A 127,340-nucleotide genomic window follows, 5' to 3' on the forward strand; every position below is an offset into this window, starting at 1 on the left:
TTATAAATAACGATTAATTTACCAACAATCCGCGCAAGTAGCGAGAGCCCGCACTACCGTTGCGCATTGTCCACGGACGTGTGGACGATGGCTAGAATCTGGCGGTGATAAACTCTTCCATAAGCCACACGGGTAACAGTGTCGGGCAAACAATTTTCAATCGACTAATGGTCTGAGTAAATTTATAATCATTAATCATAAGGATGCGCAAATTAAAACTGATTAACGGAACTTAAATTGGATCAATGATGATTGAATTAGTTTGGAGCCAATGATTAAATATTTGAGGGGATTGAAAGCGGATGGGTTTTTGAAGGAGTTTTATATGGACAATAGTTTAATAAATAAAAAAGGTTTTAATAAATTACGACCAGCTAAATTTATTATTTATATTTTTTTCAAAGTATCAATTTTAATTTTTAACTTATACAATTGTTTTCAATGAGTAAACGCCATGGTATTTTTGACTTGCAAGCCTAATAAAATTACGCCTGTTTAAGATAGTCCGATTTAAATTCTGTAAAGTGATTCGAGTTCTTTGACAACTTTACTAGATTATGTAGAAAACCGGTTTACACTTTTAAAATTCAGTTTCTTGTAATTAAATAAACTAAATTTGAAAAATAATTTTTTTTGCTTAAAATAAAAATAAAAAAACCGGTTCTTATATAACTTAGAAAAGTAACTATTAATCTTAATATATCATTACAGAATTGAAATCGGACCATCCTAAGTAGTCGAAATTTTTTCAGGCTTTTTGGTCTAAAACGTCATAAAAACAAACCGCTTTCAATCCCCTTAATCATGACTTATTTAATAAACAGTCCGCAATTAAAAATTGAATATTTAATCACGATTTGTATTTAATGAAATAACTTATTTGAAAACTAATTTTAGTAGGTCATTTTAATTTATGTGCCTATATTTGATACTTCTAATTGAAATTAACACGGACAGTATATAATTTTTGATAAAATACGACAGCAATCCTCTTATTACACGAGACAATACATTAAATATTATCTATATTCTCATTAAGTCATAAGAGTTGTGTACTAACAATACGGCGTCCGCATTATTATTCACATTAAAAATGAACATTCTGTTTTCATCTATTCTGTGCTTAAACATAAAATGTTATGGCTATCAAAAGTATTATGTTGAAAAGTATGACGATTCAATTCGTACAAAATTAACCCGCGAAATTAAATATTCAGCTGCGGAATTGCTCGGTTAGGTTAGATTAGGTGCATCTGTGCGCCTTTATTTGTTGTACAGGAAGCGAGTGTAAAATATTATGAAAGCCAAGTCAGTTCATTGCAATTATTGCTGATCTCTGGCTTGTACATGTGCACTTCTGTACTGTTCACCGTGCCAAACAACAAGAAACGCTAAAAAAAATTCATGAAAATCCAATGCCCATAAACAATCAATTTGCACAGTAGAAGACAACGAGAGTAGTCATACAGTCAAAGAAAATTGCTCCAGCGCGGCGCGAAGTACTCACCATTTTTTTTTATCAAACAAAAACACCTTCTTCAATCCTTATAAAAATCCACAATCAATAAAATATTATCTTAGTAGACACTTCAAGGACTTTTCACTAGAAGTCTTTTAACTACAAAAATGTGTTTAATGTAGCGACATTTCTCCTCGACAACAAATATAATAAACATGTCAACGATATTTTTTTTAATTTCCTCAAGGAACTTATATCTAGGGAATACAGGTCCCGGAGGGGCAAGGACATAGGACGACATACAGACATAGGTCTATTAATCAAAAGGGCCAGTAGGCATAATCCTAGACTATTTTTTTTACTTGTAAATCGTTTTTATTTAGTTTATGGTAACTGGAATTGAAATTTAAACTTAATCCGAATCATAATATGAAAGGAAGGGTCACTTTCTTGAAAGACTTGCTCTCTTAATTCATTATTACTTACATTCAACGTGTTAAAAAGGAACAAAGTTCTCTATTTGTGTTAGGTTTCATATAATTGTAAACAAGATATTTTAACATGAATATGTTTTATGGCTCGAGGTCAGTTGCGTTACACAAATATTGGGTCCATATTTGAGTAACGTTTTTCAGTAAGTTCAAAAACTGTCCCATTGTTGTCTATTTTCGTTATTCGTTTACTCGATTTATTTACTTATCTGCTTAATTTATTTGCGATTAAAGTTAAGATCAAGAGTGGGTGGTTGGTTGTCTTAATGCATATTTATGATTCTTTGTTTCTCCCCGAAAAAGTGGATATTTTTTTTTATAAATGTTTACTGTAATTTTGTTATCTAATAATTTGAGTAAGATTTTTTAAAATCGCATTATTTAATAGTTGTGTCTTAAAACATATATATATTCTACTAAAATTAATACATTTTTCACAAAATTTCGGTTATGTCAGCACAAGTTAAAATTAAAAATAAATAGAAGTATAACATTATCATTAAAATACTTTGTTTAACTGATAATTACCAATGTTTAGTGTTTTTCTTCAATGTTTATTTTATAATCAGGCTACCTTAAAAATAGTGCTCAATTTAAATATAAACATACGCTGTTAGCCACCACACCTACTTATGCACTACAGAAAACTAAAACAACAGTTAGTTTTTTCTTTAACACTTGATCGTTTAGTGTTTTTATAGTATTAATCGTCAATTAGTTCCTACCATTGCGTTTGTATGACAAACGCAATTTCAATTTTAAAACACAATAAGTAATTATGTAATCACCTGCATTTGTCTTACTCCATAAAAATGTTTATAATGCACAGTATGGAATATTTTTGTATACAGTTATAAACGTAGGTACAGTGCAGATATCTACTTAATTGTTCTTTAGATTGGTTTGTTTGTCGAAGATTGATAATGAACAATGGTTTTTTTAATGCAAATGCGTGAATTAATAGCCGTTTGCTATATGCGACTAAATTACATTCTTTAAGTATTATCATTTGCCTGTTGCCAATGAAATACTTAATCGATTTTAATAGACCATTAACTGAACTATAGCCAAACGAGGTTCACCATTTCCATTGTTGTTATCGGTAAGTCATGATTTTAATATGGCTTATATGGTCGATAAAATCGATTGTAATCAGTTGTTCATTACTTTGGCTTTCGTCGCTTTACGCTTAGTTTTTTCATATTCTTAAAGTAATACTCTTTAATATAAATCGATTACTACGGTAAACATAATAATATATTATATGTGACAGGGTTATGGACAGATTTATCATTAGATAAAAGTTTTATAGTCATCATTTTATATTTTACTCTTTTAATAGGAAAATATAATATACGATTTGCTTAATACAGTAATGAGTAACTGTAATAATAAATAACACACATTTTGATCTGCTTCGAAAGCTCTTTGTAATATATATAATATCTATATATAAACAAGTAAAAAACATTTTTGGAAATCGGCACTAACAATGCAAACCACCTTTACTTAATAACTCGACAACTTTATTATTAATATACAATAAATATTATATTGGTTACTATTTTTATAATAACATTATAAATTACATGTATTATATGTGTTGTTTTTATATAATACATGCTACTTTAAATAACCTGACTCTTAAAAAAATATTTATTTTTTATACTTATATACTACTTAACAACTACTCAAAAAATGTTAAATTATAAAAAAAAAAATTGAAATTTGGCTCTCTTGAAAAATGCGCATTTGGTTGATGCGTTTCTCTAATTCTAAGGCTACCTCTCGGAAGGGTAAAGTCTCCGCATGTTAACAAGTTTGAATTGGATAACAATTGATGTTGAATATCATACTTCAAGAACTAATTAAGAGCACTTCAACCGTACTGGCAAGTATTAAAAGGCAGAAGTGTTAAGGTCGCTGTATTGTCGAGTTGTGACGACTTCCGCGTAGGTACTTAAATATGAAGGCAAAGATACAATGCATCCCGGAAAAAAATAACAATACATTTTGGGCCTTTATTCGCTTCAAAATATATTATTAGCATAATGTTTTTGTATACTTGACACACGTCTTCTTATTATTACGTCACCCACGACCATTTTTGAATACTCCGTTTACCATAACGACTGTACATATACAATTTGTATTGTGTTGTCGGTTAGTGTTATGTTGTCATATTAAGATACATATGCGCACTGGTCCAACGTGAAATAACAACTATTCAAGTAAAAAAAAAAAAAAGATTTTCTCTATTATATTATTTCAATGATCTTTTCATTTTGTTTTTTTTTTAATACAAACAAAACGAAAACTTTTCTGTTTGAAACAAAGTAGGTTTGAAGAGTTTTTGTACACTGCAATTTGTACCTACCAGAGTATTTTCAGATAATATGACCGTTCATAACAAAATAAATGAAAACACCTCTTCAAATTCGAAATAAACAAAAGTAATTTTTAAGTAGAGAACAACCTGCTTTCATTATGTACCTAATAAGTGTGATGAATACCAGAGACTTTTGTAAATTTCAAATTATTAACATTTTAACTATCACTGTGTTAGAAATTAGAATATACGTATAATATCATCAAAAGGTAACATTGTTCTTCGGACCTTGATGGCTTGATTTGATCTCACCAGAATAAAGCTGATAATTATGTTATCCTGATAATTATGATACACATTTTTGTTTATAATATTAGTTAATATTAATAACGAAAAGCTGTATATCTACTCTTCATGTATACATATTTTCATAATTTATTAATACATTAGTGCATTGAAGAAATAAAAAATAAAGTTACTGTGAAATTTTATATTGTTAATCCGATATTAGGTACAGTAGTTGCAAGTAGCGACATAAATTATAAATTTTCACATTTTGATAATGTATTGTTCATGTGAAGTTTTGCAATTTTATAATACCTATATATAGCGCCGTGACAAATTGTTTAAAAAATATTCGTTTTACAAAATATAGGTATTAAGATTAACCGAAAAAGGTCGAATATTATAAACAATAGACGGTTTAAAATGTATTTGCCTGAATAGACAAAACAAAGGTAAATAATACCCTTGACATCAGTACAAAATAATGTAAGTAGCGGTTCCGCAAAATTAAAACTGTAAACATATTGTAAAGAAACAATTTAATTTAAATTGTGGACTAAATTTTTGTTGTATTTGCACATTTAGTTTTAAAAATAAATTATTATTATAGTCGAGACTTAACTCTTCCCAAATAAGATGTATTTATATAATTAAATTGTTAGGCAATCAATATGGTATGAACTTTATTACCGAATACCAAATGCGTTTGAGACATTCATTGTCTTATTACCTATCTACTTTTTATCATTTTTTAATTACTTCGATAAGTGTATGGAAATACTAAAACCTATCTAATTTTTCTAATTTTAGATCAACCATAAAACGTATTTTTATCGGCCAGATCAGCCAGTTTATAATTATGAGATGCGGGCTTGTGTTTTAGTGCAATGAACTGTTTGAACTTCAACTGCCGTTTCTACGACAATGATTGATAAACTGATGTCAGACAGGCCAAATATATTTAATTCGTTGTTAATAAAGTGATGTATAACTGCGCAATAAGGTAATGCGAGTTTAAAACGCACGTCTGAGAGTTGAGACGCAAATGTAACGGCCCTCGGGGCTCTCTTAAATGGAAAATTGAAATAATTGTTGATATTTTTAAAAAATGTGCTGTGACCATGGCCTGACCTCAACATACGGATTCGCGCAATTGATTTATGTAGCTTTATGTCTAATAAATAGGTACCAACAAACTGTTCGCGTTAATGGTGTAAAAGTTAAAATGATCGTTTCTATTTCTTAACGACAACAGTATGCGACATAGTATAAGTTATGGCAAAGCGAAATTAATTTCATCATTGTTATTATGTCAAACGCATATAACACATATTTCGGAAATAGGTGCTTTTACACGGTGAAAATCTTCCGCACAGTTTTACCTAACATGAATAGACGTCAGATGAAGACAGTTGAATATATATGTACACACATAAAAGACAAACGGACGTCGAGTTAATTTAGTTCTCTGTGTGAGATCATATTATACATATATATTACTTTTATCGTCATCACAATATGTCTTAAATCACCATTAAGTTATGTTATTCTATATTATATATATATTTTTTTTTTGGAGAGGGACTTGAAGAATAAAATGTTTTCGCCATTACCGTACTATAACAATTTCTACTTAAGAAAAATAACGTTACGGTTTCCCTGTGTAAAATACACGCATTGTTTGTATGACCAACTGTGAAAATGTCACCCGTGAAGAAGCATCAGCCAAATAGTCGTACACTTCCTTCTTTAACGATAACGTTTATAATGTTATTATCGTTGATATTATTTGGATATAGAAAATATTATATTATACGACATTTATATCTATCTATATTAGAAAACCGTTAATCCCGACACGGGAGAAATCAAATCGCTACAAATGGTCTAGAATCTAGATGAACATTTTATACGACTCAGACCACTCCCTCTTACATAAAAACAAAAAAAATATCAAATTAAGTGCTATTCTACTAAAAAATGTATTTATCTAAACAATCTATTGACATAAATAAAAAAAATTAATGGTATATATTGAAAAAAACTATATGAAAATTAGTTTTTCATAAATGGACTACTATCCTTCTTCCCCTGTGTCCTTCATATCGTTAAGTTAAAAGTTACTTTGAAATTTAACAACGTTTTACCTAAATAAAAATGTTAAGTACACACACCTAATTCTTAGACGTTATAAATGAAACATTTTTTTTTCACAGTAAGCTAACGTTTTAACCGATCGCCAACTAAAACTTAATTGAGTAAAGTTTGCCATGTTTAGAACCGAATAATAGGTCGCGCGTATTGTGTATGGACTGAATTCATACGTTATTAGGAATACATTCGATTGTATTAAGTTATTACAAGTATTCTGTATTCTAAACTGAATACTTACACGAACGGCAGTAAAATGTGAGAGAAAGTTTCCAATAACAATACAATTTTAAATGTTCGGTTTGTAGAAATTGTAAAACAAATTAGAAAATTAGAACTCATTGTTAGTGGTTGATGCGTCTTAAGTTTTTAGGTAGTCGTGTAACATAAATATTAAAAAGTTATACTCCCGGAACCAAACCGGTATGTGCTGTTACAATAATTATAAAGTTGCACTAAGCCTAGGCAACTAAAAAAATATGGACAAGGAAAAAAAATCTTAAAGATTCTATAACATAATCTAAATTCTACATAATGTTACAAGTTACAACGATAATGTTTCAATCATATTTTCTTAAATATTTAAAGTGATTTAACATTTTTTGTAATGCGACTTTTAATTTGTAATTAAAATTAAGTGATTTCTGAACACCTAGTTTATAAATAGTGACTTGTTATTAGCAGCCGATCGGTTTGAAGTTCTTCAATTTCAAAAACTTTGTTTGTTAACTACTTGTTTGTCTGTAACTATTTTACTTAATCTGTAACTGTCGATAATAGGATTTATTTTATACTTGAGAAAAAAATTTTTGACCATTGTTTAACAAAGCACACAGCTGAAGAAACCCGATTTAAAAATCCATTGGCAATCATTGCTTCCTTTCTACCACTCAAAAAATCAACCATGTTTCTTGTGTCTGAAAAAAACACTGTATCATTATTATTGTACAATTAAGTAATAAGTAATTTCATACTTAAACCAAACCCATTATATTATTTTTTTTATGAAATTCTGGAATTATTTTTACATATTTGTGTTTTTAAATAATACAAAAAAAAATTTGATTTATAAAAAAAATCATGGATATTTTTGAGTAATATATGTATACCTTTTTTCAATTACACTGAAGTTAAATGTATTAAATACATGTACTATAAGAACAATTACAATGAAATAGAAGAACAAGAACTGTCATTACTTATCTTTTTTAAATCAACCTAATGGCTAATCGCATGTTAATTTTAAAATAGAGAACTACTTAATACTTTTAATATCTTTTCCTGTACAATTATTATCAAATGACCAAATTATAATGTCTACATAAATAATTGCAAAAGAATACATTACAATATCAATTGATACATACAGTTCTTACAGTATTTTTTATTAAATGCGTGATGTTCCGCGATTTAATGCATTCTCTTTGAAATGACATTGTCCATTGGTCTCTCGAGAAATATATTTAAGCAATGTAAAAATACTTGAAGTAACGCACTGAAATAGAAACACTAAATTAAAGAGAATGCATTTAATGTATTCTCTTTGAAATAAAATTGATCATAGGTCTTCCAAGAACCACCAATGACCGACAAGTGACTTTAAAAATTACCTGTATACTTTACATGCACTGTGACTTCTCCACTTATTACAGCTGTAGTCTGTTAAAAATTAATACATGTCGACCATTAAGTGTATCGCTTGTTAGTTGTTAATTTCTTTAAAAAATTATACTCAGCCCTATCATTTAAACATTTTAAATTCTTACACTTATATATTATTATAGATTCGGTTGGGCACTTCTCAGGGATTTTTCATTGTTTTCATAATTTAAAAATATGTTTTTTCCTCCACTACTTAAGCGAAGGTGTACGGAGTATACTGTCTTTCAATTTTGCACAATGTCTTCTACAGTGGACAGGAACCACATTAAAATAGGTATACTCACAAAAGTATAACCTTAAACCCTACCCTCATTAACAAATTGTATAATATCAACCGGCCTTTGACGGCAGGTAATTAATGTTTATAATTTGTAAGCAGATTTGATAAACCGTTTTAACTATGTCTTCGTATAGTTATTATCAAATATACTTAAATCATTATTTCCATAAACATCACAAAAATAAAAAAAATGCTATAAGTATCAATAAATTGTGTTTATTTTAAAAAATGAGAGAAAATCTAACACTAATAATTTTTTAAGAATTTGTCTTTTTTTCCGTGGGTAAAAGTGTCTTAATCAACTAAATATTACTTACAAACAAAAGAGTATAATATAATAATTTATTATTTTATTATAATAAAAAAAAAAGTAATATATTACTAAAAAAGTATACATATTAAAAAAATGTATAGTTAGATTTACTTTTTTATTGAGCATAAATTGAGCAATTGTACACGGGTAAAAATATTAACAAAAAATATATATTATTATTATTTAATTATTAAAAATAAATGTATTTATTGATTTAATCACAGATCTCGATTCTTAATTTAGTTTTACGTATTAATTTTAATTTAAATTAGCTAGTCTTTCTTATTTTGTATAAACTATGCAATGGCTAATGCAAAATTCTATGTAGCTTATGTTAAGGGACTCTACCAACATTTTATTAGCATGTTGTCAACATGACTAGATTTTAACTGGTATCTGAGCAGTACAAACAAATATTGGTTTTTATTGTAAACTCTAAATATAAATTTCAAATAAAAATGATTGCGTTATTCATCTGAGACGACAATGGAGAAGAAAAACGGTACATTTTAAGACATCCAAACTGACATTTTATGGATGTATTCAATCAGAGGTTAAAACTAACTCTTTCTTTAAGCAAATATTTAATAAAAATATATCTCGTTTTATTTTTAAGTTAAAGCTGTTTTTTAAAAATATTTTTAAGTTATACTGGCAAATAATGATGGTTATTGTCCACTGGAAGTGAAACAATTAGCAGTACTATGTTATTGTACAATATTAAATACATAAAAATAATGTTACAAAATTATTAATGTAAGTACAGTCAATATTTTTCGTTAGTGTTTTATAACATAATAATATAACACATAATATATTAACTATTATGTTCAAAATAGATTATTAGGATATACAATATCACACTGCTTACACAAAATAAATTGTTTCGCGAAATCCTAATCCTAAACAAGTTATTACAGGCACATATAGGAATTATTTAAGTAATTTAATTTATAGCAAATTTATGAAAAAATGTAAACAAAAACTGAATATTACTTATTGATGTGTGAGATGATGATTTATTTACTTTTTTTTTGTAGCTAATTGCGAATTTTTTGTGTAAATAAATTTAAAAGCTAAAATGCAATTTAAAAAAAAAAACTGAGAAATTATTGTGAGTGAAAATAAAATAAAAAGATAATTTTAATAGTTAAAAAATATTTATAATAATACAATGTATTATACTTTTAAAAATATATAAAGTAAGTAAAAGTAATTAAATTGAATTTAAGAATGATATGTCTTGTACCATATTATAATAAAATGTTCTTCTTTTTGATTTTTAAAAAAAACAGTATTTTTGTTAGGATAACTAATATCACTTTACCGGTGATTAATAGAGGAACAATGTGTCGAGCTTACCGAAGCTCATGAATAAAATGTTAGTACGGAGCTTTGGTTTCCTCGTACCAACAAAAACGGTGGCATACCTTGTGTGAGCGTCTCTAACCAAGACATGTACAATGGTGCTGGTACAACATTTTTTCTTGGCATTGGTAAAGTCCTAAATGTTTCGCATTAAGTTAACATGAATTATTTATAAACACATTAGTTTCTAAGACTTACATTACGATTAGATTGGCTTCCTGAGAGTTTTCTAAAAGTAGTTCTCTTAATCGGAGGTGACGATTTGTTTTTTCTTTCATAGCAGTTAATTCAGATTCGCTTATACCTATTAAAAAAAAATATTAAAAAATTTGAAAATAAATAGAGTTACGTTTTTTATTTCTTAGTATTAGACTAGCTTTTTTTTATACCCTCATTATTTTGTCCTTTAGGCTTATAACTTTTAATTAGACTAGTGTAAAATGCTAGCGTTTCTTCGTGAGGTTTTCTCAATAGATCCGTTATCACCAACAAATCAGAATAGTCAATGCGGAATTTGGCCAAGAGACTAGCAATACTGGAAAAAAACAAGTTTGTTTATTTGTTATTATATATAATTATCAAATATTAAAAACAAACCAAAGCTTAAAAATTTCACAAATACACTAACCTTCGTTGTTCAAATTCTAATTGGTCTTTTTTATTGGCAATTGTAAATACTCGTAACTTGCATGAGGACCAATTTCCTCGTGTGCTAATGATGTATGGCAACAATAGTGTAAGACCTATTATTGTTAACAATTATTATTTTTAATACACATTAAATTAAATCAATGAAAATATCCTTTTTTTATATTGTAAAAATTAGGGTGGTCCTCATTTTACGTTTAAAGGAATTTTAATGAATACAACAAACTTTAAATATGTTCGAAATAAATAAATAATAGACTACCAACATAGTAAAGTCTCAATTTTGATGTTGTACACTATATTTCACTAAACCCAAAATAAGCTATACAAGATCTTACCTCCATCATCGTATAACCACCAAACATCGATAGTTCCTTTTTTCTGTTTACGTTGAAACCTCGTAATATCGTAGATAGTTTCTTTTGGCAAATCATAACCATCAGTACCCCTAAATACATTATTGTTGCATTGAAATAAAACACATTTTTTTCTTATGCAAATTAATACATACTTAACAATATTAGCTTTTTGATTTTTAGATACTTTATGCTTTTCAGCAATATCTTCATTAGGATTTTTGTACACCGGATATGAAGTTTTAGCTAATAATTCACTGTCTTCTTCGCTATCATCACCAATATCATGCTTTTCTGCTGAAACAGTTATCTTCATTAAAATTAATTTTTAACTGTTGAAAAAGCTTAAGTTGACGATTTTACATACCCACAGTGGACATTGACTGTGATCTACTATGCAAAAATGGTTCTTCCGAAATAAATGAAGTTTTACGATTAACAATCATGTCCAATTGATTTTCATCTATGAGAATCGAGTTTGAGTAGTTAAGACCTGATTTTACACGTAATATACATACTCCCATATGAATATCTAAAGCTTTGCTGTTTGGTAAAAAAAAAAAAACATTAAATAAAATATTTAAAAAAAAAACATATACTAAATAATAAAATAATCCAAAATACATACTGAAGAACATTAAAATACATATTTAAATCATTGGTACTGCATTTGAACCAGTTTGTCTTGTAACCTAACATTACAATATTTGGCTTAAGTTTACCCAGGCCAACGGTTTGCATAAGACTTTTTGCACCATCTTCAAAATTAGTACCATCTATTTGTACATAAAACCCTTTGATTTTATGGTAATTTAACCAATTATTGGCACGTTTCGAATATATTTCTAATAGTTTTTGAGAAGTAGGAGTCTAATAAATATAAAATTCAGGCGAGTTAGCATAACTAATCAATTACATTGTTTAATTATTTGAAAAAATACACATACTTTGATCATATTACCACAAACGAGTAATGAAAGGTTTTTGGTAATTAGGTGAGCAAAATCAGTCAATGGCGGCCTGGATGATGGCATTCCCGTTAAAACGAGAAGTTGTGGTCTAAAATTTTTTACATGATCTTCCACCCTGATTAAACTATGAACAGCAATCAACGCTTGCTTGTATGTTTGAGCTTGAGTGCTGGTTCCCCAATTCACATCTGAGTATTAAATCACAATAAAGTAAAAGTCGCTTGTTAACTAAATAATATCTACCTGGTTTTTGGTAAGATACTATCAAATAAAGAGCTAATATAGCTACTAATGTCACCAGTGCTATCCACCAACAAATGACAAACATTAAAACTACACATAACATTGATCCCGCTAAACTAAGCCACATATTATACAGCTGAAATAAAATAAATATTCAACAAAATAAAAATTATGGACAATTATCTTAAAAGCCAAATTATATTTATAAAAAGAAAATTTAATTTACAAGTATCAAATTAAACATTTAGCAAATTATTTACCTTAAACGTAGGCCTCCATCCAATTGGTTTGACCAAAGACGCATGAAATGTACTAAAATTAATCAGTGCATAAACGCTCAGCATGACATTAGATATTGAAGGCAATATTGTGTTTAAGTCACCTAGAACATTTCATTAGAAATAAATTGTTTAGCTACAACAAATCATTATTTAGAATCAAGACTTACCTGGGAGAATAAAAAGCAAAACGATTATCGTTGCTAATACATCAGCTCTAATTGGTTCTCCCGACTTGGTACTAAATCCAAACCATGAAAGATTGTTGTACAGTTTGTCATTACATAACATTTGGAAAACTTTTGGAGCGGCTAAAAAGGAAGAAAACGATGCTGTCAATGTTGAAGCCAAAACTGAAGCATAAACTAATGGACTATACAACGCTATGATCCCAATAGTATGATTTACTGCCTAAAAACAATTAACATACATACAAAAATTATATAAATACATGTTATTAAAAACACGCATGCTATCTAATAGACATTATACATAAATATTTAGTTATATTATGTTTATTTACATAGAGTTTGTTTGGCGAGTCACAACTTGAAATTGTACTGAACTTATTTGAAACACTTTGGTCACCAAGTGTTGAGCCAACTATGAATGCCAGGCCAATATATACAGAAGACGAAATGAAAATAGAAGTTAATGAACCCCTTGGTATTGCTCTTAATGAATCCTGCAAAAATCAAAATAACATTATTAACTCCATGAAAGAACAAAAGATTGTAAAAGCCAAAAATGAAGTGCTAAGTTTAATGAAAACAATTATTAGTTGAACGATTAAATTACAATTAAAGCGAGGGCTAAAAGAGGACTTTTCACTGTTTTTCACACTGTAATATTTATTTGTAATAATAATAATAATAATATATTATAATACTATTGTATTATAATAGAATATAGAATTTAGCTTAAATGTTTACTTTCAGCTCTCCCGATTTATTTGTTCCCGCTAAAAAACCAGACGCAGCCGGGAAGAAAACAGCAAATCCACACCAAAAGCTTTTAAACCAGTCTTCAACAGATTCAAAATTTTTAAACAAGTTATGATTGATTGCAGTCCCTGTAATTAATGTAATATTATAATATTAATTCACGAGAAAATAATTATTTTTCACACTTACAACTAAATCCGATAAATCCCAGATCTTTTTCATATTTGGTCTGAGGTCCTACAATTGCCCCGATAAGCACATTCAAAATAGCTATGACAATAAGAACCAATACTGCGGCATGAATCTGTGGATAAACCATATTATCAAGTAAAAAAATCAAAATAATATTAAAATAATACAGTTAACATTATTTACAAACCTGGATACGGGAACGTATTCCGCCAAGAGTTGCACATAACAACGCAGCTGTAAATCCGATTCCCAATAACCTCATATCTTGTACACCACCGTCCATAATAGACCAGTTGGCAGAGGTCATCAATATTTGCACCATTTCACAGAACCCGACTAAATGCATAGCACACGCCGCAGCTAACGCTATAGAATATATAACACCAATACACGCTCCGAATTCTGGTCCAAGGGAACGAGATATCATAAAATAAGTGCCACCTTCTTTCAATACGCCGTTTGTACTAATTGCCGACATAGACAATGCAGTTATTGTAGTTATAGCGCCACCGAAAAAGATAATGACAATGCCTGAAACTATACACAAACATTAACTATAGTTATGAAAAATAAAAATATAATTAATAAGAAAAAATACCTAAGCCGGTAGTACAAACAACCCAGGCTAATCGGAGAAACAACATAAGACCCCATATCTGCACTAAATTTCGAATAAGAACACCTTGGATCCAACCTTGTTCGTGTTTTCTCAGTACTGGTCTACTCGGCTCGTTTTCTTGAGCCAGCATCTTCTACAATATTAACACATATTTCATTGAATCCAATATTATATATACATAGGCAATAGATAAATTTAAAAATTATACTTTTTCAGCCATATCATTATTATGCAATTCGTCAAGAGTGGGCCTACAAGCAACATGCACAGACATGATGTTTCTATAATTATCCAAACGTGGTAACGCTTCTCGCGTCAATTGTCGGAAACTTCTATATTTGTTGTCATCGGAAGATGCACTATCTAATCGCACTCTATGAGGTTCACTGTCAACTAAGTTGACTTGAAACCTTGTACGCTTTGAGTCTGTGACGACACTTTTAAGTTCAACTTCATCTTGGGTACTATCCATTTTTTATCTCTTGCCTGTAAATAAAAAAAATGTTTAATCAAACTAAAATAATTTTAAAGTATCTAGTCAACATTGTAAAACTATAACTGATGATTTGCTTCAGACTTAAACTATATGAGTAAAAAATGACGTAAGCGCAATCATGTAATAACATACTTTTGTGTAGTACCAGCTATATCAAGTTTAAAATATTGTATTCATCATTAGCAAATTAGAAATAGATTACTCAAGTATACTGATTTTACACTACAAGTATGAATTAACCTTATAAATTATAAGTGTACAAAACAAAGTATTTAAACTATTTACCTTCATAATAATTTTAAAAAATAAGCAATTCATTAAACAAGTATTTTTTAAATATTTAACATCTTATAATATTAAAAAAAAGTTATCCTGTGCTGCCCACGGCATTTTTATAATAATAAAAAAAAAGGTATATATATATTTAATTAATTATCTAAACGATTAAAAATTGTATTCATAATTTAACGACTATTAATAATATCTTACTTTGTATAAAAAAAAACTCATTTAATAGTTAATTAATAATTTTTGCTTTTGATAATAATTTAATAAATTATAAGTGTACTTACGTTTAATAAGAAAAAAAAATAACTGAAGAAGTTTTAAATCTAAAAAATAGGTCAATGTTTAAAATGAATATAAACAGAAATTTAAACTACATATCATGTTTGATTGAAATCGACATGTTTAGCTTATTATAAATACATATGTACACGATCAAAATGCACATTTAATATTTATAGCAATGCCCTTTAGTTAAACATTGACATACCAAAAGGCTTCGTTTTGTTTAAAGTCAAACCAAGTTCAAGAAACGATAGAGTCGCCGAAAAACCATTTAACGCACGTGCACATATAAATTTGAATTTGAAAATGTATTTTTGAGACCATTTTTAGCGCATTTTTTCCCTCTCGTTTTGTCGCAAGAAAGAACAAGCCGTTTACTGGAAAAATTGAACAAAATTAAGGTTTTTTTTCCCTGGGCAGGTATATACAAAATACAAATAACTAATAATTCTATTCAGCAGTCGTCGACACTATCATTTATCACTCACCGAAAAATTGTTTAGGTTATGATCACGAACAAGAGATGTGCTTGCATGGAAGAAGTTTCCCCGCCTTTTCGTTTTCAAAATAAAATCGTTGTTATCACATACCGACAAACTGATAATTCGGACACGTAACGTGATAACAAGTGACGGAAAAATAATAAATATAATATTTGCAATTTCCATTATTGGTGCTGTGAGCTGTTGTTAAATTTGGTTAGCTGACACTTAAGTGTAGTTGTGTTAAAATTTCTGATTTTCGTGCCGTTTTTCGGTCCAGCGAACCGATATGGGATTTTCCTTGTGGACTTTACTGGAGGCTGCGTTGTTGTGTTTGAACGCTGTTTGTATTCTGAACGAAGAACGTGTAATGGCCAAATGTAAGTGAAATGATCAATTGCCAAATGTCTTTTAAGCAATAATACCTATGATTTTAATCGTTATGTTTTAACAAATGTTTGACATTAATTGCTTAGATGGATGGTCGACAGTAAACCAGGATTTTCAGGATACCACGTCGGCGAAAATGCAAATACTTACTCTCATAAAATCGATACGAACCGTGGTTAAATGTATGTAATAGTATTATGGTTTCTACTCTTATATTTTACATTAGTTATTATTGTTTTGAAAGACTAGGTATTTGTACTACATGTATTTACACAACCTACAGTCCTCACAATGTAAACAACTTGAATTATTTTCTTAAGAAACATCCGAAATAACCAAGATCTAAATAAATCATTCTAGGTAACACATTATGATGTTCTATTAACATCCAAATAATATTTTTAATTATTTGGCTTTACGAATAAATAAATAAAAATTTTAAATTTGATTAATAATTTTTGATAAAAAAAAACCAAGTTTAACGTATTTTACGTTACAAATTATTATATTAATTAATTATTATATCATTATAAGTACCTATACTAAATAAGTGTACTAGTCAAAACACTCAAATAAAAATAATTAAAGCCATTTAAATTACACTATCACAATATTGTTTGTAATACTAAAAATCCAAATGTCATAAACAAAAAAAAACATATCCTTTAAACAAAATCTGCTTTTTTAATCAAATATAAGATATAATAATAAGTAACAGTAACTTGATTTAAAATAAATGCAAGCATTGCTACCCAAAATGCATGGAAATAAAATTGAAAATGATTACGTTCACATAAAACTTTGTAAACGTTATCAATTCCAGAATAAATTAATATTTAAATTGTAATAGCATTTGTGACCATATCTTAAGATAGGCATTTTGTACTTTAAATAATATTTTGCTGTTTAAGCTAGGAGAGCCATGTTTAATAATATAAGATAATATAAGATGTCTTACATTATGTTTATGAATTTACAATCAATTTGTCGTTTTTGCGGTAAATAGGTTGGAAAATAATTAAACTGATCGAATCACAATCATAATTAGTAACGCAAATGTTTAGTTGCTTTCGAATTATTCATTTTTTAAATTCAAAATTGATTTATTTAGATGTCATTTTTATTGTCAAACTACTTGGCAGTTAGTTTATGTTTTTGTTTGCTCTCAATAATTTAGCAGTTCCTTCCATAACCACTAGGTATTGTTACGTGTTTGATATTTTACATTTATAGGTACAGAATACCTACTATTAACAAAACCTTATACATACATGCATTTTTTTCACTATTCTCTTATTGGGTTAAATGATAGCATTTTAACATCAGTTAAATTGTATTATTATAATTTGTACATAACATTTTATAAAATATGTAAATTTTGTTTAATTATACAATACACAACAGTTGTCCCTTAATGAACAGTATAAAGCCATACAAATGAAGGACTTAGAAGGCATTGAGAATTTAGGAAATGCAAATTCCCTATTCACCCTTCTCCCAGTAAAATGTCTAATAGTTGTTAAAAATATATTTTCATTATTTAAATCGATGTCCATGAGTTTTATAATTACTTTAGCAATATGTTCTACTATAAAAAGTGATAGCGATCTTATTGCTCATTAAAATGACTTATGGTAATTTGTAAAATAATTAACTTCAGTGCTAGCGCAAGGTTTCACAAAGTCAAGCTGGAAAGCAGAAGCATATCCAGTTGGGGCTTAGGGAAAAAACTGGATAGATTAATTTCTAATGCATTGGTCATTGGGTTCTATTTACTATTTTCATTGACAATTTTTTGTGTAAAATTATATACGGATTTTCTGCTTACTGGGATACTTCAAAAATTATAAGGTCACCCTCTAAAAATAGTTCACTGCGAGCGTGACTCCTTGTAATGTAAAATAAATCCTTATAGCCTCTCATGTATGTATGATAATCTCATTTTTGAAATCCTAGTTACGTCACTGCTCATTATGGCCTTTATGAAAATGTCGCACACTATTTTTTAAATAATTTTGTGTAGGTAATTTTTGACAAAAAAATTTAGAGTTAATATTTTATTTTGTATAGGTATAAATATAAATATAATAGCATATTAATGACGATTTTTTATTAAAATAATTTTTGTGTCAAATTCTCATAGCAAACCATTTGAAAGGTTTCCTAGTAAAAGTTGCCTTTGGAGTAAAATATTTTATTCGGAATACCATTCGTCACACATGTTAAAAAATATCAAAATGCTTAAAAAGTATGTTGGGTTTTGAATGGCGTGATTAGACTTTAACCAAGACTTTTACCAATAATTAACTGCAATTAACCCAAAAATCTGAAGGAGACTTGAGCCTCACCAAATGGGAATTAAATCAAACGATGCTATTTTATTATTATTTTTATCTAAAATCTTGAATAATTTGGGAAGATTTCTTCCTCTTAAATCTCTACCCTATGTCAATGAATTGTATTTTATTTCCGATTCAAAAATTTAGTTAGATCATTTATAGAGCTTTGTGTACATTAGTTAGGTACAACATTTGAGAGCGGTTTATTGAAATAAAGGGTAATTATTTAATCATATCTCCTTCATTGCAATAATTGATATTGCATTTTTTAGCTGGTGTCTTAAATCTTTTTAATAACATTGCAAAATAAGCTAAACAATTGGAGTTTTAAAAATAATCTCTTTAATATAATAATGCCTCAAAATACGACTTGCCAAAATGTTAAGGGCAACAGTTTTCGTTGCAAGACATGTGCCCCTGCTCGCCTGATTAACTTATATATTTCACCCTAGAATTATATTCATGGCACAACCCAAACGAAACTACTAAAATATCTCGATAAGGTTTCACCATGTATCTTGTTAAAACAAATACAAATTAAAATTCCTTAACACGAACGGTAAATTTAAAAATTAAGCAAATATGTTTGTACCAATTTGGCTGTCAAATCCAACAATTATCTTGTTTTTATTGTACATTTATGTTTCTCGCTTTTCCACCATAAAGTAACCATGATACATGTAATCTGATTGATTTACATGTGTATATATTATAATTTTATTAATCTATTGTCTCGATACACCTTGTTAGATAATACCTAATGTATTGCTCGCGGGACAGAATACAGTAGTATGACTAACGTCTCGACCCTTTCGTGCCAGAGTTGTACAAATATGTATTATTATTATTATTATTATTATTATAGCGCTGGTAATATTGTTATTATTTATTAGGTATTATGCTCGACGTTACACAAATCTCTAATTTTAATGATTTTTAATGACGGAACGAACGGCCATATCTCGTACTTACTCGGAACTGGGTCATCGCGAAAATTAATTTTAAGATTTAACGTGTAGATATATACTTGTATACTGTTAGTGTGTACAATTTTGTGAATGTATATTATGTTCCCTAGGCCATATAAATGCGCTGTGGACGTAATCGCGCATTATTATAAGCGTTATATAATTTTGAACTCTACGGCGTTTCCGTAGTTGTACAGTTGCACCGCGTGTCTCAACTTTGGACAAAATATGTTCCATTCGTCTTAAACTAGCCAAGCGAATAAGTTATTTTTTTATTTTTTTTTGTTTCAGACCCGTTGATAATTATCAACCTGCTCATCATACTCGTTAAGGCCATTACCGGATAGAATGCAAAAAAAAACCTCTTCTTTTTTTGCAAATGTTTATTAATTGTACAATTTTTTTTTTTAACTCGTGTAATCTATACTTATTTGTTTGCCCGTACGGTTTAATATTGTTTTGATATATTATATGTGTATATTATATTAAGTTTAATAATAATAAAAGCGTTTATTTTTCTTTTACAACCGGCCTTCTTATTAATACACACCTGTTGACCAAAATATTGTATAATATATAAACATACAATGCATACTTGTATGTTATTATTGTTCACTAGCGGTTGAAATCGAATATTATAATTGTATACATTGTGTATAATAATAATTAGGCGTGTGTGCCAAATGAACATAGATTATTTTATTTATTATTATTAACGATTGGAAACGGTGGTAAGAGTGTAATCCATACACGTACACGTGAAGTATGAAGCAATTTTCGCGACATACAGCTAATTTAATTTGTTATTTACAACCGGTTTATATGTATGTACAATGTACATGATAATAATATTATTATTATTATGTACATAATATATGATTTTTTATTAGGTACACCGAATCTAAATTATTAGGGCTTGATAAAATTTCTCAATATACGACTACACAATATATACTGTAACCTAAAATGGCAAACGTCAACACTCCGGTACATTTTTATGAGGAGCCATATAGTGACCTCGGCCACAGGTCTTAATCAATTTCTGTATATTTTGTGGTTTTACCGAGCCATTACCACTACCGAGATTCACTGGTTTTTTGGGTGCCAAAATTCTAAATGTAATGGCCGACTACAATTCGAACGATTCATGCAACTTGGCATAAGCGACTCAATTTCTATAATATACTACCTTAACTATCGTCGTATAAGTGTGTAAAGAAAAAGATTAGTTTTTTTCCAGCGCCCATGTACATGGACAGCTATATTTTTAGCCTATAAATATATTATCTAGATATAGTATAAGTATGGCTAAGCACGTTTGGACTACACATGTAACAAAACACTCAAGAATTATATATTACAAAATGAAATATAAAAAAAAAATGTAAACAATAAAATTGTAGTTCTTTTACTGGTTGGCTGAGAAACGACATCCTAGTGGTTGTAGGTCTTTTGTAAAAGATACTCAAGACGCCGAGTAAAAGAACATGGTTGGATGTGGTGGTGGCGAATACGAGGGATGACGAATAATTAATAATTAACGTTATTAGTATGACCCTGAGGGGGCACCGTAGGATGAGGACGGCCTGGAGGGGGCACCGTAGCTGGAGGACGGGTATCCGCCGCCGGACGAATATCCGCCGGATTGTTTGAATTGTGCCACTTGGATGGCGGGTTTCACTCCTTCGAAGTCGAGTCCGACAACGCGGCTGGAGTACGATGAGGAGGGTACTCCGTATGAAGACGACGGGGCGCCGTAAGAGGATGACGGGGCTCCGTACGAGGAAGACGGGGCGCCGTACGAGGAAGACGGGGCTCCGTAAGAGGAGGACGGGGCGCCGTACGACGACGATGGGTATCCACCGGACGAGGAGGATTCGTCCTTGAGCACGATCTGCTTGATCTGCTCGAGCAGTTGTGGGTCGACGTATTGGCCTTCGTATGTGGACGGTCCCGAGGAGACCGGTACATAGCTACCGCCGCTGGAATAGCCGCTTCCGCCGCTGGGGTAGCCGCTTCCGCCGCTGGAGTAACCGCTTCCGCCGCTGGAGTAACCACTTCCGCCGCTGGAGTAGCCGCCTCCGCCGCTGGAGTAGCCGCTTCCGCCGCCGAAGCTGGAGCCGAATGATGATGATGGCCGACTGTAACTGTAGCCACTTGGTGGCTCAGCGGAGGTCATGGCAATGGCGGCGACAACAAAGCACTAAAAGTCATACGGTTGTGAAGTTTTAAAAATTAAAAAATAGCGTTTTGATTTTTACACTAATCATCAATAGAATATTAAAACGGAATTGGCCACTGTTAAACAATCATTATTTGTTTATTTTAAAGGGCGTGATGAAGTTTTTTTTTAATTTTCATGTTGAGTTGCATACATTCGATCAAAAATCACCAAATTAAACAATTCAATGACTTAAAAAATTAAATATTTTAGATGGCTAGCATTTTTACTTTTTAGCTTGTACATTTTATGTACTGCACTGGACTTATGATGATTTTTTATTTAACAAGTTAGCTACCAAAAAGACGTTACTCAATGAATTTATATTTATAATTTAACACTCCATCATTCTTATTTAAAGCCAAACTTGGGACTTGTTAAACTTTTAACTTATAAATACTAGTCACGCTTAGGTTTTAATATTTATATTGATTTTAAAATAAAACCATCAATGTAACTTAACACTTAACAGTGTACTAAACAAAGGGTGAATGCGAGTTATAATTACAAATAAATAGTTTATACATTTTTGAGTTTATGAAATAAACACATATTTAAACATTAACAACTAACACATATGTAAAAATTGTAGATTTTTTATAAAATGTTAGAATAAATGGTTGTTAAAATATTAAGAACTGGACGGCGGGGTTTAAAAAAAAATATGTCTTTAAAATAGTTAATAAAAAAAAAACTTTACTTACCAATACGAATCCGTTCATTTTGTTGATATTTGTGAACTTATATATAATATATAAATTAAACTTATTAAAAATACACACAAACGCGTGTTATGTTTCACGTTAGTCACTGAACTTACAACGAGTATTGAATAGCTACATGTAATTGCTCTGGTGTTTTATACAACCACCACCCACCTGCAGGACAAGGCGCGCAGTTTGGTAGGGAACGAAAATGAAAGGAATGAATATTGTAAATCTCTTTTCACAGATTCCCAGACTAGTAATTACATTATACCTCAATATAAAGTGATTGTAGATGTTTGGTTAAAAAAAAAAAAAATATGTATACACGACGGTTTAGCCTGCGTTTGCAGGCAATCCGGGTTAATCATCTATAATATAATAATATTGTTAAAAAATATTATTCACCTCAGTTATGCAACAGTAATGCCGGTCAAAGGGAAGACAGACTACAGGTGTGCGGGGCCTGAAGTATTGGCTATAACATTGCCATAATATAGTAGATACTAGGTAGAGTAGGTACCCGAGAGAACAGCAACAACTTAAATGACTTTTCAACTTGTATTTAGTTTACCGTTTTTGTACTGTCCAAAATGTATTAAATATGCAATTTCTGTTTTTCAACTGAAAATATGGACAATTCAATGGATAAAATATGCTTTCGGCTCTGAACACATAATTATTTAGGTATGGTTTACAAACTTTGGCGTATCTATATCCATTATCTGTACATGGAGTATACTTAACACTTACCCATAAATATATTATCAGTTTAGTCATTAATGAAAGAATTTTAATGATATATCAATGATTCGTACGTTTATTTGTTTGCCTATCAAACAATAACAATTATAATAATAATCATTATTGATCACGATGCACGTATAGATCCCAATAAATTTATTGTTGTGAGATTCTTTTGATCTAAAGAAAATTTATCATTGAGGTGTCGTCTTATATCATATTATATTAACTACATATTATAGAGATGGATTTATTAGAGTTAGAACTTGATTTAACAACTACCCAGACAGCAATAAAAAAAAAATTAAGTTAATAAGTTTCAAAATGTTGATTTTGTTTTTTGACATTTAAAAAATATTATAAAATCATGTTTTGTAAGGAGTATATATATGTTTAAAAGCTATTATTAAACAAAATGTTGCTTAAAAATTAAAACTTTATCCTTTTATTTAAAATATATAACTTAAACAATGGAAATATTTTCATAATACTTGAACAACATTTTTGAAACATTTAATTATCTGTCATTTTAAAATACTAATAAACTTTGACAACATCTATGACAAAATAATGTAATTACTAATTGCACTAAATTCTGAAAAAAGAGAACTTGCATTGTACTTGATACACAACAAATTTTAGTCTTAATTTTGTATTACCATTTAATGCTAAATTTATATTTTGTATTTAATACCAAAACATTAAACAAATATTATACTGAATTATAGCAGTAATATTTCCCACCAAACCTAAATGAAAAATTTAACGATAGGTAGGCCGCTATTTAAAGAACATTATTTTGGAAAAAAAACTTTGTATAACGTTCAGTTTAGAAACATGAATAATGATTATAATATGCCAAATAGTTGTCTGTTGTCATAAAATAAAACATGAGTAACTTTTTTTACTTAATAAAAACAAACAAATATTACGTGGATGGCGATATTATGTGAGTTTAGTGAGCGGACAGTGAACTCTATAAGTGATTTAATTATTACTCTCTCCTCTTCGGTGGAACAATAATAATTGGTATGTTCTATATTTTTATTTAATTTTGGGAGACTTTTCTACCACATCAAATAAAGCATCTACCAACTTTTAACTTGTTAACTCAAAGTCTAATGAACATTAGTTAAGAAATAAGACCTACCGCTTTACCCTTACGCAACAGGCAAATCATTTATGTCTGATATATTTAAAATCTATTAAAAAAAATTCAACAATAGCATACAACAAAAAATACCTTCTCAGCTCCGCATCGAAGATAAAACATCTTCTAAAATAAAGTAATGCTATAATATTTCAAATAAGAGTTAAAAGCTATAAAATTGAAATTGAAATAGTTAATAATAAAATATTATCCTAATGGACAATAGGTATTGGGTTTGTGTAGATATAATAATATAGTGTCTGCTTAAAGAGAAAAAAACGTGCAGAGATATTATGGTTTTAATGGGTTACTTAATATTTTAAGTGATAGGTACATATTTTTTATAAATCATAAAAAATGAAAGTATGAATGGGTGTGATATGAAAAATAGTCACTAAGATTTAATAACAAAAATGTTACAAAAAAGGTATAAGCTTAGGCACCTCTCGCATATATATTTTTATTCGGTATAAGTTGAACTAAATGGATCATGGGTGTACAAATGTTTATGGGTCGTCTAACCTTGAGTCATAAATAATAAAGATTACATAAAAACGAATGTAAATGTATTTTATAGGTTTCAGTAAAGTGACGAGCAATATTCTGAAATGATATTCCACTAAAACTGCGATCCATTAAAAAAACATTTTTTATTTTATTTTGTACAGCTTAGGATCATCCTTCATCGACAATACTCAATCGGGTAGAAAGCATGTTAATCTGACGAGGGTTACGTCACACTAGTATGCTTATGAGCTACTATAATTATTACTGAAATGTTGTTTACCCTCAATATTGTTTATGCATCTACACTCTTCTTGGTTGAATCCATATTTATTACCGTTATTAGTATTTAGTTGTAGTGCTATCATGATTACTATTAGTATTTATTACTTGTAATATATGGTATTACTTACAACTTATGTCATGAGGATGAATGCACGTGTGTTATTTTGATTGACGGCAGCATAAAATAAATATTACGCGTGAACAAGCGTTTAATTATCATTATAATACACTTTGTACAAAGTATATTATATGTATGTACATTACATAAAGATTAAAAAAAATATGTTAGGAAAACCAATTGTAAACATGTCCTACTCACATACACAGAACTAAATCCCTCATTATATCATGAAAATTACGAAAATGGTGTTATTTTGTTAAACATGCATTTCCAATTTGTTCGTTTTAAATATTAACATTTGTTTAATTCCACAATAATGTTGTTTAGTTAATTAAATATTATTTCAATAAATGAAATGTCCTACGCTCATGATGTGTACCACACCGCATTGGATTTGGGTTAAAGGGCGATCATCTGCCGGTTTTTGGTTGCGGAACATTCGGTTTTCAAAATAATCTGACCGTGATGTAATTATATTTTTTTGGCGCCTACAAAAACAACACAACCATATGGATGGGTAACGTGTGAAAAATTAATTATGTAAGAAATGCGGCCCACTGGGCAATGATCTTGGTCAACCCGCCGGTGAAAGTAGACCGAAAAAGAGGGAAATGCGCACAGAAAGCAAAAACAAAAAGACGCGTAGCACTAAGAATGTGTACTTTATTAAAATAGATTAACCATGCGGATTGTGCCGAATTCTTCGCAGTGCTTGTTTCTGCTTATGGTCGACCGAGAAGGTAATATATAGGTCGGTTGCACGTATTATTATTGTTGTACATAAATTGCGATGCAAACTCTTGAGTACACAGACTAGTTTACCTACCGTTGGATATTGTTCAACCATATTATAACGGTTGTGTTATTAACAAAATCACGATTCGGTTCTCTCCGGTGTACTCTTATATTGGTCCTGTATTAAAACAATATGCTTACAGCATAAATACTAGGTACGTTAAAACGATATTGATATACTATAAGAAGGCGTTTGAACTGGTTTAATCGTTACTTAACTCGGGCTCCAAAACATTACACGACTATCTCCGGATAATATACTATTAACGTGATTATTACACATTGTTTTTTTTTCCCGAACCAAATAAATCTCTCACGAACAGCGTGTTTCGCACTTGCCGCCGTTGTGATTATAACACCGGAAGACTGTGGCCTGTAAACGCAATGCTCGACTGTTTGCTGTGAACCAGCAGACGGTCTCCGCACAAGTACTACCATAAGACAGTATTATAACAAATGTAAGTCATTCGGTTTTTTTTTTACATGAAAAATTGAATTTAAAAAAAAGTATCGAACACTTTGTATGGCTTTTAACGTCCATTGAAAATGAAACTAAAAATAAAATTGCACAATTAAGAAGCTAGAAAGGTCACGGGTTTTTAGGAATTGTTATAACTTATAATTGTAAATAGTACAATCACAATGGAGTATATTGGAATCGGGCAAGTTACAGGTTTTCAGCAGTTGTTATATCCGAAAGTGATACAATATCATCCAAATAAACGCTTCGATGCGATTTGCGAATCGGGTGATGGTAAAATCATTAAATATCGATAAAAGCATTATATAGGCAAAAACATTATTAAAGTTGCATTTTTAGTGTTATACCGAAAAATGTATATGTTATACACATATGTACCATCAGTCTAATTTTTCAAACGTCAAGTCCTAAAAAAAGCGAAATAAAGGAAAATTGTCTACCCGTTATGGGGAAAAAGGTTAACGATATTTTCTTGAGGTTTCACTGTTTTTTGTTAGTATTATGTCAAATGAATATCTCTAGTTTAGTGAATTTTACTTTAGTTCGTTCGTTTGACTTAGCCCGTTTTCGCTTTACAGACGCATGCTCGTGAACTACCATAATATATCATCCGATAAATACTAATTTGCATTTATATTTGACTCCAACTAAGCAACATCATCACCAATTTATAATATCAAGGTAAAATGTCTACTCTACAGTTTGAACATAACCCTTAATTCAGGGAACATGACAAACGTCTTCAAATTATTTTCGATACGGATATTTGTAATCATGTTGTTATTAAATTTTATAAAAAAAAAGTCACCTTGGCCTAAAATAATTTACACGTGTTCTGCATTGCAAATGATTGACGCCAACAAATTGTTAGTCAATGAATCAACTTGAACAGTAGACACTTTATTATATTATTATTATACAGTATGTTAATAATGTAGCAGTCTATAGGTTGGGGACTAGAATAGGCCTATTAAAAAGTGATTAAAAGGAGGGTAGCAATACTTAAGCACTACTATTGACCATTGGTGATTTTTGTCGCAGAACCAACGGCAATGGAAGGATTTGATAGTGGCAGACAGGATATACTCCAAATACTAGCTAATCAACTGCGATGTGGAAGGAGAAGGACACCGCCACATTAAATTCTTAGTAAAGCAATATATGGATCAAGGTGACGAAGATATGGAAATTACTAGAGACGAATGGAGAGAACATGGAAAACTGCGAAACCAGCCTTAGAGTTGAATTCCGGAAAAAAAATAACAATATTATGTTAACCAAATATAGAAGCTAGTGGTAAGTCTACGTAGACTAATGCATTTTTATGTAAATACGACTCTTTAACTCTATATGTTGAGCCGCCTAAGAAAAACTATCCGGGTGAATGTTTGATAACTATTTAATCCGAGTTGAATAATAATGGCAAATGTATTTCAATGCATTTGGGTCGGGAACTCAAACGATATATAATATAATACAATTACTTAATCCACAAAATATGAAACAATTCACACGCTTCACTCTTAACGAATTACTGGTTCAAATTTAATGGCGTATCACGTGATGCTCCAGTGAAACAAAGGAAACAATAAAGTATAATAATACTATCATTGTACGTATTATGTATCAGATCCTAGTTCGCATAATATGCAATTACATCAGAATTAATATGAGCGATGGTGTGCGTAGTTGACTCTTGATCAAAAGTGTTGTTAATCTAAGAAAATCTGATACATTTTAAACTAAAAAAAAAAATACAAAACATTGTGCTGTACCGACATAATTAGGCCTCGATGACTTTAATGACAATAATAAGCACTATTTTTATTTTTTTTTCAGAAGCTACTCCTCTCATCTTGACTTTGTAACGAGATGATGGAACTTGGAAGTATCTTATCATAAACATTTTCCATTACATAATAATATAATATAAATATTATAACTTGGTTTTATAATTAAAAAGTATACTTTAAAAATTATTATAATATTACCTAACTGATAACAGTTTACATAAAATGTTGAAAATACATTATGTAAAATTTAAATTACTTATTACTGTATAAGATATAATGATGTGTACTATATAAATGATATTTCTACATAATATGCAAATTGTGTAGAAATCATCATTTTATATTCTAGTTGATCTCGTAAAAACACTTTAATTTCAAATAATAATATTAAAAATAAACATTATTGGTGTTTACGGAGTTGAACCCAAGGTGTTTGATGGGATCTCCTATTAGACTTAACGAAGGACACCATATTTTTTTTATAATCTGGATATTAGATTATTTAGAAGTGTATGCAACGGAACGTGATCGGTGCCAACATAAAGCCACCAAAAGGCCAAAGGCACACTAATACAATAATGAAATTGCATGCAATTATATGTTATGGAATGTTTAAATATAATTTCTATATTTTTGGCAAAAACCTCTAACTTCAATAATTATAAATCCGGTGTTGTAATGAATATTTGAGTAAAGTTATTTAAATACAAGCGTTCAAGTACATTTAACACAAATACATAATTAATACTTTTAAAAAGTATTTTTCACAACACTGCAATTATAATCACTCTATTAGAGGTAAACTTGATAAACATGAGTAAACTGATTTAATAAAAATAGTCGATTATGCATATTGTACATTTGTAACGTGTAATATTGATGACATCTTTATTTTTTTATTTTACAGTCGCTTATACGGGTATTATGTCATATTAAAGATGCGATAGTGATTTCAAAACAAGCTTTCGACCCCGTCTCGTTATTATAACTGTTTTACCTATGTATTTTTTTTAGTTTTACGAGCGTTTACAAAAATGTTTGACGAAGGACATCGGTTTAAAAATATGGCGGTGTGTTATTTTTTTCTCTAAATAACCGTAAAAAATGTCGCGTCTTTCGGAAGACCTAACAGGACTTTCTAAGCCTTTTGAAATGATCAAGTGTGTGTCAAACCTTCTGAAACTATACTGTCAGTTAGATATTAAATATATTCGTCCAGTCGACTGTCCAACGAACCGAGCCAACTGTCCGCACACATATTATTATCTATTGTCGATTATTAGTGATTCTGAGCGCAAGCGGTTTTCGGGCATAAACAACAACTGCAACTGTGGACATACTCGACTTTGAAACGCCAAAATTAACCCAGAAAAACTGCGTGACCGGAATATTCAAAACTATCAATGCGTTTTGTTCCAGCAACCGAATTGTGTAACGCAAAAAAAAACAAAAACAGAAGGATTTCGTAGAGGATATATCTTAAAGAAACAGCTCTACAGTGCAACAGAACTTCGCTACACGGTACAATAATATAACAATATGTATTATACATGTGGGTAATACACGGATGACATCATAACGTGCCGTAATGGACAAAGTTTTTTTTTCTTTTTTTATTTACCGTCTATTGTATATTATTATACATGTATGTACGTACGACACTATATACTGTATTATACTGTCGCCGACGCCAGGTTAATGATGATCGACTCGTGTAAATCATTTTTCCGTAAACGATTTAATAATAATAATTTATGCTTAAACACATCAGTCTCAGGTAGAGTATTATGGACACCAATTAAACGAGATACGACTTCCGCGAGATTTCCCGCAACGCTGCCGGATCCCCATGGGCTATTTGTACAATCATCATTTGCCGAGAAAGTATTAACCTTTTGACAGTGTGTCTAAAGCCTTTCGTTTGGATTTTAACGGGAAACGCACTATTAGTAACGATACAAGACCTTACGTGCCAATGTAAATGCGCATTATCATTAATTTGTTTCAGCCAAGCGAGTTTGACTAGCTTAATTCACTATGACTACAAGCGAGAAATTTAAAAATCTCCAACATATACATATTTATTACTCACTAAAATGACAGAGTGAATAACATGTAATCATTCATTAATTCGTTACTCCATCGACGGACATTGCAACCCTTATTAAATCCCCTTTACCTATAATAATACTAACGCAATCATAACATAATGTGCGCCATCCGATGTTTGTAGATACTCTACAAGACAAAATATAGGACTGAGTACTACTAGCTATCAAATACCTATTATATATGGTATGGTTCGATTTTATAATATACACGCTATTTCTAATGCAGTTAGGCTAGGTTAGGTGTATTACATTATGTATAATTGTGGTTACATACACGAAAAAATAAATTATCCAAATATTTTGATGTATTATGATTAATCGTAGAGCCAATAAAATTAGTATAAATACGAATATAGAAATAACAAAATAATATGTAAAACTGTAATAGTGTAATAATTCTATTATTATTTTAACAATATAAAGAAATGTGTATTTATACATTGGTTCCCATAAATTCAGTAATAAAAAACATATATTTTATACAAATCATAAATATTAAACGGAGTACACGTTGTCATTTTCGATTGGAGAAAATTGTATGTACTTTCATTTTCTGTTAGATTGTTTGTTTCATATTCCCACAGAAACAAACTTTTTTGTCTTGTTTCACATTGGTAGAGTTAATTTATTAAAATGTTTTAACAATAAAAGAGGAAATGAATGTTCGTATAGAAATTAACACGAGTTTTATTCAAAAGGTTACATCCAAATTCTAATTATTCACAGAAATTATAATTTTATATTACTCTGTTAATATTCGATTTTATTTAATTGAAATAATTTGGTTTTGTGGTAATTTAAAAGCATAATGCTAAGTACTTTTTACTTTCGACCAGTTTCTTTATCACAACTAATTTGAAAACTGACGGAAAACCATATAACAAATACAAATAAAAAGTGGTCTTGCTAAAAAATCACAAAGACATTTTTACTTATTTCTAACCTATGGTTCTCATCACTTCGTGTAACAAACGTCTACATTTATTTTATATATAAAAGTTAAAACATATCATGAAATATTATTGTTAAACAATAACGTATACGTTATTTATAAATTTAACAACCCTATAACTAAATATGTGCAGAAGGTGCACGTGCACTTAGTGCCAAAAATTAAATGACCCCTGGGTCCATTTATTTATTGGAAATTATTAAGGGCTGGTTAGGCTAACGAGACACTTTTAGCAGCACATAGGTCCTAGAAAAAAATACAGAACCTGTGGCCATGGCCGAAGAAAAAATAAAAATATATGTGTCATATTTTATTAATTTAATGTACTACACTTATTTTTATTAAATTAACCCTACTTATGTGTAATATTTTTAGAAGTAAGTATTTAATGAAGATGATGTAAAAGTTAATTGCCAGACACTACAGACTATTCTTTATAGTTTTAATACTGCAATTCGAATTCGGGCCAGCAATGCCTAAAGGGCTTAAGTAGGGTCTAAATATAAATGGCCTAATTCGGCTATTAATAATATTAAAGTGATGATTACTTATTGTAATGATAATATGTAATTTATTTATTAAAAGATTTATTGAATATTAATTATAATTGACTAATTTATTAAAAAATGGCTTAGGTAAGCACTTACAAGTTACGTGTAGGTTACCCGACTAGGTTGTGTAATTGGCTCCGACTCCTTTAATCCGGTTTATACTAAAAATTTAAAAAACTACACATTGAACTATATTAAATTTTATTAATATTTGAATATCAGCTATATTATCAGCTCGTCCAACTTTCCAGGGGCCTTTTTTTATATTTTGTATTCGTTTCATTAAACGTCAAAATTAGTTACCATATCATTTTTAGGATGTTCTGTTGTAAGTTTTGTTTTATATATTATTACTAGTATATCGGCAGTATGTATTCCACGAGTCGCAGTAATAGCCAATATAGTGCATTTTTCTTTTAAAACCGTTATGTTGTGTACGGACAAATTACGAAATTTGTTTTTGCTGGTCTCTTAAATTGGAGGTTATACCAGCAATACTTATATTAAACGTCCAGGAAGAACAACTTGAGGAAACACGCGCGTTCACGACTGTACGGGACACGCGGTTATTCCTCAGGGTATACCTATTACTTATTACAAGCCTCGCGTGACCCCTCGCACAGCATTCACCACACACACACACACACTCTAAACCGCACTTTTACCTATTTATTTTATCATTTTTATACTGCAAAAAAAAAAATGGGCATACTGACCCACTGACTGCTGCAGCCATTATTGCGCAATACCCACGACGGTTCGTCTGAATTTTCATTGCGTACACACCATGATTGCTATGTAATTTGTTTTATTCATCGCGTCAAGCAAAAAATAAAAAAATAAAAAATAGTCGCTTAGCAACTATTTCCACCTACAAAGTACAAACCGACAAGTTGTAAAAAAAAAAAAAACATAATATACCCATCTTAAATTAATGTAATAGTCGTCCGTCATTAATGTGATCTTGGCGGTTATTTTTAACGATCCACATGTGACTTCATCGACAAGCGTTGATAACGTTTTTTTCTTCGAATAGGATGTTGCAAAAAAAAATACAACACTTTTAGCAGTTCTTAATTTTCTGGCAGATGTTAGGTATAATATTATCGGAGTACGACGTGTTGTTGTTGATTTATGCTGCACGTTTTAGGCTTCGTTAAAATGGCTCAACCAACGGCCAGTCGGTGAGTAGATACGGGTTTATTGTACCCAAAAGTGTATAGGAAAATCTAAGTAACGCGGCGTATCGCAAAGTTAAGCAACAGCTATCGTTCCCTTCTACGCCGACGGTGGCCGGTGATTTGACCTTAACGGATGAATTTAGTCTATCCGGCAAACTAGCCATGACCGGTAATTTCCGATGGTTTGTATTATAGGTGTAAACAAATCTGTTGACACAAACAATACTACTGTAGGCGACAAACTAAATTCGTTGCGAGAGAATTGCACACAGACATCTACTTCAGTACAATAATTTTATAATCTCCCGAAATCCGCCGGTAATGATCCGAGACTAGCATAAAAGCACAACAGCCACGCTTCTTGTTGATGGAACTATATGGTTAGCTGGCAGCCTCCGCTGCGTTTCAAATGAAATAATTACAACAGTTTATACCTACATGAAAAAAAAAATCCGTTTGAATTATGTCGCAATTTATTAAAAAAAAGAAGCTCAAAATTGAATACTGAGTAATTAAATATTCTAATTCCATAAAGAATCACATAAAATATAATATGTTTAGTTGAGTAATCGAGGATCTTACTCTATAAATTATTTTTTAGTCGACAATCTTATTAAAGGTAGGTGCTACACGCGTTACATAATAATTTTTAAAACAGATTCTTTCGGAACACTGTATAAATAAATCAAGTAAACGGCGTTTGGTAATAATATGTCAATATCGTAAGCAAAATGTATAATTAACCATATTGGCTTGGGTAATCGAACAATTGGTTTGAACGGGCGTTTCCCTAAAGGCGATAAAGCCATATTAGGAGTTTTCACTGTATCTACCAATGATAGATATGTTTGAATCTTTGAAATGTGTATTCCTTACAAAATACTTAGGTATATTCTATAAAATGTGTTTATCACAGTAGGGGTTTAACAATATTCTGTTACCAACCCAAGTTTAGTAGTTGAATATAGCTTCCTTAATATTTTCCACTATCTATTCAGGTTAATAATAAAGAGTTAAGAAATAGGTTAATATCCATTTCTAAGTTCTATCCATCTAGAACTTAAATTTCCTTGTTCTGATAATATCTTAGTGACTCGACCAAATTTTCAGGAGGGTTTCGACCCCCAAATCTTACCCCTAAAAAATGGCATTTATGTTAGCCTTATAATTTTTAAAAGTAATATTTATAATATCTTCCACTCTTTGTGGCATAAAATATTTTCGCTCTTATGCCACCTTTGGTAGATGACTTTTAAAAATAAATACAATTTCTATAAAATTCCACTTCAATTCATCTTCTTTTTTTCGCTTATAATATTTTTTTTCCATTTATACTTTCGCTTAAAAATAAATTACAAATTTTAATGACGGGAAATCGATTTTTGGAGACGCCGCCTAAGTGTGTATACAGACGTTGATATTATAATTATTGATGCGGTCATGTCTCGTGATGTAATGACACTCCTGAGGTCAGCACGCGATAATGTCGCGGCTTTGGTTAATAATAATAATAATAATAATAATAAAAAATTATTAAATGCTCGACAGCCTCGGGATACGACCACGTCTGGATGCAACAACCGCACACCGCCGGTCTTGAGGCAGCTTCTGGGGTTCAGGGGTCATCTTGGACTGTTACGAACGGTGGTCTTTAGGCCCGCGGTTATCCTGAACGCCGACCATACCGTCCGATCATCGCTATACACGGTTACGTATAAGTCTCTTGTGCGAGAGAGAAAGTAGTCGTTTATTTTTTTGTCTTATATTGGACGGAGATAACCGCCGGCGAGTGCGTACGAGCCCAATGGGGGCGGACACCGTGTTGGCTGTTGACCAGCCATTGCAACTGTTGTCGTTTTTTTCAAATGCAATTATCAATAATAATTAAAGAAATTACCAAAATCCACGCGTTTCATAACAGCGTCGATTGCGAAGTACCTATTCAGTACCATATCTATGAGTTTTTCTAATAAAAAAAAAAAATCCATAATAATATACCGGAATGTCGACTGCACGACCAAAACTTTTTTTTTACTACCATCTATTGATGTTTATTTTTTTCCAAATCCAGTAAATTAACCTCATAACGGATTACATATTACTTTATTAGGTACACGAGATTACCCGCGGTGGGATTTACGGTAGTATCTAGGTAGTACCTATGCGATTTATGGGGTCGAAGGTAATACCGGTTCTGACTTCTGAGTTAGACTGGATCAGACGACAAGCCGCAATGGCGCACATCGAAACATTATTTTGATAAAGCCTAAAGGCATACCTACCGCACAGAAACTGGTGAAAAACGACAGTCTTGAAGACTTTCAAGTGCGTCACTGTTCTTATCTCTAAATTACTTTAAGTTTCGGTCCCATGGTCGTTTACGACAGAAGATTTTTTTAGCAGTGGCTTCATATAAATGTAGTATGTAGACACACGGTACATGGGTACCTAATTAAATTATTTACTTGATGCGACGACAGACGACACAGTTGAGTAATGTTTACTAATTTATTTGACAGCAGTTAGCTGTTAGTGTCTATTGAATCGAGTATTTTGAAACATTTTTAATATACATTTTGATATTAAAACCAACGACCTATTAAGATTTTGAACGTCGTGTATTGCAATGAATTATAACTATTTCGGTTGTTAATATTATGTTATTCAATGCATTTCACGGGTCGTTGGTAGGTTATACAGAAAAGCTGGTTAAGACTCTAAAAAATGTTAAATCGAGTACATGCTAGTGTGTGGTTTTATATACTATTACGAATTTAATGTCCTGTACACGAGTGCCTAATTAGTAGGGTTTTTTATCGAATCATCTTAAAATACATAAGACGCTTAAAAGTCAGTTCACATCCAATTTATTCGATTAGGTAATAGTATTTAATAATGTATTTTTTTTCCGGCAATTTTTCCGAGAATAAACAATTTCGATAACAATCGTGAGTAAAAAATATTAGGTCTATAGCACATGTCAATATTTATACATTTTTTAGAATCCATTCACTAATATTGGCCTGTATTCTTGATCAACACATAAAGGTATACGATAGCCAGTACTATAAAGGCCGTATTAATTTTACAATTTCATTATTCTATTGCATACAGTCCACAGAGTGCCTAGTGGTAACCTAACCTAACCGTGTGCAGTACTTCAATACATCCATAAATCATAATAAATACAACTCGTTATAATTATAAACGATTCTAAATATACTTTTTTATTTAGCTTTAGATTACTTTTTATATGATTGTATAGATAAATTTATACCTAAATCTAATTTGGAAACGTAACGTGAGTGACAAATGACGATGACAATGACAAATTAGTTACATTATCTGGAAAATCGTCTACCCTTTTTTGGGGAAAAGGTTTATTATCATATCTTTTTGGAGTTTCACTTTATTTGGGTATTATTATATCTAAAGAATACTCACACAAGTTTGGAAGTAATTAGACTATTTAAAAAAAAGCTATAGCATGGTGTAATTTTAAAATGAAAAATGTTTACATTTTTATGTTGTTTTTCTCGATTTTGGAGAGCAAAGGGGTGAACTTTTTAAATTGTTATCCCACTGAAGAACCTATCAGGTACATGATTTCTGATCTATTTTTATCGTGCTAATTATAAAAATCGATTCAGCTGTTTAGAAGATAGCATGAGTTCACACACAAAATAATAAAATAGATTAAAAAAACTTCAATGTAACAAATATCTTCTCAGCTCAACGTCGAAACTAACATTTTAGAAAGGGTAAATATATTTTCTATAGAGTTTAAAAATTGGACTGATGGATGAATACAGTTAAATTAAAACATAATTATATAAATATAATTAATACGAATTGCATTTCTTTATCGAGGAATAACAAACAAGTCTAATAGTACGATTATAAATATATACATATATTTTTAAAAATTAAATTATACTTGTCGGCTTAATTTTGTATGTAAATATATTTTTTGCCTACTAGTGTAGAAATTTATAATAATATTTAATGCTTTTTACAAACTACAAATTCATATTGATCCGTTTTGTAAAGTGAATTTATGACTTCCAGTTATAAAAGTTATATAATAAAAGGTTTATAAGTTTATTTGATACAACCAGGGAGACTTTTTCATATATTATTTAACGTTTAAAACCAATTATCTGAAATCGATAAACAATAATTATTACTTTTAACGAATGCATAATAACGTTTATACGCTTATGTGTTTGAAAATATAAAATTGGAGAAGAGAGTTGAATCGGAAGTACGCTCACGATCACGATTTGCAATCGTGACTTAATAAAACGATTTTATTAAAGAACAAGGCGATAACATAATAAAACGAGAATCGAGAATGTTTACTTCACAGTTAAATATTTATCTATGCCTTCGCTTAAGTCATGAAAAATGAAAACGGAAAGTGTAAATGTTGTTGACACTATTTCCGTACTTATATGACAAGAGAATATTGTTTCAGAGAGAAAAACTCGACTCTTCAAAATGTATAAACATAATATCATTTGCCCTAAAACAAACCTTTTAAAACTTAAAACTAAGACCTTAATAGTTTTCATAATTTAGGAACTATTTTTATACATAATACTATAATATTGTGTGTTTTATTGTTCAAGAAAGCCATCAATTTTGACTCCTTAATTGCTCATTGAAGATGCGTCCGATGTACTCTCTCCCTTAATGATATCGTGCAGATTAGTGACTAAAATTACATCATAATACCTTAAAGATTCTCTTCCGAGTATCTAACTAATGGCCAGGGACATGATTCATTTCATGTACCTACCTACAATATACAGTACCTATAATGTGGAGGATAACGTGTGTCTTTATAATGTATTTATTGTGGAAAGTTAAAACTTGACACACAAGATTTATACAAACACATACGATATTAATTATTCTGTCATGTACCGATTTTGGATTATCTACCAATTAAATAAAATAATAAAACTGTTGTTTTTTGTTGTAGTTGTTATTTATTATTATAATCAGTATAATTAATGCAGTTGTAGTAATAATAATAATAGATAATCTCCACTGCTAACAAAAACACCTTTAAACGTGAGCTTAATAATATTAGGTCCTAAGGTTTGGGCAATATTTAACATTAAACATTTTACTCTGGTCTTTTATTTTCTTACATAAAATGCGTTGCTTGGTTATCTAACAATACTGAAAACTGATGTGTACACTATACAATGATGTGTAACTACACAAAATATTAATGTTAAGTACATATATATAAAATATTAGGTTAATTTTACATATTTTACATTTTTCTATGGTATTGAGATGATTTAAAAAAGGAGGACATAATTGATATGAGTTGATATTTAAAAAATAAACTTATTTAATGTATTAGTACCGTCTAATTTAACCTTTAAAAAAACTTTGTAAAAGTTATCGGTTATTTTTTTGATAAGAAAATTACACTACTTATTGTATTGCTATTTTTCAAAACTAAACTAAGATCAAAAAATATCTTACAGAATTTTTGGCTACCTACAAATATTGCAGTACCGAACGTGCTCGTTTGGTTATTTTCCCGCTTTAAAAAGTTTAAAAATGATAAATATTTTATCATTATTAAAAACTGATGATACGTTTCTCGATCAAATAATATGTTTTGGGATTACTGATAAGTGATAACTGTTATCATTAATGCGATGCTGATAAGCGGTACGGTAAAATATTGTGTATTTCAAATTATATTTATATAATGCACTAAAGAATAATAATAACAATATTGTAATAAATGTGGTTTAGATCTCAGATAATATATTATTATTAAGTAAAAGCTGTTACAAAATGCCGGCGTCCGAATATTCTAAGAATACAGACCGGACCACCGACGTGCAGACAAGTAATCAAACGCCATTCAGTACAATTATTTGTGACAATCCAGAATTGTTAAAAGGCTTAACCGACAATGGATTCGTACACGCATCTCCTATTCAGGTGTCTGCTTTGCCTACGATAATTGCTGGAAGTGGTGATTACAAACTTTGAATTATATATCCATTACCAATTTCAATAGAAGTTACTAGAAAATGTTTTGTTTTTATTCAGATACAATCGTTGAAGCAAAAAATGGTACAGGAAAAACGCTTACATTCGTCATACCCGTATTGAAAAAATTAAAAACAGAAAATAATCACTTGCAGAGTATTGTCTTAGCACCAACACGAGAAATTGCTGTTCAAATACAACAATGTTTCAAAAAAGTTGGTCAATATATGTCTGGTAAAATATATAAATTATTACCTACCATATATGATATAGTTAATTAATGAAATGCTTTTGTCAAACAAACTTACTGTAGCGGTTATCCTTATGGTTTTACTAAATTATTGTGTTTTTTTACGCCAATTTTAAAATAGAGATCCACAATTTGTGATCTCCACTTGTTCAAAACACTTTGTCGATGACTATTATTTTGATTATAAAAGTATACTAACATATTATCTTAAAAATATGATTAGGAAGGGAAGAGAAAACTATTTGCACGTATCAAAATCTGTTTTCTGTTTTATTGCTGTCCCGGCCAAAATATATTTGATCTATGATGTACACCTAAATTTAAATTTTATTATCTTAAAGCAGTGGAGTTTACAAATTTTACATTCAAAATTAGCATAAAAACACAAATAGTTCAGTACCTATACAAAAATAGAACTCACAAAAACATCCAATAAATTTCCAACAACAAATTATCATAAAAAAGGAAATTCTAATAATTAGCAACTTGAAAATAACTGATGCATTTTTATTCAGTTTATTTTTATTTACAGAGTTATTTTTCATTACACCATTATTAAAACAATCACTATGTGTCTATGAAGCTGTTGAAGTTTTCACAAATTATTATTTTTCAATACTAGTTAAAAAATAGTTAACATTTTTTTAACAAAAATCGTAGTAATATGTTTCGTAACTTTTTTTAAGTATTTCAATATGATTCATATAAGCATAGTAAATAGAAGTAAAAATATATTGCCGATAAATAAGTTATCAATAATTATACTTGTCTTATATTTTAAGATGTTATTAATATTTATTTTTTTCTATCATGTATAGATTTAAAATGCGAGTACTTTATTGGTGGAACGTCAGTTGACGAAGATAAACAAAAAGCGATTGGTTGTCAGATAGCAGTCGGTTCACCGGGGCGCATCAAACATTTATTGACACAACATGTGTTGATAGGTTCCAATGTAAAAAGCTTTATACTTGATGAAGTCGATAGAATGTTAAGTGATAAAAACTTTACGAAAGACGTACGGTAAGAACTAGTACTTGCGTAAAAGTTGACTAATTAAATTTTTCCTTATTGTTTTGTGCATTTTTTTTTTTTTTAGATCAATTAATGCAAAACTGCCAAAATTAAAGCAAACTATAGTCGTAAGTGCATCGATCGATAAGAGTCATGTGTCACTTTTTGATGAATTTATGGAAGAATACTCTGTAGTTAAGGATACAGAAGAAAACACAAATTTATCCCAAGATCCAACAAAGTTCCTATTAGGTATTAAGCAATATGTGGCTTGTGTCAAATCAGTCAGTACTAATATAATATTATTGCCAGCGAAGAATCTACGTCTTCTTAATATTTTGCGTAATTTACCGCACACACAATGTATCATATTTACAAACTACATGACGAGGTATCGTATTGTTTGTGTGCTAACTTAGCTAATATTAAATTTATTTAAATATTTACTGAGAAATAAATATTTTATGAATTATATTGTAGAGTCGAAGCTGTTTGCAATATGTTACGCGACAATGACTATAAGGCCGATTACATTAGAGGTGATCAGGATCAGAAAATTCGTTTGAAGTTAGTCGACAGGCTTACATCGTTTAAATCCAAAATCCTGGTAGCTACAGATTTAATAGCTAGAGGAATAGATTCTTCTAACGTAGACTTAATAATCAACATGGATTGCCCACATGATTCGGCCACATATTTACACAGGATTGGCAGGGCCGGACGTTTTGGAAATAGAGGTAAATAGGTACATTTTAATATGCAATTGGTGAGATATTTATTTAATTTCTAAGTAAAATATGTTTTCTTTTTGTAGGGTATGCTGTGACGATACTAGACGACGATAAAGAATTGATATCGTTTAAGAAAATCATCAACAGTATAGAAAACGTAAGTATTAAATTGTTACCAATCGCAATTAAAAAACCTATTCTTGACTATGAAGAGGATGAGCTCGAAGAACTTAATTTGAAAACTGGATTAGAATCTTCAAACGGTGTTGAAAACGGGAAAATCACAGATGACGAAGATGATCTAGAACAAAATGAACAAAGTAAAATCATAAATTTATGTCTTTTTCTTTAAAAACTATTTTATCTAAATTTACTTTTTTAGGCGAACCTGAAATAAGCGACAGTGATAGTTCACTTACTCAAAATAACCAGTTAATGGTTCCAATCGAGACGATACCGATAAATGAGTCGCAGTCTATTTACGGACCGGATATGTCGGAGAAGGAATCACTGGTAAAACTTCGTGAAGCTGTCAACGACAAAGAAAAACAACTCATTGATAATAATCTTGTTAATAAAAAACATTTGACTGCTGACCGGTCGTTTGTATTGTTTGACCCGGAATCTCTTCTCGATGATTCGGATCAGTACATGAAATATAGTGCAGAAGAGTTGGTAGATATTTTCAACAATTATGATTCTGATATTTCGAAGTACGAAGCCTCTAGAAAACTAATAAATACAAATGAAGCAACAGTACAAGTTGAATGTGTAAAAGAAGATTCTAGTCAACAAGAAAATTCAAATGATATTTCTAGTACGTCGTGTGCTAAAGACGCCAAAAATGCTAGCCAAACTTCACCTCAAAAATTAAAATTTACAAATATATTTGATTTATTTCAAATACCAGACATAAGTCTCCTAAAGCCTACTCGGACTGAACAGTTAACTGAGGAAAATGACGACAATCCTACTGTAGCTGATGAAATTGAAATACAATACAATAAGTTTTACAATGAAGAGGAATATTGTGATGAAGAGGAAGAAGAATGGGTGGATATTGAAGAAGAAGAAGAAGAAGACAACGATGTTGATAGTTCTTCTGAAGAAGCAATTCAGTCAGAAGAAGATGAAAATAGCAATTATGATGATGAAGTTGAAACCAATTGCTGTACAGAAGATGAGACAGAAGATGAAAGCCAAATTGAAACAGACGAAAACAATTATGTTGAGTATGTAAAACCAGTAAAAAAGTCAACAAAAGATAACACGAGAAATGAGTATTATAAACCACAAAAACCGGTTAGGGAAAATGAAAACAACCATCAACAATTAGTTAACCACAACGCCTTAAACGATTGGTATCGTGAATGGTATCGCCAGTTAAACGCCATACAAACATATGTAAATTTGAGTTAAAAGTACTGAGTATTTCAACAAGCTTTTAAAATGTTCTTTTAATTTTGTAATGGTCCTAATAAAATAGTATTGTTGTAAAACTGTTATTTTTATCTATATAATAATAATTATTTTAATTTTGATTACTTTGATAATAAACATTTGTGGTTATGTACTGTTTTTATAAGAAATAATACCATTTTATAAAAATAAATATAATGTCATACACATTTTTACACCTATATATCTTTATTTTATTATTATTAATATTTTTAGATATAAATATATCAGTCACAATAAAAGTTCATTGAATAACAATATTAAGTCTAACACATGGAACAAGTTACATTTTATACGCTTGGCTTAATATGTTGATCGACTTGAGATCATTATCCTTTAACTATTTTATTTACAATTTTAAAATTTAACAATTAAAATAAATATAAGTAGATAACCAAAGGTATAAAAAAATAACGTCATCAACTTCCTCATATTATATTATTATCACGGCAATAATGATTATTATAGTTCTAAACATTTTAACTTAGTACAGATTTAAGGTAGTAACTATAGTGTATTATGTCATCTAATTGGCACAGCTTTTATTGACTTGTTGATCTGTTCGTTGACGAAACGATGGAATTTATCTTTGTTTTTGTAAATGGTATTGGCCAGTTGGTCGACGTTGCCGTAAGTCTCAAAACGGGTGTTTTTGCACATTTGAGCTTGTTGTTGGGACAACTTGGAATCGCATTCGACCGCGTGGAACACGTGCACCAGATCCGGGTCGGCCACTCGCATGATTATGTCGGGATTTCGCTTGACGAACTTCTCGAACAAGTCCACGTCTTCTTTGCCCCAGCCGCGAATGGAAGTGTCGAAGTTGCCGACAGATACCAAGTCGGACTTGTACACGCTGACTATACCGTAGCCGTATTGTCTCCAGTAACCGCTGTCCTGGTTGATGAGGAAGTGATTGGGGGACACAGACTGGCCGTACACGACAACCGGGTCGAACTCGCTGTACACGATGGGGAAGTACACGGACCGATTGCGGACGGTGTTCAACCGTATCCTGTTGAGCATGGCGTTCGTCCAGAGCATGTCGACGTCGACGAAGAACAGCAGGTCTTCGGGCGGCCCAATCCGACTGGAGCCCAAATCCAGAGCCAGCGCCCGCGCGAACGAGTCCTCGAGGTCGGGCAACACTTTCACCCGGGCAGTCGGGTACTTGGCCTTTGTGGCGTCCACCGCGGCCAAGGCCTGGTTCAACGTGGCCTGCCCGAACGGCACTATGGTGAGGGTCACGCGCTCGTCGTTGGCCAAACAAACGGACTCGTAGTTGTCCATGAACCGGACGAACGTCGAGTTGCGGTTGAACAACGGCAAGACGAAGTTGACGGTCTTCAACCGCACCTGGTCCAAGGAGTGCTTCATGTTCTCCACCGGCTGGCCGTCGACGCCCAACAGACCGTTGTCTAAAATATCTTTGACCGGCACTGCACTTTCTTCGTTGCCCATTTCGTACACACTTTCCTCTTGCAGCTTTTGCTTTATTTCAACGCCGTCCATTACTTCCCGTATCTCGAAATCTATAATAATAAACGACAATGTGTAAGCAACACAGTCAGTGATACAGTTAATTTCGAAATAGGCACTCTAGGCAAGTGTTTATGACATTTGATTTTAAAGCTCAGTCCAAGAACTCGGGTTAGGCTAGGCATTGTATCGGCATGAGTATTACAGACTGTGCTTTAAGACATATTTATAGCCTAACTATAAAACATAATTTATTTTTAAATTCGTCTATATTTTTTCTCTATACTATTATTTGCTTTATTTCCAAAAAATTGTAAACATGCATTCTGTATAGTATAGCCATGAAGCACATTCAAGTTATAATATCTACTGTCGGGGATTTAAGGGGAAGGCATATTTCAGTATAATTTATTTCATACGAGTCATAGCTATTTTGGGAGAAGGGGGAGTGAGGAATCACAAAAATGGATTAAAGCTATAATGTGACGGTATAAGATGACGAGGGGAGACCAAGGCCCCGTTTGTCGTCTGGTCTCTACACGCGTCCAATTCAGATTATTAATAAGTGTGGTATTTACTCGTAAACTGCTGCTGGAGGTAGGCGTGTCTCCTCACGGGTACTGTCATCTTTTTTCCTCTGTATTTTTTGTACATCAAAAGCATGTCCAGAACGTAATCGACCCCGTACAATGGATTGACCCGATGATAGCCGTAGAAGATCTCCTTGAATTCGATCACTCTACCCCTCTGTTTGGAAAACTTGTTGATTATGTCCATGACCTAAGAGTGTAAAAGCAACACCGGTTGGTTAGGTACGTTCGTTTTCAAAAAGGCCGCATCGTTCGCTTACCTCTCGCACTACGTCATCCAGACCTTCCTTTGCGTACGACTCGATCCTCCGTCGCGGGTTTGAATCCGTGTCCGAAAACCACGATTTCGAAATGAAGTCCCACTTGATAACGTCTACTATTCTACGCGGTCTAAACTTGTTCAGTCCCGGAGGCCAACCTGTGAAACGGGCGAATGACAACCAAAAGCATGACATATTATGAAAGAGGGCCAATAGAGCACTTCACAGAGAGTTGTCCCACTGGATCTATACCTACCTAATAGATCCGGATCGCCCAAGTAGTTAGGACTTCCCGGTTTGGCATTGAACAGCTTCGAGTTATTAGTCAACATGAACTCGTTGGACGGCTGACGTTGAGGTTGGTGTCTACTCAGCTGTTCGATCATGGCACGGATGTCTCTATGCAATAAAATCTTTTTCTGCTGTATATCTTGCAATTTCAGTCCCTGTAAAATCAAACATTTAAATGTTATTTTTCATGTTATGTTTAAGTGCTCACAATGAAATGCTATATATAACATGATCGTTACACACTTTCATATAGTTGTGTATTCTGTACATGTGACTGTGTTGTTTGATGGGATGAAGCGTTATTGCACGGTGAACTTCCTTTTGCTTCAAATTGCCGGTAAATGCTTCGCGACCGCTTGAATTGTGATAGAATATAGTTTGCATCTAAACAAAACACAACAATATTACACCGATACATAATTGTTACAACAACTTAAAAGACATTTGATTAAAATATCATTATTTATAATTTGTTTTCAATTTTGACATAGACTTTTATTTGTAGCTTCAATGCAGAGCTCAAAAAGGTATTGGTATTTCTTTTTTTTTTTAAATGAATTGTTACATAAGCCTAACAATACGTTATTTTATTAAATATACAATTTTGCATTGAAAATACCATTATTCATAATTCATAAGTAGTATAATACATAGCTCAATGTAAAAATACTTTTTCAAAAAAACGTTTAGATAATATACCATTAATAAAAAAAAGGTGTTCTAAAGGCATCAACAAACAAAACAACAGCCGTTAAAAAATCTCTGTTCTGTCGTGTTAACCCAGTGAAGAATGAGCGAAGGCTTTAGCCATAGTATTATCTTGTAATAAAGAAAATAAGAACCGTATACCACCGAATTACCTACCTACTTCTAAATCTCATATTATTTATTATACTATAGTGTAATACATAGTAATACTCTATGTATATTAAACATACAACATACAAATTTTCAATAGTCCGAATATTTCTTTTGGCGGTTTACACAACATGAAAGTGCTATTTTATTGGAATGGTATAAATAAAAACTAAACCCGTATTCATAAACAGTCACCGCTAGACTTCTTCTTGTACATTATTATGAATTTCTATTATAGGTATTTGATTAAAAAAAACTTAAATTATTATAGGTAGATTATAGTTTTTGCCAGTTAAAGTTTTTATTCTTATTTGTTACAATATCAATTATCATAAAAATATTATCATTTAAATTTGAATCGCATTTTTAGAAATTTTTTTTTTAATTATTGGCTTTTCCAGTATTATAAATGATAGTTGGTATGTAATAATGACTGTTGAGTTAAAAACCAAAAGAAAAGACCAATATTAATTTCACTCGTGTAAGTTATAATAGACACTAAAATTCAATCAAGATAATAATAGATAAAACAAATCTTATTCAATGTACTATATTTATGCTGTAACTGGGCGAATAAGTCCCATTCCGGTTATTATAACTATTAAATATCAATAGGAGAATATTATACTTAGGAGTAGAATGTAGGGTGTATATTGCAGGAATGTGGGTTAAGATATAACCGCAATTATTGCGGCGCAATACCACAAACATTTTACCTGCAATAACGATAGATCCCAACAGCGGTTGAAGAGAAGAAGGGTATATCTTAAGAAGGATATCTTATTCTATATCATCCGTGAACGGTGAACTTTTTATTTTATTTCATATATTTTATCCCTTCGGCTATTTTGTCAACAAAAAATTACATGTTTCCATTAAAAAATTAATAAGGTTAATATTGTAAGGGTTTAAAGTAATATACTACAAAATCTAAAAAAAAAATTAATTTTTTTTCTATTTCAATTTTTATTTGTATGAAATGAGATTAAGTGTTGTGCTTATTATTAACCATATTTAAGAGAACATATTATAGGTGATTTGGCGTAATTTATGGAGAGATTAGATAAAAGGTAATGGTGGCTCGGAAAGGTAGAGAGTAAGGCCAAAAAAGAGATTGTTAGATAAATGTAATAATGTGATACAAGGATAGTAAAGTGTAGAAGATGCAAAATTGCGACACTGTTGAGTATAGGTTGAGGACTGGGAGAAGAGACAAGGGAGAAATATATTGTATAGACTTAACTTATTCATACATACATAATAAGTAATAATTATTAAATTGTTCAAAATTATGATTAAATAGATATAGGTGGTTGTTCTACACAATCAGTTTATAGTTTAAATGTTTAGTTAAAGTAACTATTTATTCTTTACTCCACATATACATTTATTGTATCCCTATATTAACGAAAATTAACTAAAACCAACTGTATATTTTTTTTCTACATACTAATGTTATTATACAAGACGGAAACGGGAAATGCTTATATTTTTTAATGTATTCAATAATAATTAAAATAATAACTGATTTTTTTTTAAGATTGCACTAATTGTGTTTCTGAATAACTCATATTTTGTATTAATTATGTTATTTTTTTTCGAACAGAAATAATAAAATCACAAACGATTCGGTTACTTCAATCATCAATGCAACATATTGAATAATATATGCTTATTTTTTCCGTCAATGTCGAATAACCATTAACTTTTTAAATGATACACTTAAGACACCAGAGTATTAAAATAAGTCCAATAATTTACTAATGATTTCTTATTTAACAATAACGTTAAAATCTTTAAAACAGATGGCCACTTTTTTGGGATGTTTCTTTTTATGTAGGTACTTAAATATTTGTAAATGTTTCATGTTTAAGCGTTGTTCTTAAAATCATGAGAAAAAGTATAAAACATTTTCTTAGCTAAATAAAGTAAATTGTCTAAATATATGTTTTTCATAATCGAGGTCAATGTTCTTTTTAAGATAATATCAACATTTTTTACGACGTTGGACAAATTCAATTCAGTACCTACTTCTGAAAATGAACGCTGGACACAAATTCCTAATAAATACCATGTTAACCGACACCGTTTATTGGGAGAACTTAAAACATATTGCTGATCTTACTATTGGTTAGTGGTGAAAAATATTTGCAATTGTAAATCGTTAATATTATTCTTTATAGTTCTTTTTATGTTGTTCATCGAATGGCAATTGATTTATTTAAGCAAAAATAAACCAAATTATGAATCAAGAATTTGGAAGGAACAAAAAATATATTAATATAATTTCATATTTATACATGTAAAAATATGTGTTCATTGTAGTGTCAAAACGTGATCAAAGCACAAACCGCATATTAAGGTTATTGTCGAACCCGTTGGACCATTCTCTTGTCTTGTCTGTGACAAATATGGAGATACTAATTCTTTTTTTTACTCAAGTCAACCGTTGCTTGTCTCAGATTGACGTGGAATAAATAACGATATAATATATTATTATATTATTTCGATAGCCAATAATGTTTTTTTTTTCGCCTTAAGGATTCATGAGGATTTTTTTTTGTTGTTCGACAGTTCTTAGAACGCCAACAATAATAATGTATTACCTACCTATATTATTAGTATTATATATATATATATATATATTTTTTTTTTAACAAAGCTATACCTACCTATCGGTAAATTATTAATTATGAGCTTTGTATTCATACATAAATTGTTCGTTATATTTTCGAGACATTCGCCCGACAAATAATACCAAATAATAAAAAAAAAAATTCATGATTCGTTTTTTTAGTAGAAGACGGAAAGAGCTGAAAACCGGTCTTCTTGATGGTATCGACCGCGTTAGGTTAGGTGACCTTGGCAGTAATATAGATATATAGGATATAGCTATATAATTTCTAAAGGTGTACTGCACTATACTCAAATATCTTGCTCTGTATATAAACTAACTACTATATATTATATATATTTATATGCAGTCTTATATATTACACACAGATGGTATATTATATCTACGTGACCGTCGGCGTCGCACGGCCGGACACCGTAGGTTAGTGACTTCCTTTGAGCGGGATTATTTTTATTATTATTATACATATATAGGTTTTATTTCTAGGCTATTGGAGCAAAATAGAAGCTCGCACGTACTAGCCGTTGCAAAATATCAGTGCAGAAAATAATGAAAGGGTTCGTATAGAAATTGCGAATCCTTTTATGTGTTTTTAACGACTGACGCCTGAAAAAATATAATATCATTATTATACTATCAAAAAATGAGTTGAGTACGCAGTTAAAAGTTGTTATAAAAAACACATTTGCGGAAAAAAACTCATACAGATTAAATTTAGTAACTGTCATTTCTTTACTTTAAGTTTAAATAGTTTTTTTTTCAAAATCTCCCACGTAAGTATGTAGCAAATTTTCTTACCCTTATATTTTTTAATATTAGAAATAGTTGCGAAATTGACCGTTAGCGCTCTCTCCTCAGTCCACTCCCAAAGTACTTTTGCGATATTATGCTTTGCGTTCGCCAAAGAGAGAGAGAGAGAGATATTATACTATTATTATAGCGGTCTATTAACCGTTAACGTTCTTCTCGTTTCGATTGACCAATGACCGCTCAGCACTGTCACTATCAGCTGCCTACCTACGTGTGGAATTGGCTGTAAAATAATATCAATTAGCATGTGAGCAGCGGCCGTTGTTAAAGTGTACGATTTTTTAGGTGTGTCAAATCATCGTCATCGCTGTTGGTTTTCATAAAAAAAAATAACATTATCTTCTTCTCTTCGTCGCATTTGCAATCTGATTTAAGAGCAATTAATATTTAGTATTGCACATTAGTTATGATATTGGTGTGTTGACTAGTTTTTTTTTTTTGAGGCGGTGACAATATACGGTGATTAACGACAAGCGCACGTCTTCCGAACGTTATTTCAGCTGTACATAGTACCTACTATATAAAAAAAATTACAAACGATTACACACCGTGTAGCGAGTAGTTAAAGAAAAATATGTAAATTAATAGGTGCGATTATGCGGCCTGACACGTTTGTCCGAAGGACGACGTAGGGTTTTCCTCCTGAGTGCAAACTAGGCATTATGTGTGTCATTAAAAAAAATAATAAAAACAATTCGCCCAGTCATTTAATGTCGGTTAAAATTAAATAAAAAAACACATTGTACCTACCGGTCATTCACAATAAATAAAGTATCCGTAAGTTTAACACAATACTTTAGTGAGCGGCTGCTATGATACTATGTAAATCAGTAAATGGGGTATCCGTTTCGATTTCCAGCGTTCCACAAGGTTGCATATGACTTATGTATTGGTTGCCTATTTTTGTTATTACAATGGCTGATCACCCCAAGAACGGTAAGGACATAGTGATGACTGATTATAGGTTAACAATGTGCTAATATTTTTTTGAGCGAGTGGTCTTAAGAAATAATCTTGAGTGAGCCGCAAGGTTATAATAAATACAATGCGATAACCAAAAACATAATTTATTCATTTTAAATTGCATTAAATTGTCATACTTTAATAGGACATGTTTCGTGGCATGCCGTATTGAAAATAATATAATACACTTTTGCAAAGGCTTCCGAGTCGAAGTTTTCATAAAATTGCATTATTCTATACCCAAAATACGACAAAATCTAGGACAAAAATCATTGACTAATTGAAACTTTCTTAAAGTATTCCTTATTAAAAATTATAAAAAAAATCTTGAAGTAATTAGATAATTCGATTTATATTGTGCCCTAATAAACCGTGGCATAATTAATTTTTTTCAAGCATAAACAATTGTTTATGATTTTTGATTATTCTCATTATTATTAAATATTGAAGGTTCAATACTCTTCTTGGTGCCAATTGTTTTTGTTGCGTTATAAAGTGTTGAATAATCATTTCCCACGATCTATTATAATTTTAATTCTAATTCTAAATGCTTATGAAATTAAACTCGTGAGTTTATGTAATGTTGCCCTAGAAAAAACACACTCTTTTATATTCATTTAAACAGGCGCAATTCATTTTATTAAAAAATAACCATGATGTTTTAATAATACAAAAACAGCATAAAGCATTAAAGTTATTTCAGAATGCATTTCAAAAAAAATAACTATTGGGACTAATTCAAATAATCCTACATAGACTATTATCTCAAACATTACATTTTTAGTAGAAGTAGAAAGACATACCTAATACTCATCGCACTTCTTCACATCACACTAACTAAAATTCTACTGTTTAAATTATTGTAAAACTTAATAAGTGTTAATACAAATGATTAACACTATACAACCGAATCGATCAAGGATTATGACGGTATTAAAAGTCAAACTAGAATTTCAACTTTTCGACTCAAGTTAACCGCGTTAAAGGCGTCATTTGTAATAAAGTTTATACAAAAATATTAATTTAGCGATTTATTTGTCCCCTTATATAATGTATAATATTACAACATAATCATTTAACACGACTAAGTACTTTTATTTAAACCAGAAAAACTTTTGGACGAGTTCTTCGACTTGGTAATTAAGACGTGTTCACCAAGTTATATTACTTAAATATGAACTCCATTAATTATAAGTTATAATTATTAGATACATTTTTACGCTTTTGGAAGTAACCAATATTTTTTTTTATTAGAATTAATACTACTGATGCAATAAATACAATTATCCACAACATGTTCGTATAAATAACCACTGTGATCAAATAAATAATAATAGGAAATGCGCATATAATAATACTATCTAACACTAATAATTCAATAGTCACATCACGAATACATGGAAATCACGAGTCTATCGTAGGCGTTATTTCTATATGCCTGATACACCTGTAACTAAAATCTATATATTATAAGAATATTATTATAGTAATATAATAATAATAATTATAATAATATATATTATTATTTATATATTAAAACAATAATAATGTGTAATAATAATATAATACCTGTACGAGGGCAATCGCCAACCAATGTCGGTTATCGATTAGTATTGCTTTTATAAATATTACTTCTAAGAAAAAAATTTCTCGAGATATAGCCTCGGTGCATAGAATTTGACGGTCAAATATGCAACGATCATTGCGGTCTTGTCAACGCGGTGCATTGGTGTTTAAATTTAGAACAATTTAGAAATTGACAGCCACCCAATTCGTCTTACCTCGTCCATTGAGCCAAGACTACCTTCGTCCCCCATAAATACTAAAAAGTATTTACTATGTTTTTTTCTTTTTTTACATAGGACGACAATATTTATTAATTTATTGAATTAAACAATTGAAAAATGTTGAACAGTGGCTAAAAAAAATCGGCAAAAAAATAACATGATAGCAATGTGTCATGCATATGCTCAATTGATGCAACTCATTGTTCGCAGAGCGTTCGATATCCATCGAGTAATGACCCAGATGTTCAATCAAAAACCGTTACACGGTCCTTTATGTCGAATCCGAAGATTATTACCATTACAAGTTGCAAACACACAATGGGTATTTATAATAATTATATTTATAATATTATTGTATGTCTGCTACTTGAAAAGGGAGTGCCGGTTATTCGTCTGCGAACCGTTAAGAAATGACAGTTGATTTGTGAATCAACTACCTATATGCAAGCCAATTTTCGGATATTCTCATAGATCAAGAGCCTACCCGAGTGATAAACCCTAAAAAAAAACAAAATCTCTAAGGATCATTAATCATTGATTAATGTTTAGTCATTATCCGTGCAGTGTGTCGCAACGTCGCGTCTTGATCTTTTCTGAGACTCTTAAAAACACATGGGACACATGTGCCGGTTGTTAGTCGACGCGGTGTCCCTTTTACAAACATCATATTATTTTATATTTAGATACTTGTACCGTGTGAAAAAAAATGGAACCGATTTTTAAATGTCATACTTCTTACTTAAGTTTTGTTTTCGGTCTGCTGAGATAGAGCCGTACACGACTAAAGGTTTGGAAAAATAATAATCACAAATCACAATTGGAAAAGAAACACATGCGGTCAGCACGTGTCTACATAGAATTCGACACGCGGTGAGTTATGCTTGCTCTAGGCAATGATCTAACAGCTGTAGGTAGTAGAAGCGCCGTGCCGTCGTGGTTTATTAAATGGCGAGGGCAATAGCCCTCTGAGTCAACTGATTGCCCAAGTCACTTAAAAAAGTCAAACAAGAAATGGTCAACAGCTAAAGAAAAAAAAACATGTTTCGATACAGCTGTTTTTAGCTTCTATGGGGAGCTGAAAAGGTATATTACAATGGTGCTTTATTTTTGTGTCTGACGCAAGATTACTTTTTAAACATGTCTTCATACTACACACTAGTCTATTGATCAGAAATCCTACACCTATTATATTTTGGTAATGGATGAGGCCACAAGTAGATATCATTATATTTTGTAGTCCAGAGAACAATATTCGTCAAATGCTACTAAATACTAAGTAAAGCTAATCGCGAATAATAAAATAACATAGTTAGGTAAATTCGTGGAAATTTCAGGATATAATCCTATTTCCAATTGCCCACGCGCGCAGTGAGTCATATTATGTTATAAACCAAAATTTCCAGTATTATATATTAAGTATACTGCACGCCATTAATGTATTACAACGTTTTTTAGAAAAAATGTTCTACAATTTAAGCTGGCCCTCTTAAAAAATTATTAAATACATTATCGATAAAACCATCGACCATGTATCCATGTATTATTACAGAAAAAAGTGAATAAGAATTTTCTCTCTCTCTCTCTCTGCACGAGTCTGGTCAACTACGGACAACCAGTCTTACCAGCAATTAATGTAATGGCTCAAGATTTATACATTCGGGTGTTCACTGACATAAGTACAAAGTATAATATGAATAATGTATTTTTCTATTAGCTCTTTTCAATAACTCGGTAAATCTTGTAATCTCAATTCTCAGCGCTATGGTCTCGTATAGTGTCCTTCCTCGTAATATTTACTGGTCTCATTTGTGAGACTTTCCGCGTTTCGTTTAAGTTCACTGAACGATTCGCATACACAATTTGAACGCACACGTGTGCATGTGTTATGATTACGATACGTATTGAATTTCATTAATCATATGAATCAGCGATGAGGACGCTCGCCAATAAAATTAACACCAGAGTACTTAAATAAATAAATGGTTAAATTACAAACGTGACAATATTACAGTGTGATTTCTATCGCGCCAGCAGTGTATTATAGCTATAAAAAAAACAACATTTTATAACATTTCACACGTGCTATACCGACGCTTGAGCCTTGAATTATACTATCCATTTCATTACTATTATAACGATTATCTATAATAAACAAATCACGCTTTAATAATTAGTATACAATTGACAATTTTTTTTTTAGTAGGGAAAATATATGTATATAAATGATATAATAAATAGGTATGGTAAATATTTGATTAAATAAATTCGTTTTAATCGAAAAAATTAGAAAAAATGGTAAACGGAAAGAAATATTCATAATTATCAACACATTAACCATTTTGTACACAATTACATTTTGGGAGATTCACTAAATCCATAGGTATGTGCCAAGCAAACCGAAACGGAACAGTTGAAAGGATAACTTTAAATGCTACACAAAGGTCGAACCGTCGAGGAACCTGACAGGCAAGACAAAGCGTTCAAGATCCTGGAAACAGAAGCTGGCACAACACACTCGCCCGCCTTTGTGCTGAATTCACAAATTGTGGTTTTCACGGAGACAACGAAACTCCTTAATGCAACGCATTTTTTTCCAGACAACTTTTAAAAACTGCTGATTCACTCATAATAACAGTTAAAATTGAATAACATAAATATATCATGTAGACATTTCGTGTTGGTTATACAACTTATATTATCATATAACAATCAGTCGAGAAAGATAATAATTTATCGAATGCTTGTCTTTTTAATTTTAAACTAACCTGTAGATTACTTTTACTCAATTCACATATTTATTAAAACAAATGTCTTAATATTTAGATATTTAAATTTAATATAATATATGTATAAAAAAATATAGATAATAAAAACAATAATTAGAGGAACACGATGGTTTGTACCGATGTTTTTAAACTTACAGTGTTAGGCAAGTTATAAGACATAAATATAATGCAGCTTTTTTATGTCTGATAGTATACCCGCCCTAGGAAAACTTAACAAAAAACCTTAAAAATATGAATAAGTTATAGTTATAAGTTTCTTCTAGTGCGAATAATATGGATACTTATTATTTCTCTTTGTATGGGCGCAATTTTGGAATTAATATTTGAAAATTAGCATAGAGACTAAATCCATTAAAAATAAAATGTAGCGGGACATTTTAAAGTTGGTTTTTACGTTATGTAACGAGCAAGCATTTTGGTTTTAAGAGAGCACTTAAAACAAATTATAAGGTATAAACCACAATATTAGTGTTGCTTAATTTTTTTCTAGTAGATACCAATTAGACATATTTGTTTTTAAATTTAGAAGGTCTAAAATATTCTTATATTTTCTAGATGCACATGTTCTATTAGAACTTTGTGAGGTAACGCATGTGCTTAAGTAAAGTAAGTTTAACTTATTAGAGCAGTAAATTTGTTTTTATTTTTACATCATTTTTTAGAATATAATATGTACATAATTTTCCGTATAAAATCGGATAAAATTTTCATTTGACTACTACAGCCTATTCACTTTATTGTTTTATGAATTAATTTTTTTATTTATTTAGTGAGAATTACTATACAATATAAAATATACTTTTTACAACATTTTTATCTATTATTTCCTTTTTACGTGACATAAGATCATAAAAAATATTTATGGTATAATGACCATATTTTTATAGTAAAAAAAAGATTTAATCGTTGTTTAACGCTTCAATATCAATTTACAGCTTATGAACAACAATTTGGACTTTAATTTATATCAGAGCAGTGTTAGGTATCTCGTTCAAGTAGATAGTGAAAACTTGTGATTTCGTTTATTGCCTTAGGTGGGTATTTTTATTTTCTAACGGTATAAGATATCAAAATAAGGCCGATTATAATTACCGATGCTACTTACGGTTATCAAATGACAACATTTAATGCGATGTATTTGTTGTTCGACCTTTGGATTTAAAGTAGGTAAATTCAATACTTGTGTTTTTTTTTTTTATAAATAAACTGGTAAATATTTAAACTAGGTATTGAGTACGCTACCCGCCTGTAATTTGTAGTGTGAAAACAAAGTTTGCGCGAACGAATACTGTAGAGGCTGTGATAGTAGTAAATTCAACAGTTCCCCGCCAGGTTAGCGATTACTTGGGGGAAAAAAAGTACTAAATTCCCCAAATTTCCATAGAAAAATAGAATAGAATATTGTCCATATATTACCCAAATTGGTGATTTTCCAACAGTTCCAAGGCACTTTGGTTTTGATTCGCTCAAAATTATTTTGATGAAACAAATTGCAACATTTTTCTATAAAAATGACGTCTATAACTCATAATGTACAATTTGTATATCTACTTTACTAAATTAATTATTTTGTGATTTTGCGTTCTGAGAAATCATTCCTTGTGAAGGCATTTTCGAAATCGAGTTCTTTCTATGCTCATTAACAGAAAAATTTGAATCCAATGGTTTGAAGCCAACTAAAACCATAATAGGTAAATGGTGATTTCAACAACTACTACTTATTATTTTGCAAAACCTACTAGGTAACATAAAGTCGGTTAAGTTAAATAATTTTTTAAAAGGAGGTTTTTTAGAAAATTTACTTTAAAGTTAAATATAATATTAACTATATAACTTACAATAATATATCTAAGTATATTATTTAATAATTATAATATATAAGAAGTCGATCAAACATTTTTGAGGCGTATATTGTATATACCTATACAAATGATGTGTACTTTATAATGACTTTTTGATTTTGCTAAAAATAAATATTTATATTATAACAACAATTTCTTTTTAATATTTTTATTGCTAATTTTTTCCATTACGTGCACAGAAAACATAAATTATTATTATCGTTTATTTTATAATCGTCATTCAGCTTAAAATTAAAGATTAAAGACTATGCTTTGATCAGATATATTATTAAACATTATTTTTATCATTGTAGCTGTTGTTGATGATGTTGATTACAACATTAGTCGTTAGCTTAGTTCGACTATGGTTACAAGAATCGTATTACATATCTGATAATATAACAAGGCATTAGTGTATACTAATAGTAGGTACTAGATAGTGCTGGGTCTATAGTACTTTTTTCAAACTTCAAATATAAGAATAACATCGAATACTACCGTGAGTCCTAATAATTATTAGTGATTTGCCGTTTGTAGCAAAATAAACTAAGAATAGTCGAATAAACTATGAATAGTATAAATTAACTATGAATAGGGTTAACTATGAATAGAATGCATAGATATGAGTATTGAATTTTACCTCGTAGGACCACGTACACGGGACACCGGCAAATTTTTGCACGCACCTGCCCAACTCGACGTCCTCGTGGGTAGTGAACAGGTTTTTCAGGCAATGTTTAATGTGCGGCACGACCCGGGACAGCGTCTCACGACTCATGATGACACCTGGGCCGCCCATGCAGAAGTTTTCGTCGTACTCGAGGCTGAGCAGCCCAAATTCCTCCTGGTTGCCGCGTCCAGCCTGTCCCATGAATACGGGCCGCCGGCTGTCAACCGACCTGAGCAGCGTCTCTAGCTTGTCGGGTCGCACGTACACATCGTCGTCGGCCCGCATGAACCATTCGTATTTGTCGCCGTAATTGTCCCACATGTGTTGCAACATGAGAAACGACTTCTTCTGCGGCGGATAAGAGTCGTCGACAGTGGCCAGCCGGACGAGCGGCAGGTCGGGCGCGTCGAGTGGCCGTACCGAAGTCTCCGAAGTGTAGAACAAAACGCGGCCTGGCACGCTCCTCGCCCAGGTACGGTGCACGGCTGCGGCCCTTGTGGACAGGTACTGGTTGGCGGTCAGCACCCCCACGAACAGCAACGTGGCCGGACGTCCGTCCGCGGACGACGTCGTGCCGTTGACGGTCCCACTATAGTCTTCGGCCGGCCACTGCACTGCGGCCACGGCGGCTTGGTCCAGCCGCTGGCCCGAGCCGCCGAATCCGCCACAGCCCGTATAGAGTCGTACGGTGGAGTCGCCCGATAAGAATCCAACGGTAAGGCCGACCAGAATGCCGGCTACCGTGTGGGCGACCCGCCGACGTGAAGCGGACGACTTCTTGCCACCGGTCTTGCTCGTCGCCGGCCTTTTCTTGGCGCGTTCGGCCGCCGGCAACTGCAGCAGCGGCCTAACGTCGGAAGTGCTATTGGCGTTGGCCATTGACGGCGGCGCATCGTCTTACGCCGCCAGTACACGCGCGAACCAACGGAAATACTTCTACGCGAATGTATTCAATAACAGTTATGGCCCGATGAATGTGCGAATTAATAACAAAAATATGACGTTCGTAACACAATAACGGCCACCGCCGACGTACAAAATGTTACTCGTTCGGATGGCACGAACACACTACCACCGGCCGCCGCAGACCGACGGTAACGATGACGACGACATACTCTCCGTCCTGGCGGCATCCACACTCTACGACTGGTTTTTCGTGCACCGTCGATCCCACTCGCCCGCCGGCTGCCGGCAATAATTTCGCTCCTCCGCCGTCGCATTTCGCGTGATAATAATAAATAGGTACAACAATATATATATATACAGGGTGATTTTTTATCGTAGGCCACTCAATATCTCACTGGGTTTAATTAATAATTTAATTTTTTTTTCATAGAGTTCTTATATAATGTGATCTCAATTTTCCACAAATTTGTATGTTCCTACCTCCCACCTAAACTGTTTATTTTTATATCAACTTTTGAAACTTAAATGGTAACGTTATAAGAGTATAAAAGTTAGGACAGGAGGGGTAGTGCGGCCGGGAAGTGCGCGAAATAATACTACACTCCACTTTTCCTAATTCCTCCTGCCCTAAACATGAAACTTAAATAACTTTAAAAATAGTGGTTAAAAACTGGTTATCAACCAGTCAAAACTTTTAGTAAAATATTCTTAAATTAAAAAGTTAATAAAATATACACGTTACCATCTCTTTCAAAAGTTGATATCAAAAAAACTAATTTGAGAGGGGGGTAAGGAACATAAAAATTTGTGGAAATTTTAGATAAAACTATATAAAAATTCTATGAAAAAAAAAATCAATTATTAATTAAATCCAGTGAGATATTGAGTGGCCCACGATAAAAAATCACCCTGTATATATATAAATATACTTATTGTTGCCCTTCCATCGTCGCCCGTCTATTGTTGTCAAGATTTTATTATTATACGTGGTATCTCTTTATATACACTTAACATACGAACATAGTGCTTTAAATTGTACTATATAATTTTGCACAAGGGTATACTGTATACATAGGTATTAGGTAAGATAATAATTATGAATATTTATGATTACTGATTATATATCTATACCACTATAAATTATTTCTGGGCGAGCTGTAATTACTGATTAAATATAATAATTAGTAAGCGTATATAATAATTAAATAAATTAGTATGAGTTTGGTCATAACAAACCTGATCGGTGTACAGTGACGTAACTAGAGACATTTTTTGTGCCTTATATTACACGTTAACGTGTATAGTAGGTAAACGCGCAAACGCCCTAAATTAGAATGCGCCCTGGGGTAGCTGCCCCCTGCACCCAAGATAGTTACGCCACTGTCGGTGTTGATCGAACAACATATCATATAAAATTCCTTTTCAAATCCGACATATTTTGTAGCGAGATCTTTTTCGGTACACTAATTTGATATAATCGGAGCACGCCTTTTGTTCACTCACTTTTGACACGTTAATAAACTCTAATTTCTAGTTCTAAAAGTATACTTCCATTCTATATAAAAAAAAAACTATATGATTATTAAAAAATTCATTGGGTAACAAAATGTTTTGTTTTACGTCGGTAATTTCAATTGTTGAAAATATTGGAACAGTTCAATATCCTCAATGGAGCTATATGTATTTCAAATTTATCGGGGAAAAAATATGACTTACATTTAAAATTGTAGTAAAACATAAAGAAATTCCGATCCAGTCGATAAATTTAAAGGAATATAGGAAAATGTAGGAATATTTGATTTAAAAATATTAGAAAATTAAAAAAATTAATTTTAAATCAATCATAGAACTTGCTAACGAACAACCAAAATTCGGGAGCCTCCTAAATTGTATGTCCGATTTTTAAAGACTCTAACAAAATAGAAAAGTTACAGAAATCTCAGTAAGGCTAGTCTCTGAATATTGGCTAGAACCTTTTTGGCAACCATATAGCAACGAGAGGTAAGAAGTTTTAAATTTACATCTGTTAAAAATGTGTAGGCACGAGTAGAAAATGCTTGGTGACACCAACGTTGTTTACAAGAGGAATTAATTTCCAAGTAAAAACAATTTTTAGAAAATACATTGGTGTTGTAAATTATTTGTTCATAACATTCAAGTATAAATGTGTATTTAATAAATAATTATATATTTATTTTAAACTTAGAAAGGAAAAAACAATTTTTTATTAATTTTTTTAATTAAAAAATACAATTTTTATTATAAATTAATTAAAGATCTATAAGTATGAATTTTAAGGTAGGTAACAAAACAACTTTTACAAAATTTATAAGGTAGTTTTTTTATATACTACAACATAAAGTTAATAGTTGCAAAATATATTGAAGTATTTGTTTCATAGTTGAAACTATTATTCTAAATCTAAATAAGACAAGTCTTCCTCATCTTCAGCTGAAAAAACCTTTGCTAGATTAATAGGAACAATTTTTGGCGCAGTCGGTGTGATTACAGTAGTTGTACAGTCATTATTATTTATTGGAATATCCGGTGTAGGTGTAGACATTTCCTGTTTTTCACTTGGATTGATTTTTTTACTAAATTTGAATTTGCTCAATTTTAGTTTGGCTTTTTGTGCAGAGTATAATGTTGATTTTGAAGGGGTTTGATCAGTAAACAAGTTAGAAGTAGTATTATAATCTTTTTCTAATTCTAAACTCAAATCATCAGTAAGAGTGTTATTTGACAATGACGTTTTACTAGCATTCACTTGATTCTCATTGAGATCATTTTCAACAGACGAATTAATTACACATATTTTTGGAGACGTTCTAACAGATTGACTGTTGTTATTTTTAGGGTGACTGCTTAACTCGTTGTTGACATGGTTTAATGTAGTTTTTAAAACAACATTGTTCTTAACTTTAGAACATCGAACAAAAATATCTGCATCATTTGAATCATCATTGAACTCATCAATTTCGTTTGGAGATATTTTTGAAGAAACTGTTTTTTGTTGAACTTTATCTCTATTACTTATTTGTGGTACAAAAAAGTCATTTTCTTTTTTTTTCTTAATATTTTTTATAGTTTCTGTAATTTTATTTGTCAAGTTGCTTTCAGTTTTGTTTGAAAGTTGACTTGATGCATCAGAACTATTTATGCATTTATCAGATTCATTTTGTAAAGAATTTTCATACCATCTATTCATTTCAGTCTCGAAAATCTCTTCTAGACCGAGTTTTGTCAATATTTCTTCCACTGAAAAATTGTTTTTAAAAGATTATTCAAAATTATTACTAATATTAAATCTAATAAAAGTAGTAAAATCATAATTTTACTTTTTTTTAAATAATCTTCTTTGGGACAAGTGGGAAAATTAGTGTACAGAGTGTTAATATTATTTGACAATCCATCATCGTTGGAACATTCCATTAAAGACACTGCAACAACTGCATCTTCAACAAGTACTCGATTACGAAACATAAGTTTAGCGTGTGCTTGTGACAGTCTATAAATAAAAAAAATATTTAATTATTTTACGTTGAGTTATAATTAAAAACTTTTTAAACTAACACACACCTTAAGAGACTTTCTAAAAATCTAACAGTTGTTCTTGCGGCATTTCTTTGACAGCTTTGGCGCTGCATCCAATAGTATTTGCTTAACACTAAATTTGCTTCTTCTGTTGTCTCCGGTGTTATATTTCTAATAGTGCAAAAATAATGTTGAAGTTTTTCGAGATTCCATAACGAAGTAGGAGTATTTTTTTTACCTATAGGTTTTTTACCTTGAAGAACGTAAGAGGAAACAATCCTAAAAAAAGATATATAAAAAAAAAAAATTGTTAATTTTAATTTGGATAATAATATTGACTTAGTAAAAATCACCTTTCCCATTCTTCATTATTTGTATCTATAAGTATTAAAATCAAATCGAACCGACTCAACAGTGGACTGGCCACCTTAATATTTTCCGATAATGATAGATTTAAATTGTATCTCGTTTTTGGGTTCATCGCAGCCATAACAGTACAACGTGTATCCAACTTACACACTAAACCAGCCTGTGATAAGTAAGATAACATAGGTGGATAAGTACACAATAGGTACAATATAAATAAAATTCACTGGTAGTATATATCATGTAATTATGTACTTTAGCAACACTAATAGATTGTTGCTCCATTGCTTCATGAATTGCGGTGCGATCATCTTCTTTGAGGGAACCAAATTCGTCCACACAGCAAATTCCTCCATCGGCTAGTACTAAAGCTCCAGCTTCTAAATGCCATTCAGACCCTTCCTAGTGATAAATGAGTTAAGTAAATTTGTTGTCAAATATAGTAACCTCGATAAAATGAAAAAAAAAAATGAATAAGTTTGTAAGTTGGGTCTTAATTTTTTGACAAAACTACTAATAATGTTTACCCTAAATGCTGATACTGTTAGTCCGGCTCTGGATGAACCTACTCCAGTGGTAAATATTGAACGAGGACAAACTTTCCAGGCGAACTTGAGCAATTGAGATTTTCCAGTGCCGGGATCACCGACAAACAATATGTGGGTTTCACCTCGGATCCTTATTCCACCACCTTCGGGTGCCGTGCGCCGTACTCCACCCGCTAAACCTAACGCGACAGCCAATTTCGCTGTATACAGACCATACGTCTAATAGTTATAGATATTTATAATTAGTAAAGACTGGAGGTTTGTCATTATAATCAAACAACCTGAGGGCTAATCGAAGCAATAATGTGATCCCTTGCGGCAAATGGATTATTTTTGTTGTCCTCCCAGTAGTTTTCAAATTCTTGACACCATTCATCGGTAATCATTATTGCAGACTGCTGGTCATTACAAACAATCAAATGGTTTGCCCGTAAGCATAGTTCAATATCTATGAAGGAGTTTGCGACTAACGGGTGCCACCTTCTAATAACAGTACCACTAAAAATACAACTGATTATTAAAAAATTGTATTTTTAAAAATGTTTAAAAAAGTGCCTTATTGTACCATCCCATATTAAAAATAGGATTTACGAGCCAAATCTCTAACATTAACGTTTTGAAATATACTTATTTACGGGTGCATTTTTAAAATTGTATAAAATTCATTAATAAAAATACTAATTATTTATTGAACTGTATGATATTATAATTACCATATAATAACATCATCGCCTGGTTTACAGTTATCAACTAGATCATCTTCCAATGATACCCACATAGAACGTGGCATTGCTCCTAAGCCTACTTTGCCTATTTGTTCCTAAATTGTATAAATCATTATATGTTAAATATGTATTACATTAAGAGTAATAAAACAATTTTACTTGAATTTTAATTTCTTGATAATCTTTTATATATTCTTCATCTTTCACAGGTTTAAAAGTAGTGCCGGGACAATCTTCGGGATTAGGACAACGGTCAGGAACAATGAGCTTATTGAACTGTTCATAATCAATCTGTCAAAAACAAATAAAATAAAATATGAGACTGTATTAATAATTTTGTAAAACAGCTTTAATTTGCTTTGCTTATATTTTTATTGAGTCTTTATAAAGTTTAAATATAAATTGACTAACCTAAATATTATTTAAAAACAAAAATACCTTAACATCAAAAGCTTGTTTGCATTTAGTACAATAGTAAATCTTTTTATATTCTAATAGTTTGGGAAGAACTGTTCTTACAACGGTACCATTGACCCGTAAAAATGAACCGATATCTTCATTGCGTGGAAATATTGTACGATGTAGTTCAGGGCATAAAGGTAAAGCTAGAAAACAGTAGACAATAAAGATAACATTGCTATAAATAAAAATCATCATAAAAAGTATTTTATGATTACTCGGATATTAAAATATTTTTAATTTAAACTTTTGTGTTACTTAATTCTATTATCATAGTTTTATGCCTACCAGTAATTCTAGTGTGCACTCTTTTTTTCGTACGTAATTTAACATTTTCATCACTGATGGTCTTTTTCAATTTTCTTTGAGCACTGATCAATTCATTGTCACACCGTTCCAAGACATTAATCGAATCCGATAATATTTCTTCACCCAATTTTGGATTCTTTTCAAAAAGAGTTAAAAAACTAAAACATTAATGTCAAATCATTGAACTGATGCAATTAATGATTAAGTACAAAATAGTGTACATACTTTATTGTAATGGAGTAATGTTGTTTTTTATCTTCTTGTCTTAGAATATTTAAAATTTCATCAGCATGATAATTACATACATATTCTTCAAACATGTTCAAAACTTTAAACAAAGATAAGTATATAAAGATTAAAGACTTTAAAATAAAATACAAATTTTTTACAGAACAAAAAAGTATTAAATGTTCTCAGAAAAAAGTCAAAAAATGTTTTTACTTTTTATAGGTGTCTGATAATTTTCCCGCCATTGATTTCGTAATGTTTTCTTATATTATCGTGTTATCATTTTATAATATAAATAATGTTATCATCAGTTATATTATAGTGTGTTTATAGTAAATTTGCTTAATGTTTTTGATAGTTGCCAAGCATGTGTACATCATGTACCATCCGTACATCTCAAGACATATAAATTAATTAATAAGCTGTATAAATTATTTTATAATTATCTATTTTAATTGCACCTTAAGAGAAAAATAAAAACGGTCAAGTTGTGGCTTGTGCCAAGCTGAGAAAGTATTTAATTTGAACAATACACAAAATTAGTGGAACTATAAGGAATCTCTATAGGATTGTATTATGCAAAACAAGTATGAACTACTCGGGGAAATTACATTGTATGGAGACCATACTGTACGTTCAAATGTCAAATTACTATGCAGTCGTCTTTTAGCTAAACATAGTACTAGGTAAGTTCTTAAAATATAAAAAAAAACATTCCAAGTTTAGTTGTTACTTTAATAATGTACTCTATATTTAGTAATATTGTATAAAATATACTAAGAAAAACATAACATTTTCGTTGGGAGTAATATTGGAACAGGGAACTTAACACTTATATACAAATTGCTACTATTCATCTATATATTATTTATTATACTATATACTATATATTATACTATTTATTTTTATATTGTTTAACAGTTTATCAATATTATCACTTGAATTGTATTTAATTCTATTTAGGTTTACATTTGATGAACAATTTACTGGATCATCACATGAATCAAACGCAATTGACGAAAGATCATCAGATGATTTTAATACAACGGGTTCTATAGAATCATTATTAGAAAATAGCACTGATTCAGACCAGAATAATAAAAACATAGATTTTAAATCATCCAGTTCCATCTCGTCAACGGATATTTGTTTGAATATATTTGAAAATCATTTTAAGTAAGATTTATTATAACTTTTTATATTTTATCATATAGATAATTAATGATATAATGTACTATGTAACTGATAGCATATTTTACTGAAAAAAAAAAGTAAAATACTTTTTGTACAGAAATTCTATGTTACAAATTATATAAATTTGATAGTGAAGTACTTTTTATATACTCTATTCAAAATAAGAGCGGTCCGGGCTGTGCATGGGTGTGGCTTTGTTTTCCGAAGCATTGCATCGCGCGCCTCGACTTGGTGGGAGAAACCTCTTACCCGCCGACGAAAATTGGTCGGCCGGCGGACCGCTCTTTTTCTGAATAGAGTATAGATTAAATATTCATATTTCTGTAATAGCATAAATGAACAAAATGCTGTACAAAAATCGGAATCCTGTGAAGAGAGTGCATTAAAACTAAATCAAGAAGAACAACAGCATTATGAAAACACTGAGAATGATAATTATTATGATGAATGGTATGCTTATTGGGAAAAATACGGTGATGAGTTTGTTAATGAAACATGGATAAAACAGTATGGCAGTTGTACAACAGATGACTTGGATATGGATGTTGAACAACTGTACCTAAATCATAAGCAACAACAATATAATATACTGTATTGGAAGTTTATGGAAGATAAAGCCTGGAGTTTAATTAACATAGAGAAATCAAAAAATGAAAACCTGTAAGATTTTATGCATACATTTTTTTGTTAACAATTCATTTTCGATTATTTTTTTTTTTTTGTAAAATAGTTAATATAAAATTATATTTATTTTTATAAACTGTTGGACTTATTTTTATTTATTTTTTTTTGAAGAGATGAAGTGGACCAGACTTCTAATTCAAGTTATAACAAGAAGAAGATTAGAAATAAAAATGATAATTCTTTAAATTTTGATTTTATTTTCAAATATAAGTAAGTTTACATGTACAGGTACACTTGTGAACAAACCACAATTATAAGTTATATTTTTAATATATAACTAATAATTATTTTGGTTATTATTGTATTTTGTAATATTGTTCCAAGTTATGTTTATTAATCTGAAGAATTTTTTTTTTTTTTTAGACATTTCCCTGATCTCAATTCTAAGCTTGTGGAAGGTTACAGAGCATTGAGTATAATGGGATTTGTTTATAACGATCAGTCTTTTTATAATTCTTCGTTTTGTCTATATCATAATAGACATTTAATAAAGTCTACTCGTCATTTAAACATTTATCGATTTCCAGAAAAGGTATATTATAATAAATAATGGTTATTTATACAAACTCATGGTATACAAAATGATAATAAACTATACCTTGGCAACTAATACAATCTATGTTTAATATTCTAGAAAACTGGACATAATGGCAAAAGTGTCCATATTGAAAACTTAGATGGGAAAAAATGTGTTTGCAGCAATGATGTATGTTTTTATTTATTTATCAAATGTATCATTGTACAGTACACTTTTGGTGTTTTCCTGCTTTGTATATTTTGCTTAAACTTAATAATTATTATGTGCAATTAAAAAAACGCAAAAGGTTTGATTCTACATACATTTATATGACACGTGTAAGACATACTGTTTTACTAATCTGATTTCACACAAGCTTGATGTAGAAATTTGTTTTGGATATGTGACAATGGCCAATGCTTTATAAAACAAACCACTTCCTAATAACATGCAAACTCAACATTCCGGTGTTTGGTAATCCAAGTCCTTCATCCCGGCTTATAGAAGTTTCAATTAATGGTTAGCCGATGAAATTGTGCTCATTATGTGCTATACATTTTATAGAGTAGTACAGTTTGTGGTTGTCCGATCACTAGTAATAATTTGAGTAAAAAATCAATTAAAAAAGAAAATAGAAAAAAATATTTGGAAGACAATTCGGAAAAGGAACTAGAAAAGTTTGGCTACAGTGACTTGCGAAATAATCCAAAATTGTTAAAATATTGGAAAAAAAGATATACTCTGTTTTCAAAATTCGCTAAAGGAATACGATTAGATGAAGGTAATTGTATAATATTTTACTTTGTAAAACATGTATTTTATATACTGTAATTTTTTTTTTTTTTAAATTAATTTTAGAGAGTTGGTATTCTGTAACACCTGAAGTGATAAGCCGACATATAGCCGAACGCTGTAGTTGTTATTTACTTATTGATCCGTTTTGTGGAGCCGGAGGAAATATTATACAATTTGCAATGACATGTGAACTTGGTAAGATTACAACATGAACATGTCATAGTTCGATTTTAGAAACTATTGCAATTAACAAATTACCTTATTTTCTTTGTCAATAATATTAGTTATAGCAATTGATAAAGATCCTAAGAAAATCGAAATAGCTCGCCATAACGCAGAGGTATATGGAGTTGCTGATCGAATTGAATTTATTATTGGTGATTTTTTCGACTTGGCTCCAACATTGAAAGGCGATGTAGTTTTCTTATCACCTCCCTGGGGCGGACCCGAGCTTATGAACCAGGAAGAGTTCAACTTGTCAAACATAATGCCCGAGTACGGTGGTGGAGACAACTTATTGTCAGTCGCTAAACAAATCACTTCAGACATTGCACTACACTTACCAAAAAACACAAATATTTTTGACGTAAGAATCTAAATGTTAATTAAAAAATTATTGAAACTTGAGTGGGGTATTATATTTACACTATTTACATGACTTGAGGTTACTCCCACTTGGATGTCTTAACTAGTTCGCCAACAAGTTCCTGTCTGCAGGAGAGCGCGGTACGAGCAACATGAACCACAGCCCTGAAGATGGAACGTGCAAGTTTTCCGAACGTTGGCGAACTAGTCAAGACATCCAAGTGGGAGTAACCTCAAGTCATGTATATAGTGTATATGTTTCTTATTTTAATTAAATATAATTATGTATTATGATTAATACAAAGTTTTTAAATTATATTTTGTTTGGACAGTGCATAAGTTCGTCCTACGGTGGCTGGATAGAACTTCAGCAAAATGTTCTCAATTCGAGATATAACTCATTGACTGTTTATTATGGCGAGTTGTATGGGCTCTGCGATGAAACCACAGTAAACTATTGTGACGAAGAAGATTTTTTTTAAAAACATACAAATATATAAGTATATTTATATTGTTAAAATGTATTTTACCAATGTATTTTTATAACTCGACACCTTAGCTTAACTAGTTTTAAATTATCGATTAAAAGAACTAAAACAGTTTTTATTTTTAGTACCGAATTGTTAAAAAATTAAAATGATCCATTTCAAGTATAAATTATAAAAGTTATGTCAACATTTTTGTGCAATGACAAAGCTTTTTGGTATCTGCCGTTTCACTATAACCATTTCTTTTGTATAGGTATTTGTTTTTGATTATATAATTTTGTATACAATTAAAATATTTAGAAAACTTCATTAGAATAATAATTGTTATGATGATAAGTTATGTAACTATAAATATTAGTCGTTACATATTATGTATTATGTATTAAGGCCCAACCGTAAGGATACCGACTGTTTTCTTCAGCCAAAACACATCACTTTTTGTCCATCGCACAGGCCGAACCAGTGATCCAATACGCAAATTGCCCATACAAAACTCCTTAAAAATGGTCGGTATCCAGGGGCCTTAACAAAAATATTAATTATTATGTACCCAACATTTTGGTTTATATTATTAATGTTCTAGTAGTAGATTGATTTTGACTGTTTTATTAAATATTTTATTGTTATAATCTTGTAAAACTTAATGTTCCAGCACATTATATAAAAATTGTTTGTATTGAATAACTTAATAAATAGTGTATACCCTTTTCTCAATTTGCTTCTCTTTTTGGTTTCTACGCAATTGTCTTTTCTGGTAACACGAGGTATACTTCCGCTTAATTGTACCTACTTAGCATCTATTGGATCTTTAATCTGGTATTGAAGAATTACTTCTTTCCCCCTGTTGATTATGATTTATATGGTTGTTAAATGATTAAACATATAAATATATGATAGGAATCAATGTAAAAACGAATTATATTTATAAATAAGTCACACTTAAGTTATTTTAAACATTTTAAGTGATACACATGACGTGTGAAATTATATAATATCCGTTATTATTTAAACTAAAAATATAATACATTTAAAGGAAAACAGTAGGCACAACTGTACAAAATATTTAAATACATCTCCGCGTTGGTATCTGACCAAAATTGTACTAGTTTATTTTTTGAACATCGATAAGCTCTAAAAATGTTTAAATGTTAGACTCCCGACTCTGACTCCAGGAGATCTCCTTTTATGGTTTTTCGTTTCAAACTCTCTCCCAGGAGAACTTGAATTTCACCGAATGTCTTACCAGTAGTTTCAATCACTGTTTTGTATGCTAAGTAAGCGCATATGAAGTTTATGCTTGTGAAGGTCCATAACATGACATTATATCCGTAATTTGCTGACACGATTAAGAATATCTCATTGGAGACGAACGAACAGAAAGCGAGCACAATCGATATGATGGCCGAACATTGAGAGCGCACGTTGACTGGGAACATTTCGCCCAGGAACACTATGGGAATGAACGCGATTCCCATTGCGAACATAACGGAAAACATCTCCAGGCAAACGTACGCTACCCAGTGGTACTTGGACATGTCCATGTAGTTTTGCAAGTAGAAGAATAAACCGTAGATGAACGTGATGACGCCCAACGACACTTCCGACAGTATCAACAGCGGCTTTCGTCCGATTTTGTCGACCAAAGCCGAACCGACAAAGTTGACGCCGGTCAGCAGTGCGACGAACACGATTATGTAGTTGATTTTGGGACCAAACGGCGCTGGATCGGGTAGTGTAAGCGTGGAATAAGCCAGGAGACTGCTAATGCCACCGGCTCGCTGCGCAAAACTGGCCGTCGTTATGATCATGAGAGCTTTGACGTTTTTCGGGTTGGTGAACAGTTCCCGGAAGGTGCCTTTGTTCTTCATGTCCTCCTGGACATTCTCTTCCATTTGCTGGAGTTCGGAGTCGCTGCCGCCCCTGTACCACCTGAGGGATTTGGCCGCCTCGTCGCGTAGTCCTTTTTTCAACAGATAATACGGAGATTCCGGTACCCAGATGAACATTAGGAAGAAAACGATGGGAATCAAACCGGACAGCATGTTCAGCATCCAGTAGGACACGTGAGGTCCGACTATGACCTCGGACAAAATCCCGCTGGACAGCTGAATGGCAAACACGGAACTCAGAGCTCCGCGGATTTTCACTCCGGCTATTTCGCCCAGGAACACCGGCACAACAGTGTAGGACACGCCTTTGCCCAAGCCGCCCAAGAATCTGGCCAGGTACAACGCCCAAATGTTGTTGATGAACACCGGCAGCGCCCACGAAACAATGTACAACGGCCCGAGTGCTGCTACGGTTATCTTGCGGCCGTATCGATCCATCATGTAGCCAGCCGGTATTGGACTTAACACGTTTCCGAAATCCATTATTGATATAATCCAGGACAGTTGTGACAGGGTCACGTCAATGCCTGTTCGGTGTTTGATGAACTTTTCTGTGGTAGCAGAAGGCCAGCCCACCCAACTTCCAGCGATGAATATCGACATGGAAGCTAAACAACAAACACTTTCGATTTAGACATGTAATACCATATGGGAAGACAAATTTGCGTGGAGGGATTTACAAGCAAAGGTAGACCGAAGAAAACAAATGGAGATAGAAGTGGTGATGGATAGGGATTTGCGGAGAAAGGAACTGTCTATCCTATCCTATTTTATGGCACGAGGTGACGATGTAGAAGACAAGTAATCATCTTGTGATTGTAAAGCACCTAAGAAAATGTTTTACTATTATGTTCGCATAAGGAACTTAGTCGTAGGCTAGGTGGAACGACAACGACTACGGGCGCTAGGTATTAAAAAGACCTATGCAATCGTAATTCATGTAACGGGCAATTTTTCATTAATGAAACAAAATATACAAATTCTCCTAGAATAATTGTTATCAAAATTGTCGCCTTTCTAATAATTCTACTATTTTTTCGTAAAATGTATTAACTCTCCTTCATTTATTCATAACCCTACACATTTTTAAAAAAATGGACCTGTTAAAGTCACATTTAGAAAACTAGTTAAATTTCTGGGTTTTGAATAAGTATTCAAGTATAACTATGGTGTGATTACATTAGATGTAGGGTTTCGCCAAGAGAATCTTTGTTTATTTATGAATTATAAAATATAAAAAGTGTGTAGTAGTCGGCTACGCTTCTTAACACTTTTATTTGTCATTTTCGTAACCACGGAATGATGGTTGTTAATCACTCAATTTTTAATTGTAGACATTTCTAAAAGCTTGATCGTTTACTGAACGTTATCCGGGACCCCCTGACCCTTAAAATGTGTAGATAGAATTTTCAGTTCACCCTGAATTCACTATCCAGAAGATAAAGACCATATAAATACTAAATATATCTATACCTAGCATGTTTGAACGTCAACAATTTATGTATATAATATATTTTACTATAACTTTTATTATCATTATTATATTCAACAAAGTAAAAGTATGATTATAAAAAAATAAACCAATGTCAATACACATTTTATTAGGGCATGGCGATATGTGAAATAAATTATGCAATGGATGTAAATGATAGAATTTATTTGGTAAGATATGCTTTGCTGGTTGATTTTCTAATTTGTGTGGAAAAAGGCAGAGCAAAATATACATACTTCATAATTATTTCTTACTATCTTTGTAAATTATGTAAATACGTTGACATTTAGCCAATCAAAAAAAAAGTGTCTCTATTCAGTTATTAATCATGTAGTTATTTTTGTAATCATTATTTTGTATAATATTTATTGCATGCTATATATTTATTTATAAATAATATTAATACTTAAGTTTTTTGATGTTAAACTGTTTAAATATTGTTTTTTGGCTAACGCCCGTATTGTAAAATAAAAAAAAATAAAAAATAATATTACTGTAACATAAGATCTGCTTACCTGACACGGTGGCAAAGATTTGGCGCAATAACGCTTTGTCCATCATTTTGTATACAGTTGTGTGTATATAATATATATATCACAGTAAATTAATTTTATTGTTCTAAAAAAAAAAATTGTCAATTTATAAATCCTGTTAATTGTGTAGGTAATTTAATTATTATGTAGATACATTCAATTAAAATTATATACAGCTACTTAATAGTAATAATAATTTCTGTACTTTGGGTCTAAAATAGGATGGTCAATAAAATAGTTTGTAATACTTAGCAAAAACTTATTTAAGTATTACATTTTTAAAAAAAATTTTATTTGGGTATTTTAATTTACATATTTAATGGTCTAACTCATTTTTGCCAAAAATATTGTCATTTGCCCTTATAGACCCAAAATAGGTAGGTGCATGCATATTGTTAGATATATGTAATAATAAGTACATATAAGTAATGATGAGGAGTACACGGCGTTTAAGTATATGTTCAACTTACCTATTTTTTTTTAAATTATATAATTAATTGCACTATATAGTAGGTCCTCATAAAAATAAGACGTTTAGCGCTTTATGTTTGTTGAGATATTTCCGATTAGTTGTGTAGCTTAGAATGTGACGAGACATGACATTATACGACCAAATCTCAGTTACACACTAATATAATGATATGTGTCATTGTAAAAGTAATGATCAAGTAGCCATTTGATATTATTGAAACTAGTTACAACGATTACACCGCGTCGTTTAGCATCTGCCACAATGTGCTCGATTGTGTGGCAAGAAAATTGCTTTTATCGCTATTTACAAAAATACCATCACTGTAGTGAAATTGTATAGGATAATAATTATTATAAACTAATAAAAATAATACAGTCATTAAGCCTACAATAAGTTTGACATTTAACGATACAAATTCCATAAACCTTATTAGAACCCTACGTACTGAATGTCTTTTACAATAATATTCAGTGGTTAATAATTGCAGATAACCTATGGGTTATCCTTGGACACATCATATTTTAATACAACCGTGCACAATAGTATGTCCCGTTTTATCATTATTAACTAGTCCAATGGTGTCGTAGGTCATTACTTTGGGGTATTTAAAAAAGTATAGCATAGACCCTTATGGTTTAAATGTTCTTAATTGAATTCGATTTTTGTGGAAAAACGAGATGGAAACTTCAACGTACCTATGTCAAAGCAATTGATGTACTTTACATTTGAGAATAATACTTGCGAAGGATTTAAACGCAAATTGCTTTTAGCTAATTTCTATAAACCATATTTTGTTTTTATTGTAGTTAATAGATATTTAATCTCAAAGAAAACGTCAATATATTACAAATACCCGTATCGGTTTGAAAATTAAACAATTACTATGACTAAAAAAAATTCAAAATATGTGTATAATAAACTGCTGACAATAGATTAGCAAATTAAAATACCCAACTATATAATGGATGATTATCTCTAAACATGATAAACATCGGCTGAACATCATTTGGTGTATTGTCACTATATTAATTACTTTACTGGGTTTATTTTTATTCAACTTTGGTTTGGTAGTGTTAAGGCATTGGTCCTACGATTAAAATAATGGTGAAAAATTGGAAACACTTAAATGTGACCGATATTATAATTATTTATTATGTCATTGCAATTATTCATATATGATTATGTCGTTAATTGCAATTCTATAATTGTATTTGATCATTATTTAATTATCATAATGTAATTGTAGTAAGATAATCCGAATAGTAAATTATTCGTCTGTAGTGATCAAGTCAGAGCTAAGATTATAATTAAGTGTATTAATATATTGCGAGTGCTTTAAAGGTCTAATAATTTCCATTTTACATCATTCTCATTATAACCATAATATTCAGTATAGTTTGTAGTTGAATAATACCGGGTGATTGCCTGATTGGCTACCACAGCATAATATAACTGTATATCTTAAGTTTCATACATTTTTCTTTTTGTATATTTTCAGATATAAATTAACCTAACTTTTCTAATAATTTGAAATAAATTTCGAACATCCCCCGGTTAGGTTAGGCCCCTTTCTAACTAATACATGGTTAATAATATGTCTGTCTTGATCTATCATAATTTATTATCGTCAAATTGTTATCTTATTATATAATGCAAAAGTTTTGTGGTGTTGGAAAAAGTGTACAGAGTTAAAATAAAATTCTCGTAGGTATTATTTACATAAACAAGATAACAAGGTAATATTAATACACAAAATATAATAAAATATGAAGAACGTAAACTAATAAATATATATATCTATATATATAAGTTATTAAGTTAAACAAAATGTTCTTATTTTTCATGTCGCACACCAAGATCAAAACTGTAACAACTCAAAAAGTGAGTACCTATTTTTAGTTATTTGTATATTCGGATTCTACAAACGAAGTTGCATGAGCCAACAAAACAAATTTAAGCTGTAAGCACCTTTTGTAAAAATGACTAATTCCATAATTCTAACTACCAAAACCGTTTAAAACTTTAGTTTTTGTTCGGATATCAAGCGGATTGCACGCAAGTTGGTTGTACAAAACTGTTTTATTAAAATAAACAGTTTAAGTTTAATCAACAAGTTAAAGTAATTAAACTTGAAAATAAGTTTTTTTAAGTTCCTACAGTTTTGATCTAGGTGTGCAATATATGCTTTACTAATTACTCTTATAATAAAATTATTCCAAGTGTTAAACATTATTAGTTATTAACTAATTATGTCTATATAGAGGAATGTAATAGATAGACAAGAGTCTTTTTTGATGATCGAGAGCGACTTTAAAAATAACTAGCAGGGAATTTTTATGTCCACTCAAGCATCGAAGTAAACCGTAAAATTGTATCGTCAAAGTTAGTATAATATTACTATGCTTTTATGTTTTCGCGTTGATTTTTCCTTCCGAACCATTTTTTCCACTGTTTTCCAACATGTTTTGAATTTCTAGGAACGTTTTACCTTTGGTTTCCAGGGCCATTTTGTAGGCCAAAAAGGCGCACACTAAATTCACCACCGTGTAAACCCACAAAATAACGTGGAACCCGTACGTGGTCGATACGAACAGATACATCTTGTTGGAAACCAACGAACTAAATGCCAACGCAATCGACATGACAGCAGACCCGTGGGCGCGCACGTTGACCGGGAGCATTTCGCCTAAAAACACCACCGGAATGAAGCCTACGCCCAAAGCATACATGACGGAGAACATTTCATAGCACGCGTACGGCACCCAATTGTACTGGGACACGTCCGTGTACATCCCCACGTAGAAATAAAGCCCGTACACGAAGGTTATCACTCCCAGCGATGCTTCGGACAGTATCAACAGCGGTTTTCTACCGACGACGTCGACCAGAGACATGCCGACGAACGATAAGGCCACGTGCAGGATTCCAAACAGGACAATGTAGTTGGATTTGCTGACCAGCGGCGACGGGTCGGGAAGTGATAGGGACCCAAAGGCTATCAGGCTGCTGACGCCTCCTGCCCGCTGGGAGAAACACGCGGAGACCACGATGAACAGCACTTTCAGATTTTTCTTGTTCGTAAAAAGTTCACTGTACGTTCCTTTGTTCATCATTTCCTCTTGGACGGTCGCCTCCATCAGTTGTAATTCCGAGTCGTCGCCGGCCCTGTACCAGCCGAGGCATTTGGCCGCCTGGTCGCGGCGGCCATTTTTCAGCAAGTAATACGGAGATTCGGCTATCCAAATGAACAGAATGAAGAAAAGCACGGGCACCACCGCCGAAATGGCGTTCAGAGTCTTGTACGTCACGATAGGCCCAACAACGAGCTCGAACAACATACCGGCTGCCAATTGAATGGTAAACACCGAACTCAGGGCTCCGCGGATTTTCACTCCGGCTATCTCGCCCAGGAATATCGGCACCACAGTGTAGGACACTCCTTTGCCTACGCCGCCCAAGAATCTGGCCAGGTATAATGCCCAAATATGGTTCAGGAACACGGGCAGTGCCCAGGAAACGATGAACACCGGTCCCAGAAAAATGACGGTTTTTTTCCGACCGAATCGGTCCATCAAAAAACCAGCCGGAATCGGGCTGAGCACGTTTCCTATGTCCATACAAGATACGATCCACGATAACTGAGGGTACGTCACTTCGATGCCCGTCTGGTGGTTTAAAAACTTGTCGGTGGTAGCGGCTGGCCACCCGAGCCAACAGCCGGCGATAAATATCGACAAAGACGCTAAACAAATACAAAATTCATTATAATGTTATACTGTTATTCTAACACTGATGGTGTGGCGGTTTGGTGTTTATTGTAATCTTGGGAGGTGAAGCTTAGTATACTGTCTACTGGTTTGATATTTTATCGGTAGTGTAGTTATTTTTTTTGTCAATCTACCACAGTCAGACTTAGGCATTTTTTATTCAAATAACGAATAACAACTAGTTTATTTGAATATTCTCTATATTCGATACTATTTAAGATGATTTACCCGAACAATTTTTTTATTCGACAAAATCTAAGATGACCTATTAAAAAAAAAAAAAAATAATTCGTCGGTCATTCGAATAAATGATTTGAATAAAAAAATATCTAAATAATGCCCAATTTTGACTACAGCCCCTTCAATAGGAAATCTAATTTTTTTTCTCGTACAAAAATCGATTGTGCTTCAAGTATTGTGCATTCTGATTACACCCGCAACAATAATATAAATAACAACATAATGCTAAGCAACAATACATATGAGAGGCGATAAGTTAAACTATCTCTAGTTGAAAACCGATTGTGAAAACAATACTTAGTAATGTGATTCATAAAGATAACTAAATAAAGGCAAGGACATGAAAATTGATGTGTATTACATGAACACTACCTATTATTATTAATGTTTTTAATAACTTAAAATTTTTAAAGTTGTTTACTGACATTTTATGAGAAAAAAATTGTTTTAGGTACATACTAGTGCCTGTGATTTTAAACGTGTAATTTAAATACACGTGTACACGAAACTCGTGTAATTAACATACACGTGTATATACATGTGTAATTATAAATACGCGTGTATTTAAAAAAAATTATTTTGTTAAAAATGTTAGTTTGGTTAACGTATTTACACAATTATACTTGTGTTTGAGTTCGTATAATTAAATAGACGTGATATTAAACGTAAAACTAAAATTGATAACAAAAATAAATTGTTTTGAATACACGTGTATTTATAATTACACGTGTACACGTGTATGTTAATTACACGGGTTTCACGTGTAATCGAATACACGTGTAATAGGGATCTCTAGTATATACCTAACACAGTGAAGTTAAACCGGCCAAAACTCAGAAGTCGTTTTTAAGAATATAAGATTTAATGAAAATCTAAGTGGATAACTTCAGAACGTAACGTAATTTACATATTCACTTAAAAATTTAGCGATTTACTTGTCCATTTAGTTAAATTTTTATTGTGGTGGTTTCTTAAAATTAAAAATATTAAAAAATATACTTTCTAAACCATTGTAGTTTTTTGCTATTATTATATTAATAAAAGCATAAAAACTATTTTTTTATATATACAATTAAATTAAAGCTTAGAAAAACTGTGAAAATCACTAAAAACTTGATACTATTAATAGTGTTATTACTACAAAATTAAATTGTTATTACGATAAAACACTATTCTTGATTTAATAAATATGAAAACTTGTTTTGTAGTTGAAACAAATTTCTGTATCTAGAATTGTCTATTAAATGTACATCCTATTTTTATTTATTTTAGTATAAGATTATGATTCTAATACATATTCTTAATATTATATTATTAACTTTAGTTATGAAAGGAAGGGAAGGAAACAATGAATTTGACTACTAAGATCTAAAGTTAAAATATTTCTATTTTTTTAAGCGTCGAAAGTTTAAATAATAATTTTATGGTACATCAAGATTAGTTTTTATTGTTTTCATTAAACTTTTAGTAAATTCTAAGACTGCTAACCTGATATAGTAGCGAATATTTGTTTCGCCAATCCGTTGCTAGCCATTGTATGTATGATCCCGGTTAAAATAAAAAATAACTAAGATTAAATTAGGTACATCTATTTGAAATTGAAATAAGTTTTAAATTGTATTTTTGATATTTGTTATTTTTGTGACTGTTATTTTCCTTTTGACATTAATAATGTAATAACTGTGATTTTAATGCGTCACTTTTTTTTACTTCATAGTTTACTCTTATCGAGTAAAGTGATTTAGTCACTAAGTTGATAATACGAATGTTTTAATTCGCAAAATCTTATAATATCATATATTTCATTGGATTGTACTTCATAATATGATTATAAAATGATTACTTCAACACAAAGGTGGGTGTTATAATTAATAAATGTTGTTTTTGACTTGTTACCTACTTGAGTTATTATCTTATAATAGAAGCTAAAAAAGTAATCACCTTGTGATGAATAAACAAAATAGTTGGTTCATTGAAGGCTATACCTCAACTATGTATACTTAATATTTATTTTCAGATAATTATTATTTTATAGTACGTTTTATAATCAGAAAACAGAGGAATGTCATTTATAAACGGTGGAATATTGTAGTATTTCATCGTCCGGTGCTTGCGAGTTTAGTTATAATATAACTAATGAATAAAATATTGATTTAAATACTTAACAGTAAAACAGTTGAAATATTTTCAAAATAGTGTCAAACATATTTTCAATATTTTTTAATTATGTTTTGATGAGTTTTTAGCGCAATAATGAATGTTTCCAAAATGTGATTTAAAATCATCTGTATAAATGTTTGGAAATTATTTCTAATACTTAAAAGTTAAATAATATTTAAATAATATAGTATTGTAAATAATATTTTTAAAAATGAATTATGAATACGAAATTCTTTAAATTACATTAATGCTATGGCCTATAGACTTTTAGGAATGACAAAACTATGGATAGCATACTAAAGGCAAATATTTAAACATAGAAAATATGTTATTTTTAACATACTTTAACGGAAATAATTAGACTTGATTTGTAAAAATACCGACTAAATACAATTTATATTAAATTTAGGGTACTTGTAAAGAAATAGGAATTGTAATAGGTATGTAGTTAGGTTTCAGCATCGCATACATATTGTTTATTTCGTCTGGTTAATGATTATTGTTCACTTTGGCTAATATAAACTTACCTATTGACCTATTAGATGTAAAAATTGCACTTGATTAGTTCAAGATAATATCAAAACCAACTTTGTAAAAGTTAGCTGTAGTTGTAATTTTATCTAAAAAATAAAATTTAACCTAGTAATTTTATAAAACATCAAGAATTGTCAAGAATTTTCAACCAAGTGCAAAATGCAACGTTGTATTACATTATAAAGAAATTAGGTAGCTAAAAGCGAATAAACCCTGCAATGTTAATATAATATTATATATTATCATATAAACGTAAAATAATTTACTATCTGAGCTTCACAAATATTCACACTTGTGATTTGTGAAGAACCTAGGACAACAATATTGTCATTTACAATTTTCATTTGCACTTCGATATGGTTTTATGCCGCATACGATTAATGTTTTTTCAATATAGATTGAATTTCTGCGAAAGTTTTACCTTTAGTTTCAAACGAAAATAAGTAGGCTAGTAAGGCGCAAATGAAATTGACGGCTGCGAAGACAAAAAACATAACATAGAACCCATAACCATAAGAGAGGAACAGAAAACTTTTGTTGGAAACAAACGAGCTAAATGCTAAGACTATTGACATGAGTGCTGAACCGTGAGAACGCACGTTGACCGGAAGCATTTCTCCCAAAAATACTACTGGGACAAACCCCAAGCCCATGGCGAACATGAAGGCATACGATTCATAACATAAATATGGGATCCAATTGTAATTTGTCATATCAGCTGTGTAACAGCGTATGTAGAAGTATAGACCGTTGATAAACATAAACACTCCTAAAGACACCTCGGATAGTATCAAAAGAGGTTTCCGTCCAATTTTGTCCACTAACGCCATTCCGACAAAACTGATAGCGGTCAGAAGCACGCCAAACAAAATGATATAATCGGACTTTTGACCAATTGGCGCCGGTTCGGGTAACATTAATGACGAATAAGCTAAAAGACAACTGACTCCTCCTGCTCTCTGTGCGATATTCGCTGTGGCTATGATAGAAATCGCTGTCAGGTTTTTCGGATTGGACAAAAGTTCCAAATAGGTTCCTTTGTTTTGCATGTCGTTTTTTACGGTTTGTTCCATTTCCTGTAATTCAGAATCATCGCCGCTTTTGTACCACCGTAGACATTGAGCGGCCTCGTCACGACGGCCTTTTTTTAATAAAAAGTAAGGAGACTCGGGTACCCAAATGAACATAATGAAAAACAGTACAGGAACTGTAACAGAAATAATGTTTAAATTTGTGTACGTCACATACGACCCGATAATCGTTTCGAATAGAACGCCACCGCATTGCTGAATCGCGAACACAGAACTCAGGGCACCGCGGATTTTCACTTCAGCTATTTCACCCAAAAATATTGGCACTGCAGTGTAGGCAATTCCTTTGCCAATGCCAGCCAAAAACCTGGCAAGGTACAACGCCCACACTTGGTTAACCATCAACGGGAGCATCCATGTAGCTGTGTACATTGGCCCCAGAGCTGCTATTGTAGTTTTTCGTCCAAACCAATCCATCATGAACCCAGTTGGTACAGGGCTTAATATGTTGCCAATGTCCATGATGGATATGATCCAAGACAATTGTCTATATGTTATGTTGAAGTCAGTTTGGTTGTTGAGCAGTTTTTCAGTAGTAACGGAAGGCCAGCCTAGCCAACAACCAGCGATGAATATTGTCAGAGACGCTAAACAAACAACACTACATTTTTATGTTATGAATATGTTTTTAGCTGAGCATAAAAACAAAAATAGCGTTATACGAAACCCCTACGATTTCTTATCACTGATACTTTATCAAAGTAAACGACATTAATGATAAAGGATCACTGATAGAGTATTTTGATAAGATGTAAGTGATAAGGTATAACTGATAACTGATAAGAGATCTGTAATAACGGATAAGTGACAAGAGGTGAATAATAATGGATAAGTGATAACTGAATTAAGTTTAGTGGTAAGGGTATTTATTCCGACTATTATTTATTTAGAATAATGCAATAAAGTATGAAAAAATGGATGCAGTCAAGTTAATTTTGAAAAGATTAATCATAGTGCTAGTGTTGTACAATTTGTCGGAGAGTCTAATAAATGCGTTATAATTGTAAATAAAAGTTTTATCATTAAATATTATTATTATTATTTTTACTTTTACTTTAAATGAAATTCAAGTGTATAAATGATTCGAAGTTATAAAATTTATAAATATAGATATTAATTTACATTTGAAAAATTGTATTAGTGAATAATTATTTTGATAGTGTAATCAATATACATATTTTTAATCTTATAATTTTGTATTATATTCTTAAACTTACCCGATATGGTAGCGAATAGTTGTTTAAGAATTGCCCAATCAATCATGTTATAAGAAATTCCAACACCTAATTTAGTTATTAATGAAGAAAATATTATCTGTGAAAAGGGAATAACAAATAATTCCAACTTAGATAGAAATACTTAGAAACCATTTTTAAACTCTAGTGAATTCTTACTTATACATTTGTTCTTCTACTGTCATTTATCGTACCAGAAAGTTATATTACTAAGAGTTTTCGCAGCCATATTATATTAAGATAAGCAAATTGTAAATTATGCAAATAAGCAAATTATGACTTATAGATAGCATTATTATTTAAAACGATAATCATTTATAACATAACTATAAATTAACTTTCAAAAAATTACTAGTCTAATCATAAACGGATGCTAATAATGTATGTTTAATACTTTATGTCAATATAAAACACGTACAATAGCATGAGCGTGTAAGTGGGTACTTTACAACAATAAAACAATATAACAAAAAAAATACATATTATTTTTTAATTAATAACATTGGTCATTAGGGTTTTTCTTATTATTAAAATTAATACCATTGTAAAAAAATGTACCAACTATTGATAAATTGGTGGCACTCAGTACATTCTGCGCATAGATGAAATATAAGACAGTTAAATAATAGTGGTTTATCCTGTAACTCTTACCCCAAGATTGTTTTCTCCAAATCTGGGATGTTATAATATTATTATTATATAAATTAAGGATACTGTTGTTGAAAACAAACTTTTTGTTCCATCTATTACCAAGGTTAAGCAATTTTCGCCTAATGTTTTACGAATGAAAATAGGTTAGATGACTGTATTGAATGTACAGAACTGAAAGTTACAATTATTAATACAGTGTCATAAAACTTTAAAACGACGGTTTTTTACAATAATTTGTTACACAACGTTTGTAAAAATGGCTTTAAAGTTACTTCCTGTACTTTGGAACCACTGAGTAGTCAATACTTTGTAACTTTCTCCAAAGAGTTGGTGTTAATTATTACTTTCAAAAACCCTTTTTTGGCATACATTTAAAATGTATGTCGTGTAACAAGGTGTGTTATGTAACTTTTATTCACCATTAAAAATAACTTCGTTAATAAATCGTTTAAATAGATAAAATTACTTTTTCATGAACATCTTCATTACAAGTAGTTTATACATAAATAATTGTACAAATCCCAGTTTTATAGAACAATCAAGTATTATGTAAATGCACAACAATTACTAATTCGGATTTATTTATTGGTGCTTTCTTGTTTTACCACCGAGTCATTATTTAAACTGTTTTCCAACATATCTTGAATTTCTGAAAATGTTTTCCCGTTAGTTTCAATTGCCATTTTATAAGCTAAAAATGCGCAAACCAAGTTAATGGTTGAAAAAATCCACAGCATAACATAAAAACCGTAAGAGTACGAGATGTACAAAAACATTTTATTGGAGATAAATGAACTAAACGCTAATATTATTGACATAATTGCTGAGCCTTGAGATCGCACGTTCACCGGAAGCATTTCGCCTAAAAATACCACTGGTATAAAACCTACACCCAAAGAATACATGGTTGGAAACAATTCCAAACAAGCGTAAGGGATCCAGTTGTGCTGAGTCATGTCGGTATATTTTTGCATGAAAAAAAATAGACCGTTAATGAAAGTGACTAAGCCTAATGACACTTCAGAAAATATCAGCAAAGGCTTTCGTCCGATTCTGTCGACTAAAGCAAGACCGATAAAGTTAATTCCGGTTTTCAGTACAGCGAATAATATTATGTAATCAGATTTGTGACCAAATGGTACCGGATCAGGAAGAGATAATGTTGAGTACGCAATGAAGCTACTGTTTCCACCCGCTCTTTGAGCAAAACAAGCTGTAGCTATGATAAGTACTGCTTTAAAATTTTTCGGATTACAGAAGAGTTCTTTAAACGTTCCTTTGTTTTTCATTTCGTTTTGGACGTTTTGCTCCATGTTTTGTAATTCTGTATCGTTTCCAGCTCTGTACCAACGAAGACATTTAGCGGCTTCATCGCGGCGGCCTTTCTTCAATAAATAATAAGGAGATTCGGGTACCCAAATGAACATTATCAAAAATATCACAGGGACTAGGGCTGAAGTAATATTTAGAGTTCGGTACGTCACGAGAGGTCCTATAACGAATTCAAACAAAAGACCTCCGGCTAACTGAATGGCAAACACGGTACTTAATGCTCCGCGGACTTTGACTCCAGCTATTTCTCCAAGAAAAACTGGCACCACAGTAAAGGCGATTCCTTTTCCCAGGCCGCCCATGAATCTGGATATGCATAGCGACCATATGTTACCTATACATATCGGGAGTATCCACGCAATGATGTATAATGGTCCTAGAAACGTTATGGTCCACTTGCGTCCGAACCAGTCCATCATGTAGCCGGCAGGTATTGGACTGATAATGTTTCCGAAATCCATTACAGACACGATCCAAGAAAATTGTGGTATTGTTACGTTAAAGTCAGTCTGATGATGAAGTAACTTATCGGCAGATGCAGAAGGCCATCCCATAAAGTTACCTGCAATAAATATGGCAATGGAAGCTGTAAACCATAAAACAATAAATGAATAAGAGTCGAAAATATTTTTAAAACACACAATTATTACAACATGGGGTGTACCCCATTACGGTGGTCGGGTGAATTTATCCGGATTAACTAGGTGTCATCTGATACACTTCATACAGGACATGCGAGCCTCCCTCGTTTGAAGGAGTGTTCACAGTAGTAGACGACACGATTTGAAATTTGTATGCAACATAATGACTTAAGGAAAAATCACAATTGGTAAATGCCGGCTGACACCACTGCATGCTCGCATTAATTAAACTTGTTAATAAGATACCTAATGAAAATTCGGATTTGCACACGTGGATATGCACCTTAACAACAGGTGTTTAGTGAGTGTTAATCACGGTTTAGGATATTTTAAATTATAATAATAGAAATAGATTGGCTATTCACACACATGTATTATAGATAATATAAAATAATAAAACTAGATATCTGACTGACATTTATACTTGTAAATCGGAAAATGGCCGACTATTATGTAACGGACACATATGTAGGTCGTCTGACATTTATTTATTCTTCCCAATATAATACTACTAACTTTAAAGTAAATCAATACAATTTGTTTTAAGTTTATACTTCATAAGCTAAATTTTACATTATAAAGATAGTTTTCCAGAATTTTAAGAAGAGCTTCATAAATCAAAATATCTTCCGTAAAGTTAAAATATAGTTTATAATGATGGACAACAGAAGTGTCTGAGTTAATATCTTATTTTCTCTATGCATTTTAAATAACAGTACAACATTTAATATTACTGCACTGATTATGGACAAATTATGCATCTCTCAGTACATTACTTACACTTAAATATAATATTGTATTATAAAATTAAAACATGTATCATTTGTTTAGCTTACCTGCAACAGTAGCGAATAATTGTTTTATCAGCGCTGGTATGGCCATTTTGAAAAATTGTGCAGTATATTATTTGCTATGTATTAAAGAATAGTAACTATTCAGTTATATCATATTGATACTGCAACATATAATTGTTTCATGTAGAATTAATATTTAAATAGAGTGAGTAGCCAAACTATATAAAAAAAAAAAAATTATTTATTTAGTATTAGTTTAGTTTAGTTAACCGTAAAATTGATGGCCTTGTTTTGTTAGTTTATAGCGTATAATTCTAAAGTTTTAATATAACCTGATATTAAACTACCTTAAATTATTAATGAAGTCCTATGATTTCAAAAATTAATATTCTTAACTATGGTTTAATAACTAACTTTTGGCTATGTTGTAGGTGGTATAATTATAATTGTAATTTTGGATTCTAAGAATTCCAATATTAATCAGTATTCGAATCTCAAATATTTCTCATTATTTGGTATTCAAGCCGAAGAACACTATATGTATATCACTTTAAACGTCAGAAAAAGGAAAAAAATGTTTTTCTAGCACAGTACACATTCTTTAGCAATGCCATATATCAAATGTAAGTCTTAATCAAAATGTTATTTAAAAAATATATTTATAGAAAATTGTTTCTAATTTCAAACGCTGAAAAGAATTCAACTTTTTTTACATCTCAGCAACATTATTTTAGCAAAGACATATTATTACACATACATCTGTAAATCATACGTAATTAACAAAAAACATTTACAAATTATTCCTTATTGTCTTGTTTACTACAACTTACCAAAATAAATTGTTTTCAATTTCCTTGTTGTAATTGAATTTGATCATTATTATTGTTTTTTATTGAGCTAACTATTTATTTAATTATTAATTGTAATAAAAATGAATTAACGTTTTGTATATTAAAAACTAAACAAGCGGATGCATACTTGAAATATTTATATTGTAAATAATTTTTGAATGCACAAAGCTTAGTTATAACTTGCTTAACCCACAACCGCACATATACTGATTAGTGGAATATAAAACAATATGTTTCAAAAACAACATGACTTTTTAAATTTAAAGAAAAATTATCTACATCAAAAAATCAAAAGGAGATCTTGATCTTTAACCAAATAGAAAAACATATTTGAAATTCTTATCAAAACTAATCGAGATTTAGTAAATTATTTTAAAAATTAATAAATTTGTCACAAGAAGCATCATTGTTTTTAGTTGATTTAATAAAACATTTTATGTCTATAAAATAATTATTAATTTTAAATATGTGTCAATAGTAACAGAAATCAACTTAAACCTCTTTAAATAAAAATTTTGAGTTTTAAGTTATTAATCGGTTCAAAACTACACATTAACGAATAATATAATCATATAATACTATCTAATGAAATAAAAATGTTCAACTAAAGTAAGCAATCAATATAATTTTATTTAACAAGACCTATTACTTTTTATTGTTGTCGTACAAATCCGGTAGCTAGACAATCGGGTTACTATCTAATTTGTAGTATTATGAGTCATTATATAAATATCTAGTATTGTTTCTAGATAAAACATTTTAGTATTGGTACTTACCATATAATGTGTATAGCTTGATGTTATAACGTTGGATTTTATAGTATCCACCGTGTACAATTATTATTAAATTCTAACTAAAAATATTAAAAATATTAATTTGTTATAAACATTTATATGTAAAAGTATTAAACGACAAATAATTACGTTAATTAATGGTGATAAGTAACAGTTCATTTAAATATACACATATATATTTTTTAAACTATGAACACACTTGCTATAGGTGAGATGTTTGACGTTATTATTGAAGGTTCAATAACGTCATTTATAATAAAATGATATTGACCTAGAATGGCAATTTTAGAAAGTACCTACTCAGCAACAGTGTGCGCAGTGTACACATCTTCCAGCAAAATGTCTTTACTCATACCTTGTTTACAGTATTTAAATGTTGACGTGGTGTATAATTAAAATGTTTAAAGTCCGCATCAAAGCTAAAATATACCAAAATCTTTTAGTTCCCTATAATTATGTGTTTTTCTGTTTTAAGTTTATATTGAAAAAAAACATAGCATAAACCAAGCAAGAGTAGTAGTGTATCAAAAGTTCATCCATTTGAAATATTTTCATCATGTGGAATCATTTCACTATCACACTAAACTAACAGTTAACACAATTAACTATAGCCTAAATTATTGTCGATAGTCTTTAAATCCCGTAGTAACTATAATCTAATATTTCATCATTAATAATGAATTATATATGTATAGAAACAGTAACAACTAGAGCTCTGGTATTTTAACGGACACCTTAAATGTCCAGGTACTCGTCAATTCGATCGGGTATCAGACAATCATAGATAATGAGTAGCCATAAACTTCTTTAGTACTTCTTTAATAATGAATGTTTAATACATTAAGTCGATATAAAACACGTATAATAACCTGAAAATGTAAGCGGATACTTAACAAAATAAAACAATATAAAAATAGTAACAATAATATTGATCATTAAGTATATTTTAATTAGAAAAATGTATATCATTGTAAAAAATACTAAAAAACTATTAATAATTTGGGTAATACGAGTAAGACAATTAAATAATAGTGGTTTATCCTGTAACTTTTACTTCAAAGTGTTTTATAATAATTATTATTATAATATAAATTAAGGATACTCTTGTTGAAAATGAACTATTTTTCCCCCTATTGCTAAGGTTAAGTAATTTTCGACTGGTGCTCTATGAAAGAAAATAGGTTGGATGACTGTACTAAATATACAGTATTGAAAATTAAAAATTGATATATGGTCATAAAAGATTTAAACAACTATTTTTGACATAATTTGTTAAACAACATTTGTAACGTTGGCATTGAAGTTACAACGAGTTCTCGTACTTTGGAACCACTGAGCAGGTAGTACTTTGTAACTTTCCCCAAAAAGTTGGTGTTAATTATTTCGAAAACCCTTTTTTGGTCATACATTTATAATGCATGTCGTGTAACAAGGTGTATTAGGGAGCTTTTATCCACTATTAAATATGATTTCGAAAGCCTTTAATTTTCCATCTCCAGGGCTGTGATGAGTGCTTGGTACCAGTTGTTCGTTCCGCTGCTGCCTGTAGTTAATATAAGCTGTTGCGTGTTGTCACCCCACTATTCTTTTCTTGCTGCCGCCTTTTTGTTTGTCATTGGCCGTAGCTGGTTCTACATCTATCACCGGTTTCTCCTGTCCATTTGCCCCCCCCCCCTATCAATAGACTCTTCTCCCGAATTTCCGTTATTTTATTTAATATTAAAAACAAATATTCTTATACGGGACTTGTATAATAAAGCGTTTATATATATATATATTAAATTACTTTTTTATCTTACTTATAAGTAGTTTATACATAAATAGTTGTATGAATCACAGTTTTATAGAACAATCAAGAATTATGTAAATGTACAACAATTACAAATTCGGATTTATTTATTGATGCTTTTTTGTTTTACCACCAAGTCATTATTTAAACTGTTTTCCAACATATCTTGAATTTCCGAAAATGTTTTCCCGTTAGTTTCAATTGCCATTTCATAAGCCAAAAATGCGCAAACCAAGTTAATGGTTGAAAAAATCCACAGCATAACATAAAAACCGTAAGAGTACGAGATGAACAAAAACATTTTATTGGAGATAAATGTACTAAACGCTAATATTATGGACATGATTGCTGAGCCTTGAGATCGCACGTTCACCGGAAGCATTTCGCCTAAAAATACCACTGGTATAAACCCTACACCCAAAGAATACATGGTTGGAAACAATTCCAAACAAACGTAAGAGATCCAGTTGTACTGAGTCATGTCGGTATATTTTTGCATGAAAAAAAATAGACCGTTAATGAAAGTGACTAAGCCTAATGACACTTCAGAAAATATCAGCAAAGGCAGTCGTCCGATTTTGTCGACTAAAGGCAAACCGATAAAGTTAATTCCGGTTTTCAGTACAGCGAATAATATTATGTAATCAGATTTGTGACCAAATGGTACCGGTTCAGGAAGAGATAATGTTGAGTACGCAATGAAGCTACTGATTCCACCCGCTCTTTGAGCAAAACAAGCTGTAGCTATGATGAGTACTGCTTTACAATTTTTCGGATTACAGAAGAGTTCTTTAAACGTTCCTTTGTTTTTCATTTCGTCTTGGACGTTTTGCTCCATGTTTTGTAATTCTGTATCGTTTCCAGCTCTGTACCAACGAAGACATTTAGCAGCTTCGTCTCGGCGGCCTTTCTTCAATAAATAATAAGGGGATTCGGGTACCCAAATGACCATTATCAAAAATATCACAGGGACTAGGGCTGAAGTAATATTCATAGTTCGGTACGTCACGTGGGGACCTATAATGACTTCGAACAAAAGACCTCCGGCTAACTGAATAGCAATTACGGTACTTAATGCTCCGCGTACTTTGACTCCAGCTATTTCTCCAAGAAAAACTGGCACCACAGTAAAGGCGATTCCTTTTCCCAGGCCGCCCATGAATCTGGATATGCATAGCGACCATATGTTACCTATACATATCGGGAGTATCCACGCAATGATGTATAATGGTCCTAGAAACGTTATGATCCACTTGCGTCCGAACCAGTCCATCATGTAGCCGGCAGGTATGGGACTGATTATGTTTCCCAAATCCATTACAGACACGATCCAAGAAAATTGTGGTATTGTTACGTTAAAGTCAGTCTGATGATGAAGTAACTTATCGGCAGATGCAGAAGGCCATCCCATAAAGTTACCTGCAATAAATATGGAAATGGAAGCTGTAAACCATAAAACAATAAATGAATAAGAGTCGAAAATATTTTTAAAACACACAATTATTACAACATGAGGTATACCCCATTACGGTGGTCGGGTGAATTTATCCGGATTAACTAGGTTTCATTTGATACACGGCTTACGGGACAGGCGAGTCTCCCTCGCTCGAAGGAGTGTTCACAGTAGTAGACGACACGAATTGAAATTTGTTTGCAACACAGCGACTTAAGGAAAAATGATATTTGGTAAATGCTATCTGTCACCGGTGTATGCTCGAATTCATTAAAATCGCTTGTCAATTATTTATTCTTACCCAATGTAATACTACTAACTTTAAAGTATACCAATAACTACTTGTTTTGAATTTTATACTTTGTAAGCTTAATTTTACATAATATAGATAGTTTTCCGATAGAAAAAAATCTTCATTTTGTTTCATTGCAAATTTAAAGTGTATTTTTATTTTTTACTTTCACCTTAAGATATAGTTACGATTCGAGTGAGCGTCAACCTCAGGTCTTACGTTGTGAAATGATAAAGGACCCAAAGAGATCAAGAATAAAGCCAAGGATTTTGCGTCACATTTCCGAAAGATGAAAGACGGCCTGAATAAGTCAGTGACAAACAGACTTTTAAGAAGAGCTTCATAATATCTTCCGTTAGATAAATTAAATAGTTATCATGATTGAGAACCGAAGCGTCAGAGTCAATATCTTATTTTCTCTATGCATTTAGAAATGCAGTACAATACTCAATATTGCTGCACTGATTTTGGGCAAATTATGCATCTCTGCATACGTTGTTTACACTTAAACAGAGCATTGTATTGTAACATTTAAAACATGTATCATTTGTTTAGCTTACCTGCAATAGTAGCAAACAATTGTTTCATCAGCGCTGGTACAGCCATTTTGAAAAATGTCGTATGATTTTTTATTATATTATTTGCTTTGTATTTTAGAATAGTAACTATTTAGTTATATCATATTGATACTGCAACACATCATTTTTTTATGTAGAATTAATACATAAATAGTGTGCGTAGCTTAAATATATAAAACAAAATAGTATTTATTATTAACATAAGGTTATGTTTGATATGAGGTATATTTATTATGTAATTTTAGATTCGAATAATTGAAATAGTTAAATTAATAGTAAGTATTGGTACTATCCCATTATTAGAAATGTATCCAAAGAATTCTAATACTAACTGGTATTCGAATCTTAAATATTTCCCATCATTAGGTATTCAGGTCGAAGAACACTATATGTATATTACTTTAAACGTCAGAAAAAGAAAAACTTTTTTTCTAGCACAGTATACATTTTTTAACAATGCCATAAACCAAATGTAAGTTATAGAAAATTGTTTCTAATAACAAACGTTGAAATTAATTCAACTTTTTTTTACATCTCAGAAACATTATTTTAGCAAAGACATATTATTACACATACATCTGTAAATCATACGTAATTAACAAAAAATAATTTATAAATTATTCCTTATTGTCTTGTTTACTACAACTTACCACAATAAATTGTTTTCAATTTCCTTGTAATTGAATTTGATTATTATTTTTTTTTTTATTGTGCTAACTATTTATTTAATTATTAATTTTAATAAAAAATTAATCAACGTTCTGTATATTAAAAACTAAACATGCGGATGCTACTTTAAATATTTATATTGTAAGTAATTTTTTACCGTACAAAGCTTAATTATAACTTGCTTAACCCTCAACAGCACGCATACTGATTAGTGGAATATAAAACAATATGCTACAAAAACCACATGACTTTTTAAAATTGAAGAAAAAATTATCTATATTAAAAACTCAAGAGGATTTTTTTTTCAAGAGGGTAACTCGATCTTTAACCAAATAGAAAGACAAATATTTTATACTTTTATGGTGTTGGATCATTTTAGTATTACTCAAAACTAACGCAACTGACTAAAGCCTAAATTATTGTCGATAATCTCTAAATCCTGTAGTTAATACATTAATAACGAATTATCCATGTACATAAGCAGTAACAACTAGAGCTTTTGTATTTTAACGGGTACTGTAAATGGCCGGGTACTCATCAATTTGATCGGGTAACTGATAATTTTAGATAATGAGTAGTTATAAACATCTTTATGTATCTTTAATAATGGTTATGTTGAAACTTAAAGCATTTATAATATTTTGTGAATCGGGAAATATTACACACTAAGCAGGCATTTCAAATATGCAATACAAATGCTTAAAAATGAACATTGAATAAAAATTATAATTTATTTACGTTGCTTATTTGTTTTGTTGTACAACAATCGACAAACTCTACCTCACCGGTAATTAAAACAATTAAATTTATGGTTTTAAACTTTTAGTTAGGTTATTTATTTATCATAAGGTTAGGTTAGGAGGTTAGGTACAGTACAGAAAATTGTAAATAACATATGGTTTGTAAATATAAATTATGATTAAAGGAGTGAATAGTAAAAATAACTTAGTAATGAAATAATAATAATGTAGAATAATTAAGTTAAAAATCGATGTTGTAAAGATTCAATCTTATTAATATCACAAGCCACATAATATGGAGACCATACAATAGTGCAATATATAAAGTTTTTAAGCATGCAATATTTTGAAATTCATTAAAAATCCTAATGTACGTGAAGCTTTTTTACAAATATATGTGATGTGTTTCGTAAAGGATAAATCACCAGATAGAAAAACTGTTAGATCTTTAACATGATTTACAGCAATGAGGTTACAGCCATTAATTATATATGCTGGTGATAATTATAAGATTTAGTTCTTGCAAAAGTAATTTGTAAGCATTACTCTCATTAAAATTTTTAATCCGTTAAATCCAGTAAAATTTATCCAAGTCAGACTGCAATTTATAATGACAATTGTCCTAACTCTAAAGTAGTAGATAAGCAATTCACTTTTTTACATAAGTCCAAAAGTATGATGGATTAGACGTTAAACTATTTTTGTACATTGCACAAATAATTCAAGTAACAACATTTTGACAAAGCTTTGCTTAAAGCCCTCGTTTCTGAAAATTCATGAACCTTTTTGCTTAAATTTCTCATGAACTTAATTTTAGTTCTCAAACCTCTAACATTTTGATAAAAACCAACAAAAACATTTTTACAACTATTATTACGTTTTTACAGTTATTTACACAAAATGTATTATAATTTTTACACCATAAACAGAAATAATTACTATTAGGTTTGATGGACGAAGAGAATTTTAGTTTTTTGTACATATTTAATTAGATTATTACATTAAATTTAGATAAGTTATCAACTCTTTAGCAATTTTCAGTGTATCGTGGTTAACCTCCTCATTAGGCGATTCTGCTTTACTAATTTATTAGCATTTTTACTTTTCATAAACCTATGTTTTGCTTCTAAAATCAACCCGCCTAATGAAAAATGTATAACTGACTTGTTAGTTAAATTCTAAAATTGAAACTTTATCACGAACACTATTTACTTCTGATTTAAGGTTGTCATTTGAATTTTTAAGCTATTTGTTAAGACCAACATACCCTCTAAAGTATTATTAAGAACCAAGCATTTTGATTCGTTTCTGGAAAGATTATAATCTAATCACACACAATGGGGAATTGATTGGAAAATATCAATAAGTACTAACTTTACATAATATAGAATATTTCGTTTAATAACATCTGAAAAAAATTTCGAACAATACCAATAAATATATACACACATATAATATACGAAGGAATAAATACAACAATATTAATATTACATCAACAACAGTTAAGAAGAACGGTAATGAGCAAAACAAAACGAGCATCAAAATAAATATTTTCTAAACAAATTAATAATATAATAAAATAAAAATAAAACGATTTTACAACAATAGTATTGAACATAGAAAAAAAAAAGTCACAATACATATTTTAACATCAATAAAATCACTTGAATTTATAATGATTATTGATCTTTGCTACGAAATTAGCAGTATACATCATTCGCACATATAGTTTAACAGGACCAAGTCCTTGGGCACCCGCAAAAGGAATTTCAGAGAGGGAAAAACATAATAATATATACTCTCTTTTTTTATTTATTTATTATTTTTGCGATAGGCCATTGTTAAAAAGCTAAAGGATAATTATTAGAATTTTTCTAAAGTGTTATTAACAATATTATAATTAACATCAAATTTTTTTTTTCACAAGCGTCAAATAACTAATCAGTTATATATTATAATATTATGTTTAAAAAATCAATTGTTCGTATCTCAATATTATTATTTTTTAACATCTAAAAGAGCTAGTGGGGATAGTTTCCTAATGGGTGCCCGTATAACTCGATACCATAAAATATAATTATTGTACAGAACAAAAATCGCAGTACAAACTAAGAGTCATGTTATTATATTTGGCACATCTTAGAAATATGATAAAAAGTTTAAAACAAAGCATGACGTGAACAAGTTGCCTTTAGTAATGCCACCATAAACAGCTACTGTTATAGTTTAGATTAATAATTAGAAGATTATCAGCTGAACTAGTCAATAAATTAGTTTGTACTTTTGCTCAAAAAATATGAATTAATAATAAATAATTAATCGTAATAGTTTATATAAATATAACACATTGCTCGAAAAATGATTTTGATAAATTTAAATAAACGAAGAAGCAATTTCAAAAATAATGTTTAACCTTAACTAACATCGTATTGACATGGGTGATTTTTTCAACGTCATTAATTAAATTGAAATTTAAAATTAAAGTGAAACAAAATATTATATTTATACGTACAAAGTAATCATTCATAACAGAGATCAAACTCCACCAACGATATGTTATTTGTAAGAAAATTCGATAAATATGATTTTTCTCTAAAAGGTAGGTAACATTGAATAGGTATACATGTATATAAATAAATACATAATATTATGCACAAATATATTGTTTATAATTTTACTCTCTAAATTTAACACACGTAACGGTACTGAAACATCTCTATTCGGTGTGATTGTCATATTGTGAAAAATAAATAAATATATATATATGTGTATACTTATAAACTTTTTTGTAATTTTTATATTTCTTGAAACATAATATGTACTCGATAAAGAGTATTTGTATAGTAACCACGTTTAGTAACGATATAATAACAATAATAATAATACAGAAAATAATTTATTAAAAAAAAAACAATAAACGGAACACATTAACAATATTAATACACATTGAATGGTATTATATGACTTACACGAAAATGTGTTTTACATCAAATGCAACAACCATCAGGGCTTAATGGCTAAGAATAATACTTCAACTATTTTATCTTTTTTTTTGTTAACGAATTTTTAGAATTCTATTTTATGCCGCGTTATTTCATTAAGTAATTGTATTTTTTTAAATAAAATATTTTATTAAACAGATCAACAAATGGTCAATGTTTATTTAAATCCCTTATCGGTTCAATCAGCCCCTGGCGTACATCGACATGTATTATAATTCCGTAATATTATATTATATTATTACTTATCATGAAGTAATATAACGCACAAGAGCGATAAAAGAAGATTAAAAAAAATTACGGAGACGCGAAAAAAAATAAGTAACTATCATATCACACAAATTAATCACCACCTTAATATTATTATCATCATCATAATAAATAAAATATATAATAAAATTTGCTCACAAGTCACAATAGAAGAGTTTGACAATAGGAATTGAATAAGTGTCATCATTTTTATACTTTGTTAAACGCTATAAAACATTACTCCAATTTTAATGAATAAACTACATATTATTATCAAAGAACAAAAATCCCCGACAAAATACTCTAACGTCAAACATAACCATTCTTATATTATTATTCACGTATCTTAATTAACAGTAACAACATTGCGGTTAAATAATATATAACAACGACTTATATATTATTAGTAGTATTATTATTTAAAAAATAAGAATTGAAATTCGCATCGGCAGCCGTGTAATTTTTTATTCTTATTTTTTTTAAAATTTATTTTTTCATATTATTGTGTTATATTTATATACATTTTCGGCTGGATACACCGTTTTAGTTTCTCCAGTGAGCAAAGGTTAAAAAAAAAACAACCAATTTTTTTTAGAACTTTAAACGTCTACACGAGAATTTAGCCGACGATAAGCAGAAAATATGTAACATTATACTAATGTATTTATTAGCCTACATTAAAAAAATGCATAGAACAATGCTGTGTAAAGCGATATTGATAGATTTTCGTACAAGTATTTTATTATGTCACAGCAATGAATTACAAAATATATTATGATAAGCAATGATTGATCGCGAATAAAATTTGTTTGATTGACAATAATTTTTATAAGAATGATTAGATATGAGTACAAGACAGTGGCGTAATTAGGGGAGGGCCCAGGACCTCGTCAACATTGTCATCCAAAATCCCTCCAATTTTTTCGTTTTGTTTTTAGACTAAGTGTAATTATTAATGCTCAAGTTCTCTCCATAATTCAGGTATAATTGCGCCACTATTACACGTCCAAGTGTTACTGATTGTGCGTATTTCACCGAGTAGACCGAGAACACATCCACACAAACGTTACAAATATGCTTAAGTATGCTTGACAAAGTAGTCTGTTATCTTAGGAGCGTAGGGAAAATAGTAGACATGCGTGTTAAATTTGATTAATTGGAAGAGAAGGTGTAAATATGTTCGGTATAGATTTGGGTTTACAGTTGGGTTAAAGCAGGGCGGATACAAGTGAGGGTAGCTGAAACCTTTCCCTTATGTACTTTAATTTTATTAATTAAAACTGCATTTCTATGTTTATTTTTTTTCTTTTATAAGGTATTTGTATTATACTATGTAAGTTTTAACTCTATGACTATTGCTTATATGTATTTGAATTGGATATTTTTTTCTAGCCCTCCGTTTTTTCACACCTAAATCCACCCCCCTGGGATAAAGTATACGTTGTCGAGCAACTAATATATAAATATTTGTCGTGATACGGCTTTGGCTCGAAGAATTGAGCTGTTTAATTCGATAACGGCATACAATTTTATGTGAACTGTTCACGGTCATCCCGAATATATTTTGTTTATTTCGCTGCGGACCTACAAAGGTCGAGTACACTCGTAAAAGCGTAGACTCTACAAACGGTGATCTACTAAACAAAGACGTTCCGCGACAATATTTAATCGCATTTAAAAAATGTTTTGTTTGTTCGAAATTTGGAAGACAAAATTACGAAAAATTCGAATACACGTAGTTGTATACATTTATTAATTATAACTATTTAGAGTAACAATTAAATTTATTTAAAAAAAAAAAAAACGTTAGCCGATAGCACGGCGAGGACCGTGCGAAAAAGAAAAACCAAAATCAGAGAAATGACATAACACGATCCTCGCCTTAAGGGAAAAATAGTAGCGTTTACGAAGAACTAGACTCGACATTCTAAATAGAATAAGAAAGTGCGAAACGATCGGTGGCGGCGGCGACGGTGGTGGAACGGGGACGAAAACTTGATGAAATATTCTCTCGTTTTAATACCACTCGGACAGTTCACGATCCTCTGCCGTCGTCCGCCCCCCTTCCAAATCATTTGAAACACGTGGTCTGGTTCCTCTTAACGCTGAACCGTCGTCATTGACTTCCGCTCTGGTGATGGGGCGAGCTAGACAGCGTCGTGATACTCAGCCTCGAAGGCCTGGGTTCGATCTCCAGCGACCTAGTGTACAGTTCGTCTTCGTTCATCAGGAAAGATGTGTCCAGTAGATAATTGGCTACCCTGGACTGGAAGTCGATTTTGTACGGCGTCTGTTGGAACCGTCGGATTTCTTGCACTACGTGCGCAATCTAAACGACAATTAGTGTTAACTTAACGGTACCGCACTAAAGTTTTAAACTAGGTTGGTATACCGTTTTACAAAGCGATTCGTTAAGGACAAGACACACTAGTTTCCTCTTGAGATAATTAAAATTTTGAAGTATTTCTTTATGGATATACTTTGGTTTACGTTACTGTACAATATTAGAAAAGATTCAAGTTTTTGTTTTTGAAAGTAGAATAATATGCCGAAAATGTTGACTTGTCGCTAACCAGTTTTGAATATTGACTTTTAGAGTTATTAAAGTTTAAAATTTAGCAGAAAGGGTGGAGTGTATAGTTGTATTAATTATTTAAACACAATAGGCAATGTTAATTATTTTATGTGTCTTTTGGTTTATTAATCCTACTGAAATCAGTAAAATCATCATTAGTACTCACCATACGCAATTTCGAAAAGTTTAAAAGACCGTCTTCAGCTAAACTGGGTGTTCCTTCTTCCAAAAACGACAAGTCACTTAAGTACATTCCGAGGTACGGTATACAGGGAGGATCGCATCTGTGTAGAGCTTCTCGGAGGTTCCTGAATCGACCGTCCGACGAAACGATTATTTGAAGTTTTTGTACTGATTGTTTTGTCTTGTTATGAAAAATACAATTTTAATTAGACAGCTATTTATTTTGTATTGTATAGCAGCAAAATATTATATCGTATAATAAGTGTTAGGGCATCTCAAACACAAATGAACTGAAAATAAAAATAACTTATCATAATATTAGAAAAGTTGTCTTCCAGTATAGTTAAGCACTGTCAGGTTGTTTTAAGTTTAATTTCAGTTTTCATAACAAAATTGAATGTGTTTCTATATTTCCTCAATATTATAATATAAAGTATCTATAATTGATGGTTAAATTAATTAATTCTGGTATAATCTATGGTACACCGAAAAGAATTGGTATCGAACAATAATTGTTGTTAACAGACAATTCATCTCAAACCGTTTTATACAAATAACATTTGAAAGCGAGTTCTACATTTTTTAATCATTTTTTTTTTTTATTAATTAATGAAGAATTTTTATTTTGTAATTTAATATGAAAATATAAATCTGACATATTATTATTAACAATTATATAGTAAAAGACCGATCATTATATTATTAATAATAAATAATAATGGATATTTTCTAAAGCACCATACTCTGCATCTACGCATAGCCAGTGCGCTTGCTTATGATTTTAGATGCATACACAAATAAGTTTAGTTCTTATAAGACGAAAGTACTTACTATATGCAACAACTGTAACGGTGTTAATGATTTATTCAAAATAAAATGGCATTTTAATTATACTTAATCGACTTAGTGAATGTAGGTCAAGTTATTAACAAGCAATCTTGTTTTTTTTATAATTCCACTTAGTGTTTCAATAGATTATGTTTTACAATTCCCACTATTTGTTTTTATTATAATTAATAGTAAAATCAATTATGTGTATTTTTAATTATTTTTCGACAATGGTATTTGTGGTATTTAGTATTGATTCCAAAAGTCATAAAAAATATTTGACTGTACATATATTTTGTTACGGTTTTTTTCTGGAGGAGGGCCTGTAAATATTTGTAAAACTCAGAGGCTATCTAAATGACAAATCGTCCAATATAACAGCGAGTGTAACTTTGAATGAAGCTACTTTAATATGCAGATGTTATTCAACAATTATATTTACAACTTTGTATTCAATTTATTCAGATTGTAACGTGTAAGTTGAAAAATATTATTGGAAATTAATATAAAACTTATACTCACAGCTTTAGAAACTTTTTCCCAGGTTTTCTTCAGGCGAAACACTGAACTGTTAGTAAACGCCGAACATATCTGAAGTACGCCGTTGAAATTATGCAAGCATCTGGATATATCAGCTACTGCTGCCCATTTTTCAATAGTTACCACTCGAGCAGCAATATTATTTTTGCGCATGATCTCCGAGGCAACTAATTGTGACAGTTCGTTGAACCTCTTAGTCATTAGTATAATGTGAGGTGCCTTGATGTGTTTGTCTTCCTTCATCCAAGCTCGGCCAAAGAATTCCCTAGATAAGACCATTAGCATATTATGGTTACCGTGGACTTTTTTTACTAGCACAATATTGTTATTTACTGGCTTTGAATTCTTATGAATATCTGATGATCTATGTAAGTCATCTGTTCGGCTATTTCTAGTGCAGACAACGTTTCAATACTTTCGGCACTGGGTATCTAAAAATATACACGTACCAACATTAAATGTAACCCAATGGCCAAGGGAATTGATTAAAAAAAATATATATTTATATATTAGGTGAGGTAGGTGCTGTGATAAAACCATATTCTTTCAATGAGTAGGTTTTACAAAGAAATGTACATCGGTGAGGCAATAGAAATGTTGAAAAATAAGAACAATATCCTAATTTGTTAAACTGGGACTTAAGTCCATTACAAAATATTTTGCTAAAATTCGTAAAACACTTTTTGACAATGATGGTCTCATTGATGTCATTGATGATGTCTCAGGCTGTTGTCAGCGCAAATGAGGATAGTATTGCTATCGAAATACGGCTTAAGTGTAATTTTTTTTTGGTTAAAAGGGTTTTTTTAAAAAATATTTTATTCTTTATTATGTGTGCAACACAAGTGTTGCATACGTTTTTCCTAGATTCTTAGCGTTTTTAAAAACTTAATTCTTCTAATAATTTATAGTTGTAAAATTATACCTGCGTTGGAGTCAATAACAGATTGAGATCTATACTGGTTTTCTTTGTTTCGTCCATTGTAAGTAAACGTAGCAATTGTCCTGCAATCTTGTGTTCGGCCGGTAAAAGATTAGGACTAAAAAGTATGTCCTCCAAAAATTCTATAGTCAGGTTTTTGAGACGGGGGTCGTTTTCAAAATCCTAGAAATAATATACTTAATCACCAACGATTTCTATTTGTTTCGTGTGATAATTCTGATATACCTGTGGGTGTTTCGATATCCAATGTTTTAATACGTTGAGCACCCTCATTGTAGCTGCAGTAGACATGACCGACTCTTTCCTTTTCCTTTCTGCAGAACAGCACTTTTGGTCGTGTAACGGTGACAGTTCTCTGGGATTACTCGAGGCTGACGTGGCAATGGCAAAAGCAGCAGCTGCTGTTGACGTACTGCTCCTTTGAATAAAACAAGATATTTTTCATCAATGTTACAGTTAATAGATAAACTGTGCTCTTCCGCCTAATAACAGGCTGGCGTTAAAGTTCAATCTGAGTTAAAGCGGGTTGTATACATTTTTTAAACGTTAACTGTTAAATAAATATTTTCAGTTGAACAGGGTAAATAAAAAAAAAATAATAAAAAGAAACAATAAGAATACAGGAAATCGGATGGACATGTGCAGAAATTTTAATACGAGAAAAAAAGGGGTCATTATAATTTATTTTAAATATTATAGGTATATTCATACTTGGAAAGCTATTGTATATAACTCGTGCAGGGAAACATTCCCAGGGGTTTGCAGGTGTTCTCTATTTTGTCAACAACAAACTCAAACTATTTATAAATAATAACTTGTTAAATGTTTATTTAAAGTTCAAATATAGTCTACTTCTAGCTGTCTGAGGTGTCTGGCTTTAATAATAATTGTTTTTACGTGGCTAAAGGTAAACAGCTGTATAAATAGATGGTTCTGGTGTCCGTGGGACCAATGGAGATCGCTAATAATAATAAAAAAATCTGTCTAGTTCCAGAACTATCCATACGTCACTACTGCAAGGGTGTGTGGATCAAACGGATTAGCTAACTGCTAGAGTCCATGCATACGGATTTATATAATTGTTCTCTTTCAGTAATATCATCTAAATTAAATGGAAGATCCGGTTGGTTAACATATTTGGCTTTTGGAATGCCAAACCAAATGTTCTATATATTATATTTATAGTGTATCGGGGAAAGAAAATATAATACTTCATTAGCTTTTTACCAAAAGAGCAGCAAATTAACTAGCCCGCAAGTGATAGGTTCATGCAGAAATCGAAATCAAAAATAAATATGTAATCAAAAACCCCAACAGGTTTTTCCGATTTACAAATATCAGACCTCTCCCATTGTGCATGTCCGCAGCACTTACCAAAACTCCGGCCTTCCAGTTCTGAACACAAAAATAAAACAAAACACGTGTAAAACAAATGAGAACCGTCTTACTTCAGTGGGTAATAATAAATATTTTATTAAGCGTAGGACCTATTAATCAAATCCTGATAAAAAAAAATCAACTAGTTTGCCTAAACAATAAGTTGGTCCCACGCTTTTTAATTGTTACTAAAATTATTACTCTTGTTAAGATTTGTTTTTCAGTTTTATTTCTACTTACCTTCTTTTTGATTGTCTAGATGAAGTAATGACTACTCCGGCTCTACTAGATAACACAGGACTGTCATGTTGCATGCTTGTTCTTTGTGATGCACTTCCGCTATAGCATCCATCGGTGTCAGCGGTGCAAGCGAATGATTTCCTCCTAGAGAAATACTGCAAACGCACACAACGGTCATATGTATATGTCGACAGCCGGAAAAACACATTGTTGAATACCTGCGCAATGCTGGAATTTACAAGCGATGCAGATCTAGACGATGACGCGCTATGGATATTGCTTAACCACTCATTTTCATCCGTGTTGCCTCCTGCCTCGTCTTCATTAAGACCGAAACTCTTTTTTCTTCTAAACTGAGTGCTATCGTGTGTAAACCAACTTCTCCTACGCGGCTGCGGAGTATAGAAATGTTTTTCTGGATGGAATCTAAGCAACAAAGATAATATTAAAATGTCGATTAATTTATTAAGCGCCGAATGAAAAAAAAAAAAAATACTTTTCCACGAGTTCTTTGGCCGCGTCCGTTATAATGGAACCAATTTTGATAGCGTGTCCATGGTGAATCGGAAATCCGTGCAACTTCGAAGGAGACTGCGTTTTCCGTTCGGGTAATAATATTTTTGGTGAACCGCAGGCGTTGTTTTCGTTGGGACTCCGATCACCGTTATTCGAAGTGGCTGCTACTAGCGTCGAGGTGCTATTATTGCTACACGGGGATGTTGCCACAACAGTTTGTTGATTGTCTATGAAACAATAGCATGATAATTATAATAAAGTCGTTAAAATTGCATAACTCGTCAAGTCGAACCTCCTGTCAGGGTTTCACTGCTAGACGAAGACGTGGCTTTGACCATCACAGGCGGCGCCAAATAACAGTTGTCACCGGTGTCTTCAATTCGTATGCTAACCTTTCTTCTTGGCGATGTCTGTTGATACAAACTGGTAGTAGAACTGAATTCTTCGGACTTCATTTTGTTCCTTCGCTCCTCCTCTTCGACTACAACATTACGACAAGTAAATATCAAGTCAACGTTATGCGTGCAACGATCTTACGTTTCCGGAAACTGTATTTCCTTCCGGTTCTCTGCGAGTGCTGGTAGTCGATACTGCTACTTCTGTCTCGGTCGCTGATTTCCGAACAATAACCTGGAATACGACAAAATTTAATGTTAAACACAGTACTACGGAACGCTCTTTCGAGCGCTTTTATATATTGGATACCAGATACAGAACTGGCCGCACTAGTCCTTCGAGGCGATGAAATCACACTAGATCTCCTTCGTTCCCGGTCTCCTGTAGTCAGATGGTGATGATCGCTCGCTTCCGTTCGATCAATCGATCTGCGTGCATTGAGTAACTAAATGTCATATTTGTTTTTTATAGTGCACGGCAATAGTTTTTACATACGTCATGCAAGGTTGACAGGTCGCGTCATGAACTTCAACCTCGTTGTTGTAAAATACTTTTTTCAACGCTTCCAAAATTGTAACTCCGTCGGTGAACACTCTGTACGTGAGCAAAAACGTGTTGAGGAAATCGATGGATAAAAATCGCAAATCCACCAGCCTGGATATCAGTTTTTCTTTGGTAGCATGATGAATTCGTGGTATCTATCAACGGGAGTAGGCAGAAATTAAAAAAAATCATCACAACACTTAAACAGTGTTGATTTTACTTACCCTGCAGGAGTTGTAATATTTACTGAATTTTATATCCTTGTCGTCTTTAAACAGTTTTGGATCGTTACGCATCGAGTGTGGCATTGTTACCGACGATGTGTCTGACATTGAGTTTCGAAGCATTGCATCGAACCTCAAGTTCTCAATACACTAAAAGTGAAGAGAAAGTCCAGTTGTATATGCGTTTATTTATAGATTTCTCGAACATATTGAGTGTGCGAAAAGGTCTTACTTGACTTATATCGCTGACCCAAGCAGTTTTTTCTTGCAAGGAGGGGGCGTATAAGTGAACTGTCAGCGGGGTAGTTGACTTGCAATCTACACAAAGTTGGAAATCGTAGTTTTGAGGTTTTGGGCTCTGACTAGGACTTGGAGTGGAAGAATATTTTAATCCTTCGCAATCGCTATTTTCGACATCGCTGGAATGGCTTGTTCCTGCTGAATCGTCAGCGGCTTAAGAATAGAGAACAAATATTAAAAGTCATAGTAAAACACTACAATAAGCGGTATAATGTGTAAATGTGCAACCTTCATTATTGGCCTCTTGGACGTCAGTATCCCCTTGGTTAGTATCATCTTCTTTTTCATTGGGATCCTCAATCAATCGACATTCGGCCAATGATATTTTCCCGACTTCTGGTGCCAAATGTAGTTTGCCACTTGTTGTTCTGCAAATGTGTTGACATAATATATTTATTACGTTAAAGCTACCGTATCCTAACGTCCTACCTAGTTGTTATGATCATATGATTTGTAAACAGGAAACATTGTCTAACTGCTTCTTTTTCAGATTTAAAATGCGGAATTCTGCTTTTCTTTCTAGCTATAGGAATTTGCACCAATGTACCCTGTCTTACAAATATTTGATTGGCATCTAATAGAATATCACAGCCTTCAATAATCATTCGTTCGATTGAAAGGTTTTTTCGTAAGTTTTCTGTCTCGCTAACTTCGTCGTGAATTTGTCTACTCAAATCTTCTAATTTTTGGCACGCCATTTGCAAACTTTTTCGTTCGACGTGGTCATGTGGAGTGTGTGCTAGAATCTCGTGTAAGGTTATTATATACCTGGGAATCTAAAAAGAAAATTACATATTTTTTAAATTATTTTAAATGACAGCTGTTACTATTCAAGACGTTTGGTTAGAACAACTAAAAAAGTCACGTTTTGTAATTAGTTTTTACCTGGTGCATTGGTACAATTAGAAAGTTTTCTAGCGACCGTGCATGGCAGGCTGGTTTATTTTCTAGACGCTCTAAGAGATTAACAAATGCTGGATTCTGTTTGCATTCAGTCAATACTTGTAAACTGTAATGGTGGTTCCTAACGTATTCTTGATAGATTGTCAGCATAGGCAGTAGTATATCAAAGAGATCACCTTAAATAAATTACCAACAACAATTCAGTCATTTTTTTTAGAAAGTATCCATTAAAATTACCATTTTTAGTAAAAAAGCACGCATAAAAAAGTAACTATATATAATTTATTTATTAGTTCGATGTTGAAACATGGAACACTCCAAGAGTGCAAATAAAGTAACTGCCCGTTAAAAAAAAACGCATAATCTTAACATATTAAACAGAGACGGACAAAAATCAATATTCGGTGTTCCATTTCACGACTACAGCAAAAATGTTAATCATATATTTTTTATGGTTGCTATCGTAAGTTTTAAGTTTTTTATGTAAAGTGGCGATAAATATAGATTATTAGACACGGTACCTTCAGAAAAAAATCAAAAGCAAACAACGCCTTTTAGATAAGTTGAAAAAGCCATAGCGTCTCACAACCGCCGCCACAAGGAGAAAATGGGAAAGTGGAACTTTTTTATTTCAGTATACACACACATCACGCATATTATTATACAACACAAACTTGTATTTTTACCTTTTATGCAACACAGTAGTGTTTCGCATGATTTTGTTTATTTTTTAAAAAAATTCTGTTTTAGTTGTTGAAATGTATAAATGATTATTAATTTCAATATGTATTATAAATAGTTGGAAACAAATGGGAAATTATTTTTCTACCGAGAAAATCATCGGCAAAACGACATATCCGATGCCTTCACTACCATCCTCATGGAATTAAACTTGATTCATGTCTTACCAATAATTACAGGTTTTCATTGGGTCAAAATATGTGACAAATAAGGCGTACAAGGAAAATCCTGATAATCTGGGTACTGTATCCCCATACATGTTCACGGATGACAACGATTTAACATTCGTATAATTAGTAGGTCACACAGTCAACGGTTTTATTTACATAAAACTTAATATGTCATTTATATTTTAATAACTTAAATGCTTGCTTGGCTGGAATTATTAATCGTCCATCAATTATCCTTCACTCCATAACATGTATTAGTGCATGCCTGGGTAAACTATTTTCATATGGTCTTTATGAGTTTTAAAATATATTTTGGTTTTTTCTTAGATAAAAAAAAAATAAATTTAAAAATATATTTCTTCAAATTTTTAAGGTTTTTAGATTTCATTTTTTCAATATTATCCATTTTAGATATACATACTTGGCGGTAGTTTTTATTAACCACAGCGCTGTTAATATTATCTACTTTAGTGGATTTTTTCATTATCAAAAAATATCGGCCTAACTAACAAATCCGGAACCTTAAAAGTATTTTTTTATTGATTCCTTCCTTATCACTACTGATCCTTTTTTAAATAACTTTTTACAGTATAATAATATTTTCCTTAGGAATGCTTGTTGTTGTTCACTTGTCGGTTTTGTAAGCGACATGGGGGTTTATATAACTTGGTCATGTTCAAAAGTACACTCTATCAGTGCTTGTACGGCGATTCTTTAATATTGTGGTTGAATACTAATTATGTTATACCTACAAACAAATAACGTAGTATGGTACTCACTTAATATTAGAGTGGGCCAGTTTTCCATTCTGGTCGTCAGTCCCTTGTAAAATATCTGATGTAAAAACAACACCGTCTCGCTGTTTAAAAATATCGAGCTGATGTCTTCGTGAGTGCAAGGAGGCTTTTTCGAACTAGCAGCCATACGCAAAGGCCGCAAAAAGCATGTGACTAACACTTCCAACTGACTAACATACTCTTCCTCGGCTTCGACCATCCGGAAGACCAGGCTATACACGAACGCAAAACATGTTATTTATTTATTATACAAACATACTATGATGAAGTTTATAAATTGGTTGACTTGCCTATTCCTTTTGCGCATGCTCTCGGCGTGTGGACTCTTAATGTACTGTTCGACAATTTGTTTCCACCGTCTTCTGCACAACCACCCCCTGAAGAAACTTTGGACCTTTTTTATTTTTCGCATTTCGATCGAGTCCTGTACGTTGAACGTCGTCTGATCCGCAAATATAAAACTGTCCTTGGATTGTCTTCGCGAAAATGAACCCATACCTCCGTCGAACGAACCGGTACTGGACCCACCGTAAGACGTCATCGGCCGCAGCTCTTTCTTTAATGGTAATACCTTTACAATTTATTTCAAAAACAAAATTTCATATCTAGTATTTAACTATGAATCATCAAGTTTTTTCTTAATAACTAATATAACCCAAAAACACATAACAGCCATAGTGGTTTGTTCTTATATTAAACAAATATAATATGTTGTGTTTTATAGATGAAATAGGCGTACGTTAAACAAATATTAACTATTTATAACTCATAATTCGTATATGTATATTTAAAAATAATTTTAAATACAACAAAAAAATGATAGTAAGAGTAGACTTTCGTTAAATTCAATCAAGTTTTAAATATTTAATAAAATGGAAAAAAACATGTGAATTTTTTAATATTGATTTCTGGACTTTTCTTATACGTTATTGTACAACATATATACACTATAAAATATAAAACTACAATTATTTTAAAAGAAAGTGAGTGTCTAATCCATAATGAATCATCCTGTTTGAGCTCATTAAAATGGAAGCATTGTGACTTGTATGTAATTTTTCCTCGGATATTTAGATTTACACTTGTACAAAATACATTTAACAGCGACTCTTTTAAATTTGCTTTTATACCAATTAAATTAAAATAATCTCAATAATTAAAAAAAAAAATGATTTATACCACTTAACTATAATATTTTAATATAGTTGATCCGTCGTTGGTCGCTTGGTGAGAGATTTTCTCACCATAAGTTTATGTTGGTCACTACATTTACGAATGCTATACACTTCTAATTAATAATGTATTTATAGTATATATATTTTTGGACAATTAATACAATTTAAGATTGTAGACTAGTTAATGAACACCAGTTACAGCTACTCGTAATAACGATGAAGTTAGGTAGCAGGACTAAACTAGTACTGAACTGGCTTGTTTTTTCTGTAACACATTCTCCATTTAAACAACATAAGGTGTCCAGACAATGTGTGTGAAGTTTACACGTTGCCCGGCAGTGATTTCCTTAGGTAATGACGGTGTGATAATTGCTGAACCACACCCATTGGCGATAACATTGTACTATTACTTACAGATTGCTTTACAGAACAATAAAAAAAAACATTTATATTACTTCTGCCCGTAGCTTTTTTATTTCGGACGCCAGTTCTTCACATTGTTGCGTGTACTGCCATTTGGCGGTCATTTCACTCTCCACGACTTGTAGCAAATGCAAATGCCGCTGTTCAAGCTCCTCTTTTTGCAACAACAACTTATTGAAACTGCCAAATAAATTCGTTAGCCAGCACATCAAATATCATTCTATATTGTATATTCTTTTATGTACGGCAAATAAGTTTCTTTACCTGGCTTGTTTCAAAGCGTTCACCCATGTTTTGCAAGCGGTTTCGGACGAAGCGCGAAATTCGTACTGTCTCATTTGCGGGTTGTTGTAAGAAATGACAAAACAATGCTAGAAAATTTACAATTAAAAAAAAATAACACCTCTTACATGATGCTTTTTTGAAAAATCACATACCCTTTAAGTATTATATCAATTAATTAACAAATACAATAATGACTTTCAGTTAAATAAAAAATATGCGATTTATATTGCCAGCTGGAAATATAATACTATCTTATAGGCTTACTTCTTTTTCTGTTTGTATCTTGCAGGTTACTTTTGAAGTGCCGCCGGAGAAATCTAATCTCGAGCAGTAGCTACCCTCCAACAGTATTACACCAGACGGTTTAGAGCAGCTCTCGTGGTCGTAGTAGAACAGTATGTTCTGAAAAATGTTAATAATAATATGACTTAATTATGACCCGTAACACAGAGTGAATTGTAGAACAGAGCAAATTGTATTTATGTATCATACACATATGCATGTTGCAGATTAAAAAAAAAAAATTTTAAATGTAAATGTATAGCAATTTAAAATTGCAATATTATGATTGAATCAAACCAAACAAATATAGAATCAACGACATGGACTCGATTAAGTATCACACACGCCATGCAGGCGAATTTATGATATAATTTTTTTTTTTTTAAACATCCCTAACAATAATAAAAACGAAGTCGGTGTACTCGGCAAAGCCAATACAGCGCAAGTGTTCGCGTCTCTATTTTTCCAGAAAATCAATATGGAAGTATAACGTAACCTACCTGATAGAGACATAACCTCGGGTAGTAGTTTTTCCGTGAAAATAGTCTATTTGCTTCGACTAACACAGCGAGGGTACAGAACATACTTTTTACTGATGCAACATGAAGTGTCGACAAATATGGACCTCAAGGTTCAATGCAAATTATGACTTTAACACAGTTTTTTTCTTTTTATTATGTTTAAGTTAAACTTTATGGTACAGTGACTTAAATGACAATTTATTGACAAGTAAATAATAAGAACGTCTAGCAAAAGAAAAAACGATATTAGCTTTTAATCTCGAGGTTCAGTTAAGTTACACTAAGGTGACCTGACCTATCAAATTGGAAACTATACTTGTATACGTTTTGGTGCTGGCCTCGCTTTGTCTCCGGTTATATATATATATATCATATTATAGGTATAGTAGTTTGGAAACGATTTTGATTTTAAATTGTTATTTATTTTTGTTATAGACAAGTCACGCTATTTATTAATCTTTAAAAACGTTTTAATTATTTAGCTTCATTGCGATAGTTAAAAATAATATTGATTTCACACTGATGTGTTTTTTTTTGTGTCTGATGCAAGACAACTTTTTTTATTGTATAGCACCTCTATAGATCTAAAATCGTATGCGGTTGGCACTTTGGTTGGTCAAACGTTTAAAAGTCAATTCCTTCATCCTAAAAACTAGGAAATACGGAAAAAATTGACTATACTTGTTTTTTTTTTAATTTTGAACTTGAAGCTGAATGATGTTCAATAAAAAAAAAGTAACATAAAATTAAATTTAGAAATATAACAGAAGTGAAAAAGTCGTTTTTAATCGAATTTAAATCCGTTTTTAGATTCATTTCGCTAGATCGATGGGTACGTTGCGTTAGAACCGAAATAAGTCGAAATTCCTATGCAGTCCGTGAGTGGGACAAAGACAGGAAATAACCATTTCTCATACCCTTAATATTCAAGGGGAATTCATCCATGAAAACGGGTTACTGGATAGTAATTATGCTAAGGATGATATATATTCAATACATGACCAGAATAACTTAGAAATCGTTTCTGGACTCCATTTAAAACGTTTAGGAACCACTGTCTCTTGACACTCTGTCTCTACGGCACCCCGCATCAGTGCCGTATTCTAACGCTGAACATAATATCTATCATAGTATCAACTAATAAGAAGAGTCAACAACCATGTGGTAACGTGAGATAAAGAAATTCCTTAATAAAAATTCAATTACAATAACTACTTGAACATTTCCGTTTGGAAGGGATTAGAAGAGACAGACGTGTTGAGTAACTTTCGGCCACTTCACATAATTTACAGTATAATGACATCATATGTCTTGTCCAGTGGCCAATTTAAATAAGTAAATATCTTCATCATTCATGAGAAATAATGGTCAATATTGTAAAACAACCGAAAATACCATGTCAATAAATATATTTAACAGCCAAGAAGAGAGAATTGCTAAATAATCACCATAATATTACCAATTAAAAATATGACTGATAAGAATATAATTTTATTTGCCCAAATTATGTCACAAGAATTAAGGCAATCATACATAAATTAAGTGCCACTACTTATTCTAGTACTAAAATCCGGCACAATTCTGATTTAGCCAATCATTTCGGTGTTAATGTGTTTCTTCATAATTCATTATTTCAAATATAATATGTAGGTTATTAAAAAACGTATGCAAAGTGTTAATAAATACAAAAAAGTGCAACACTAGCAAAGCGGTTTAATTTTAATATGAAGTAATTATTATTTGGCTTGTACGATAAAAATACATTCACCTAACTTGTCGGTTTTGGATGTTCACGTCCATTTAGTAAATATTTACTGAAATAATTATGTTGTTTAAACTGAATAATAAAATCAATATTTCATTATATTTTGCACAATGTAATATTATAATGGAAATGGTGTGCGTATGTTGTTAAAATATTCAGGAGGCGCCCAGTAATATGTAATATACTATATTAATAGTTGGCTATTATAAAACAACGATAAATACTTAATATGTAGGTATTAATTAGTTGTACATGTTGTAGTCATTCCCAAAACTTATTATGTACCCAAAAATTATTGTTGATATTATGGCTTTGAAGTTTTACGATAATATATATTGCCATATTTTGTCTTGAATCTAATTTCATAAACACATAATATCCCTGCTAAAAATTGATTATAAATGTAGCCTTATTTCAAAACTTATTATATCCTATCGGATTAAACGGGAATTTATTTCTTAAACTGATTGATTATTTGGTACACATTTAATTCCAAAGTTAATAGCTGCTGTGATAAACGTATAATACTAATCGTCTGTTGAATCAAAACGTATTATCCAAAGTTTACTAACATAACGGTTTTTATGTAATATATTTTAACGAATTCTCAATAATTTAATATTAAAGTTAGCAACCATTTACATTTAATAAACGAAAATACAAAATGGTGATTGTTCATTGAGTTCAACTTCTGGTGATAACATTTTTTTTAATAAGTAGCCAACTTAATTCCAAAACCTATCAGATACACCTAATGGTTCCAAAACTAAAATACATAATTTTTCTTAATTATTTTCATTGGTTTTTTGTTAAAAGTACAATCAGAAATATAAAAAAAAAATATAGAGCAACAAGTATTTCTCATTTACCTACCTAAACTAATAAAAAACCTAGATAATTAGTTGGTTTGGAAGGAAACAGACTCCTCATATATGTGTATTTTTAATACATTTTTGAGTTATATATTCATTATTTTTGAACTCCTTGAGGCCGTTTAATTAAAAATACATTTAGGAAGATGCGCATAGTGAAATACATGAACACTATCATCCATCTTGGTTTGCAAAACGTTAAATGTGTTACGTTACTGTAAGTGTTTTTTTTTGTAAAGAATACCTAACTAATTGCAATGGATTTGCCTTTCGCCCAAAACTTCGTCCAGAGTAACGTGTGCAATTACTGAGTAATGCCGAGCTATTTAAATGGATAGTCATCAGCATATGGACATTAGGATAACATAGTAAACATATCATTTAAGAGTAGTGTTAATGGAATAAGTACATAGTACTTTGTTAAATTTTAAAATACAAAGTTAACTAAAAATAATTAATTATTGCATTATAATAATACGATTAAATTCCCTTATTACTTTATTTCTCTTTTATTTGGATATTCTCCTTTATAATGGATATAATGGTTTACTCGCTGCCTATGCTGTCTACGAACCGAGCTCCACCATGCTACACGCTCATATCTGTTCTATCTTAAAGAGCAAGGTAAAAGTAATTCATTTGTATACATTTCAGCTGTTAATATGTGCCAATTTGCCGTGGAAGAGCAATTATTGTAGTGAAAAATGATGGTAAAAACATAAAAGAGCGTTTTCAATTACTATTGATTGCGATTGTTGGTTTAGACATACAAAAGTTATAAAATGGTTCTTGGAAATCCAGCAGAATAAATTGTAATTTGACCCAGTTCTAGAACAACTGATTAATTTAGCAAAATATAAATATATATTGCAGACACATAAAAATTTCATGGTTTATTAATAATTTCGCCCGTAGAAAAAATCGACAAACTTAGGATTTTGATGAGTTATAAATAGGTTTTTTGTGTGTCCTTAGGTGCGTTTCGCAGACCGCCGTTACCGGATATAGGTATAGTTGCGGGTTTATTAAACGCGAGTAGTAGTAAACGGCCAAATCTCGACCCTTGCAGAGCCGACGGCGGAACTTTTCGGAGGCAACGCGCACATGCGACGACGGCTGGCGGGGTGAAGGACACGTGCGGGCGCCCGAAGAGAGATTGCGGGGTGGGCAGAGGGGAAGGTACGGAGCGAACAACGAGGTTGAGAAACACACTAGGATGAGCGGGTCGGAAGGCGGGGAACTTGGCGGTTTATCGCGGTGGCGAAAGCTCGTGGAAAAACGGCAAACGGAGAGTAAAGATGTATAATAATAATAATAATAATAATATGTAAGGGCCGAATAGAATTTAATAATGCGCGGGGAGGTAACACAATAAGCAGCAGCAGCAGCAGCAGTAGCAGCAGCGAGTGGTTTTGTATTTGTGTGGCCAACCTCGTGCGTGCACTATATTTTGTTTGAAGTAAGTATACGAGTACGCGATATGTTTTCTCGCGACACCGGAAGTCGAAAATCGATGACGCGTAGGTACCACGGCGTACCTATCAAGACGTGTAAAAATACACGTATCCCTCGGGTACGCACGTCATATACAGGGCCTTATTTAGAATTTTTCAATCATAAGGCAAAATACCTTATGAAAATATACAAAGGATACAATGCCGTTATAACACAAAATCGTCTATGACTAGGTCTGGCATTGTTTAAATTTGTTTTGCCTAATGGGAAATATGGCCCCTATACGACGGTGTTCTGTACGCATTTAAAATAGCCGTCGTACGACAACGTTACTACACTCGCCCGTTTGAATATTTTAAAGCGGATAAAAGGTCTTTTGAAACGGTACTTTCAAAAAGGACTTTGACCCAATAGTATCGCTATTACACGGCTTGCGGTCGGCCACTCTATTTTGCGCAAACGTGCGTGATGATAATATATTATTTGCCCGGTCCCCAAACGGGTAAATTATATATTTTTTAAATATATACACAACATCTGAAACGCTTATTGCGACAGTCGGCAAAACTCTGAAAACCGTGTGTTCTTTCTGCATCCAATTTTTCCCATCATACTACGAAGATACTTTAGGAAAAACATAAGTTATTGATTAGCGTAAGACTATTCTTTCATACATTTTCAAAAAAAACGTCTAGAGGGACAATTAAAATGTAACCAACTGTTGAGTAGTCATAAACACGTTTTTAGCGCATCAAGCCACCATTTCGACTACCGCATAATACTCCACGTGCAAGCGGGCTATATAGCTATTCAACCCCCCCCCTGTGTTATCATTTCACCCCTAATAACTAATAGGTGGTCCATTGGATAGAATGCTGACAAGAAGGAAATTAAATTAAATTGTTTGTTCTAATACAGAGACAAACTATTGTTAAAGATTTAATATGCTAGTCTGATTAAAGATATAACAAATTTGAGTATAGTTTTAAAAATAATAAGTTTAAGCGGGAGGTAACTGTAAATAAACGGATTGGATGTAATGTTCAAGTGGATTAATTGTAAACGAACGGGGCAAATGTAAATACAATTGTTTTTTATAGATAAAACAAACAGTGTTGGTGTTTTATTTAATTATGTGGTATATTAACAACGTGTAGTTAATAGAATGGAAATGAAATTGAAAACTGTTGATTACTTTCTATTAAAACCAAAATCTCATTTACATTTGTCCCATACGTTTACAATTACCCCAGTAGACCCTAAATGTCATTTTTTTTTACACGAATATAACCGAAAAAGTAATGGCTTACTCAATTTTGTAATGCACTAACGTCGTACAATGAAAACATTATAATATTATTTTGTCGATTAAAAAGTAGTGCGGCAAAGTACACTGTACCGTCACAATGCAGTGGTACAGTGTATAGGTATTAAAATATTATTTTTGCAATAAACAAGGTGCTTTGAATAAACAACAACGCCATAACCATTAAACTCGCGGCGGTCATGTTAACACGAGCGATTTTAGCGCTTTGGTCGAGAAGTATACACACAATATTATTATTATTATTGCCATCATTATCACTCGCCTGAAAATATGTGTTTGGCCGAAGTTAACGATTTTCATGCGCTCCGCACGTTGTCTTGCGCAGAATCCAAATAGTCCACTCTGACCGCGTTTTATTCATTTTTCAATTATTATATTATAGTATATTGTTAAAATATTATCGACACGCGATTATATGTATGTGTACATTGTACAACACCAAGTAGTGACGTTACACGAGCACAAAAACCAGCCAACGAGGGATTGTTGAAAGTATTTAATTTTGGTTTAAAATTTTAATTTTAATTTTTTTTTTATATATATACAATGTTTTACACTGTTCAACGCGGTTTCGAAAGAAACAAACACAACCATTTTATAATATTTTACTCGCGGAATTTGTTACAACGTTTTATATTATGTAAATCGCTTTAAAATTTGTAAAAAACCAAAACACTATTTTATCATATCATTCAACAAGTGTGTACTTTGAAATATTTTCTAAAAATAAAAAATTTAAATTTTGCCGTAAGATGCTATTAGTTAAGAGAGGTTAGATAGATATGCAATTGGAGTATCATGTTATGTAATCGAAATTTTGTCTGGCTTTTTAGTCTAAAATAAACCAAAGTTGCTTTTACTCGTAGAAAAAAGTATTTAAATTGAAAATAATACCTCGACGCTTATACAAATTTACCGGTAAATTAATTGACATGGTCGAAATTTATTAAAACCTTGTTTTCTTAAATATTGCCTATACAAAACTCCTTAAAAACAGACCACATGCAATCTCATTAATTGAATGAACATCATTTGATTTTTAAATAATAATTCTTTTAATAATAATTTTATTAATTTATAAAACGTTTTGTTTATTTTTTTTTTAATTGACTTGTATAAAATATAGAACAGTTATTTTTCTCGGTTACTAAAAAGTCAGCTATATGCTTATAAGTCATATTATGTCAAATGCGCCTATCATTTTGATCACACTTTAAAATAAATGCAGAGATATTATTTTCCGTCTAATATCGGTAACAAGACAGTCGGAGTCATATTTCCACGAAATACATTTGGGAATTGTCTTCATTATGAACGTAATGAAATACCGTGGCGATTTTTCACAAATAAATTACTTTTTATTATTATTATTTTATAAAAAAATATAGGTACATTTATTCTATTTATGGTAACTTGATACGACTACGTAGGGACAAGTATACAAAATAATAAGAACATATATTATGTCATATGTATATTATGTATAAAAATTGTTTTTATACTGTATATGTACAATCGTCACTATAAAGCCCATACCGTGTTTTATCAAACAAATTCCTCGAAATATGTAATTATTCAAAGCACAATGTATGTTTAGTTGCTATTACTTTTAATTACTGTTATTATATTTATAATGAGTGTATATTATTCAAAACACAGGGTATACCGTACAATATTGGCTCATAACTGTATATTTTTGACATTTTCACATTTACACATTAATGTAACATTAACCTGTCTAAACAGGTAACCTCACGCAGTAACTATTATTAGATACAAGTAGTGTCTATACGTATATACACAACATATACATTGGATCTTTTGAAATGTTTATTTTTGTGGCAAAGGGCCGTATTGCGGTTGGGTCTTTTTTCTCACTTCCCTTGGTCGATATTGTGTCGGTGAATATGTAAATGTCAATGCTCTGTCGTCACCGCTACCACATTACAATGCAATACAAACACAATTACGCACTTTAGGGGACTCATGTGGTATTTTAGAGTAACCCCATGCACAACAGCTTCACTATATCGTGGCCATAAGTACATTGGATTGGTCGAAAACAGCGATGCAAATCGGTTCTATCCTTTTATCGGTCAATTGGTTTTTTTTTCATAATAGGTTGGAGTGAAAATTTTCCAAAATGTATATATTTTTGTTTTTGCAACTCTCTTTTATGTATTAATGCCTATAAAACAATTTAAATTATATTTAATAATATAATATTTTTAATATAAAATTGTGTTTTTTGACATTTTGATACAAACCAAAAAATACAAAATAAAAATAATAGTTAATATTATACTTAATACTCTTGTCTTAAACTAAAATATAGATACATATTTAAAAAACTAAAAACACAGTACTTTTCGTTAGTAATATCGATTGTTTTATTTATCGAATGAGATTATATAAATTTAATAATAAAAGTAATAATTTAATCGCACTTATACATTTTTTGTTATTTTAAGTAAAATACTACACAAAAAATAAATATTTACATTTCAAAAAAAAAAAAAAAGGAAACAATAACTGATTTTAACACATTAAGTGATAAAAAATGCTAATTCAATAGCATATGTTGACATGTTATTAAATTTATAAGTCGACAAACACCAAACAATGTTGATTTTGAAAGCCCACAAAAGTCTATTACTTCCCAAACCAAAGTCATTATTTATTTTTTGTATTATTAGATCTCGTTTTACAATTCAAATTTAAAAAAAATGCTTTAATTAAAAAGTGTGTTATCCAATTTAAAAAAACAATATTTATTTGAACTAAATGTGAATTTTATTTTGTTACTTATTTGTACTCGAGTCTTACTCTTACCCTTACTCTTACACTTACCCTCGTTGACTTTATACCACATAAAATTATGTTTATAGTGGTAATGTGCGAGAAATATAAACGTTTTAAACATTGACTTATTGGTAATGTTTTTGGTTAAAGTGAGGTCAAAAAAGCCAAGCTGGTTGTTTCATTCTTTTATCGTTTTTGGTTTCCTCTCTGTTAGTATAAAGGTCTATTTAGGTGTTATCTGGTTTAACTCACTAACAAAATAAACCTGCTCATATTACTAGTTGTTTTCGTAAAAGCCCGGCACGAAACGGGAGAAATAAGTCGTAAATCAAGCTGCATGTGCGAAAGAAGAGGAAGTAAAAAAGGAAAAAATATCGAGACATCGAGCTCAAAAAGGACTTTAATACCTTACCTTTAAAAATCCGGATTCCCTACTTTATTGGTTGATTTATTGGAACAGCGCAGCGTGCGATTTTTCAACCTACAAGCCCCCTCGCCGTTTTATCTCATAAAAAAAAATCATAATAAAATATCCAAAAGGCAACAAAAGAAGCATCATTTTTAACAGAGGGAAAACGCTTTAAAATATTTGTAATAATGTTACCTAATGAATAAAAATGCCATTAACAGTTTAACTAAAAACTAGCGATGTACAACATACAATTGAAATAAAATTATGTATATAATGTATAACCCATGTGTACACATTGTGTAGACATATTTATGTTCTAATATAGTTTCAGTAGACATCATGTTATATCATGGATATTACATAACTTAGTTAATATTTTAATATCGAGTTTTGGTCTCGTAAAACGCTGTTTTTTAGCTTTTATTTTATTCGAAAACATGTTTCACACGATATACTTCATGAGTAGGTAAGTCACTATACTCGATTCCCCCCCCCCTACCACTTTGCATACTTCCGGACCGTTTAGTGCAAGTGATCCGCGTGAATTCTACGGTGATTGGGGTTTGAACGCCGACCGTGGCTTGTATAATTGTTTGCCTTGACGACCACGGCAAATCCTTGGGTGTCTTTGTAGACTACCGTCTTGCCATAATCTGTTTGTCTTGGGCGCACACCACACTCCTTGGTCAACAAAATCCGTATAGTATCCGCTATAGTCACTATACTTTAAATTGTGTCACCCGTGAAGACTTAATCAACCTCGTCACTCGTCATTGCATGTGCTAAAGTTTGAATTTCAACGTTGCGAGCAACCCTCAAGAACGATCTCCTGAACGAAACACTCTAACTGGACATTATAATTGTAATATTGCTTTGTATTTGTAGTGACTTCAACATCGTGGGGAATAATTATTTGTCGTCATCAATCGTGGAAGCCTTGAACGTGTTCCCATAGATAATACACAAGTGTATTGTTTCGGTCTTGAGGTACCACATCTCCGACGCCAGTATCTGGTATATTTTTCAGACGAGTAATTGAACGGCCTGAGATTCACAGGAACGCTAGCCGACAGCAACACGGCAATGGTTTACAAGAAGACACGGCTCGGGGGAAAACCCACGCCGGGTGAAATCAAAACACGCGGACGTCGATCGTCTGCGAGTCTACGGATTGACCGCACTGTTGATACTTATGCGCCGTTATCGCAAAAAAGGGCTTGTAGTTCTTAACGTGTCTGTAAATTTCGAGCCTGTAGTGAGTGCTCCAAGGAAACGTGGCGCCACACGGCATAGGGCTGTACAGGGGATCGGGGGCTGACGGCAACAACTCTGTTCGACCGGTGGACCCGCCAACTAGTGTTGCTGCGCCCCGTACATAAAACGCCGCATTCGTTGCCTTGGCGGTAGGTGCACGCGACAGCGCCAACAAAAGAGCAAACAGCCTCGCGGTGGCCTCGTCGAAGTCGGTAAAAACCGTGTCGAACCTCTCCAAATCCCGACATATGTGCGTTTCGACGGACACGAAGCGCACCTGGAATCGCAATTCCCCTTGGTTGAATTTCAAACGAGGGTTGTGCGACAGACCCAGACCGACGAACTGGCAGCTGGGGTACGAGTGTATGAGCTGGTGATGAACGTCGATTATGAATGGTATGGGTCGCCGGTCAGCAGCGTTACTGACTACCAGCGCTATGTCTACCGCCCGGCCGTGGTCGAACGTGTGCTCGCCCAGTAAGTCTTCGGCAAAACTGCCGTAACACATCGGGTAGGTCTGCACCATTGTGTCGATGTGCTGTAACGCGTCGGCAATGCGTCGCAATACTGTTACCACCGTCTGTACCACCGCTTTGACCCGCACCCGAGTTTGTCGCTTGTCGATGGCGTCCAGAAACGTGAACACTTCCAAGCCCCCGAGATGGCCGCAAATTTCGTCGACCAGCAAATCGTTTGAGACTATCCGGTCCATATTGTCTTTAACTTATCTTTTCAAACGAAGTCACCGTAAACCGCAGGAGGATCACATCCGCAGAAAGTCGCTCTGAAATATATGACGTTGGTTTCGTTACCGTTAAAAATTTGTCCTCGGGTTTTGCAGTAGTAATCTAAGTGTATGCGTAGTAATACGGATGGCGCCCACGTATTACTCAGTTTTCTAATAAACTAAGCCGTTTCAAATACTGATTATTATATAAATCAAATTAAATTTAGAAATCCGTTATACGTCTCCTTGGATATTGATGAAAAACAAACTCTGTAAACATCATCGATTTCGGTACGGTAAGAAGACAAGTAAAACAAAACAAATTGTTTTTACTTAGGGTTTATACTTAGTTCAACGCGGGCACAGGTTTAATTTATAAATTGGATCCGTTTTGACTCGCTCAGTTCTAGAGAACTACCCACCGCTATCCAATATATTATTATCCTTAATTTATTACAAGTATTAGAAACACGAGAATGTTAACATAGCTGTTTTGATCAAGTACAGTTTTAGTGCGCCGTGCGATGAAGTTAGATTTCGCGTTAAATAAGTAAACAAACACGCAAGTTTAAACGCACCATTCGTAATAAATCACAATTTGGTGGCTTTTTAATAATGTATACGTAGAATGTAGATTCAGTAGTTATAACCGCAATGAATATAAGTATGCCTATTTAACGCCTAACGAGATCGCTTAATTAAATGAATCGTAATAATATTAAAGCGTCGTCGCCAAATAATTTTGTTCATCAGACAAGATGCATTAATTAAAAAAAAAAAACGGTTAATTTTAGATGATTAGTATAAATAACAATAGTTATATAATAATGTATAGCAAATTCGTACCCGAATACTTCGTGCGAATTGCAAAATAAAATCGTATTTTTGTTGTCGTTTTTGTTTTAATGTAAGTTTGTATATAACACATAGCGTTAACTCGCGTGAAATATAAAAAGACAAAATAGTACCTGGTAGAGTACGAAATAGCGGTTCTTCCATCTGCCACCATCAGAAGCTTTTTTGTGTAAATTGCCAGTGAGAGTACTATCCGTGCGAGCTCTATCCGACAGCATCAGCAATTGATTGTCAACCACTCGGACACATCTCTGCATCTTCGGACTCAACATGTCTACTGGAAAAGTGTGCGTCATTAGTAAACGAAAAATAAAACACCATTAGTTAGTTCGCGTTACATCTTTAAAAAAAAAACACTTGCAGCGGATGCATATTATTTAACACAGATAATGTAGTATCAAGCTAATTCAATGTTTTTTAAAAATTACCTAAACATGTATGTATGCAATATTATTTCATACCCAAATTGTGTAAATTGATAGATGTGAAATAATAAGGAGAATAAATATAAGACTAGTTAGTTTTTAAAAACTGTATACCTAAATATGATTCTATTTAAAGTGTATGGAAAAAAATGAATACTGCGATCAATGAGTACAATAAGTTGGGTGTAATTTTTATGATAATTTTACTTCCAAGTAAACTTATAGCAATAGCCAACGTAGTAATAATATGTTAACAGTATAAAATATCGACCATTTTTCTATTGACACAACGCTGTACCGTCAAGATAATAATAAATAAAGCATTATGCAATTTGTAACGAAAGCTCAGGAAAACTACCGAAAGATTAATAACTTCTGTATCTTTATAGCGTGATGATCAATAATTATTATTGTTTGATACAAATCACGAACCGATTTGAGAATATTTCTAACTAAACGGCAACGTTTAAACGGCTTTGTGTCAAACACGTGTGCTTAGGCACAGCACGCTATTAAAAATCAATAGGAGTCCTCTGAGTGGAAATGTACCGCCAAAATGTTTTATTCGTTTTTGAAATAATAAAACTATGTTTGTACTTTATTATGATAGCTATATTATGGTAAGTATTTGTTAAGTACTGTATAATGACAACTTGATTGTAAAAAAAAAGGGTAGGATTTTTGCCTGATACATAATAGTATATGCAAATCGTTGGCTGTATCAGAAAGCTGATCCGCACACAACAATGACGGTTAAGTGAGCTAGAGTCGACTTTGGTGTGCCTAATAGTTTATGGGTCATCATTCTATCATTCTATTTAATTTGCCTGTCTGACGATATTGCTTTGGTATAGTACCAATTATTGGCTATTACAGCTAAAACTGTCGAAATGGACTAATAAGTACCACCTATTACTATAATACCTTTACACAAAGTACATTCTTCTAAATAGTGACAGCGGCCATCCTACTACTAAAGGAGTCCCATACACGTCTTGTACATAGTTGTTACTGTTATTTGTTTATAAAGACTTTGGGTCATTACAATAGAGATGCCCTTTTGGATCGTGAAATTAAAAGTTGAAAATCAAAAGTGCTGAAAACCTAAAGGGTGCAGGTGACAAGTCATACAGTAGTTGTGAGTGTCACCTTTTTCTTTCTTAAATTGCTCATCAATCTTCGGAAGAGACAGTGGAGAAAACTTATAAATACCACCAGTATTGGAAAGGCCGACTGGAAAGGCTCAAACTGTGTTCTTTAAGAAAGCTATGACTATAACTATTTACATAGACGCAAGTAGAGAGATATTAGGGAGACTTAAACACCTTGACTCGAAACTAACACCCTCTATTACAAAAGCTTTTTTATTAACTTTTTAATTTGGTTGAGCTGTTTTATTTTTTTCGCGTTTTAATATGTATATTAGTTATTACTTATATAAAAGTACAAAACTAGTAAAAGTTGTTTTGTTTATATAATTCATATTTTTATCAATTAGTCTAACTTTTAGTTGATTAATAACTTTGATATTACATCAAAATGTATGGGTCATTTTTAAGGATTAACGTGGTTAAAAATGTAATTTAATTTGTAATTAGTATCCAGTAATAAGTCCAGCTGACAAAACAAACATGTTGGTGTAAGAGAACATGGTTTTTAGAATCAATTTTTGTGAAATTCAAAGACATGGATTTTGAGTGTATAGTAAAAAACTAAATAGTTTGTATTGTGTAACTGTTCTTTAAACTTGAAAAAATGTTTGTTTTTGAACTGGCAAACACTTTTTAGCATTAACAGCATTGGTTTAAAGTTTATCCAAGTGGGGACTTGGCGACAGACAAAACCGTTCTTAAAAAAAAATATTTAAATGACAAATTTTTTTTACAACAATATATAAATGATAAAACAAGAAAATAAGCTATCCAAAAATTGATCACCCCCGTAGATTTAGGTCTAGTTGTGCTTGTGGCATGGGGACACGCGAAGGGCCCATTTCTCATCACTTCATCCTATGATTATAATAAAATGATGGATACTAGAGATTGGTTATTTCTTGCATTTGGTGTCCATACATTCTCGCATACTATCACCAATTCGAAGGGACGATTTGTAGGGTGAGGGCATTGGCGGAGATAAGAGGGGCTTGGGATATTAAAAACTTAAAAACTAATAATTACTACTTTTCGAAGTACTTAAATTTATTTTTTACCCAAAGATTTGTGGAATGAGGTTCTTATAACCTCAAGCCCCCTAATCTCCACCGATGGGGGGAAGCGGGTTGCGATTATACTATGTTTAGTTGTGGTAGAATTCTGCAGGAGGCGTCTTACCTGTGTTTGTGTGCGAGCGTGTATGCGTATTTTCCTCTTTTTTTTTGTTTTCTTACTATGTACTGATTGGCACGTGTAGGGTAGTTACGAGGCTGATAGATTATCTTTGTACGTATATATATGTATATATATATATATATATATATATATATATTATACACACTGGCTGCGATATGACGTGGCGGTGGCGGTGGCAACGGCGGCGGCGGCGGCGGCGGCGGTAGCGGAAGCGGTGTTGGACGCGTTTCTCACTGTTGCGTTTTGGCTGTTGGCGCGCGACCGCCGGGTCAGCTCATGACCCTGAGCCGTTGTAGTGCGTACTGTTGTCCCTCTCGTCGGTTACGTTGTAATATACTACGAGAGCCTCGGCAAACTACCCCCCGGCCGGCGCGGGGGGGGGGGTGCGCCGTCGCCCGGTTCGATCGTGCGCCGTGGCGTACCACAGGTGCTTTTGCTAAACGAAGCCTCGTGCCCTTCTTCCACCACCACCACCACCACCACCACCACCACCGCCCTCGTCATCCCCTCCCGTTCCACGAAAAACCCATCATCCCCCGGACCGGCGGGTGACCTTTGCGCGCGCAAAGATTGATTCTTAACATCCCGCCAACCGTTGGCTGCACTATATTATTATTATTATTATTGTTATAACGTTACACGCACAAATATATATATATATATATATATATATTTATGTACGAGTATATACCTACGTGTAAATAATGGCCACTTTAATTGCGTATATTGAATCCCGACCCCGAACGCGGGTGGTTCACCAAAAAATCTTTCTCGACCCCGATGTGTACATTTGACGGCAAACAATAATATCATCGCCTATGTGTATGATACAACAGGTGTTATGTGGTTTTACTCTGTCGTTGAAAAATATAAAAAGGATATGGCATTACCGCGGAATAGATAAAAACAGAAGGGTCACTTTCGATGTAATTAAAAAGAAAAATGACGGACAGTTTGTAAAATCTATTTAGTATTATTAGATTTGATATCTATACACAACTAATAATAATAATAATGTATAGATACAGCATTACAGTGGTGTACCGTGTAGATTTAAGATGGCCGCCGCGTTTTTGTGTGATACGTATGTTCCCCGTGTTAATTTTTAACAGTGTTCGAGGCTTGGCAATACCACGGTGACGGGCTGTAAAAAATTGTATACACCTATACTGTTCATTTATTTTGTGTGCCTACATTTATTATTGCATTTTCGGTAAAAATATCCAAAATAGTTTTATTAGGACTAAAACGCTTTATTTTATCTATTCCTCGTATGGATAATAGTGAAAAATGAGTCTTGTCGAAGTACTTGTGTTGTTTGTGTCAAGCAAATTCGGTTTTACGTTAATTTTTAATTTATATAATTATCTGAAATATTTTTTACTTTTTATTTGTTATATTAAACCTTTTGTAGAACATATTCGATGCACTTATTTCAAAATTCAAATTTGTCCACATAGGCTGTAGCTTTAAAGATACAGCCATTAGTGCACTAGCTATTACCTTATAGGGCTTATAAATTGTGTTATTTACATGATGCCTACACTAATATATATTATATGTATTTTACGCGTGAAAATCGTAAAAATAGCTGTAGCTAGTACAACGGCAGAACGGGCAAGCCAAGGGCGGGGTACATCAAATAAAATAGCAAATATCATAGAAAACTGTGTAGTAATATATTATCACTAGAACGTGATGTATGATGTTAGTGCTTATTAATAATATAACTTGTTTTCTAAGCTTAAATCCAAGTATTTAACAAAATTAAAACGAAAACAACTGTTTTCCGTTGTCTGTTATTCGAAGCAAACCTTACCGCATATTATATAACTTTGTTGTGAAACAATATAAGTTTCCTAAAACAGTATTGAATAGCGATAGCGTGTTCTTAGGGGGAGTAAAACGTCTCCACACAAATTTATCCCAATATTAAAACATGAAATTTGTTCAATAGACAGTGTAAACAGAATAGGAAAATGTATTTTTACTTTAAGCGATGTGAAATTTTGGTGAATGCATTATTCTGGAAACTATGTAATTACAATTTGGTGTTTTAAACAGTCATTCTACATTTCTACCCGTCCGGATCTTAAATTGTATAGGGTAGTATAACAGCTAACGTGAAGGCATTCGCTTAACTGGGTCGGTATATCATACTGTAGACTGTATAGTGACAACTAGTAAATATGAGTTAGGGAAAAAATGTTAGAGACTTCAAATATATATATTTATTTATTTATTTATTAAAAATATTATATAGTCAATATCTGCCATACAAAATGGTTCGATGCTAATTAGTGGATAATAAATAGATAATTTATTGACTAAGACCGGTTATCAAGAAAACGTAAGCAGTACACACACAATTCGAGTTGAAAATTTTAATTAAAGTGTTCATTAAAGTAATAAAATAATATTTAATTTAATTTTTGAATAACATTTTATTTAAATTTTAACCTGTTATCATATATCGAAGTGTTAAATATTGTATGCAGTCCGACAGAAAAAAAAAATACTTTTAAATATTATAAATGTTTACAGTAAAATAACATTAATCAAGTTAATTATTTTATATTTCGCTGTCTGGATTGTAATCATTTAATTAATATGCTTATACTACTTATTGGATACTTGCATATCGTTTGAACTCTTTTCAGAGAATATAATAAGCTT

At 31.5% G+C, this 127,340-nt stretch overlaps 12 protein-coding genes across 28 annotated transcripts; 3 read left to right on the forward strand and 9 right to left on the reverse strand.

Moving 5' to 3' along the window:
- Positions 1 to 9,074: 9,074 nt before the first annotated feature.
- Positions 9,075 to 16,134, reverse strand: LOC126846098 (bumetanide-sensitive sodium-(potassium)-chloride cotransporter). Of its 3 annotated transcripts, none has more exons than XM_050585228.1 (20): positions 15,861 to 16,134; positions 15,658 to 15,696; positions 14,798 to 15,075; positions 14,569 to 14,722; positions 14,158 to 14,507; positions 13,968 to 14,082; positions 13,767 to 13,906; positions 13,358 to 13,519; positions 13,005 to 13,245; positions 12,817 to 12,938; positions 12,557 to 12,692; positions 12,290 to 12,501; positions 11,971 to 12,212; positions 11,710 to 11,885; positions 11,498 to 11,639; positions 11,325 to 11,434; positions 10,967 to 11,081; positions 10,728 to 10,873; positions 10,537 to 10,642; positions 9,075 to 10,474 (listed from the first exon to the last, which is right to left on the reverse strand). In XM_050585228.1, exons 3-20 carry the CDS (start codon positions 15,059 to 15,061, stop codon positions 10,339 to 10,341), a joined length of 3,069 nt encoding a protein of 1,022 aa, XP_050441185.1. In that variant the 5' UTR covers positions 15,062 to 15,075; positions 15,658 to 15,696; positions 15,861 to 16,134; the 3' UTR covers positions 9,075 to 10,338. The 3 variants fall into 3 exon arrangements, with proteins under 3 accessions (XP_050441185.1, XP_050441186.1, XP_050441187.1); XM_050585230.1 differs by having other exon boundaries at positions 9,076 to 10,474; positions 11,498 to 11,636; positions 15,861 to 16,133; XM_050585229.1 differs by lacking the exon at positions 15,658 to 15,696.
- A 135-nt stretch (positions 16,135 to 16,269) lies between these two features.
- Positions 16,270 to 20,361, forward strand: LOC126846100 (immediate early response 3-interacting protein 1). The gene is made up of 3 exons (XM_050585232.1): positions 16,270 to 16,517; positions 16,614 to 16,709; positions 20,126 to 20,361. Exons 1-3 carry the CDS (start codon positions 16,427 to 16,429, stop codon positions 20,179 to 20,181), a joined length of 243 nt encoding a protein of 80 aa, XP_050441189.1. The 5' UTR covers positions 16,270 to 16,426; the 3' UTR covers positions 20,182 to 20,361.
- Positions 20,362 to 21,166: 805 nt separating this feature from the next.
- LOC126846099 (pro-resilin-like) lies at positions 21,167 to 22,900 on the reverse strand. Its single transcript, XM_050585231.1, has 2 exons — positions 22,760 to 22,900; positions 21,167 to 22,037 (listed from the first exon to the last, which is right to left on the reverse strand). The coding sequence occupies exons 1-2, from the start codon at positions 22,775 to 22,777 to the stop codon at positions 21,381 to 21,383; spliced, it is 675 nt and encodes a 224-aa protein (XP_050441188.1). The 5' UTR covers positions 22,778 to 22,900; the 3' UTR covers positions 21,167 to 21,380.
- Positions 22,901 to 39,135: 16,235 nt separating this feature from the next.
- On the forward strand, positions 39,136 to 43,075 carry LOC126846613 (uncharacterized). The gene is made up of 7 exons (XM_050586257.1): positions 39,136 to 39,437; positions 39,515 to 39,688; positions 40,523 to 40,727; positions 40,804 to 41,109; positions 41,199 to 41,455; positions 41,533 to 41,769; positions 41,832 to 43,075. The coding sequence occupies exons 1-7, from the start codon at positions 39,254 to 39,256 to the stop codon at positions 42,866 to 42,868; spliced, it is 2,400 nt and encodes a 799-aa protein (XP_050442214.1). The 5' UTR covers positions 39,136 to 39,253; the 3' UTR covers positions 42,869 to 43,075.
- A 23-nt stretch (positions 43,076 to 43,098) lies between these two features.
- Positions 43,099 to 58,999, reverse strand: LOC126846612 (chondroitin sulfate synthase 1-like). The gene is made up of 6 exons (XM_050586256.1): positions 57,848 to 58,999; positions 45,771 to 45,911; positions 45,493 to 45,682; positions 45,237 to 45,394; positions 44,965 to 45,166; positions 43,099 to 44,439 (listed from the first exon to the last, which is right to left on the reverse strand). Exons 1-6 carry the CDS (start codon positions 58,754 to 58,756, stop codon positions 43,430 to 43,432), a joined length of 2,610 nt encoding a protein of 869 aa, XP_050442213.1. The 5' UTR covers positions 58,757 to 58,999; the 3' UTR covers positions 43,099 to 43,429.
- A 2,088-nt stretch (positions 59,000 to 61,087) lies between these two features.
- LOC126846527 (DNA helicase MCM9-like) lies at positions 61,088 to 65,127 on the reverse strand. Its single transcript, XM_050586018.1, has 12 exons — positions 64,950 to 65,127; positions 64,704 to 64,882; positions 64,395 to 64,561; positions 64,116 to 64,247; positions 63,945 to 64,051; positions 63,513 to 63,729; positions 63,211 to 63,450; positions 62,939 to 63,085; positions 62,671 to 62,846; positions 62,363 to 62,596; positions 62,122 to 62,291; positions 61,088 to 62,041 (listed from the first exon to the last, which is right to left on the reverse strand). Exons 1-12 carry the CDS (start codon positions 65,042 to 65,044, stop codon positions 61,194 to 61,196), a joined length of 2,712 nt encoding a protein of 903 aa, XP_050441975.1. The 5' UTR covers positions 65,045 to 65,127; the 3' UTR covers positions 61,088 to 61,193.
- A 164-nt stretch (positions 65,128 to 65,291) lies between these two features.
- On the forward strand, positions 65,292 to 69,915 carry LOC126846570 (uncharacterized). Its single transcript, XM_050586161.1, has 10 exons — positions 65,292 to 65,638; positions 65,916 to 66,128; positions 66,477 to 66,806; positions 66,942 to 67,040; positions 67,194 to 67,362; positions 67,465 to 67,536; positions 67,912 to 68,128; positions 68,206 to 68,337; positions 68,427 to 68,728; positions 69,060 to 69,915. Exons 1-10 carry the CDS (start codon positions 65,529 to 65,531, stop codon positions 69,207 to 69,209), a joined length of 1,794 nt encoding a protein of 597 aa, XP_050442118.1. The 5' UTR covers positions 65,292 to 65,528; the 3' UTR covers positions 69,210 to 69,915.
- Positions 69,916 to 70,115: 200 nt separating this feature from the next.
- LOC126846571 (facilitated trehalose transporter Tret1-like) lies at positions 70,116 to 73,890 on the reverse strand. The gene is made up of 3 exons (XM_050586162.1): positions 73,600 to 73,890; positions 73,112 to 73,214; positions 70,116 to 71,712 (listed from the first exon to the last, which is right to left on the reverse strand). The coding sequence occupies exons 2-3, from the start codon at positions 73,155 to 73,157 to the stop codon at positions 70,364 to 70,366; spliced, it is 1,395 nt and encodes a 464-aa protein (XP_050442119.1). The 5' UTR covers positions 73,158 to 73,214; positions 73,600 to 73,890; the 3' UTR covers positions 70,116 to 70,363.
- A 606-nt stretch (positions 73,891 to 74,496) lies between these two features.
- On the reverse strand, positions 74,497 to 79,863 carry LOC126846927 (facilitated trehalose transporter Tret1-like). Its single transcript, XM_050586825.1, has 2 exons — positions 79,097 to 79,863; positions 74,497 to 77,343 (listed from the first exon to the last, which is right to left on the reverse strand). Exons 1-2 carry the CDS (start codon positions 79,140 to 79,142, stop codon positions 76,007 to 76,009), a joined length of 1,383 nt encoding a protein of 460 aa, XP_050442782.1. The 5' UTR covers positions 79,143 to 79,863; the 3' UTR covers positions 74,497 to 76,006.
- A 177-nt stretch (positions 79,864 to 80,040) lies between these two features.
- Positions 80,041 to 82,812, reverse strand: LOC126846493 (facilitated trehalose transporter Tret1-2 homolog). 2 transcript variants are annotated; one of them, XM_050585926.1, is made up of 2 exons: positions 82,611 to 82,812; positions 80,041 to 81,994 (listed from the first exon to the last, which is right to left on the reverse strand). In XM_050585926.1, the coding sequence occupies exon 2, from the start codon at positions 81,853 to 81,855 to the stop codon at positions 80,680 to 80,682; it is 1,176 nt and encodes a 391-aa protein (XP_050441883.1). In that variant the 5' UTR covers positions 81,856 to 81,994; positions 82,611 to 82,812; the 3' UTR covers positions 80,041 to 80,679. The 2 variants fall into 2 exon arrangements, with proteins under 2 accessions (XP_050441883.1, XP_050441882.1); XM_050585925.1 differs by having other exon boundaries at positions 80,043 to 81,980.
- A 243-nt stretch (positions 82,813 to 83,055) lies between these two features.
- Positions 83,056 to 92,666, reverse strand: LOC126846596 (facilitated trehalose transporter Tret1-2 homolog). 11 transcript variants are annotated; one of them, XM_050586216.1, is made up of 5 exons: positions 92,454 to 92,666; positions 91,786 to 91,966; positions 91,561 to 91,729; positions 91,398 to 91,422; positions 88,674 to 90,899 (listed from the first exon to the last, which is right to left on the reverse strand). In XM_050586216.1, the coding sequence occupies exon 5, from the start codon at positions 90,889 to 90,891 to the stop codon at positions 89,584 to 89,586; it is 1,308 nt and encodes a 435-aa protein (XP_050442173.1). In that variant the 5' UTR covers positions 90,892 to 90,899; positions 91,398 to 91,422; positions 91,561 to 91,729; positions 91,786 to 91,966; positions 92,454 to 92,666; the 3' UTR covers positions 88,674 to 89,583. The 11 variants fall into 11 exon arrangements, 10 of the variants coding, with proteins under 10 accessions (XP_050442167.1, XP_050442169.1, XP_050442163.1 ...); XM_050586215.1 differs by having other exon boundaries at positions 88,674 to 90,923; XM_050586210.1 differs by lacking the exons at positions 91,398 to 91,422; positions 91,561 to 91,729 and adding an exon at positions 83,056 to 85,041 and having other exon boundaries at positions 90,768 to 90,923; positions 91,786 to 91,914.
- Positions 92,667 to 98,255: 5,589 nt separating this feature from the next.
- Positions 98,256 to 124,774, reverse strand: LOC126846358 (ras-specific guanine nucleotide-releasing factor 2-like). 4 transcript variants are annotated; one of them, XM_050585694.1, is made up of 26 exons: positions 124,647 to 124,774; positions 122,005 to 122,165; positions 109,884 to 110,021; positions 109,599 to 109,705; positions 109,367 to 109,514; positions 108,027 to 108,307; positions 107,719 to 107,948; positions 106,011 to 106,204; positions 105,555 to 105,901; positions 105,354 to 105,493; positions 105,058 to 105,278; positions 104,826 to 104,975; positions 104,554 to 104,756; positions 104,368 to 104,486; positions 104,200 to 104,292; positions 103,955 to 104,143; positions 103,643 to 103,889; positions 103,365 to 103,572; positions 103,147 to 103,301; positions 102,904 to 102,924; positions 101,755 to 101,947; positions 101,512 to 101,691; positions 100,920 to 101,017; positions 100,569 to 100,851; positions 99,202 to 99,399; positions 98,256 to 98,789 (listed from the first exon to the last, which is right to left on the reverse strand). In XM_050585694.1, the coding sequence occupies exons 2-26, from the start codon at positions 122,161 to 122,163 to the stop codon at positions 98,577 to 98,579; spliced, it is 4,515 nt and encodes a 1,504-aa protein (XP_050441651.1). In that variant the 5' UTR covers positions 122,164 to 122,165; positions 124,647 to 124,774; the 3' UTR covers positions 98,256 to 98,576. The 4 variants fall into 4 exon arrangements, with proteins under 4 accessions (XP_050441651.1, XP_050441652.1, XP_050441650.1 ...); XM_050585695.1 differs by having other exon boundaries at positions 104,380 to 104,486; positions 122,005 to 122,168; XM_050585693.1 differs by having other exon boundaries at positions 122,005 to 122,168.
- Between the last annotated feature and the right edge of the window lie 2,566 nt (positions 124,775 to 127,340).

Source organism: Adelges cooleyi, unplaced genomic scaffold (genome assembly GCF_023614345.1).
Source record: "Adelges cooleyi isolate 19-005CV unplaced genomic scaffold, UGA_ACOO_1.1 ACOO_flye_CR_arks_rails_tigmint_CR_PRNA_9, whole genome shotgun sequence".
NCBI lineage: Eukaryota > Metazoa > Arthropoda > Insecta > Hemiptera > Adelgidae > Adelges > Adelges cooleyi.

Coding starts and splice junctions, on each gene's coding strand:
- LOC126846527 (XM_050586018.1), bottom strand. CDS start 65,044: ATGTTTGAAGAATATGTATGTAATTATCATGCTGATGAAATTTTAAAT. Junction 63,730..63,944: donor GGCGATGATGTTATTATATG/GTAATTATAATA, acceptor TTGTATTTTTAG/TGGTACTGTTATTAGAAGGT. Junction 63,086..63,210: donor TAACAGTATCAGCATTTAGG/GTAAACATTATT, acceptor ATTTATCACTAG/GAAGGGTCTGAATGGCATTT.
- LOC126846098 (XM_050585229.1), bottom strand. CDS start 15,061: ATGGATAGTACCCAAGATGAAGTTGAACTTAAAAGTGTCGTCACAGAC. Junction 14,083..14,157: donor GAATACGTTCCCGTATCCAG/GTTTGTAAATAA, acceptor GTTTATCCACAG/ATTCATGCCGCAGTATTGGT. Junction 11,886..11,970: donor ATGTATTTTAATGTTCTTCA/GTATGTATTTTG, acceptor TTTACCAAACAG/CAAAGCTTTAGATATTCATA.
- LOC126846613 (XM_050586257.1), top strand. CDS start 39,254: ATGCCGGCGTCCGAATATTCTAAGAATACAGACCGGACCACCGACGTG. Junction 39,689..40,522: donor AGTTGGTCAATATATGTCTG/GTAAAATATATA, acceptor TATCATGTATAG/ATTTAAAATGCGAGTACTTT. Junction 41,770..41,831: donor TCTAGAACAAAATGAACAAA/GTAAAATCATAA, acceptor TTACTTTTTTAG/GCGAACCTGAAATAAGCGAC.
- LOC126846493 (XM_050585925.1), bottom strand. CDS start 82,656: ATGATTGATTGGGCAATTCTTAAACAACTATTCGCTACCATATCGG. Junction 81,981..82,610: donor ACTATTCGCTACCATATCGG/GTAAGTTTAAGA, acceptor TTGTTTGTTTAG/CGTCTCTGACAATATTCATC.
- LOC126846570 (XM_050586161.1), top strand. CDS start 65,529: ATGCAAAACAAGTATGAACTACTCGGGGAAATTACATTGTATGGAGAC. Junction 66,129..66,476: donor ATATTTGAAAATCATTTTAA/GTAAGATTTATT, acceptor TTTCTGTAATAG/CATAAATGAACAAAATGCTG. Junction 68,129..68,205: donor AGGAATACGATTAGATGAAG/GTAATTGTATAA, acceptor AATTAATTTTAG/AGAGTTGGTATTCTGTAACA.
- LOC126846571 (XM_050586162.1), bottom strand. CDS start 73,157: ATGATGGACAAAGCGTTATTGCGCCAAATCTTTGCCACCGTGTCAG. Junction 71,713..73,111: donor AATCTTTGCCACCGTGTCAG/GTAAGCAGATCT, acceptor TTTGTTGTTTAG/CTTCCATGTCGATATTCATC.
- LOC126846358 (XM_050585694.1), bottom strand. CDS start 122,163: ATGTTGAGTCCGAAGATGCAGAGATGTGTCCGAGTGGTTGACAATCAA. Junction 105,279..105,353: donor CCAAGAGGCCAATAATGAAG/GTTGCACATTTA, acceptor TCTATTCTTAAG/CCGCTGACGATTCAGCAGGA. Junction 104,293..104,367: donor TGCGGCCAGTTCTGTATCTG/GTATCCAATATA, acceptor GTCGTATTCCAG/GTTATTGTTCGGAAATCAGC.
- LOC126846927 (XM_050586825.1), bottom strand. CDS start 79,142: ATGGCTAGCAACGGATTGGCGAAACAAATATTCGCTACTATATCAG. Junction 77,344..79,096: donor AATATTCGCTACTATATCAG/GTTAGCAGTCTT, acceptor GTATTTGTTTAG/CGTCTTTGTCGATATTTATC.
- LOC126846596 (XM_050586210.1), bottom strand. CDS start 91,831: ATGGCTGTACCAGCGCTGATGAAACAATTGTTTGCTACTATTGCAG. Junction 90,924..91,785: donor ATTGTTTGCTACTATTGCAG/GTAAGCTAAACA, acceptor TATGGTTTACAG/CTTCCATTTCCATATTTATT. Junction 85,042..90,767: donor AAACATAATCAGTCCCATAC/CTGCCGGCTACA, acceptor TCAGTCCAATAC/CTGCCGGCTACATGATGGAC.
- LOC126846100 (XM_050585232.1), top strand. CDS start 16,427: ATGGGATTTTCCTTGTGGACTTTACTGGAGGCTGCGTTGTTGTGTTTG. Junction 16,518..16,613: donor AGAACGTGTAATGGCCAAAT/GTAAGTGAAATG, acceptor TTAATTGCTTAG/ATGGATGGTCGACAGTAAAC. Junction 16,710..20,125: donor GATACGAACCGTGGTTAAAT/GTATGTAATAGT, acceptor TTTTTGTTTCAG/ACCCGTTGATAATTATCAAC.
- LOC126846612 (XM_050586256.1), bottom strand. CDS start 58,756: ATGGCCAACGCCAATAGCACTTCCGACGTTAGGCCGCTGCTGCAGTTG. Junction 45,683..45,770: donor GAATACACAACTATATGAAA/GTGTGTAACGAT, acceptor TTGATTTTACAG/GGACTGAAATTGCAAGATAT. Junction 44,440..44,964: donor CCTCCAGCAGCAGTTTACGA/GTAAATACCACA, acceptor TTATTATTATAG/ATTTCGAGATACGGGAAGTA.